Raw genomic sequence first — 144,179 nt, 5'->3', positions numbered from 1 at the left:
CAGGAGGCTGAGGCAGGGGAATCGCTTGAACCTGGAAGACGGAGGTTGCAGTGAACTGAGATCACGCCACTGCAGTCCCGCCTGGGCAACAGAGCGAGACTCTGTTTCAAAAAGAAAAAAGTTTTCTTCGTGACATGGAATATTGAGCAGCTAATAAAAATGATAGTTAAAAACTAGTAGCTTCAGGAAATGTTTAAAATATGGTATTAAGTATTTTAAAAATCAGCATATAAAACTTTATCCAGAATTTGAGCTACTTGAATGTTCTCATAATGCAACAATGAAGATTCAATACAACATATACTGTTACTATTGTTAACGGTTGAATTTGCATTGCTCTTATTGTTTTAAGAAAATAACGTGTGTTTTTTTGTTTTTTTTTTAAGGCCTGTTGATTGCATACTGTAGAAGATTTGATGTTCAGACTGGTTCTTCTTATATATACTATGTTTCATCTACTGTTGGTAAATTTTTGTTTTTTCTTTGTATTAAATGTTGAATTGTATTGTCTAGAGGAAAAGACAGAGATCTAAAAATAAAGAAGGACTACAATTTGGACATGTTAGTTCACCCCTGCAGTCCTAGCCAAGGCAGGCAGATTGCTTGAGCCCAGGAGTTCTAGACAAGCCTGGGCAACATAGTGAGACCCCATCTCTATAAAAACTATTTTAGGGCCGGGCACCATGGCTCACGCCTGTAAGCCCAGCATTTTGGGAGGCCAATGCAGGCAGATCATGAGGACAAGAGACTGAGACCATCCTGGCCAATGTGATGAAACCCCATCTCTACTAAAAATACAAAAAAAAAATCAGCTGGGCATGGTGGCGTGCACCTGTAGTCCCAGCTACTGGGGAGGCTGAGGCAGAAGGATCGCTTGAACCTGGGAGGCAGATGTTGCCGTGAGCTGAGATCATGCCACTGCACTCCAGCCTGGCGACAGAGCAAGACTGTCTCCAAAAAAAAAAAAAAAATTTTTTTTTTTTAATTAGCTGGATGTGGTGGTCCCAGCTACTCAGGAGGCTGAGATGGGAGAAATGCTTAAGCCCAAGAGGTCAAGGCTGCAGTAAGCCATCATCATACCACTTCACTATAGCCTGGGTGAAAGATTGAGTCCCTGTCTCAAAAAAAAAAAAGTAAGAAAGAAAAAGAAAAGAAAATAGCTAAGTGAGGGAGAAGATGAAGAAAAAAATATAAAGAAATTCAAAAAGTGGTCTCAGCCAGGTGCAGTGGCTGGCCAGATGCAGTGGCTCATGCCTGTAATCCCAGCACTTTGGGAGGTCAAGGCAGGTGGATCACTTGAGGTCAGGAGTTTGAGACCAGCCTGGCCAACATGGTGAAATCTCATCTCTACTAAAAATACAAAAACTAGCTGGGCATGGTGGCGCATGCCTGTATTCCCAGCTACTTGGGAGGCTGAGGCAAGAAAATTGCTTAAACCCGGGAAGTGGGTTCAAGAGACAAGATCGCACCACTGCACTCCAGCCTGGGCAACTGAGCGAGGCTCCATCTCAAAAAAAGCAGTTTGAGGCCACTAAGTATGGTACTGTCCAGGGCTTTAACATATTAGTATCCAAAGGCAGATTATAGGAGTGTTCATTAATTCTCCTGTGTACCCTTGGACAGCTCACTTAAATTCCCTGTTCCTCCATTGCCTCATCTTTAATATTAGGAACTATACTAAATTGTTTATAAAGGAATATTCTGAGATCCTATGTTCCTAGTAAAACCCTGAGTCATTAAGGAAAGTTCAGACCGGGCATGGTGGCTCACATCTGTAATCCCAGCAGTTTGGGAGGCTGAAGCGGGTGGATCAACTGAGGTTGGAAGTTCGAGACCAGCTTGACGAACATGGAGAAATCCCGTCTCTACTAAAAAATACAAAATTAGCCAGGTGTGGTGGTGCATGCCTATAATCCCAGCTACTGGGGATGTTGAGGCAGGAGAATCACTTGAACCCAAGAGGTGGAGGTTGTGGTGAGCTGAGATCGTGCTATCGCACTCCAGCCTGGGCAACAAGAGCGAAACTCTGTTTCAGAAGAAAAAAAAGAAAAGTTCAAAAGTATGTGCTTAGTAACAAGGCTTAAGAAGTATGTAATCAGTGTTAGGAAGATTTTTTAAAACAACCTATAGTACCTATTGGTATAGATTTAGTTATCTAAAATAATGAAACCATTTAACAACTTTAATAGCAACAGTTAATTGAAACTCTCATGAAGTATTATCTCTGTCAATGATACATGGTTAGGTTAGTAATAATTGAAATGCTAACCACTTTCCAGATTTTTCAAAAGTTCCGTAGAAGATGTCTCCTAATCCTATCTAGGAAAATGATGAAATTACAAGAAGTCATAGAGCAAAAATGTCTTCAGAAATATTTGAAAACCAATACTTAAATGAGAGAAGAACAAACCCACCTTTGGTAACATGTAGAAATGACTGATGGCTTGGTATTCTTCTTGCAGCCTATGCTATTGGCATGATACTTACATTTGTTGTTCTGGTGCTGATGAAAAAGGGGCAACCTGCTCTCCTCTATTTAGTACCTTGCACACTAATTACTGCCTCAATTGTTGCCTGGAGACGTAAGGAAATGAAAAAGTTCTGGAAAGGTAACAGCTATCAGGTATGTGCTTATACTTTGATTACCATGTTATCTTATGACTTAATTTACTTACTGATTTTGGGTGGGAACAGCCTATATATAGCAACACTTTTATGTACCAAAATGTACTGTAATACCCCCTTACTCACTGTCCACCTGCTACATCATCATTTGTCACCTCCCCTGCAACCTAATGCCAAAAGCCTGGCGATTCAAGACAAAACTACAAAAGAACAGCAGAGGACATCAGGGAAAACAAAATAGCATTTCAACATGTATTTTCAAAACCTACACAAAAGCAGACTTCATGAAAGATAAAATTGTATGTTTAAAATAAGTACTTAATTTTGAGACTAAGCATTAGCTATTTATAGTAAGAGTCCTAAGGTTTTGCACATAAAAAGTGTACTCTGGCCAGGCATGGTGGCTCACGCCTATAATCCCAGCACTTTGGGAGGCCGAGGCAGGTGGATCACCTGAGGTCAGGAGTTCGAGACCAGCCTGGCCAACATGGTGAAACCTTGTCTCTACTGAAAATATAAAAAATTAGCCAGGTGTTGTGGCAGGCACCTGTAATCCTAGCTACTTGGGAAGCTGAGGCAGGAGAATCGCTTGAACCTGGGAGGCGGAGGTTGCAGTGAGCCAAGATCGCTCCAGCCTGGGCAACAAGAGCAAAACTCCATCTCAAAAAAAGTGTACTCTTCAGCATCTAAATGGGCCTAACCAAACTAGATAGGGCACTCTTTTGAGATTTAAATGAATCAAGGTTGACCTTTCTTTAAAATGTCTAAACAAAGAAAATCTTGATACCAGAGTCTCTTTTGCTTGAGTGGTTTCTTCATTGAAGTTAAACCCCCTTTTTTTTTTTTTTATTTCCCTAAATGTTCTTAGTATTCCAGTAAAGTCTGTTTGCATTGAAATTAAGAAGAGTTGGGAAATCCTAGCCTATTGAGGTCAGGACCATGGCATTGACCCCTTCATGAAGGCACTTTGTGAGGCAGTTAGCTCTGCTTTGCCCTATTACAACTACTACCCTCCTCCATCCACCCTCATGCTTCTGTGTCAGGGGTCACGTGAACAAAAACAGAGACACTTTGGGTGGGTGGCTGCAATTCTGATAGTAGATAAACAGTTCAAAGTTCATGTCCATCTTGTGCTTAGTCTTTTGTGTCATTTATAATGTTATTTAATGAGAGGTGGTTAACACATTAAGTTACAGACTACTATGATTTGAAAAAACACTGGTTTAGAATTCTTTTCAGGAAATCTTAAAATTTCTTTGAGAGTTAGTTAAGCTAATAAGACCTGTCTTGCCTACATCACAAAGCTGTTGTCTCAACTTACACTATTATATGTAGAATTAATTTATGATTCTAATGCCCTTGACTAAACTAGTAAGGTAACTTTTAACTTTTCCACTGAAGATGACACTCACACAGGTTTTTTATTTTTAAAGATTTTTAAAAATAAAAGTGTATCCTATGATATACACTATACTAATAAACTCTAAAAATCACATCTCAAAAAGTACTCTACATCATTTTTTAATCGTTTTATATTTCTTCATTTAGCAAATGTTTATGAGTGATTCTATGAGAGTGTACTATTTTTGGTATTGGTGATACAAGATGATCAAGTTATAAAGAGGCCTATTCTCATGACCTCTTGAAAGTTACAGTCTAGTGGGGAATAGAGATAAAGTCACTAACAATAAAGTATGATAAACATATTAGTTAACGGCAGGTGCCGTGAAAACTATAGATGGGATATCCAGTGCTTGTGGTTTCAGGAAAGAGTCCTAGGTGATTTGGGAAAGACTTTCTGAAGAATATTAAATTTATGTCCAGACTTGAAGACTGAGCTGTGTGTTCCATGTTGAAGGAACCATGTCTTCTGAGGCTCAGAGGGAAGAGAACATAGCACATTCTAGGAACTCAGTGAAGGTTAGGATGGCTATAATACTGAGTAAGGGTTAGGGGAGCTACAGGAAATGACAACTGGAGAAGAAAGCAAGAGTGAGAGCCTTGTAGCATCTTATAAGCCACATTTAAGAGTTTGAACTCTATACTAAGCACTGGAGACCATTTAAAGTTTTAAAAAATCTAGAAAATTAAGGGAGCAAAACTGGGGACAATTATTGCAATAAGAAGTGATAGAAGGCCAGACATGGTTGTTTATACTGATAATTGCAGCACTTTGGGAGGCCAAGCCAGGAGGATCACTTGACCCCAGGAATTTGAGACCAGCCTGGGCAACATGCGAGACCGCGTCTCTACAAAAAAGAAAAAAATTGCTGGGCATGGTGGCACATGCCTTTGGTCCTAGCTACTTGGGAGCCTGAGGTGGGAAGATTGCTTGAGCCCGGAAGATAGGGGCTTCAGTGGGCCATGATTGCACCAGTGCACTCAGCCTGGGCAACAGAGTGAGCAAGACCCTGTCTCAAAACAAAAACACAAGCAAAAAAGAAGTGATAGAAGCCTGAATTAGCGAAGTAATGAGATGGAAAGACTTGAACAAAGTTAAGAGAAATTTAGACGCATAATAGGGCCTGATGATAGAGTCAGTATGGGCAGAGGAAAAGAAGTAGAGTCCAGGGCTTCTGGATTGGGAAACTAGGGGGATGGTGATGAAGAAAAGGCAACAGGGTTGAGGAAGATGATGATGAATTCAGTCTTGAACATTTCAAAAGTACCTATTGGATCACCACAAAGAGAGAAATAATAGGCAGTTGAATAAATAGGTCTGGTGTGCAGGAGACAGACCTGGCTAGAGACAGATACTCGGGAGTGCCATTAGCATACAGAATAGTGAGAATGTAGAGGCAGAAGAAAAGACTCAGGACAGGCCTGTGAGCAAGAGATTTCTACTATTAGGGGTACTCATCTGATTAACTGTAAATCAGGACAAAGACAAGCAACATCAGGAAATATTGTTCTGAGTTGACATTAAATCTTTGTTTAATTTAGAATTGAAATTTAGAATTGTTAGAGCACATGTGCTGTCTTACAGAATTATTTATGTTTCTTGTTATTTTCATTATCAGAATTTGTTTTTATTTATAAAAAAAGTCCTTTCCCTTTAATACAGCTTTTAAAGTATTTTATTATTAAAAATATATGCTTATAGGCTGAGCGCAGTGGCTCACGCCTATAATCCCAGAACTTTGGGAGGCCAAGGCGGGCAGATCACCGGGGGTCAGGAGTTTGAGACCAGCCTGGCCAACATGGCAAAACCTCATCTCTACTAAAAATACAAAAATTAGCTGGGCATGGTGGCGCATGCCTGTAATCCCAGCTACTTGGGAGGCTAAGGCGGAAGAAGCGCTTAAACCTGGGAGGTGGAGGTTGTAGTGAGCTGAGATTGCGCCATTGCACTCCAGCCTGAGTGACAGAGCAAGACTCCATCTCATAAATAGATAAATAAAAATAAAATATGTGATTATAGAAAATTTGGAAAATATTTTTTTTAAATACAGGAGGAAAATTAAGTCCACCCATAATCCTACCACCTGGAGATAGCTAAGGTTTAAGTGAATTTCCTTCTGTGCCTTCTCTGGATAAATGGATAGATGAGTGAATGATACTATAAATAGTTCTCTTTCTTTTTCACTGCATTTTATATTTTATTTTAAATTCCTTATAAAATTATTTTAATGGCTGTATAATATTCCCTTCATATGCCTACATCATACTTTATTATTTACTTTAAGGTAAATAAATAAGGTATTTTCAGAAAATGATTAAAAATGTGGGCAAAAATGATGTGAAAAGATGTTCATTATAGTAATTCTAGTCTTCTTTGTTCTATTTCAATGTCTTATAATATTACAGGTAGTTAATTTACTAAAATTTTTACATAGACCTTCACTGTTTTCATTTTAGTAATTTTTCTTTTTTCTATCTCAATTACAAAGTAATGCGTATTTGCGTTTTTAAAATAAGCAACGTGAAAGTGTCTAAAGTAAAAATGGAAGTCCTTTTTCTTTCTTTTTTTTTTTTTTTTTTTGAGACGCAGTCTTGCTCTGTCGCCCAGGCTGGAGTGCAGTGGCCAGATCTCAGCTCACTGCAAGCTTCGCCTCCCGGGTTCACGCCATTCTCCTGCCTCAGCCTCCCGAGTAGCTGGGACTACAGGCGCCCACCACCTCGCCCGGCTAGTTTTTTGTATTTTTTTAGTAGAGACGGGGTTTCACTGTGTTAGCCAGGATGGTCTCGATCTTCTGACCTCGTGATCCACCCATCTCGGCCTCCCAAAGTGCTGGGATTACAGGCTTGAGCCACCTCGCCCGGCCGCAATACCTTTATAAATTATTTCCCTTTCATTGTTTATGACCAATATTTAAAATCAAAATTAGCTTACCTTGAATGTTGTCATTTGTGGGAGACAGTGTATTGTGGCCTTTGACATCAGTTCTGACTAATAACTTAATCTCTGAAGACTGTCTCCTCATCCATAAAATGAGATTGGATCTATAGGGAGGTAGGGGAATAAGAAATCCATAGTGGGGCCGGGCGTGATGGCTCATGCCTGTAATCCCAGCACTTTGGGAGGCCAAGGCAGGCAGATCACAAGGGCAGGAGTTTGAGACAGCCTCACCAACATGGTGAAACACCTGTCTCTACTAAAAATACAAAAATTAGACAGATGTGGTGGCGGGCGCCTGTAATCCCAGCTATTCGGGAGGCTGAGGCAGGAGAATTGCTTGAACCTGGGAGGCGGAGGTTGCAGTGAGCCGAGATTGCACCACTGCACTCCAACTTGAGTGACAGAGCAAGACTCCGTCTCGGGGAAAAAAAAAAAGAAAGAAAGAAAAGGAAGGAAGGAGGGAGGGAGGGCGGGGAGGGAAGGAAATCCATAGTAGTGGGTTAGCTTAAGGCTTGGTGTGAGGCAGATGGATGTTGAAATCTGTTAAGGCTAGGCAGAGACTTCAGAAATAAGAGTGGGGAACTTCTACATGCCTGGTGAGACAGAGGGAGACTTGATATGGGTCCACTGTGAGATAGGCCTGAGGGTCAGCTCTGGCTCATCTCTTAGACTAACAGTGTAATAATAATCATTTGCTTCTCTCTCCCAACCTCCATCATCTCCTAAGCTTTGTCAGTTTCTATTTCTAGAATATCCCTGTTTAACTCCCAACTTAAATTCTGCCTTCTCCAAGTAGATCTCTAAGAAATTAGAAGGAAGTAGGCACTCCAATTAAAATCACATTTACCTTTCACCGTATTTTTTTAGACTTTGTACTTTAAATACTTATTAACATCTGCCCTGCAGTTCTGGTATTTATATATGCCTCCCTCCCTAAGTATTAGCTCTTATGTATTAGGAATCCACAATGCTTATGACAGTAGTTTTTATGCTGTAAATTCTCAGCTAATGTTATTGAAAGTCTTCATGCAGTGTGCCTCTAATGCTCAATCCTTCATCCACTGGCCTTTAGTTACTTTTGCAAGTGTGTATAAGCTTCCTGATTGTATTTCAGCAGCCCTTATAAAATGACTGTAATTGTCATATGCCACTATAAAAGTGAGGCACTTTTAAAACATTAAACTAGACATGTATCTCTGCGGTCTTTATATGCAATCTTTTTTTGTAAATATTGCAAGTTTTTGCTGCTGTTTTGAAATAATCAAATACAAAACAAGTAATATAAAGTTACAATCTAAGACTAAGGCAAATTTGTTTATACTATTAGTCATTTGGTTCATTCGAATGCCTGATAATAGAGTTGAGTGCAAGAATATTGGAGACTCTTTAAATGTCCAGGTAGCCCTGACAGTCTTTCCATGCTGTTTTTAGTGGGCAAGTTAAAACTCACTTGTTGTAACTTGGAGACCTTATTGAAATACTTCAGGATCTTACTTTGAGTCTTTTAGCCCTTCCTGTGAGTTTCTCTCAAAAGAAGTAATATTTCTATAGGGTTTCACTGAAATACAGGCGGTGGCTCATGCCTGTAATCCCAGCCCTTTGGGAGGCTGAGGCAGGTGGATCGCTTAAAGTCAGGAGTTCAAGACCAGCCTGGCCAATATAGTGAAATCCCATCCCTACTGAAAATACAAAAAATTATCCGGTGTGGTGGTACGTGCCTGTAATCCCAGCTACTAGGGAGGCTGAGGCAGGAGAATTGCTTGAACCCGGGAGGCGGAGGTTGCAGTGAGCCGAGATCGTGCCATTGCACTCCAACCTGGGCAACAAGAGCGAATCTCCATCTCAAAAAAAAAGAAAAAAAAAAATAACTAATTTGGAAATACTAATTACTAATTTTAAATTATTTTCTACAGCCCAAAAGTAGTTACAGTATATTTCCTATGAACTTTTCTTGTGGAATGCTTCAAGAACTACAGTACTCAGACCCCCTTATTTGATTTTATGTGAAGTCTTAGTTCTAATTAATATAAAGCAAATAAAGATACTTTTTCCTCAGCAGAGAAAAATCAAGCAGAGTCATGATTACTTTGGCATATAGCACAGTGAAGAGGAGTCATCATTTTAGGGGATATTTTTTGCTTCTATAATGAAATAAGTGGAGTTAAATATGTGCAGCAATGTCCAATGGGCTATTTTACTCTGGGCAGGTAGTAAGTTTTCGGTTTGTCGATACCCAGTAAACAGTGAGTTGTGTCTGTTAAATGTCACTAGTACTTCTCATTATTTTTAGAAGTCACAAGCTGTAACTGACAAGTCAGAATACAGAGATAACTTAGAACAACTCTGCTTCAGTATCAGCAAGTCTCCAGTTACCCTGCTTTAGTGAGTGTTTTATTAGACTATTTCTGGAGATTGGTTCAATTATAAGCAAGCAGAGCTATCAGAAAATGCCACCTTAGCTGACCTGATTTCAGAGGCCATCTTTCCAAATCAAGCTTTCCTGTTTCCAAATATGATGAAAATGTTTGCCAATTTTGTCAATTCATTGTATTATTTATGTTAATTTATTGTTGTATTTTTTTAAACTTTGTTCTTTATGTTTCTGTATTGTTTTTATTGGAAAGTCAGTAAATAGGGAATAGAGATGCTTACTTCTCAATAAGTTGACTTTGAAAGTGGTTTTTTAAATTAATATATTTCTGTGTTCAGGGATTAGATTATATATTGCCAGTGAGGTACCTGGGGATTAGGAAAGAAGAGGCAAGTTAGATGAGACTGACTCACTACCTACTGTGCTAACAAGGCACCAGGGAAGCATGTTATAATTTAGGGTATGTGGGCTATCATTTCATTAGATTACAGTTGCCAGGGTAAGCAGATCCTGGGGAAGAAAGAGGGTTTCTCCACCATCTATTCTGCTGAGGCTGCTTCAATTTTCTCTCTACACAGCCCTAACCTCTTAGACCCGGAACTTTTAAATTCCTAGAAGAAAAGGGGCCTAAATATATCTTACATACTTTTCCTTTCCCCCCTTCATTTATTTTTTTTTTTTAATTTATTTATTATTATTATACTTTAAGTTGTAGGGTACATGTGCATAACGTGCAGGTTTGTTACATATGTATACTTGTGCCATGTTGGTGTGCTGCACTCCCCCCTTCATTTAAATTGACTAAAATTAACTGTTCAACATCTTCATCTTACATTTCATGTAGTGAACTGCTTAATAAATGTTATCTGTCTTGATTTGGCTTTTGTTTTTTCCGCTAGAATTGCTGCAAACTAGTGACCTTAAATCTAGGAGATATCTTTGGCAATTAGAAGACCTCAAAATGGTTTTGGGTCTTGAAATGGCTTGTAGAGTATCAGCAGGTTTTTGATTTATTTTATTTTATTTTTGAGACGGAGTCTTGCTCTATTGCCTAGGCTGGAGTGCAGTGGCACGATCTCGGCTCACCAAAGCCTCCGCCTCCCAGGTTCAAGCAATTCTCCCACCTCAGCCTCTCGAGTAGGATTGGGATTACGGGCACACCACCACACCTGGCTAATTTTTGTATTTGTAGTAGAAACAGGTTTTTACCATGTTGGCCAGGCTGGTCCCGAACTCCTGACCTCGTGATCCACCTGCCTCGACCTCCCAAAGTGCTGGGATTACAGGTGTGAGCCACCGCGTCCAGCCTAGGTTTTGATTTTGTAAACTGTCACCATTAGTTGAGACAGTTGTCAGCCAAGAGCCTCAGCTCATGTTGTATTCTTTCTGCCTGGCAAGTCAAGAGACCCTATTGGAGATGATTCCACCCTCTTGTTCTTCTTCCAAAAAACACTAAAGCCTTCAGAACCACTTTTCAAAAATAGGAACATTTATCTTGCTGATCTTTCCTTCTTCTAATTCTTGATGAAGGAAAGGAAAAAAGTGCATCTCTATACCAAAATTTAATCACTAGTCTAAAAGTCTTTAACAGTCTTCACAAAGGCATTACTTTTTTCTGTTTTTAGTAATTGTATCTGAATTGCTGAAACACTGAAAGCATTTAAACAGTTTCTTCATCTTTCATTTCCAAATATAAGACAATTTTTTATGAGAATATAGGCAGAGCTGAAGTGACCATTTGAGAAAAGTTTAACTGGTAATTTCTGGTTTTGGGGGGTGGGGACGGAGTCTCACTGTGTCACCCAGGGTGCAGTGCAGTAGTGCAATCTCGGCTCACTGCAAGCTCTGCCTCCCGGGTTCACACCATTCTCCTGCCTCAGCCTCCTGAGTAGCTGGGACTCCAGGCGCCTGCCACCACGCCCAGCTAATTTTTATTTTTTTTATTTTTTAGTAGAGACAGGGTTTCACTGTGTTAGCCAGGATGGTCTCGATCTCCTGATCTTGTGCTCCACCCGCCTTGGCCTCCCAAAGTGCTGGAATTACAGGCGTGAGCCACTGTGACCGGCCAGTAATTTCTTTAAAATAGTCTATAGCAAATGTATTTTTTTTTTTTTAACAGAGTCTTACTCTGTTGCCCAGGTTAGAGCGCAGTGGCGCGATCTTGGCTCACTGCAACCTCCGCCTCCTGGGTTCAAGCAATTCTCCTGCCTCAGCCTCCCAAGTAGCTGGAACTACAGGCGCCTGCCACCACGCCCGGCTAATTTTTGTATTTTTATTAGAGACAGGGTTTCACCATCTTGGCCAGGCTGGTCTTGAACTCCTGACCTTGTGATCTGCCCATCTCAGCCTCTCAAAGTGCTGGGATTACAAGCGTGAGCCGCCACGCCCAGCCTAGCAAATGTATTCTTGGTTTTGTTTTCAAATATCATTTGACCTCAAGTTCATTTTTTGTAGAAATTATTATAATGTTTCCAAAGTTTGAATTATCTTACGGTTATTTCAAGGTGTCAATAATATCACACTGTCCCAGAGCCAGCAGGTATTATCACAGTGACTCATGAGGCCATTTTTAGTTTTCCCACTTATATGATTGGACACTGCCTGGAATAGTGTCCTGGAATAAGTGTCAGGAATATCTTCCTTTTGTTCTGGAGTTCTCACTGCCATGAAGGGCAGTATTCATATTTGGAAATGGAGATAATGGAAGATCTGGAGAACACAAATGGGCTCTGAGTCACGTGATTAGACTTCCTTAGAGGTTCAGTGTCACCCTATCTCCTTAGAAGTGTGGATGTTGAACCAGAACAGTGCTCCTGAAGGAGTGATCAGTTTCATAGAGCAATCTGTGTTTTTTAGAAAAACTCAGAATCCTTTTGCTAATGTAGTGAATATTGGGGGCAAGTTGAAATTTTGCATTTCCTAACGTCTTTTATTTATGCCTAGATGATGGACCATCTGGATTATGCAGCAAATGAAGAAAACCCTGCATTGACTGGTGAACAGATTGTCCAGCAATAATATGTGGAGCTGCTATAATGTGTCATTGATTTTCTACAAATAGACTTGGAGTTTTTAAATTGACTTTTGAATTGACAATCTGAAAGAGTCGTCAATGATATGCTTGCAAATATATATTTTTATGAGCTGGTACTGACAGTTACATCATAAATAACTAAAACGCTTTGCTTTTAATGTTAAAGTTGTGCCTTCACATTAAATAAAACCTGGCTGTGTAGTTTCCGAGATATATATACTATATACAGTATATTTTTCTTAAAAAAAAATGCCTTGACCCATCGCTATACTTTTTTTTACTGAAATCTTTTTATTTCAGCTCTGATGGTAGATAAAAGTAGTTACTATTTCTGAATGAGTTTTACTGTAAACAATTATGCAAATTGGCCAGGCGCGATGGCTCACGCCTGTAATCCCAGCACTTTGGGAGACCAAGGCAAGTGGATCATGAGGTCAACCCCTCTCTACTAAAAATACCAAAAATTAGCCAGGCATGGTGGAGGGCGCCTGCAGTCCCAGCTACTTGAGAGGCTGAAGCAGGAAAATGGCGTGAACCCGGGAGGTGGAGCTTGCAGCGAGCCGAGATCACGCCACTGCACTCCAGCCTGGGCGACAGAGTGAGACTCCATCTCAAAAAAAAAAAAAAAGATTTATGCAAATGATATCTGTTCTATAGAAATAACTGTTTAACACCATGCAAGAAGGCGTTTAACAGTGAAAATTTGGACCTTATATCACTGCAGAGGTTAGAAATACATAATTTTGGAATAAATATAAGTGCATATTTTTGTAGTATTTTTTAAAACCCAATTCTTTCATAAACTTGATAACTGAAATTACTTCAGACTGCATGTGTATTATATTAAGAACATTTTTCCAGGTATAGAGAAACATAATATATAGAACTAGTCACTAAAAGGAGACAGAAACTGAAATCTAGTTTTCATTGGTTTGCTGACCTTTTTTTTGAAAATGTAGCTTAAATTTCAATACTAACATTCAGTTTCACTTTGGTATTTCTGATCTTTGAAATTTGGTTCTGCTGATGTTAAGGTTTGATTTTTTTTTAATTATTTTTCTTAGGAAATTATTAATACATATGGCTCATTGTTGAATACAACATTCCTAACATTATCCCACATTCCCCCACCCCCACCCATTATCGTTTTTTCTCCCTGATTCCCACCCCTTGCCCCTTAGGTAATGACTCTTAAGCTTGGTGGAGGATGTACAAAGTGCAGTTCAGAGAAAAGAATTGGCAACAACAGCAAGAGACTTGGTGTTAGTCTCAGTTTAATTACAATACAAGGAAGAGTTGAGTAATTTGCCGCAGCTCAAGACGACTGTATCTCAGTTTTCTCATCTGCAAAATGAGTAGGTTAGACCAGCTAATCACTCTGGTACCTTCCAACTTGAAAAAAATTTTTTCCTCATTCTTTGGTAAATTTTAGATGTGGCCTGATCATTCTCCTGGAAGTCAGAGGTCAAATTATCTTTCCATGTTCTTTTATTTTATCTAAGAAATTCCCAAATGACAAGTGATAACAAAGGCAGCAGGATTTTTCATTTCTCTGTAAATAATGTGTAAACTATGTGAAGAGAACTATATCTTTCATCTAAGGCCAGTTCAACTTATTAAAAATAAAACTAATGCCTTTGAAAATGGATCAGACCTTTGATATTTGAACTAAATTTTGTGTTAGAGACTTGTAAACAATTGTTCGCTTTTGCTGAATAAATTGCAAACAGAGAAGCTCCACTGACCGTCAGTCCCTCTGCTTAATGCGGTCAGGGGTCCTTTCAATTTATGGCAAATGACTTATCTGACAAGAGTTAAATTTGCCTCCATTTTATCAACTTTGAATTTTTTCCAAGAAATCTGATTTATTTGGCAGACTCTGAGAGAGAGAACAGATTAAGTGCCATTTTAAAACTCTTATTTTCATTTATAATAATAAAATATTTGCCAAAATACAACTTTTTTTGTAAAATTACCTGCACCCTCATCCAAGCTTTATGATATTTGATAGCCTCAATCACATTTTATGAAGAATGTTAAAGAAAAATTATTTTTTTTACTACACTGAAATAAGATAATTTCTTTTTCTTTTTTTTTTTTTTTTGAAACAGAGTCTCCCTCTGTCACCCGAGCTGGAGTGCAGTGGCGAGATCTTAGCTCACTGCAACCTCTGCCTCCTGGTTCAAGCAATTTTCCTGCCTCAGCCTCCCAAGTAGCTGGGATTATAGGTGCGTGCCACCACACCTGGCTAAATTTTGTATTTTTAGTAGAGATGGGGTTTCACCATGTTGGTCAGGCTGATTTTGAACTCCTGACCTTGTGATCCGCCCACCTCGGCCTCCCCAAGTGCTGAGATTACAGATGTGAGCCACTGTGCCTGGCGAAATAATTTCTCATAATAATTTGGTTTCATATGACTGGAGTCATAATTAATATTTTAACTTCATCATCTAGATGTATCTCCTCAGTAGCATAGTAACTGGTACATCCAGAAATCTGAAGTCTGAGTTACTTGATACAAATTCTACTTTATCTAACCATTAGTTATTAAGGAGGTAAAATCTTGTTCTAATTTGCTATTAAAATCTTATTGGTTAAATAGAAATAAGAAAAAGCATAATTACTCAAGTTTCTTCATCCTCAATGTCAACTTTATGTTGTAATTAAATGTGTAGCAACCAAGCTGACAGTAGTGATTAAGAAATTAAAGTACAGAAATGTTTTATTTGGGGACTCAAAATGAACAAAAGATAGATGAGATGAAAATTTGACTTAAAAAGCTGTCATCTCGGCCGGGCGCGGTGGCTCAAGCCTGTAATCCCAGCACTTTGGGAGGCCGAGACGGGCGGATCACGAGGTCAGGAGATTGAGACCATCCTGGCTAACACGGTGAAACCCCGTCTCTACTAAAAAAATACAAAAAACTAGCCGGGCGAGGTGGCGGGTGCCTGTAGTCCCAACTACTCGGGAGGCTGAGGCAGGAGAATGGCGTGAACCCGGGAGGCGGAGCTTGCAGTGAGCTGAGATCCGGCCACTGCACTCCAGCCTGGGCGACAGAGCCAGACTCTGTCTCAAAAAATAAAAAAATAAATAAATAAAAAAGCTGTCATCTCTTCCTCTCTTGCCCTCCCACCACCAATAACTTTAAGGGGAAGAGAAGCTGGTCTTTTCCCTAAACATGTCTTTAAAATAATGATACACTGTATTTATTAATTCTGGATGCAAAAAAAAAAGTTTTTAGAAAATCCCTATGAACATTTTTGTGGCTTCTCAACAGAAATCACTATCTCAAATTGTAACGTAGATTACTTTTATCTCTGTTTAGTTTACCAAAAATAAATATGAGGCCTGTGGGGAAAGACCTTGATATTCTAATACATTATATTTTCTTCTAGCTTGTAGATTTTTTTTTTTTTTTTGAGACAGTGTTTCACTCTTGTTGCCCAGGCTGGAGTTCAGTGGTGTGATATCAGCTCACCGCAACCTCTGCCTCCCAGATTCAAGCATTTCTCCTGCCTCAGCTTCCCGAGTAGCTGGGATTATAGGCATGTGCCACCATGCCCAGCTAATATTGTATTTTTAGTAGAGACAGGGTTTCTCCGTGTTGATCAGGCTGGTCTGGAACTCCCAACCTCAGGTGATTCACCTGCCTCGGCCTCCCAAAGTGCTGGGATTACAGGTGTGAGCCACCGTGCCTGGCGCTTGTAGATTTTTTTTTAGATTGGCAATTCCTTATTAGTAGAATCTGCAATTTATTTCTCTTTCAAAGAAAGAGAATTTTAACCCATTTGCTATTGGCATTCGTATATTTTACTTACATGTCCATAGAGATTTTACTGAATTGATACATTTACAGTAAATACAAATGAGCTTTCCAGTTTTCTTTGCTCTTTCAATTTATGCTTTAGTATAAGCAAAAATTATTTTTACATTTTTAAATATTGTCGTGGGTACATGTAGGTGTATATATTTATAGGGTGCATGAGATGTTTTGATACAGGCATGCAATGTGAAATAAGCACATCATGGAGAATGGGATATCCATTCCCTCAAGCATTTATCCTTTGAGTTATAGATGTATTTTACATTTGTCTAAAAAATATTTGAACTAAGGCTGGGTGCGGTGGCTCACGCCTGTAATCCCAGCACTTTGGGAGGCCAAGGTGGGTGGATCACGAGGTCAGGAGTTTGAGACCAGCCTGACCAACATGGTGAAACCCTGTCTCTACTAAAAATACAAAAATTAGCCAGGCGTGGTGGGGTGTGCCTGTAATCCCAGCTACTCAGGAGGCTGAGGCAGGAGAATCGCTTGAACCCGGGAGGCGGAGGTTACAGTGAGCTGAGATCACGCTACTGCACTCCAGCCTGGGTGACAAAGCGAGACTCCGTCTCAAAAAATATATATATATATATATATATTTATTAATATAAATTAGTTCAAATATATGTATTTATATTTATATATATAAATTAGTTCAAATATATATTTGAACTAATTTACTTAAGCTTGATCTCTATAATTTCAGCCTGATCTTAACCAATGAAATTTCAAAAACAAAAACTGTACTTCAGTCTATAATTGAATGGAGTTCAGTGTAGACTAGTACAGTGGAATGTAGTGGTCTGAAAGGCTTTCATTGTCAAGGAAAAAGGTTGAATTTATTTAAGATGTTGCCAAATAACCAGTTCTACAGTTTAAAAAAAAATTCATTAGCAGTGCCCTATTTACCTCAGAGGAAATAAAGGTTAGTGACAGTAATGCAAATAAAACCAAAATATTGAATATAAGCTAGGTCTGGTGGCATGCACCTGTAATCCCAGCTATTTGGGAGGCTGAGATGGGACGGTCTCTTGAGCCCAGGAGTTTGAGGCTGTAGTGAGCTGTGATTGTGCCTGTGAACAGTGACTGTACTCCAGCCTGGGTGACAGCAAGATGCCATCTCAAATAAATAAAGACATATAAGATAAAATAAATAACTTTATACATTTCCTGGAGGAAAAGTACTCTAAATTCAAGAGATCTGAATCAAATTACTCAACCTTTTGGAATTTGATCCTCTACTGTAATACTCATATGTGAGATTACTGAATTTTCAGAGTAAAAAAAATTGACAGGGTAATACATAGGCCATATTATAGTGAAGATCATAAGTATAAATGTCCTTGTTTAATCTTTCCATACTTAGGACAGCCTCTGTATATAAAATGTTCATTGGGAGAAAAATTATTTTTAAAACTAAATTTTTATAGTAGTCCTCCATTACTGGCAATTAAGGAGCAACCCACGAAATGTAGAATATTTAATGTCATCATGTGGTTCTTTGATTAGGCGTAAAAAGTATTGCAAACAGCTTTTCTATTCCTTTGGAATATGAATCTTTTTAATGTCTAGAGTTAACCTGCAACATTTTCTAGTAGGATAAGTCAATGTAAATTAGGTAATTTTTGCCTGTTTTATACCTTCTGTTGCATTTTGTTCAAATGAAAACATTTTTAAAAACATGTGATTGAATTTTTACTTCTCAGATAATTGGTTTGAGTGTGAAATTTCTTTTTTAACACTTTGATATGTAAGTTAGTGTAAATTAATACTTTTATAACACTATTAGGCTTTATATTTTTATGGAATGTTTTAAAATTTGAAATTTTTGAAGTGTTAATTTAGCAGTACTTTAAACTATCATTATGTGCCAATACTGACAAGAAAAACAATTTTTTATGTATTTAATTTACTATGGTATTCAATAAATTCTATTTTAAAATAAAATTTGGATTTGTTTTATTTTGAATGATGAAAAAATAATTGAAAATGAACTAACTGTACTAGATCATGTTCATATAACACAAAAATGGTAATAATTGCTTAAGAAATTACGCAGTTATTTAGGTCTTACAAATTATCCTTAAAACCTAGATTCTGGCCGGGCATGGTGGCTCACACCTGTAATCCCAGCACTTTGGGAGGCTGAGGTGGGTGGATCACGAGGTCAAAAGATGGAGACCATCTTGGCCAACATGGTAAAACCCCGTCTCTACCAAAAATACAAAAATTGGCTGGACGTGGCGGCATGCGCCTGTAGTCCCGGCTACTTGGGAGGCTGAGGCAGGAGAATCGCTTGAGCCCGGGAGGTGGAGGTTGCAGTGAGCCGAGACTGTGTCATTGCACTCCAGCCTGGTGACAGAGCAAGACTCCATCTAAAAAAAAAAAAAAAAAAAAAAAAAAAAAGTACTAAGGTCTATACAGGCTCTTTTTTACCAAAAAAAAAAAGGGCCACCCCTTCTGATGAACAATCCTGACATTTGCATTTTTGCTGATGTTGTTCCCAGAAATTACCAAGATCCTTGCTGCCATTGTACTTTCTTTTTAATTTAGATGAGATTGGCCTTGATATGTATTGTAGTTTGTCTTGATGATATGTTGAGAAAATCCTGTTCTTCTCTCCATACAGGAACCTTGTGTCATACCACAGGCCCATATATCTGGAAAGAGACGTAACTTTCCAGAAACTGGAAAGAGTGTCTTTTTTTTAGGGAGAAAGGAAGTAAGATGGCTAGGGCACAGGAGTGACGACTTTTCCATATACACTCTTCTTTTTCTTGTATTTAATTTTTTGAAAACCAGAGACGCCTAGACTGGTCTCAAACTCCTGAGCTCAGGTGATCTGCATCAACCTCCCAAAGTGCTGGGATTACAGGCATGAGCCATCAAGCCCAGCCTATACTCTTGCTTTCTGCATTTTCTATTGTATGCTTCTGTTATGAATTTAAAATACAAATACCATACAAATCTACTGAGTTAATTTTTGGGGGGTGTTATAAAATTAATTCATTTAAACATTCAGACTGAATTATTTTTCTCTTAATAAATATTCATACTAACAGCTGGTTAAATAGTAAATTATTCATATATTTTTCTTTTGTGTTTTTGAGACAGAGTCTTGCTCTGTCGCCCAGGGTGGAGTGCAGTGGCGCAATCTCGGCTCACTGCAACCACCCCCTCCCGGGTTCAAGTGATTCTCTTGCCTCAGCCTCCCGAGTAGCTAGGAATCCAGGTGCAGGCCACCACACCCGGCTAATTTTTTGTATTTTAGTAGAGATGGGGTTTCACCATGTTGCCCAGGCTGGTCTTCAACTCCCGAGCTCAGGCAATCCGCCTGCCTCGGCCTCCCAAAATACTAGGATTACTGGCGTGAGCCACCACGCCTAGCTAATTTTTGTATTTTTAGTAGAGACAGGATTTCACCATCTTGGTCAGGCTGCTCTGGAACTCCTGACCTCGTGATCCGCCTACCTCAGCCTCCCAAAGTGCTGGGATTACAGGCGTGAGCCACCACGCCCGGCCAGATCAATAGTTTTAAACTTTATTTTTGTTGTGGCACTTACCCTACTGACCCACAACAAATTAAAAATAAAGCAAAAATTAAAATATCACTGAAAAGCATTAGTGCTAGAAAATGAAAGCAATGACCATTCTATGTAACACTGATGATAAAATGTTCCTCTAAAAAAAATTTTGGAAATTCCAATTACCTGTATATGAGCACTTAGAATAGAAGCAAAATTGCACTTGTAGCAATAGCCAGACTTCTTAGCAGAGTTCTGGAGAGAGATCGCTGTAAACTATAGTAAGGCACTAATTCTTTCTTCCTTAGGAGGCTATGGGTAAATATTACAGTTCTTAGTCAGCTAAAACTGAATGTCTATGGTTTGGCATATCACTCTGTTAAAAGCAATTTAACAATTCAGATCAGAGAGTCACTTCTCTAGATTAAGTGGGAAAAGATACCAATTGGCTTCTAATTAATAAGCCACCTGTAAATAGGCTCTGCTACCTATTTAATTTTATAGAAAACCAAATAATTTTTTTATAAACGTGAAAAATGTTTAATCCACAAATGTATTAATATGTATGTGCAACACTTTTCAACCGAAGCCTCACTAACTATTGACCAAATTCAGTCCTGAATGCAGAGAAATAAAATATACAAAGGCAATTCCCAAGTCCTCTCCATTCTGTCTTTCAGATGTCTCTCAAAAGAGTTCCAGGAATCACCATCCCTACTGCCACTAAATCAACTTAATCTGTCTGTACTGTAACAGTTTCTTAATGGGTCTTCCAGCCATTAATTGTGCCATTGATTCCCTTTCCACATCATAGCCAGTGATCTTTCCAAAGTTGAAATCTGATCATTCAACTACAGTGCTTTAGAAAAACCCTTAACAGCACCTAATTTATCTAAGAATAGTCCAAAATCGTTAGCGTGATTTTTTTTTTTGTTTTTGAGATGGAGTTTATACTACGGGAAATTAAGTTGGAGATGAACAGGGGCTACACCAGTCAGACCTTAAAAATCACATTAACAGTTGAGCGCGGTGGCTCACGCCTGTAATCCCAGCAGTTTGGGAGGCCGAGGCGGGCGGATTCACCTGAGGTCGGGTGTTCGAGACCAGCCTGATCAACATGGAGAAACCCTGTCTCTACTAAACATATAAAATTAGCCGGGCATGGTGGCCCATGCCTGTAATCCCAGCTACTTGGGACGCTGAGGCAGGAGAATCGCTTGAACTCGGGAGGCAGAGGTTGCGGTGAGCTGAGATCGAGTCATTGCACTCCAGCCTGGCAACAGAGTGAGACTCTGTCTCAAAAAGAAAAAAGAATGAGACAAATCTTGGCTTGGTGGCTCATGCCTGTAATCTCAGCACTTTGGGAGACTGAGGTGGAGCCCAAGATCAGCCTGGGCAACATGTGGGACCCCGTCTCTAAAAATAAAATTAAAACAAAAAGAGAGGGCTGGGCAAGGTGGCTCACACCTGTTATCCTGACACTTTGGGAGGCCGAGGCAGGTGGATCACCTGAGGTCAGGAGTTCAAGACCAGCCTGGCCAACATGGTGAAAACCTGTTTCTACTAAAAATACAAAAAATTAGCTACGCACTGTGGCAGGCACCCATAATCCCAGCTACTCGGGAAGCTGAGGCAGGAGAATCACTTGAAACCAGGAGGCGGAGGTTGCAGTGAGTCGAAATCTTGCAGTGAGCAACAGAGCAAGACTCCAGCTCAGGGAAAAAAAAAAGAGAGAAAGGAAAAATAAAAACAGTGAGACATGTAGGTATACACTTATACACATAAACACCCATATAGTAACTCTGAATCGATGCCAATTATCTTGCATTTTAGGATATTCATTAGCTAATCTTACAATGTTATTTTATTATAAGTTGACATTAACAATGTTAATATATCATAGAAATTTGATTATATCCAGTATCAGAAAATCAAATTTTTTTTTCTGTTTTTTTTTTTGTTGAAATAGAGTCTCACTCTGCCGCCCAGGCTGGGGCTGGAGTGCGGTGATGTGATCTCAGCTCACTGCAACCTCTGTCTCCCAGTTTCAAGTGATTCTCCTGCCTCAGCCTCCCAAGTAGCTGGGATTACAGGTACCTACCACCACACCTGGCTAATTTTTGTATTTTTAGTAGAGATGGGGTTTTACCATGTTGGCAGGGCTAGTCTTGAACTTCAGGTGATCCACCCGCCTTGGCCTCCCAAAGTGCTGGCATTACAGGCATGAGCCACCCTGCCTGGCCCCAACAATAATATTCTTAATCAACATGGGGCTTTACTAAATTCAAAGGGGAATTTCTCTCTATGGTTACTGGTAATTTGTCCTGGCTTTTGCCCAAATCTAGTCACCGGGGACAGAGTTTTAGAGCTTTAGGAAGAAACTTTCTTCCCTTTTAGAAATAAACATGGGCCAAAGAAAGGGTTATTAAAAGTGGGAAAATAGGCCGGGCACAGTGGTTCACGCCTGTAATCCCAGCACTTTCAGAGGCCAAGGTGGGCGGATCACGAGGTCAAGAGATCAAGACCATCCTGGCCAACATGGTGAAACCCCATCTTTACTAAAAATACAAAAAAAAAAATATTAGCTGGGCATGGTGACACATGCCTGTAATCCCAGCTACTCAGGAGGCTGAGGCAGGAGAATCGCTTGAACCCGGGAGGTGGAAGTTGCAGTGAGCCAAGATCACACCACCGCACTCCAGCCTGGAGACAGAGCAAGACTCCATCTCAAAAAAAAAAAAAAAAAAGGTGGGAAAATATGTTTAAAATTTTTTTAGTTGTATATTGTGAAACTGATTAGCATATCACATATAATACAATTGAAAGAAGACTGATTTCATTCTCTCAATTAATCAAGAAATACTTATTGAATACTTATGATATGCCAGCCACTGTACTAAGGTACTGGGGTTAGAGATTAATATTTGAAACATTCCAGGTATTTTTAGTTGGCATTTTATAAGCTTTCCACTAGCAAATGAGGGTAATTCTTTTGAAAGAGTCCCTAAGAAAGAAAATCCATTAATCCTCTATCCAAAGTACAGCAAAATTTGTTGGAACTGGTTTAATCACCTTCTGCTTATATAAACAAAGGCTTCTGTAGTCATTTGCCAAGCATTTATGAGTGTCCGAGTTTAAATGACAGAGAAAGTTACATAAAATGGACATTTCATATATTGACTCTTTGTTTTCATGCTTTAAACAATTTTAATTGTTTTAATGTTGTCGACATTCTAAGTCATTTCTTTTAAAAATTTTTTCTTAAGAGTCAGGGCCTTGCTTTGTTGCCTAGGCTGGAGTGGCATGATCATGGTTCAGTGCAGTCTCAAACGCCTGGGCTCCAGTAATCTTCCTGTCTCAGTCTCCCATGTACTAGGATTACAGGCGTGGTCCCTGTGCCTGGCCCTAAATCATTTCTTTTTATTTATTTTTATTTGTATATATATATTTTTTGAGACAGCATCTCACTCTGTCACCCACGCTGAAGTGGGATGGTGCGATCACAGCTCACCGCAGCCTCGACCTCCCCTGGTGATTCTCCCACCTCAGCCCCCTGAGTAGCTGGGACTAGAGGCACATGCCACCATGCCCAGCTAATTTTTGTAGAGACACAGTTTCGCCATGTTGTGCAGCCTGGTCTCCAGTTCCTGGGCTCAAATAATCTGCCCATCTCAGACTCCCAAAGACTCCCACTTACAGGCATGAGCCACCGCACCAGCCCTAAATAGTTCCTTTTTATTTTTGAGATAAAGTGTGTGTCTCTTTTTCAGTTGCCCAGGGACTCACACTGATAGCAGATCCATTCAGAGAGAAGCCAGAGGCATGATTAATTTGGAAACAATCACATAAGCCAACAATTTGTACCTAGTGCATTAAACAAAGATCTTTGACTAGTTGATTAAACGAATTGAGGTAAAGATTTTGTGAAAGACTGAATCACATGTAATCTGTTTCCTCTTGTTAGTGACAGATTTCTCAGTTGTGACTTACTGTCACAATAGGTAATATAGCATAAGGCTCAAGGGCACAAACTCTGGAATTAGACTATAGTGGTTGAAATCGTGGCTCTGCCCTGTGCCTCAATCTTCTTCTTTGTGCAGTGGGGGAATAATAATAGCATCTGACTTATAGACTTGAGAGGAGCTAGTAAGTTAATACATGTTAAGTGAATAGAACAGCAGCCAGCAAGTAAAAAAACCACACAATGAATGTTAGTTTTTCAGTATAAGGAGGGAAGGACTTTCATGTCTTCAATTGTCCTACTTCAGATCCTTCAGGATTTTCCTTTTAGTTTGTGTTTTATTTTCTAGAGACAAGGGTCTCCCTATGTTGTCCAGGCTGGTCTTGAACTCTTGGACTTAGTGATCATCCTGACTTGGCCTCCCAAAGTGCTGGGATCACCGGTGAGAGCCCCTATGCCTGGCCTGCTTTTGCTTATCTAAATGTAAACTCTGCCCGGGCGTGGTGGCTCATGCCGGTAATCCCAGCAATTTGGGAGGCTGAAGTGGATGGACCACCTGAGGTCAGAAGTTTGAGACCAGCCTGGCCAATATGGTGAAACCCCGTCTCTACTAAAAATAAAAATTAGCTGGGCGTGGTGGTGCATGCCTGTAGTTTCAGCTGCTTGAGAGGCTGAGGCAGGAGAATCACCTGAACCCAGGAGGAGGAGGTTGCAATGATCCGACATGGTGCCACTACACCCCAGCCTGGGTGACAAAGCAAGACTCCATCTCAAAAATAAAATAAAATAAAATAAATTTAAACTTCTATTTTTATGAATGTCAAGCTTTCTAAAACATTTTAAATAATTGTGGGAAGTTATAAAACCTGAATACTGCAAGAGATAGTAATTTTTTTTTTTTTTTTTGAGGCAGAGTTTCACTCTTGTTGCCCAGGCTGGAGTGCAATGGCCACAATCTCAGCTCACTACAACCTCCACCTTCCGGGTTCAAGTGATTCTCCTGTCTCAGCCTTCAGAGTAGCTGGGATTGCAGGCATGAGCCACCACACCTGGCTAATTTTGCATTTTAGTAGAAATGGGGTTTCGCCATGTTGGTCAGGCTGATCTCAAACTCCTGACCTCAGGTGATCCACCCACCTCGGCCTCCCAAAGTGCTGGGATTACAGCCTGAGTTCACATGGCCTTTTTTCTTTTTTTGGTGGCGTCTCACTATATTGCCCAGGCTCACCTCAAACTCCTAAGCTCAAATGATCCACCCATCTCAGCCTCCCAAAGTGCTGGAATAGGCATGAGCCACCATGTCCAGCAAAATACTATAATGATTCAATGTACCCATTGTCATTCATTTAAGAAAGTTAACAAACTCTCCTTCAAAAACAGGAAATTTTGGGCTGAGTGCAGTGGCTTATGCCTGTAATCCCAGCACTTTGGGAGGCCGAGGCAGATGGATCACCTGAGGTCAGGAGTTTACGACCGGCCTGGCCAACATGGTAAAACCTCATCTCTACTAAAAATACAAAAATTAGCCAGGCGTGGTGGCGCATGCCTGTAGTCCCAGCTACTTGGGAGGTTGAGGCATGAGAATCACTTGAACCCAGGAGGCAGAGGTGGCAGTGAGCCGAGATTGTGCCACTGCACTTCAGTGCCTGGGTGATAGAGTGAGACCTTCTCTCAAAAGAAACCCAAAAAATAAAAACAAAAACAAAAAAACCCTTCTACTTTGTGAAAGATACTATTAAGAGAATAAAAAGATAAGCCTGACCAACATGGTTGGCTAATTTTGTTTTTTAATTTGATTTGATTTGATTGTTTCTTTTGTTTTTTTGTTTTTGAGAGTCTCACCCCATCACCCAGACTGGAGTACCGTGGCACAATCTCAGCTCACTGTAACCTCTGCCTCTCAGGTTCAAGTGACTCTTATGCCTCAGCCTCCCCAATAGCTGGAATTACAGGCGCACATCACCATGCCTGACTACCTTTTGTATTTTTAGTAGACTCGGGGTTTCGCCCTGTTGGCCAGTCTGGTCTCAAGCTCCTGATCTCAAATGATTCACCAGTCTCGGCCTCCCAAAGTGCTGGGATTACTGCAATAAGCCACCATGCCCAGCCAAGAAGTTTTTTTTTTTTCCAAGACAGAGTTTTGCTCTTGTTGCCCAAGCTGAAGTGCAGTGATGTGATCTCAGCTCACTGCAACCTCGGGCTCTGGGGTTCAAGGGATTCTCCTGCCTCAGCCTCCGGAGTAGGTGGGATTATAGGAGTCTGCCACATCACCTGGCTAATTTTTTTTTTTTTTTTTTTTTTTTTTTGAGATGGAGTCTCACTCTGTCGCCCAGGCTGGAGTGCAATGGCACGATCTCGGCTTACTGCAACCTCCGCCTCCTGGGTTCAGGCGATTCTTCTGCCTCAGCCTTCCAAGTAGCTAGGATTACAGAAGCGCGCCTCCACACCCAGCTAATTTTTGTATTTTTAGTAGAGACAGGGTTTCACCATGTTGGCCAGGCTGGTCTTGAACTCCTGACCTCGTGATCCACCTGCCTTGGCCTCCCAAAGTGCTGGGTGTGAGCCACCAAGCCTGGCCATTTTTTTTTTTTCGTTTTGAGACAGAGTCTCGCTCTGTTGCCCAGGCTGGAGTGCAGTGGCGTGATCTCGGCACACTGCAACCTCCGCCTCCCAGGTTCAAGCAATTCTCTTGCCTCAGCCTCCCGAGTAGCTGGGACTACAGGCGCAAGCCATCACACCCAGCTAATTTTTGTATTATTATTAGAGATGGGGTTTCACCATATTGGCCAGGCTGGTCTTGAATTTCTGACCTCGTGATCCACCTAAGTGCTGAGATTACAGGTGTGAGCCACCATGCATGGCCTAATTTTTTGTATTTTTAGTAGAGATGGAGTTTCATTATGCTGGCCTCAAACTCCTGACCTTAAGATATCTGCCCACCTCGACCTCCCGGAGTGCTGAGATTACAGGTATGAGCCACCGTGCCTGGCCTAGAAGTACTTTTTTTTTTTTTTTTGAGACGGAGACTCTGTCGCGTAGGCTTGAGTGCAGGGGCGCTATCTCAGCTCACTGCAAGCTCTACCTCCTGGGTTCATGTCATTTTCCTGCCTCAGCCTCCCGAGTAGCTGGGACTATAGGCGCCTGCCACCATGCCCGGCTAATTTTCTGTATTTTTAGTAGAGACGGAGTTTCACCATGTTAGCCAGGATGGTCTCGATCTCCTGACCTCATGATCCGTCCGCCTTAATTTCATGGTTCTCTTACTTCCACTTTCTTTCTTTTTTTGAGACAGAGTTTCACTCTTGTTGCCCAGGCTGAAGTACAGTGGCGCAATTTCTACTCACTGCAACCTCTGCCTCCTGGGTTCAAGCAATTCTCCTGCCTCAGCCTCCCAAGTAGCTGGGATTATAGGCATGTGCCATCACGCCCAGCTAATATTTTGTATTTAGTAGAGACAGGGTTTCGCCATGTTAGCCAGGCTGGTCTTGAACTCCTGACCTTAGGTGATTGCCTGTCTTGGCCTCCCGAAGTGCTGGGATTATAGGCGTGAGCCACCACGCCTGGCTACCCTCTACTCTTTAGGAATGGTACCTTATCTTAATCTGACATGACACTCTGCATGCCAGAATCAGAGGACAGAGTAAAATTTTAAGATGCTGGCCTGTCAAGAGAGTTTATTTGTTTGTTCAACAAATATTTATTAAATGACTGAATGCTTGATGACACCTACTTAGGAGGCATTTAAGATGGATAAGGTTATAATCCTCATGCAGTTGAATGTTTAGTGGGGGACTAGCAAGTAAGTTGGTTGAATACAACAGGATAAATGCTATAATAGAGAATACATAGGCTGGGCATGGTGCCTCATGCCTGTAATCCCAACACTTTGGGAGGCCAAGGTGGGTGGATCACTTGAGGTCAGGAGTTTGAGACCAGCCCGGCCAACATGGTGAAACCCTGTCTCTACTCAAAATACAAAGGGTGGCACGTGCCTGTAATCCCAGCTACTCAGGAGGCTGAGGCAGGAGAATCACTTGAACCCAGGAGGCAGAGGTTGCAGTAGGCCGAGATTGCACCACTGCATTCCAGCCTGGGCAATAGAGGGAGACTCAGTCTCAAAAAAAAAAAAAAAAAAAAAAAAAAATTCAAGAGAGTCTTTATTATTTTATCATTTTTAATTTCTTTATTTTGAGACAGGGTCTTGCTCTGTTACCCAGGCTGGAGTACAGAGGCATGATCTTGCTCACCGCAGCCTCAACCTTTTGGGCTCAAGCAATCCTCCCGCCTCAGCCTCTGAGTAGCTGGTACTACAGGCACGCACAGCCACACTGGGCTAATTTTTCTAGCTTCTTTCGTAGAGACAGTGTTTCACCATGTTGCCCAGACTGTATCATTTTATTCTCATACTATTTTACTTAGCATTTTAACAGTATACTAGTAAGTGTTGAATTGTTGTAACTAGGCAAGGAGAGGAGAATTAGTATGTGATCCAGTGCGAGTGAAAAATAGACATGCCATTGACCAAAATGGAAACAGAACCCTTTTGGAAAAAAAGTCTAAGAACATTTAACAAACATTTTCTGAAGCACTGAATTTATCAATCTTGTCATCACTGAACATTGACTATAACTGCTCCTGACATCTTCTTAGACACTTAGACTTGAAATATATATTTCAAGATTTATTTTTTTTTAGAGACGTGGTCTTCCTATGTAGTCCAGGCTTGAGTGCAGTGGCTATACACAGGCACTATCCAAGTACTGATCAGCAGGAATTCTGACCTGCTCAATTTCTGTCCTGGGTTAGTTCACCCCTCCTTAGGCAATCTGGTGGTCCATTGCTCCCAGGAAGTCACCATGTTGATGCTGAACTTAGCACAGGCACCCAATCCGCACAGCGCACTACAGCCCAGAACTGGGCTCACATGAGCCTTCTGCCTCAACCTCTGGAGTAGCTGGGAACACAGACATGGGCCACTGTGCCTGGCTCAATATATATTTTTTGAATGAATAAATTGATTCTCCAGAATTGATTGCTGATTGAAAGTCAGCATCTATATATTTCAAGGCTGGCTGATCACTTGAAAATTAAGGAATTTATTTTGATTAGTTCAATCAAGGATGAATCCTGTTCCCCGTTTCTTTCTTTCTTTTTTTTTTTTGGAGACCAAGTCCTGCTCTTGTCCCCTAGGCTGAAGTGCGATCTTGGCTCACTGCAACCTCCAATTCTGGGTTCAAGCGATTCTCCTGCCTCAGCCCCAAGAGTAGCTGTGATTACAGGCGCCTGCCACCATGCCCAGCTAATTTTTGTATTTTTAGTACAGACGGGGATTTCACCATGTTGGCCAGGCTGGTCTAGAACTCCTGACCTCAGGTGATCCACCCGCCTTGGCCTTCCGAAGTGCTGAGATTACAGGCGTGAGCCACCGCGCCCGGCCAATCCTGTTCCCCATTTCTAACGCTAAATTTTCCAATTTACCAAAGAGTTCTGGCAAGTGTGAAGGAGCTCATCTTGTTTCATTTCTACACTATCCAACTAAGGAGTGAAGCATTTGTGAGTACAAAAAGACCAGAGTTACAAAGTTCTAACAAAACAAAGCACTCTAATCTCATTTAATTTTGATTTTCCAGTTTGTCTGTCTCCACCTTCTAGATTATAACGTCCCTACAGGCAGGAAATGTGTAGGCCCAACTGAAATCCAGAAGATAAACATTTATTGAATGCATGCATAAATTAGTCAAGATGCCTTCCCCAAGGCTGACAATTTAGTGTGACACATATATTAAAACATTTTTAAGCCTTGGTTCTGCTGCATCTGCCAGATGGGGAAGAAATACACAATACCTGAAGATTGTTCACAAGCTGGGGGAACCAGTGGGTGGATTAGTTTTTTTCTGAGAGAAGATCCTACTTCAGTGAATTGTGCGTCATAATGTTTGAGAGGTAATACTTATGTTGAGTGAAAGAAGCTAGACCGAAAAAAAAGGTGCGTGTTGCACGATTCCCGTATATAAAACTTTGGCATGTGCAAACTTATCTGTACTGAAAGTAGATACGTAGTTGATAAGGGATGTGATGGAGAGGGAGTGGACACAGGGATTAGGAAGGTGGGGAGGAAACTTAGAGGTGAGTATGTTCATTTGAGTATGATTTCATGGGTGCAAAGGTATGTCAAAGCATCAGATTGGACATATAATTGCGTGCAGTTTGTCATGTCAATTATTTTAAAATAAAGTTTTTAAAAAAGAGATAAGATAGAGTCAGATCGCTGAGGGAGGGTCAGATGGAAGAACTCTCGAAGTCTTCTGGAGCAGAAAGATGTTAAAGCAGTTTTAAGAAAATCAAACTGATTGTGGTTTTCCCAGTAGATAAAGAATACCATTTAGTAAACCATTGCTAATAGCCAAACCTGGGCTTGTGTGATAGCAAAATAAATGGAAAGGTGGATAGGTACATATTACATCCAGGGAATAACCCAGTCTCTGGTCCAGAAGGTGTGGTGTATGCGTGTTATGTGGGTGATTATCGCCGGAGGGAAAAAGACAGTCTCATAGTTAAACCAAGAAGAATATTTACCGGCAGCAACAGGAGAGGCTAGAGGAAGAACATGATCGGGGTAAGAAGATGATTCTGCATTTTGGACAGGAGAGAGTAACATTTAAAGCCTCTACCCGCTCTGAAGCACAGAGAGTGTGCTGCGACACTGGAGTCTGCTGGAGCGGGTCGGCACTGGCCAGGCCCGGTGAGCGGAATGAGCCCACACAGCAACTCCAAACTGCATCCGGAAGCCTGCAACCTTAACCCTCAACCTCCGATTCCCCAAGTTCCACTCTCGTAGTTGAGGTAGATGTTTGCCCAAGTCCTGCCTAGGTATCCAACGGATATACGGCGTGAACACCCCACCACTTTAGGGGAACCCGCAGGCGGTCGGCGTGGGGGCGCGCTCCTGCCCGGCGCGTACGCGCGGCGGGCAGGGAGGTGGCCTGGAAGCGAGGGAGCGCGCGCCCTTCACGTGACCCGACCCGCGGGCGGCGACGCACGCGCCGCGCCGCTCACGTGGTCCGTCCCCAGCCCCGTCGCCGGCGGAGGCGGGCGCGGGCGCGTCCCTGTGGCCAGTCACCCGGAGGAGTTGGTCGCACAATTATGAAAGACTCGGCTTCTGCTGCTAGCGTCGGAGCTGAGTTAGTTCTGAGAAGGTTTCCCTGGGCGTTCCTTGTCCGGCGGCCTCTGCTGCCGCCTCCGGAGACGCTTCCCGATAGATGGCTACAGGCCGCGGAGGAGGAGGAGGTGGAGTTGCTGCCCTTCCGGAGTCCGCCCCGTGAGGAGAATGGTACTAGACCCAGGCAGGCCCGGGCGGGGAATGGTCCTGGGGTTGCGGGCGGTAAAGGAGAGACTTGGCAGGCAAGTTTGTAGGGAGCTGCGTTCCATGCGGCGAAGTACCCCCAAATTGCTTTGAGGCTTCCGGATTTGTCGGAACGGGTCGCGGGACGGGTGTGCAGTTCGTTCGGGGGTGAGGGGCGGGAGCAGGTAGCAAGTCCGACGCGACATCTCTTCTCGGGAATCCCCTGAGCCGAGACTCGGCTACCAGCGAGGGCCTCTCGAGGCGGCAGAGGCGCGAGCCGGGGACTGCTTGGCTGGGCTGAACTGAGCGGCCGCAGCGCGCCCGACGCAGCGCTCAGCCTTCAAGCCCCGCATCTCCTGGGAGCACGGTCCTCCTGGCGCCAGTTGCTGGCAGATAAGGGAGCCAAATGCTCTGCTCAAGTTCTGCATGGAAAAAGGGAGGGAGGGCTGGAAGGGTGCAAAAAGGGGGTAGAGGACACGGGTTTGGAGCAGTGCCTTGTTTGCTGTGCAGCGGTTACTCTACAGGTACATTTCCTTTTTGGAGCCAAAACGGAGGGATTTGACAATATTGATAGTAGATCTTTTTTCTTTAGCAAGAATTAAGGATTTTTGGTGGGTGGGGGGAGACTTCTGTGGGGACCAAGACGATGTACTGTCAGTCAGGATTTAAGTCGAACTACCTCATCCGTTGCCCCAGAGAACGGCTGATCGTGTTTTAACCCAAAAGGTGCGGAATGGAGAGAGGGAGGCGGTGCATTGCAGCTTCCGATAGAGCTTTTTATTTTTGGATCTCAGGAACCAGTTTTGAAGATTTCTTAAAAAGAAAGTCATTTACATCAGGGACATGAAGAGCAGAGTAGGTATTTTTGATCAGTACTTGAATATAATAGGCTTTGTGCAAACAACTCTCCCTCTGCTGGAGTCCGGCAAGTTTGCTTTTCACTGGACGCTATTCAAGTGCCATACAACACTGAAATAAGAGTTTTACTTATACCACAAGTGTAGTAATACTTTGAATAGATAATGTGCCTTCCACTATTTTCCACCTTATTCTTTTTGTTTGTTTGTTTGTTTTGAGACAGGGTCTCACTCTGTCACCCAGGCTGGAGTGCAGTAGCGCGATCTCTGCTCACTGCAACCTCTGCCTCCCGGGTTCAAGCGATTCTCCTGCCTCAGGTTCCCGAGTAGCTGGAACTGTAGCCACCATGCCCGGCTAATTTTTACATTTTTAGTAGAGACGGGGTTTCACCATGTTTGGCAGGCTAGTCTCTAAAAACTGACCTCAGGTGATCCACCCACCTCAGCTTCCGAAAGTGCTGGGATTACAGGTATGAACCACCACGCCAGGCCAACATGGGAGATTTCAAACATGCGAAGATATATTGTAGAATAAACTACTGTATATATCCATTGGCCAGTTTCAACAGCTTCAACCATGTGAATTTTATTTCTTCTATTACTCCTCCTGTTTTTCCTCAATGGAATGATTTTAAAGCAAATCCCAGACAAATGTCATTTATGGATACTTTATTGTGTTTATGTCTAAAAAGACAAGGACTTTTTAACATAACTACAATATTATTATCACACCTAAAAATGAATAATTGCTTAATATTGAATATTCAGCATATTTCCCTGATTGTCTCTTGTTTTAGTCAGTTGATTTGTTTGAATCAGGTTACAAATAATTCTGCAGATAGCATTTGGTTGGTAACTCTTTCAGTCTCTAGTACCTTCTCTCTTGGGGTGTGGGGGTGTTGTTTGCCATTTATTTGTTGGAAAAAAAAACCCCATCATTTGCCCTGTAGAATTTCCATCAGTTTGGATTTTGTTGAATGCATCCCTGTAGTGTCGTGTAACATGTTTCTTTCTCTGTATTTTTTTTTTCTTTTTTCTTTTTGTTTGAGAAGGAGTCTCGCTCTGTTGCCCAGGCTGAGTGCAGTGTAGTGATCTCGGCTGACTGCAGCCTCTGCCTCCTGGGTTCAAGTGATTCTTCTGCCTCAGCCTCCCAAGTAGCTGGGACTACAGGTGCGAGCCACGACACCCGGCTAATTTTTGTATTTTTAGTGGAGGCGGGGTTTCACCATATTGGCCAGGGTGGTCTTGAACTCCTGACTTCTGGTGATCCGCCTGCCTTGCCTCCCAAAGTGTTGGGATTACAGGTATGCCCCGTTTTGACCGGTCTTTTCTCTTTATTTCCTGTGAACTAGTAGTTAGTCTAAAGACTTGATCAGTAGCCGGGCGTGGTGGCGCTCGCATGTAATACCAGCTACTCAGGGGGCTAAGGCAGGAGAATAGCTTGAACCTGGAAGGTGGAGGTTGCAGTGAGCGGAGATGGTGCCACTGCACTCCAGCCTGGGTTACAGAGTGAGACTCCGTCTCAAAAAAAAAAAAAAAAAAACTTGATCAGGCAGGGCGCGGTAATCCCTACACTTTGGGAGGCGGCGACAGGCTGATCACGGATCACTTGGGGTCAGGAGTTCAAAACCAGCCTGGCCAACATGGTGAAACCCCGTCTCTACTAAAAATACAAAAATTAGCTGGGCATTGTGATGGGCGCCTATAATCCCAGCTACTCATTAGGCTGAGGCAGGAGAATCTCTTGAACTTGGAGGCAGAGGTTGTAGTGAGCCACGATCGCGCCATTCACTCCAGCCTGGGTGAGATTCTGTTTCAAAAAAAAAAAAAAAAAGAGAGACTTGATCGGATTTTAGTTACATGCTTTGACAATATTCATAGATAGTACTATGTACTTTTTATTGCATTACATTAAGAGGCAAGTACTGTCTTTTTTTGTTTTTTGAGATGGAGTCTTGCTCTTTTTTTGTTGTTGTTTGTTTTGTTTTGTTTTAGGACAGAGTCTTACTCTTGTTGCCCAGAGTGGAGTGCCTGGCTTACTGCAACCTCTGCCTCCCTGGTTCAAGCGATTCTGCTGCCCCAGCCTCTGGAAGCTGAGATTAGGGGCGTCTGCCACCATGCCCGGCTAATTTTTGTATTTTTAGTAGAGACAGGGTTTGCCATGTTGGCCAGGCTGGTCTCGAACTCCTGACCTCAGGCGATCCATCCACTTTGGCCTCCCGAAGTGTTAAGATTACAGGCGTGAGCCACTGCACTCGGCTTCTTTTTTTTTTTTTTTTTTTTTTAATGTTAAGATTGACCAGTGGATTTGTGTTGCCTGATGCCTGATCTCTCTGTTGTGAAGTACCCCATAAGTTACTCATGTAATAGTTTTTGTAGTAGCCATTTAGTTTTGTCATTGATCTATTACTTCATTCTGGGTTTCCTTTTCTCCTTTCTTTTTGGGAAATCTTTCAACATATAAGTAAATTGCAGTTTTTTTCTTTAGTGACTGCCTGTTAAATGTCTGCTTTAAGTTTGGTACCTGGGTCAGGGTGCAGTGGCTCATGCTTATAATCCTAGCACTTTGAGAGACTGAGGCGGGTGGATCCCTTGAGCCCAGGAGTACAAGACTAGCCTGGGACAGATGGTGAAACCCAGTCTCTACCAAAAAAGAAAAAAGCTGGGCATGGTGATGTGCACCTGTGGTCCCAGCTACTTGGGAGGCTGAGGTGGGAGGATGGCTTGAGGTTGCAGTGAGCTGAGATCATGTCACTGCACAACAGCCTGGGTAACAGAACCAGACCCTGTCTCAAAAAAAAAAAAAATGTTTGGTACAGTGAAGCAAAATTCAGTGGTTGAGGTTAGTTTAGGACATAAACATTACTTGACTATGGGGATTTTTTTTTTTTTTTTTGAGACGGAGCTCTGTCTCCCAGGCTGGAGTGCAGTGGCGCAATCTCAGCTCACTGCAAGCTCCACCTCCTGGGTTCACTCCATTCTCCAGCCTCAGCCTCCCAAGTAGCTGGGAATCTTGGCTCACTGCAAGCTCCACCTCCCGGGTTCACACCATTCTCCTGCCTCAGCCTCCCGAGTAGCTGGAACTACAGGCGCCCACCACCATGCCCAGCTAATTTTTTTGTATTTTTAGTAGCAATGGGTTTCACCGTGTTAGCCCGGATGGTCTCAATCTCCTGACCTTGTGATCCGCTCGCCTCGGCCTCCCAAAGCGCTGGGATTACAGGCGTGAGCCACCGCGCCCGGCCTGACTATGGGGATTTTTAACTGAGTCATTTATGTGAATCAATAAAAAGAACTTAAGATGGGTGTCACTTTTAGATGGTGCTTTTGCAATTATTAGATTAGTTGAATGTGAATGCAGTATTTGACTTGGAGAATTGGACCTCTTGTACTTTATAAAAATATGATTAGTTCTAATTTAAATTGTTAGTTCTTTTAGAGATTTTGTTGACTTTTTGGTGCAGTTAATTTTGAATTTAGAAAATTGCTCTGGATTTTTTTTTTTTTTTTTTTTTTTTGAGACGGAGTTTCGCTCTTGTCACCCAGGCTGGAGTGCAATGGTGCGATCTTGGCTCACTGCAACCTTCGCCTCCTGGGTTCAAGCGATTCTCCTGCCTCAGCCTCCCAAGTCGCTGGGATTACAGGCGCGCACCACAATGCCCAGGTAATTTTTATATTTTTAATAGAGATGGGGTTTCACCGTGTTGGCCAGACTAGTCTCTATCTCCTGACCTCATGCTCTGGATTTTTTTAACCTGTTTTTCTGGTAGTGTGTATTTAGTTTTCTGACCATGTAGAGATTTTAGAACCCTGTTAAAGGAATTTTGGTGTGTGGAGGTAAGCAGTTTTTTGAAGTTGGTAAGTCAAGACTTGAGTCTTGACATATTTTTACCAGGTCACGGTCTTTTTGTTTTTTTTTTTTTGAGACTGAGTTTTGCTCTTTCACCCAGGCTGGAGTGCGGTGGCGTGACGTCGGCTCACGGCAATCTCTGTCTTCCAGTTTCAAGAGATTTTTCTGCCTCACCCTCTCGAGTAGCTGGGATTACAGGTGCCTGCCACCATGCCTAAATAATTTTTGTATTTTTAGTAGAGATGGGGTGTCACCATGTTGGCCAGCCTCGTCTCTAACTCCTGACCTCATCATCTGCCCACCCATGATAGGCCTCCCAAAGTGCTGGGATTACAGGTGTGAGCCACCGCCTGTCACAGTCTTTTATGAGCATCACTGTTATCTTCTCAGTCTGTAAAAGGCAGATGATAATCTTTTGTGTACTTGACCTAAGGAGCAATATTAGGGTTACTGAGGATTAGCAATATTAGGATTAAAGTCTGTGAAATGCTGTTTACCGCTCTTACCATCGTGTAAACATGTCAATAACGTAACACCTTAACTATCCAATGGCCAGACTTCTGGAAACCTTAACCTTTGGAAACCAAGCTCCTTGTGGAAAGTGAGCAGAAAGCTTTTGAGCTAAGTCATCAATAATATAGCAACCTTGAGACAGAGTTCACTGATTGAAAAATATGTGCAAAGTGAAATTTAACAGGCTTAGTTTTCTGCTTTCTGCTGGCAGTTTGGTAGTACACTGGAGATGACAGGAGGAAAGTTACCTGAGAAGCATTCTATTACTATTAGGAGGACACTGGAGAAACATAATTAGACTAGAAAGATAGGGTTATACATTACTCTTTAGTATATGAACTGATAGTCTTCCTAGTCTAATTTGTCATACCCAATACCCAGAAGATACTCTGGACTAAGAGAAGTATGTAATAGGCTTTAGGCACATTTTTGCATTAGCTAACATGTGTCAGCATTTAGTTGTGGCCATTGCTCTGAATGCTTTATATATATACGTATACATATATATATATATATATTTTTTTTTTTTTGAGACAGAGTCTCGGTCACCCAGGCTGAAGTGCATGGCGTGATCACAGCTCACTGCAACGTCCGCCTCCCGAGTTCAAGTGATTCTCCTGTATCAGCCTCCTGAGTAGCTGGGATTACAGGCGTGAGCCACCTCGCCCGGCACTTTACATATATTAATCCCTCAGGAAAACTCTGTGAAGTCAATACTGTTTTCTCCATTATTTATGTATAAAGAGCAGAGAATCAAAAATCACTTGCCAACGGTCACAAGACTAAAAGTGGTAGAGTAGGTATTGACCTGCCAAATTATAGAAACTTGGAGAAGGCCTTTGATATTCAGGGACGTGTATATTTATAAGACCTCAGATGACAGATGTTATGTCAAGTTTAAAAAGTTAAGATTCTTTTTAAAAAAGTTGTAACTTAAAAAGTTTGCTGTACTTGATTTTCTTCAAATGATAATGAAATCTAATAGAATTTCCTTTACTATCAAATTTCTGTGTATTAACCTTAGGACAGGACAGATAATTTACAACTCAGTTGTCTGTTTTTTTTTTTTTTTTTTTTTAGACGAGTGTCTCACTCTGTCAATTAGGCTAGAGTTCAGTGGCGCGATCTTGGCTCACTGCATCTCCGCCTCCCGGGTTCAAGCCGTTCTCCTGCTGCAGCTTCCCAAGGAGCTGAGGTTACAGGTTGCACCACCACATTGGGCTACTTTTTGGTTTTTTATTTTTATTTTTAAAAAATTTGTGTTTTTAGTGGAGACAGGGTTTTGCCATGTTGCTCAGGCTGGTCTTGAACTCCTGGTCTCAAGTGATCTACCTACCTTGGCCTCCTAAAGTACTAGGATTACACACATTAGTCTGTAGGCATTTTATTTTATTTTTATTTTTATATTTTTTGAGATGGAGTCTTGCTCTTTCACCCAGGCTGGAGTGCAGTGGTGCTCCCTGCAGCCTCTGTCTCCTGGGTTCAAGTGACTCTCCTCTCTCAGCCTCCCAAGTAGCTAGGATTACAAGCACCTGCCACCATGCCCAGCTAATATTTATATTTTTATTAGAGACGGGGTTTCACCATGTTGGCCAGGCTGGCCTCGAACTCCTGACCTCAAGTGATCCACCTGCCTTGGCCTCCCAAAGTGCTGGGATTACGGGCGTGAGCCACCACCTGGCCGTGCATTTTATTTTGACAAGTGCAGAGACACATACTCTGAGGCAATCCTTAGTAGTTTATTTATTTATTTATTTTTTTATTTTTTTGAGACGGAGTCTTGCTCTGTCGCCCAGGCTGGAGTGCAGTGGCCGGATCTCAGCTCACTGCAAGCTCCGCCTCCCGGGTTCCCGCCATTCTCCTGCCTCAGCCTCCCGAGTGGCTGGGACTACAGGCGCCCGCCGCCTCGCCCGGCTAGTTTTTTGTATTTTTTAGTAGAAACGGGGTTTCACCGTGTTAGCCAGGATGGTCTCGATCTCCTGACCTCGTGATCCGCCCGTCTCGGCCTCCCAAAGTGCTGGGATTACAGGCTTGAGCCACCGGGCCCGGCAATCCTTAGTAGTTTAGAAAAGTCATTAAGCTAAATAGATTTCTGGATGGGTGTAACTCTTTGTTAAAAGCAGCAAGAAAAGACTGGGCATGGTGACTCTCCCAAAGTAATCCCAGTACTTTGGGAGGCTGAGGCAGGCGGATTGCTTGAGGCCAGGAGTTTGAGACCAGCCTGGCCAACGTGGATAACCCTGTCTCTACTAAAAATATAAAAATCAGCTGGACGTGGTGGTGTGCACCTGTAATCCCAGCTTCTTGCAAGACTGAGGCATGAGAATTGGTTGAACCCGGAAATGGAGGTTGCAGTGACTCCAGATTGCACCACTGCACCCCAGCCTGGGCGACAAAATAAGACTCTGTCTCAAAAAAAAAAAAAAAAAAAAAAATATATATATATATATATATATAAAAAAATAAAACCTGTAGAAACCTATCGTGAATGTATCAACAAAAGTATCAACACCCTACTCACTGATAGATAATGGGTTGATATGGCTTACTTGCAGTGTGAATGTCCAAGTTTTCTTTTCTTTTTTTTTGGATAGTGTCTTGCCCTCTTGCCCATGTCAGAGTGCAGTGGCATGATCATGGCTTAACTGCATTCCCAACCTTCTACACTCAAGTGATCTTGCCACTTCAGCCTCCCAAGTACCTAAAATGACAGGCCCATACCACCAACCTAGCTAGTTAAAATTTTTGCCTGGGTACTGTGGTTCACGCCTGTAATCCCAGCACTTTGGAAGGCCGAGGTGGGTAGATCACCAGGTCAAGAGATTGAGACCATCCTCGCCAACATGGTGAAACCCCATCTCTACTAAAAATAGAAAAATTAGCCATGCGTGGTGGCACACACCTGTAGTCCCAGCTACTTGGGCGGCTGAGGCAGGAGAATCATTTGAACCCAGGAGGTGGAGGTTACAGTAAGCTGAGGTCGCACCATTGCACTCCAGCCTGGGTGACAGAGCGAGACTTCATCTCAAAAAAAATTTTTTTTTGTTTTTGCAGAGACGGGCTTCTCACTCTGTTGCCCAGGTTGATCTTGAACTCCTTGGCTTGAGTGGTCCTCCTGCCTTGGCCTCCCAAAGTGTTGGGATTACAGGCATGAGCCACTGCACCTGGCATTAAGTTTTTAAATATATAGAACTTTTCTACCAGTTGTTACAGAATTATAGATGCTTTTCAATAGTATCTTTAAATCTCTCTCATAGGGTTTGCATCTAAAATGCCAGTAATATCTAATTATTAATTAGTTGAGTAGTTGGCAGCCAGTTTAGAGTAAGAGTGGAACTCTGTGACATAATAAAATTACGTGTGTGTATATATATATATGAATGAAACTTGAGAGTAGGTTCTAAGAGTGTCAGAAAGTCAAATGTATTGGACTCTGATAGGGGAAGTCAGAGAGTGCCAGCTTCAACATTTTGCTTTAGGCTAGTCTTATTTGTCATTGTCTGTGTCATCCTTGGCAGGCATGTTGACCCATGTACAAATTTATCACATAACTCTGAATTTCTATGTTTATTTGTTTGTTTTGAGACGGAGTCTCACTCTGTTGCCCAGGCTGGAGTGCAGTGGCACATCTCGGCTCACTGCAAACTCCGCCTCCTGGGTTCACGCCGTTCTGCCTCAGCCTCCCGAGTAGTTAGGACTACAGCGCCCAGCACCACGCCTGGCTGATTTTTTGTATTTTTTTTTAGTAGAGATGGGGTTTCACTATATTGGTCAGACTGGTCTCGATCTCCTGACCTCGTGATACGCCTGCCTTAGCCTCCCAAAGTGCTGGGATTACAGGTGTGAGCCACTGTGCCCAGCCAATTTCTAGGTCTTTCGTGTCATTTAACTTTGTTTTCTTGAGCACATGAATTTTATTAGTAGGCAATTTCTTTTAATTTGATTACCGTTCTTTTGAGTATAGGTCACATTTTCCTGTCTATTACCATATCTAGTCATTTTGGAGTGTATGTTGGACCTTTATTTCTATTTTTTTCGTGTCATACGAAGTCTTGTTCTGTTGCTGAAGCATGGAGTGCATTAGTAGGCATGATCTCAGCTCACTTGCATTACCGTCTGCCTTGTGGGTATCAAGTCAGATTCTCCTGTCTATTAGCCATCCCAAGTCAGCTGGGATTACAGGCCCGTGACACCACGCCCGACTGATTTTTGTATTTTTAATAGAGACGGGGTTTCACCATGTTGGTCAGGCTGGTCTTAAACTTCTGATCTCGTGATCTGCCTGCCTCAGCCTCCCAAAGTGCTGGGATTATGGGTGTGAGCCACCACGCCCGGTCTCTGGGTTCTCTTTTAATCCTTTGCTCTGTGTGTGTTTGTGTGTTGTTATTGTTATGTAATGAATGCCTGTGATCTCCCTCACTCCCTGAGAATTCATATCTTGAAGCCCTAATCTCCAGTGTGATGGTATTTGGAGATGAGAACTTTGGGAGATGGAGGTAATCAGGGATAGATGAGATCATGAGGATGAGGCCCTGGGTCTGATAGGATTTATGTCCTGAGAAGAAGAGATACCGGAGAGCTTATGCACTCCCTCTTCACTGTGTGAAGACACAGTGAGGAGGCAGCTGTCTGAGAGCCCTCATCAGACACTGGCCCTCCTGGAATCTTGATCTTGAAGTTTCAGTCTCCAGAACTGTGAGAAAATTTATTTCAGTTGTTATCCCACCAAGTCTGTGTGGTGTTTGTTGTGGCATCCCAAGCTAAAACAGTTATTGTACTCAAACTCCAAACTGTCTCTCCTACAATGGGCAGCAGGAATGTCTACTCAGTTATTTTAGTTAGCTGGGCTGCTGCCCCATGTGTACGTTCTTCATGGGTCAGCGAGAGATTTGTGTAGAGTTAATATGAAGTATTTAGGATTCCTTTTCTCGACTCTTGGAGAAACTTTCCCATCACTTTCCAGCTGCTGTTTTCACCTTGCACTGAGTAGGTGTTCTGGTTCTATAAGTCAGTAAGACTGTGGGATTTCTATTGGTATTTAGCTGTTCACGAGGCGTAGGATGGGGACCGTCTTCAGGCAAAAAAGCCTTAAAAATTGGGAAACTCACTCAATACCATTCTTTTATTCTAAGTGTAGACTCCATCTAGTTTCTGCTTCCTTTTGGTCCTCAAGTCTTTTTTATCTTTTTATTTAAAAAGATGTTTTTTAAACGGATAGAGATGGCCTACTTAACATGTTTTGACACGTTTTGGCACAGAGTTGTTGATGGTATCCTCATTATTATTTTTTGGTCCTCAAGTCTTTTTTCAGTGTCCTCAAGTCTTTTTTTATCTTTTTATTTAAAAAGATGTTTTTTAAACGGATAGAGATGAGGTCTCGCTGTGTTGACCAGGCTGGTCTCAAACTCCTGGCCTCAAGCATTCCTCCCATCTTGGCCTCCCAAAGTGCTAGGATTACCAGCGTCAGCCACTGTGCCTGGCCTCTTTTTTATCTTTTGTCCAGAGTTTATGGTGGTTATCTGTGGGATGGTTAGCCTAATAGGACCTACTTCTCCATAGCTAGTATCTTCTTTCTAATTTTAATATGTAGAATCATAGAATGTATTTATTTGTTAAAAAAAATCTTTGATTTCCACATGTTACCTTAATAGCAGAATTTTTTAGGAATCTTTAATTTTTTCCCCAAATTTTTGCTAGCAGCATCTAGGCAGGAAGGATATGCTGGTAGTGATTTGTTTAGAGAGTGAGATGTGCTTAGGTTTACTTGTAATACGTGTCGCTTATTGCTGGTAGACTGGTATAAAAATTTATAATTCAAGGAATTTTGAAGTGATCACCATCATAGTTGAAATTTGACTATGTGGCATGCATTGTGCTAAAACAACCTACATGGATCATTTTATTTAATCATGAGAGCAACATTGTGAGGTAAGTACTATTGTTACCCTGTTTTACAGGTAAGGAAGCAAAAAGAGGTTCTGAAACTTGAACAAGGTTGCACACATAGTAAACAGCAGAGCTGGGATCTTAGATCAGTCTAATTCCAGAATCTGTACTGTTTAACTACTGAAGATCACCAACTGATCTTTAAGATTCCCTCCTCTGCTAGCATTCTGCGAATATAGTTCCTTTTTACATTACTTGGAACATACAAATGTAGGAATTTTCAGATTTGTGTTTGTAGTTTGCCACCTCTTGGTAAAATTTGGTAGTGCAGCCTAGCAGTAGAACAAACAGCAAAGTGTAAAAAACTAGGAATTTTTGTATGTATTTATAACTAGGGCATATTTGATTGGGTGACTGATGGCAGAGCAGAAACTTAGAATTTCAAAAACTGTAAAAACTTTTTTTTATCATTAGGTCATATTTACAGCTTTCAGCTGGGGTATGTGAATGTTGGGTTTGTGAAGCCAATTCCTGTGTAACAAGTGAAGGCTGTAAATGATGAGAATGCTATGTGTGGGAAGAATATACTTACATTTGTCTGTTCCATAAACAGAATGAAAGGTAGTAAGTTTTTGAAATAAACGAAATTGGTGAATGAGGTACTTTGGAAAGCTGTAGGAAATTTTCTTTTTTTTTTTTTGAAATGGAGTTTTGCTTTTGTCGCCTAGGCTAGAATGCAATGGCGTAATCTTGACTCACTGCAACCTCTGTGTCCTGGGTTCAGTCGATTCTCCTGCCTCAGCCTTCTGAGTAGCTGCGATTACAGGCACCTGCCACCATGCCCAGCTAATTTTTGTATTTTTAGTAGAGACAGGGTTTCAGCATGTTGGCCAGGCTGGTCTCAAATTCCTGACCTCAGGTAATCTACCTGCCTCGGCTTCCCAAAGTGTTAGGATTACAGACACGAGCCACCGTGCCTGGCCAGGAGATTTTCTTGAAACATGCTAATGTCATTGTATGTCCCTATAGACATAAAATTTAGTAAAAATCTGTGCGTATAGGAGTGACACAATTTAAGTGACTTTTAGCAAATTGTTTGCTAAAGTTTTGGGTGGATTTGCCAATGAGAAACAACTATGGTTTCCAGCTCTTGGAAAAACCCAAAACTACTATGAGATGTAGTAGAGGGGACGATATATTCAAAGTATTGAAGGGAAAAAAAAAAAAAAACCCATCAACCAAGAATACTGTACCTGGCACAGCTGTCCTTCAGAAAGGAAGGAGAGATGAAGATTTTCCCAAACCAAAACTCAGAGTTTATACCACTAGACCTGTGTTACAAGAAACGCTAACAGAATTTCTTCAAGCTGAAAGACAGGGTTGCTAATTAGTAACAAAAAGAATATGAAAAGTATAAGACTTACTGGTAAATGTAAGTACAGTTAATTTAGAATACTCTAATACCATAATGGTGGTATGAAAATCATTTGTATTTTTAGTATGAAGGTTAAAAGATAAAAACCATTAAAAATAGTAATAGCAAGAATAATTTGTTAACAGATACATAATACAAAAACATATAAATTGTGACACCAGAAATTTATTAGAAACCAGGCACTGGCTGGGTGCCATGGCTCATGCCTGTAATCCCAACACTTTGGGAAGCGGAGGCAGGTGGATCACCTGAGGTCAGGAGTTCAAGAAAAGCCTGACCAACATGGTGAAACCCCATCTCTACTAAAAATACAAAAATTAGCTAGGTGGCTGGGCAGGGTGGCTCACGCCTATAATCCCAGCACTTTGGGAGGCTGAGGTGGGCAGATCACAAAGTCAGGAGATTGAGACCAGCCTGGCCAACATGGTGAAACCCTGTCTCTACTAAAATACAAAAAATTAGCCGGGTGTGGGGGTGTGCACCTGTCATCCCAGCTACTCAAGAGGCTGAGGCAGGGGAATCACTTGAATCCGAGAGGCAGAGGTTGCAGTGAACCAAGGTTGTGCCACTGCACTCCAACTTGGCGACAGAGCAAGACTCCATCTAAAAAAAAAAAAAGAAAATTAGCTGGGCATGGGGTGGGTGTCTGTAATTCCATCTACTCAGGAGGCTGAGGCAAGAGAGTCACTCGAACCCAGGAGGCACAGGTTGCAGTGAGCTGAAATTGCACCATTGCACTCCAGACTGGAAGACAGGAGTGAAACCCCACCCCCCCCCCCAAAAAAAAAAAAAAAAGGCACAGTGGCCCATGCCTGTATTCCCAGCTACTTGGGAAACTGAAGTAGAAGAATTGCTTGAGACCAGCCTGGACAACATAGTGAGACCCCATTTCTAGAAAAAAAAAATAGCCAGGCATGGTGGCATGTGCCTGTATTCCTAGCTACTCGAGAGGCTGAGGCAGGAGCATCACTTGAGTCCAGAAGGTTGAGGCTGTAGTGAGCTGATTGTGCCACTGCACTCCATCCAGCCTGGGTGACAGAGCAAGGCCCTGTCTTGAAAATAAACAAAAGACAGTGGTTAATAGATTTTTTTTAAAAAGACCCAGTCTAGATCAGGTACAGTAGCTCATGCCTGTAATCCCAGCACTTTGGGGGGCCGAGGCGGGTGAATCACCTGAGGTTGGGAGTTTGAGACCAGCCTCACCAACATGGAAAAACCCCGTCTCTACTAAAGATACAAAAAATTAGCCGGGCGTGGTGGTGGGTGCCTGTAGTCCCAGATACTCAGGAGGCTGAGGCAGGAGAATAGTGTGAACCCGGGAGGCGGAGGTTGCAGTGAGCCAAGATCATGTCACTGCACTCCAGCCTGGGTGACAGAGTGAGACTGTTTCAAAAAGAGAAACAAAAAACAAAAATAGGTAGGAGTACACTCTAACCATAAAAAGCATAGTCTAGTAAATACATAAATCAGTAACATAGTCATTTATTATCATTACAAAGTATTATGGACTGTACACAATTGTATATGCTATACTTTTATGCAACTGGCAGTGCAGGTTTGTTTACACCAGTATCAAAACAAATACCCAAGTAGTCCTTGAGCTATGAACTTATGATGGCTATGATGTTAGTAGGCCATAGGAGTTTTTTTTCTTTTTCGAGACCAGTTCTCTCACCCAGGCTGATGTGTAGTGACGTGGTCATAGCTTACTTTAACCTCAAACTCCTGAGCTCAGATGAACCTTCCTCAACTCCTGGGCTCAAGTGATCCTCCCACCTCAGCTTCCCAGGTAGTTGGGACTATAGGCAGGCACCAACATGCCTGGCTAATTAAAAAAAAACAAAAACTGTTGTAGAGACAGGATCTCATTATGCTGCCTAGGTTGGTCTTGAACTCCTGGCCTCAAGCAGTCCTCTCATCTCCTCCTCCCGTGGCAAGATGCTGGGATTACAGGTGTGAGCCATTGCACCCAGCCTGCAATAGGAATTTTTCAGCTCCCTTATAATCTTAAGGGACCACTGTTAAATATGCAGTCCATCATTGACCTCAGTGTTGTTATGTGGCACATGACAGTATGCACAAGGGAATATCATTCAATCTTAAGGAAATTCTGTTTTTTGTGACCTGGATAGGCCTGGAGGACATTATGTTCAGTGAAATAAGCCAGGAACAGAAAAACAGATACCACATGGTCTCACATCTATGTAGAATCTGAAAAAGTGAACTGATAAAAGTTCAATTTCCGGGTGGAGAGTAGAATGGTGGTTATCAGAGACTTGGGTGGGTGGGGATTACTGGGGAAATGTTGGTCAAAGGATACAAAATTTCAGTTGGGAGGAATAATTTCAAGAAATCTTTTGTACAACATGGTGACTATAGTAAATAACAGTGTATTCTTGAAAAATACTAAGAGTATATTTTAAGTGGTCTCACCACAAAAAAATAGTATGTGAGGCAATGTGTATGATAATTAGCTCGATTTAGCCCTTCCACAATGTATAGTAGCCCCCTTTTATCTGGTCTCAAATTCCTGAGCTCTAGCAATCTGCCCTCATTGGCCTCCCAAAGTGCTAAGGTTACAGGCAAGAGCTACTGCACCTGGCCTACTTAACATGTTTTGACACATTTTGGCACAGAGTTGTTGATGGTATCCTCATTATTATTTTCTTGCTTTCTTTCCCCTTCCCTCCCTCCCTCTCTCTTTCTCTCTCTCTTTTCTTTCCTTTCCTTTCCTTTTCTTTCTTTTTACAGTAAAGTGAACGCAAGTTTATTAGGAAAGTAAATAAACAAAAGAATGGTTACCCCATAGGTTGAGCAGTCCTGAGGTTATTTCTTGATTATATGCTAAGCAAGGAGTGGATTATTAATGAATTTTCTGGGAAAGGGGTGGGCAGTTCCCAGAACTGAGGATTCCTCCCCTTTTTAGACTATATGGGATAACTTCTGGATATTACCATGGCATCTGTAAACTGTCATGGTGCTGGTTAGAGTGTCTTTTAGCATGCTGATACATTATAATTAGCATATAATGAGCAGTGAGGAAAACCAGAGGTCTACTCTTGTTGCCATCTTGGTTTTGGTGGGTTTTGGCTAGCTTTTTTTACTGCAAACTGTTTTATCAGCATAGTCTTTATGGCCTGTATCTTATGTTGAACTCCCATCTCATCCTGTGACTTAGAATGCCTAACCTACTGGGAATGCAGCCTAACAGGTCTCTCAGCCTTATTTTACTCAGCCCCTATTCAAGATGGAGTCACTCTGGTTTAAACACCTCTGACGTTCCCCCCCCCCGTTTATAAGAGAATCCTTCATCCTAAGGGTTGTAGAGGGACGAAGATCTACCTTTTGTAACTTCTTGCTGAATGGGGTGATGATATTTCTGCCTAATTATTAAGGTCTCTTGTATCCGTGGTAGAGAGGCGCTCATTCAGAATGCATCAGTTTGCTGAGGACCATCCATAACTGAGTTCTGACAAAACATGATATCTGAAAGATTAATGAGTGTTTAATAAAACATTTAGTAAGCTTATCCTGCATTCCTGTATAAAGAGTACAACAGCAATATATTCCATAACAGTAAAACAAAATAAGTAAAACTATCCCAAGAAAACTAAATTAGAAGACTTTCCATGAACTGGCAGCTGTCGGAACCACACTGATACGGAATCACTGATTCCATTATGTGCCCAGAATTAGAATATTGATCCAGATTTTTACATTATCCATCCCTCTTTTTTTTTCTGCACTTCAGTCAGAGATCACTGATTGGTTCACAGGAGAAAGCAAAGTCAGCCTAAATTGCAGGAAAAAAACTCAAAAACAACTGATGAGACCAGAATCTACTGACGGGTGTACCATAGTTCTCAAAAAACAATTTTTTTCTCTCTCCAATGTCCCATTTTTACTAAAGACAAATTATAGTATGACCGATTTGCTTTGTTATACTTGGCCAGATTATCTGTATAAAGTGCAGCAAGAATAATTATTTTTCACATAGGCTTTTGAAATTGGCTTTGGTGGAACTCTGTCCCATAAGGAATCTCAGATAAGACTTTTAAAGCTGCGCCCAGCGTGGATTTTTTTTTTTTTTTTTTACTTTTCTTTGTGAGACAGAGTCTCACTCTGTTGCCCAGGCTGGAGTGCACTGGCATGACCTCGGCTCACTGCAGCCTCCACCTCCGGAGTTCAAGTGATTCTCCTGCCTCAGCTTCCTGTGTAGTTGGGATTACAGGCGTGCACCACCACGCCTGGCTTCAGACTTCCAAGTAGCTGGGACTACAGGAGCACATCACCACACCTGGCTAACTTTTTAGCTTTTGGTAGAGATGGGGTTTCACCATGTTTTCCAGGCTACCCTTGACTTCGGTGTCTAAAACGATCCTCTCACCTTGACTCCCAAAATGTTGGGATTACAAGTGTGAGCTACTGTGCCCAGCTAGTTGTCTTTTAAATGGCTCATATCCTAGAATAATACCAGCCCCTCTTAAGGTTTTTGGTTCATAGTGGCAATCTCAAACTTGGCTTCCCTCCTCTTTGACTATTTGAAGCAATAGTGTCTTCACAGTACTGTTGATTTAATAATCTAAGTCACTTGGGATTTAAGTGGAATTATTCTGACGTTTTGGGGTGCCATCTTCAGACTATAGTATGTAATGAATAGTAAATAAAAAATTACGTAGTATAGGAGTGTTTATGGGCTGGGCACGGTGGCTCACGCCTGTAATCCCAACACTTTTGGAGGCCGAGGCGGGCAAATCACCTGAGGTCGGGAGTTTGAGACCAGCCTGACCAACATGGAGAAACCCTGTCTCTATTAAACAAATACAAAATTATCTGGTCGTGGTGGCGCATGCCTGTAATCCCAACTACTCAGGAGGCTGAGGCGGGAGAATCACTTGAACCTGGGAGGTGGAGGTTATGATGAGCCAAGATCACACCATTGCACTCCAGTTTGGGCAACAAGAGCAAAACTCTGTCTCAAAAAAAAAAAAAGAAAAAAAAAGTTTATGTTTTTATCATGAAATTGTTTCCTTCTTATTTAGTGGGTTAACTTAAACAATTCTTTAAAACATTTTGTTTTAGTCCCAGAAATCCTGGATAGAAAGCACTTTGACCAAGAGGGAATGTGTATATATTATACCAAGTTCCAAGGACCCTCACAGGTAAGCACACCTTTGTTGCTTCTGGGATCTTCTAGAAATTTTAGTGTAAATTATATTGCTATTTCTTTTTTGGAAACAAAAACTACTAAATACATTATTTGTAGTTACTGTTACTTTTTATAGTTACTGCTAATCATTTAATTTGGGAAGGATTGGGAGGAAGAAACAGCATTGAAAATCAGTATTTTGGAGTTCTTAATGCCATTTACAGCATACAATCTCTTCCTTGAAGTGTTCCTCCATCTGTAAACTCCCTCAGATCATAGTGTAGTGTTTTACAAAGGTAAGGCAGTTAAGACTCTTTCTCTCTTTTTTATTTTTTTAACAGATTCACTGATACTTCAAACTTAAATTTGTGTATTTATTGAGCATCTACTGAGTATCCAACACTATGGTTCATGTTGAAGAAAGCAATATGAACCTAATAGTCATTCTTTTTATTTGCCAATATATGGATACAAATCATTATTTACTGGAAAATCCATTGTCAGAGACTATAGGTGTCTGTGTCTTTGGTCTCTGAAATGACTTTGATAATAGAAAAAAAATAAAGGATATTAACTTAGTAACTAAAGAAAAAGTTGAGCTCATGAAATATTTACTTAAGCATAGTTGCCAAAAATATTCTTTTAACTTTTTTTTTTTTTTTTGAAACAGAGTCTTGCTCTGTCGCCCAGGCTGGAGTGCAGTGGTGTGATATCAGCTCGCTGTAACCTCCGCCTTCTGGGTTCAAGTGATTCTCCTGCCTCAGTCTCCTGAGTAGCTGGGATTATAGGCATGCACCACCACACCTGGCTAGTTTTTTGTTTGTTTGTTTGTCTTGAGACGTAGTCTTGCTCTGTTGCCCACGCTGGAGTGCAATGGCGCAATCTCGGCTCACTGCAACCTCTGCTTTCCAGGTTCAAGCGATTCTCTTGCCTCAGCCTTCCGAGTAGCTGGGACTACAGGCGTATACCACCACACCTGGCTAATTTTTTGTATTTTTAGTAAAGACTAGGTTTCACCGTGTTAGCCAGGATGGTCTCAATCTCCTGACCTCATGATCCGCCCGCCTCGGTCTCCCAAAGTGCTGGGATTACAGGCGTGAGCCACCACGCCCGGCCCTAGTTTTTGTATTTTTAGTATACAGGGTTTTACTATGTTGGCCAGTCTGATCTTGAACTCCCGACCTGAGGTCATCCACCTCTCTTGGCCTCTCAGAGTTCTGGGATTACAGGTGTGAGCCACCGCACTCAGCAAATTTTTTTTTTTTTTTCCTGAGGCCTAAAGATAGAAAAAAACTTAAACAAGGAAATACAAGATGTAGTTATTTCCTAACCTATGGAGCACTTCTCTTCATGGGCACTTAGAAAAAATGAAAATTAATTGACAAAAGTATTTGCAAGATTTTTGAATCTTCTTTCCTTTTCCATCTCCTATCACACTGTGTTCTCTACCCATTTGCCTTCTCTGCAACTTTCATTTCTATTAGATATATAACTCTTAGAAAAACATAGCTTAAATAGACAATTTTTATTAACTGATGTCCCTTTATGTTATAGAATATGTCACTGTTCTTGTTTATAGTGGGTACGTAGTAAATATTTGTCGAATAGCATTTCCAAAACCTTTCGTTAAATTATATAAATTTAAATTTACATAATTTAATTTTTAAAATTTCTCTTTAACATTTAAAAAAATTCTAACTTTGAATGAATCTTTCCCAACACACACATTTCCATTGAAAGTGTAATGTGCATGATACATTTTAAAAACTTTTGAGAAACAGAAAGTTGGATCAATAGTTAGAGTTTTAATACATTAAGATTGTCATTATTAATAACATTTGGTGGTTTTATTTTTGGCTTTTTCTCAGTGTATTGTTTTTGTTTTAAAGTATTGCTACATTCAGTCTATATGCAAAATGTTGTACCTGCTTTTCATACTATGGATATTTTATAAGAATGGTAGTAATAGTCCTGGTGCAGTGGCTCACGCCTGTAATCCCAGCACTTTGGGAGGCCGAGGTGGGCGGATCACGAGGTCAGGAGTTCGAGACCAGCCTAGCCAACGTGGTGAAACACCTTCTCTGCTAAAAATACAAAATTAGCCAGACGTGGTTGCGGGCACCTGTCATCCCAGCTACTTGGGAGGCTAAGGCAGGAGAATCACTTGACACTGGAAGGCAGAGGTTGTAGTGAGCTGATATCCACGTTGCTGCACTCCAGTCTGGGTAACAAGAGTGAAACTCCATCTCAAAAAAAAAGAATGGTAGTTAATATTCTGTTTATACCACCATTTATATGCCTATTCTTCTATTGGTCAATTTAGTTTTTTTCAATTTTTAGCCATTTTAAATTTAAATTAGGCCACAATGAAGATCTTTGTGGATAAAACCTTTTTGTATTTAAGATTTTCCCCCCTTAGGTTGTGTAATGCCAAAATCTTTTCAAAAGTATTAAAGCAATATAAATGATCACCCAGTAGTGAATGAGATTGTCTGCTTTACTAAGTAATGACTAGAGTAACATTTTCCATCACTGTCAAGAAAACGTGGTAAGTAGAAAAAGGTATACATAGGTATAGATATATATATATTTAAGCTGAGCGTGGTGGCTCATGCCTATAATTCCAGCACTTTGGGAGACTGAGGCGAGCAAAGTCTGCCTTCCAGGTTCAAGTGATTCTCCTGCCTCAGCCACCTGAGTAGCTGGGACTATAGGCATGTGCCACCACGACCAGGTGATTTTTTTATTTTTAGTATAGATGGGGTTTCACCGTGTTGGTCAGGCTGGTCTCGAACTGCTGACCTCAGATAATCTGCCTGCCTCAGCCTCCCAAAGTGAGCCACCACGCCTGGCATACATTTATTTATTTTTAATTGACAGTAATTATAATAGTATATATTTTAAATTTGCATTTATTTACTATTGAGAAAATATTTTAAGTTTTTTAAATATCTCTCAATTTTTAAATAAATTCTGTAAATTTTTTTGATTAGTTCTTTTTGGATCATTAAAACAGATAATCTTAACATCTCTTCCAATCATTAGATTCTATGATTTATTCTGATTTCTTACTACTTATTAAAGATATGTTTTATTACAACATCATACCGCATTTCTCAACAAGAGGATAAATGACATTTCCCAAGTCACATGGCTGTTCATAAAGATGGGATTAGTATTTAAGCCTCCATAATTCAGTGTTCCAGTTCTAAAATAAAATACTGTTTTTCTTCCAGAGAAATTGTTGTTTTGCTTTATTAAAAAAATAGATTTTGTTAGTCAGGTGCGGTGGCTCATGCCTGTAATCCCAGCACTTTGGGAGGCTGAGATGAGTGGATCACCTGAGGTCAGAAGTTTGAGACCAGCCTGGCCAACATGGTGAAACCCTGTCTCTACTGAAAATATAAAAACTAGCTGGGCGTGGTGGTGGGCACCTGTAATCCCAGCTCCTCAGGAGGCTAAGGCAGGAGAGTTGTTTGAACCCAGGAGATGGAGGTTGCAGTGAGCCGACAAGGTGCCACTGCACTCCAGCCTCAGTGACAGAGTAAGACTCTGTCTCAAAAAAAAAAAAAAATTTTATCATTAAGGAGTTTATTTTCTATAGTTTTATTAATTCCACTTTGCAATAGAAGTAATAAAAGCACTCAAGGTATTAAAGAAATCCAAAGCTGTTACTAAGTGTCCCCACCTTTAACCATTCATATGAGACGTAATTTACAAACAGGTAGATGGTCACTTCTTTCTACACTAGTTGAACTCTTAATTTTATATGACTTAATAATTCACTCTTGGTTCATAATTTAAAAGGTACCAAATACTATAAGTGAAAGTCTCCTTTCCACTACTGTGCTTTAGCTACAAGTTTACCTTGCTAATAAAAAATCTGATGTTATCCATTCCTTGGAATGTCTTCCAGAAAGTTAGATATAGTCTTTGCATGTCCAAGCAGATGATTATCCTGCTTCCACCTTTAAGATATATAGTGTAGCCCACTGTGTCTGTAACTTATCTTGGCGATCACTAGTTTGTTCTTTTTTTTTTTTTTTTGAGATGGAGTCTCGCTCTGTCAATCAGGCTGGAGTGCAGTGGTGCAGTCTCACTGCAAGCTCCACCTCCTGGATTCAGGCCGTTCTCTTGCCTCAGCCTCCTGAGTAGCTGGGATTACAGGCACCCGCCACCATGCCCAGCTAATTTTTTGTATTTTTAGTAGAGACGGGGTTTCACCGCGTTAGCCAGGATGGTCTCGATCTCCTGACCTCGTGATCTGCCTGCCTTGACCTCCCGAAGTGCTGGGATTAACAGGCGTGAGCCACCGCGCCCGGCCACTAATTTGTTCTTAATTGTTGCAACCTATTTAATTATGTCTGAATTACAATTTGTTTTAGTAATCCCTTATTGAACATTTTAGGTATTTTCACTTTTTCTTTTGGCTGTTAGGGAAAAAAAGTGCTGCAGTACAATTATACCTTGTACAATTTTCATTTTATATGTATACTACAGATGTGTTTTAGCCTATGCTTGTAGAACTGGAATTAGTGTGTGAGAGTCAGTGTTTTTTATTTTGATGGATATTGCCAAATGACCTTCCATAAGGATTATATAAATATGTACTCTCACCCACAGATACCAGACTCTCTCTGTATTCTCACCAAAATAGTGTCTTTTTTTTTTTTTTTTGAGACAGTTTCTTGCTCTTTCTCCCAGGCTGGAGTGCAGTGGGGCATGATCATGGCTCACTTTAGCTTCGACCTCCTGTGCTCAAGGAATCCTCCCACCTCAGCCTCCCTAGTAGCTAGGACTATAGGCCTGTACCACTATATTTTTTTGTAGAGACGGAGTTTCGCCTTGTTGCCCAGGCTGGTCTTAAGCTCCTGGACTCGAGCAATTCACCTGTGCCTCCCAGAGTGTTGCAATTACAGGTGTGGACCACCATACCCGGCCAAGATAGGATCTTAAAATATGCTTTAAAAATCTTTTGTAATCAAATAATCTTTTTATATGTGTGTTTTCACTATGAACTATCTGTTCATTTAGTTTTCCTTTATAATATTGGATCTTAAAAAATTGATTTGCTGGACGCAGTGGCTCACGCCTCTAATCCCAGCACTTTGGGAGACCGAGGCAGGCAGATCACCTGAGGTCAGGAGTTCAAGACCAGCCTGGCCAACATGATGAAACCCTGTCTCCACTAAAAATACAAAAATCAGCCAGGCATGGTGGCACGTGCCTGTAATCCCAGCTGCTCAGGAGGCTGAGGCAGAGGAATCACTTGAACCTGAAAGGTGGAGATTGCAGTGAGCCGAGATTGTTCCACTGCACTCCAGCGGCCTGGGTGACAGAAAGAAACTCTGTCTCAAAAAAAATAAAAATAAAAATAAAACAAAATTAGCCAGATGTGGTGGTGCACACCTGTAATCCCAGCTACATAGGAGGCTGAGGCAGGAGAATTCCTTGAACCCGGGAGGCAGAGGTTGCAGTGAGCCTAGATCACGCCATTGCACCCCAGCCTGGGTGACAAGAGTGAAACTCTGTCTCAAAAAAGAGAGAAAAATTGATTTGAGGAAGCTCTTTATATATTAGGGAACTAACCCTTTGCCATTTTTTTTTTCTGTTTGTCTTTAGACTTTTTTACTGACAGATTTTTGCCACATATAAGTGCTGTATTTTTATGTAGTTAAATCAGTCGGTCTTTTATAGTTTCTGGATTTTATATCACAACTAATTATATTAAAAATATTGAAACTGTCAGTTAAAAAAGTTACTTGAATTGTAAATCAAGGTATACATGATCTATGGTATCTACTGAAAAATTAAGCTAGGTATATAATTTTTCTTTGTTTTGTACTTTATGTATTTTATATACTTTAGTTTAAAATCAGAAAGTTTTTCCCCTGAAATAATTTATTTACCTTTTTATGTTCAATAGATGCCTTCCAGGATGTCAAATTTGTCAGCAACTCGTCAGGTAAGTTTAACATAACTATACTGCACAAATTTCAAAAATAAATAAAACTAATCTGTTAGAAATATGAGTTAGAACACAGTGGCATGAAACTCACATGCTATTATATTTGATGGGTACTTTACCTAGACTTGGAAGGTGAAGGGTCAGTCAAAGCTGTTTGAAACTCCGGTGAAGCTGCCTAAGAAGAGTTGGAAAGTTGTGTCCATTGGGCAGAAGTTGAAGGACAGGAATTTTAGGCAGCGAGAGCAGTGTGTGGGAAGGCCTGATAGTGAAAGACATCATGGTTCTGTCAGGAAACTGCAGAATGTAAGATGGAGATTTGAGAGATTTGGGCCTAGAAAAATGAGAGTTTCAGTTACTCTACAAGGCTTTTCATTGCACATACTTTTGATTTCATGTTCAAAGGATATTGTACAGGCAATTACTAACATGCTAGATGATGATGATTATTATTATTTTGAGACAGAGTCTTGCTCTGTTACCCGGGCTGGAGTGCAGTGGAACAATCTCGGCTCACTGCAGCCTCTGCCTCATGGGTTCAAGCAATTCTCCTGCCTCACCCTCCCGAGTAGCTGGGATTACAGGCACGTGCCACCAGGCCCCGCTAATTTTTGTATTTTTAGTAGGGATGGGATTTCACCATGTTGGCCAGGCTGGTCTTGAATTCTTGACCTCAGGTGATCCACCCAACTCAGCCTCCCAAAGTGCTAGGATTACAGGTGTGAGCCACCATGCCCTATCGAGGAAAAACCCTAAGCATCTTGGCTGGTTTGAGAAATAAAGGGAAAGTACAAGAGAGAAATTTTAAAGCTGGGTGTCCGGGGGAAACATCATACGCTGGCAGGTTCCATGATGCTCCCCGAGCCGTAGAACCAGCAAGTTTTTATTAGTGATTTTCAAAAGAGGAGGGAGTGTATGAATAGGGTGTGGGTCACAGAGATCACATGCTTCACAAGGTAATAGAATATCACAAAGCAAATGGAGGCAGGGTGAGATCACAGGACCACAGGATGGGGCAAAATTAAAATTGCTAATGAAGTTTTGGGCATGTGTTGTCATTGATAACTTCTTATCAGGGAACAGGGTTTGAGAGCAGACAACCTGTCTGACCAAAATTTATTAGACAGGAATTTCCTCGTTGTAATAAGCCTGGGAGCGCTACAGGAGACCGGGGCTTATTTCATCCCTTCGGCTTCGACCGTAAAAGCGGCCGCCTTAAGGGGGCCGTCTATAGACCTACCCTCAGGGCGCATTCTCTTTCTCAGGGATGTTCCTTGCTGAGAAAAAGAATTCAGCGATATTTCTCCTATTTGCTTTTGAAACAAGAGAAATATGGCTCTGTTCTGCCTGGCTCACTAACAGAGTCCAAGGCTATTTCCCTTGTTCCCTGAACATTGCTGTTATCGTGTTCCTTTTTTTAAGGTGCCCAGATTTCATATTGTTAACACATGCGCTCTACAAACAATCTGTGCAGTTAATGCAATCATCACAGGGTCCTGAGGTGACATTCATCCTCAGTTTACGAAGATGACGGGATTAAGAGATTAAAAGCAGGCATAGGAAATCACAAAGGTATTGATTGGGGAAGTGATAAGTGTCCATGAAATCTTCACAGTTTATGTTCAGAGATTGCAGTAAAGACAGGCAGGCATAAGAAATTATAAAAGTATTAATTTGGGGAACTAATAAATGTCCATGAAATCTTCACAATTTATGTTCTTCTGCTGTGGCTTCAGCCGGTCCCTCCGTTCGGGGTCCCTGACTTCCCACAACATCGCCCGGCCAATTTTATTTTTTGTAAGAGTAGTTTCCTTTTTTAGATTGGATTGGAAGAAAATAGACCAGTTACTAAGGTTTTGGAGTGATTCTGGCAAAAAGATGAGAACCTGAAGTAAGATGTTTTTGACAATGAAGAGAAGTAGGCATACTTGAAGGGATTAATGAGATAAATGCAATAGGATTTGGTGAATGTGAAGACAAGGGAAGACTTGAGCATGGTAACTACATTTCCTTCTTAGGCAACTGAGTAAATTGTAATATGCTGTAGGGTCTGTTGAGGAAGTATGAGAGGAAGAAGAGAAGGTCTCTGGGTGGTAGGCTAGGAATAAAAGTACATAGAATGAGTTTATTTTAGATATGTTAAAGAGTCTTTCAAAGAAGTTTGTAAAAACGAAAACAAAAAACCTGACAGGCTGGATGTGATGGTTCATGCCTGTAATCCCAGCACTTGGGGAGGTTGAGGCAGGAGAATTGTTTTGTTTGAGCCTAGGAGTTTGAGACCAGCCCCGGTAGCAGAGTGAGACCCTGTATCTACAGGAAAAAAAAAAAAAAAAAAAGAAGAAAACCACACACAAAAATCTTGGCATGGTATCATGTACCTGTAGTCCCAGCTACTTAAGAGGCTAAAGTGGGAAGATCATTTGAGCCCGGAGGATTGTTTGGGCCCGGGAAATTGAGGCTGCAATAAGCCCTGATCACCACTGCACTCCTGCCTGGGCAACAGAGCAAGACTGTATCTCAAAAAAAAAAAAAAATCAACAAAAAGACCTGACAGTCTTTCATATTTGCCCCTATACTTAACCATATCCAGTCCTATCGTTTCTTCTTATAGATGGTGAGGTTCACCTGGTGTCTCTTGTTTGACGAGGCCAAAGAGTTTCCTTTATTTAGCATTTCATATAGTGCAGCTTCACTGAACATGAATTTTCTCAGTTTGGTCTATCTGAAAATATGTTTCTTTTATTTTCATGTTTGAAGAATGTTTGCACTGGACATAGAATTCTGGGTTGTTATTTTATTGCAGCAGGTTTTGGTTTTTTTTTGAGATGGAGTCTTGCCCCGTCGCCCAGGCTAGATGGAGTACAGTGGCGTGATCTCAGCTCCCAGCAACCTCTGCTTCTCGGGTTCAAGTGATTCTCCTGCCTCAGCCTCCCAAGAAGCTGGGATTACAGGCACACACCACCACACCTGGCTACTTTTTGTATTTTTAGTAGAGATGGGGTTTTACCATGTTGGCCAGGCTGGTCTCCTGACCTTGTGATCTGCCCGCCTTGGCCTCCCAAAGGGCTGGGATTCCAAGTGTGAGCTGTTGCGCCCGGCCCATTGCAGCACTTTAAAGATGTCGTTGTTTTATCTTGTAGTTTTTGTTTCTAATGAGAAGGCAGCTGTCATACAGTAGTTGTCTCCCTGTGTGGAATGGGTCTTTTTTTTCTCTAGCTACTTTAAAGATTTTTTTTCTATGCCTTTGGTTTTCAGCAGCATATCTATAATATGCCTAAGAGTGATTCTCTTTGTACTTATTCTGCTTGCGTAAATATTTGCACGTTCAAATTTTTTTACCTAATTGAGAAGGTTTTTGTTTTTTGTTTTTTCCCTTTGAGAGAGTCTTGCTCTATTGTCCAGGCCCGAGTGCAGTGGCACAATCTTGGCTTACTGCAACCTCTGCCTCCCAGGTTCAAGCAATTCTCCTGCCTCAGCCACCCAAGTAGCTGGGATTACAGGTGAATGCCGCCACACCGGCTTATTTTGTGTTATTAGTAGAGATGGGATTTTACCCTGATGGTCAGGCTGGTCTAGAACTCCTGACCTTGTGATTCGCCCGCCTCGGCCACCCAAAGTGCTGGGATTACAGGCATGAGCCACTGCATACGGCCAGGAAGATTTTTTTTTTTAATTAACTTTTTTTTTTTTTCTTTATCTGATGTATTGAATAATTTCTATTGATGTATTCAGGTTCACTCACTCTTATTTCTGCAGTCTCCATTATGCTGTTTTGTCCATACAGTGAATTTCCTTTTTTTTTTTTTTTTTGATACGGAGTCTCACTCTGTCGCCCAGGCTGGAGTGCAGTGGCACAATCTCAGCTCACTGCATACTCCGCTTCCAGGGTTCATGCCATTCTCCTGCCTCAGCCTCCCGAGTAGCTGGGACTACAGGCGCCCACCACCACACCTGGCTGATTTTGTGTGGTCTTTTTTTTTTTTTTTTTTTTTTAGTAGAGATGGGGTTTCACCATGTTAGCCAGGATGGTCTTGATCTCCTGACCTCGTGCCGCCTCAGCCTCCCGAAGTGCTGGGATAACAGGCATGAGCCACCACGCCTGGTCCATCCAGTGAATTTTTTTTTCCTTTTATTTTTATTTTTATTTTTATTTTTGGAGACGGAGTCTCGCTCTGTCGCCCAGGCTAGAGTACAGTGGTGCGATCTTGCAAGCTCTGCCTCCTGGGTTCACGCCATTCTCCTGCCACAGCCTCCTGAGTACCTGGGACTACAGGCGCCCGCCACCATGCCCAGCTAATTTTTCACTGTGTTAGCCAGGATGGTCTCGATCTCCTGACCTCGTGACACACCTGCCTCAGCCTCCCAAAGTGCTGGGATTACAGGCGTGAGCCACCACGCCTGGCCCATCCAGTGAATTTTCTTTTTTCTTTTTTTTTTTTGAGATGGAGTCTCGCACTGTCGCCCAGGCTACAGTACAGTGGCGCGATCTTGGCTCACTGCAAGCTCTGCCTCTTGGGTTCACGCCATTCTCCTGCCACAGCCTCTTGAGTAACTGGGACTACAGGCGCTCACCGCCATGCCCGGCTAATTTTTCACTGTGTTAGCCAGGATGGTCTCGATCTCCTGACCTTGTGATCCGCCCACCTCAGCCTCCCAAAGTGCTGGGATTACAGGCGTGAGCCACCGCGCCCGGCCCCATCCAGTGAATTTTCGTTTCACACCTTACATTTTTCAGTGCTGGGATTGCTATTTGATTCTTGGTTATAGTTTCCATTTCACTGCTGAGATGTACCCTGTGCACTCTCATTGTGACTGTCTATTGCTGTATGTCCTTCAGCGTATTTATAATACCTGCATTAGAGTCTTTGTCTACTGAATCCAACATTTGCATCATTTAGGGTCTGTTTCTGATGACTGCTTTTTTTTCTTCATCTTTTAAATACATCTTTTTTTTGTTTGTTTTTCGAGATGGTGTCTTGCTCTGTTGCCCAGGCTGGAGTGCAGTGCTGTGATCTTGGCTCACTGCACCCTCTGCCTTGCGGATTCAAGCGATTCTCCTGCCTCAGCCTCCTGAGTAGCTGGGATTACAGACATGTGCCACCACGCCCGGCTAATTTTTTATATTTTTAGTAGAGATGGGGTTTCACTATGTTGGCCAGACTGGTCTGGAACTCCTGACCTCAGGTGATCCACCTGCCTTGGCCTCCCAGAGTTCTGGGATGGTGTGAGCCACCGTACCCGGCCAGTAATTTTTTATTATATATTGTTGTTCTGGAGTAAATAATTTTCCTGTAAGAAGTGTTCGGTTTCTTTCTGACAGGTGATTAAATTAATTATTGGTAGATTCTTTTGTCCATTCAGGTTTGATTTTTTTCTTTGTTAGGACAGTTCTACTTCTATTTTGAACATAGTCCTAGGATGTGGACCTTCCTCTTAAGTTATAGGTTTTTTTGTGGTCTGAACTGAGTGTTCAAGGGGTTCAGTTACGTCTTTTCACGCTGAACTAAAACTGCTGTGTCTTCCAGATCTTTAGGACCCAGTTATCAGACCCACACACAGCAAGTGATTGCCGCTAGGCATCACAGAATCTCTCATAGATCCACCTTAGACCATGGCCAAAGACCCATGGTGAATCCCCATGTGAGATTTTTTTCCTTCTTGTCTTTATGGATCCATTTTCTCTGGTAGTCTGCTACAAATTCCAGCTGTTTCAACAGCCTAGAATTCTGTTCTCTACTTCCTTGCTTGGCTCGATGACTACCATTTTCTGCCTAGGTGTCATCTCTGTGATTGAGAAATTTCCCCCAAGCTTGTGCAATCATGGGGGTTTACCTTATGTATTTCCTTCATTTCAAGAATCACTGCTCCATGTTTCTTCTTGTTTAATGCCTGAAACAGTTGTCTCATATATTTTGTTCATGTTTGTGTCAGGAATCTCCGAGACCACATTCCATGATTTAGCTAGAATGAATCACAAGACTTAGCATGTAGTGGTACTCTTTATAAGATTTAATAAGTGTTATGTTATCTCTGTTGAGGAAGTTTCCTGCTTTCCTAGTTTTCTGACAATGCTTATAATGAATAGACATTCAGTTTTGTCCAGTGCTTGTTTTCCTTTTTGTGGAGAACGAGGTCTCGCCATATTGCCAAGGCAGGTTTTGAACTCCTTGGTTAAAGCTATGCTCCCACTTATGCCTCCTTAAGAACTGAATTGCAGGTGTGAGCCACCACGTCCGTTTCTTTTTTCTTTTTGGGGGGAGTGGGGAAACAGGGTCTCATTCTGTGGTCCAGACTGGAGTGCAGTGGCACAGTCACTGCAGACTTCACCTCCTGGGCTCAGGTGATCCTTCCCCTTCATCTTCCCAAGTAGCTGTGACCACAGGTGCATGCCACCATGCCTGGCTAATTTCTGTATTTTTTTGTAGAGGAGGAGTTTTGCCATGTTGTCAGGCTGGTCTTGACTCCTCAGCTCAAGTGATCCTCCCACCTTGGCTTCTCAAAGTGCGAGGATTACAGGCACGAGCCACTGTGCCTGGCCTAGTCTTTTCTTGTAATGCTAATACTTTGCCTTTTTTTCTTTTTTCTTTTCTTGAGATGGAGTTCCTTTTGTTACCCAAGCTGATCTAGAACTCCTGGCCTCAAGCAGTCTTCCTACCTCAGCCTCCTAAGTAGCTGGAATTACAGGCTGTTTTTGTTTTTGTTTTTCTCCAAAGCAGAATGACTCTCACCTCATGAAATGAATTGGAAAATGTACCCACTTATGATTTTTTTGGAAGAATGTGTGTAGAATTTATATTTCCTCCTAAATATTTGATGAAATTCACCAGTGAAGGCATCTGGCCTCAAATTTTCTTTGTGGGAAGGTGTATTAATGATTTTTTTTTTTTTTGAGACAGAGTCTTGCTGTATTGTCCAGGCTGGAGTGTTAATTTATTTTCCTGTTCAATTTTTCTCGTTATTCTGACTTCAGTTTATCAGTTTTATTTATCTTTTCAATGACAAGCTTTTTGTTTTCTTGCTTTCCCCCAGTGTTTTTCTCTTTTCTGTTTCATTGTGGTTTTTTTTTTTTTTTTGAGGTGGAGTCTCACTCCGTCAGCCAGGCTGCAGTGCAGTGGCATGATCTTGGCTCACTGCAATCTCTCTCTGCCTCCTGGGTTCAAGCAATTTTCATGCCTCAGCCTCCTCAGAAGCTGGAATTACAGGCGCCCACCAGCATACCTGGTGAATTTTTGTATTTTTGGTAGAGATGGGGGTTTCACCATGTTGGCCAGGCTGGTCTCGAACTCCTGACCTCACGCAGTCCACCTGCCTCGGCCCTGTGAAGTGCTGGGATTACAGGCATGAGCCACCGCGCCTGGCCCATTCTGTTTTCTTTATCATATCTTTTCTTCTGCTTACTTTGAGGTTAATTTGCTCTTATTTTTAGTTTTTTTTTTTTTTCTTGAGACAGAGTCTCGCTCTGTATCCCAGGCTGGAGTGCAGTGGCGCAATCTTGGCTCACTGCAAGCTCTGCCTCCCGGGTTCACGCCGTTCTCCTGCCTCAGCCTCCCGAGTAGCTGGGACTACAGGCGCCACTGCGCCCGGCTAATTTTTTATATTTTCAGTAGAGATGGGGTTTCACTGGGTTAGCTAGGATATTTTTAGTTTTTACGGTAGAAGTGTAGGTTATTTTTTAAATGAAATTTTCAAAAACTTTATTTGGAAAATTATTAGTAGTATTATTTATTTATTTATTTATTTTTCAAGAATGAGTCTTACTCTGTCTCCAGGCTGGATGTGCAGTGGCACGATCTTGGCTCACTGCAACCTCTGCCTCCCGCGTTCAAGTAATTCTCCTGCCTCAGCCTCCCAAGTAGCTGGGATTACAGGCACGTGCCACCATGTCTGGCTAATGTTTTATATTTTTAGTAGAGATGGGGTTTCATTATGTTAGCCTTCATCATGCTCATATTTTTTTTCTACGTAGTCTTTTTTTCTTTAATTTTTTCTCTTAGAAACAGAGTCTTACTATGTTGCCAGACTAATATCAAATTCCTGGGCTTAAGCAATCCTCCCACCTCAGCCTCCCAAAGTGCTGGGATTATAGGCATGAGCCACCGTGCCCAACAAGCATGGTCTTTTTTAAAATTTTAAAAAAATTTTTAGTAGAGACAGGGTTTCACTGTGTTAGCCAGGATGATCGTAATCTCCTGACCTCGTGATCCACCCGCCTCGGCCTCCCAGAGTGCTGGGATTACAGGCATGAGCCACTGTGCCTGGCCTGTCTAGGTCTAATTTAGTGCGTCTGATTTAATGATACTGTTTTTGAGGACTCTATCATAAGCCTTCTGTGTTACGAGATCTCTACTCTGGCTGGTGGGAACATAAACTGTTCCCTGCCCTTTATGAGCTTCAGAAATTGTTTCGGCTGTTGCTGTCTAGTAGCTCTTAACTTTGCCTTAAGTAGTTATTTATTTATTTATTTATTTTGGGAGACCGAGTCTCACTCTTCGCCCAGGCTGGAGTGCAGTGGCCCGATCTCTGCTCACTGCAGTCTCTGCCTCCCAGGTTCAAGTGATTCTCCTGCCTCAGCCTCCCTAGCAGCTGGGATTACAGGTGTGCACCACCATGCCCAACTAATTTTTTGTATTTTTAGTAGAGACGGGGTTTCACCCTGTTGGTCAGGCTGGTCTCAAACTCCCGACCTCAGGTAATCTGCCCACCTCGGCCTCTCAAAGGGCTGGGATTACAGGCGTGAGCTACCGCACCTGGCCAAGTAGTTATTCTTCCACATGCTTAAGGAGGCCCTTCTGCAGATATTTGCAACCCTCCTCTTTTTGTCTTCTACCTCACAAACTCTAAGCTGCCTTGGCTTCTTCAAACTCTGATCTGATTTTAAGATTGTATCGAATCAGTGAGACTGCCCAGCTCCATTAGATTCCTACTTTCGGTGTTACAGTTCAGTATGTACTTCTGGGTAGAATGCCATCCGTATTTGTACCCTAGCTTCAGACACCATTGATCACCCTTTTGTCACTGTATAGATGAGTTCACATTTTTTTGAATTTTGTATACGTGGAATCATGTAAATATATAATCTTTCGTGTCTAGGTTCTTTCACTCAGTATAATGATTTTGAGATTTATCCATTCTCTAGTATCATTAGTGATTCATTCATTTATCTTTATTATTGGATGATATTTCTTTTTCTTTTCTTTTTTTTTTTTGAGTTGGGGTCTTGCTTGCTCTGTCATCCAGGATGGAGTACAGTGGTGTGACCAAGGCTGACTGCATCCTTGCTGGGCTCAGGCAAGCCTCTCACCTTAGTCTCCTGTGTAGCTGGGACTGCAGGTGTATGCCACCACACTTGGCTGATTTTTAAAACTTTTTTGTCAAGTCAGGGTCTTGTCGTGTTTCTTAGGATGGTCTTGAACTTTTGACCTCAAGGTCCTCCATCATTGGCCTCCCACAGTGCTGGAATTACCCACATGAGCCACACCCGGTGTAAATGCTATTCTGTTACATGCCTATACCATGTTTTGTAGATGCCTCACGTTAAATTTAGATGATGAATTCATCTTAGACTAATTTTGCTATTTCAGTGCTATAATGAAGGTATTAATATATAGATATCCTAAAATCAAAAAGCTTATTTTTATACTATTTGTCGGTTCATTCATTTTTAATTTCATTTTTTCATTAACTCTAATTTTTTGAAAGGTATTTTAATCATCTCACCTTTTTCTTTTAGGTGTTTTTGTGGTCGCTTGGTCAAGCAACATGCTTGTTTTACTGCAAGTCTTGCCATGAAATACTCAGATGTGAAATTGGGTGACCATTTTAATCAGGCAATAGAAGAATGGTCTGTGGAAAAGCATACAGAACAGAGCCCAACGGATGCTTATGGAGTCATAAATTTTCAAGGGGGTTCTCATTCCTACAGAGCTAAGGTATGTCACATATTGAATTTTTCTTCATTTATGTTGTTATTTAAATAATAAATATCACAATTTGTGTAGCAACATTGACAAAAAGTTGGTCTCAGTAATTTGTTTGCATATTTTAAAGTACAAAGGTACATACAAATACAGAATTGTATCTTTCTGGTGGATTGAACCTTTCATCATTATAAAATGTATTTTGTTTCTTGTCATTTTTCTTGACATGGTTTGCTTTTTCTGGAATCAGTATAGTTAAGCCATCTTTTTTCCTTTTTGGTTTTAACCTTTTATGTTTAAGAGGTTTCTTTTAATTGTTTTTAAAAAAGTTATCTGCTGTGTATTTAAATTTAAATTTACCATTATGTTATTATCTATTTGTCTCACTTTTTTCTTTGTTCTGTTTTTTTTCTTATATTATTTTGGATTAAGTATTTTTTATTATTTTCTTACTCCTTTATTAACATATTATTTATACAGTCATCCTTCAGGGGCCTTGGTTCCAGGACTTCCCTCAGATACCAAAGTCTACAGATATCATAGTATGTGGATGTAATCTATGCACACCCTCTTATATAGTTTAAATCATCTCTAGATTCCTTGTAATACCTAATATAGGCCAGGCACAGTGGCTCACGCCTATAATCCCAACACTTGAGAGGGTGGGAGGATGGCGTGAGGCTGGGAGTTGGAGACCAGCCTGGGCAAAATAGTGAGACTCTTGTCTCTACTTAAAATAAAAAAATTAATAAAATGCCCGATAACAATAACGTAAATAGTTGTTTAATTGCATTGTTTAAGGAATAATGACAAGTAAATAAAGTCTATACATGTTTAGTATAGGCTCAGTTTTTTTTCTTGAATATATATGATTCACCATTGACTGAAACCGTAAACGTGAATCCCATGGATACAAAAGGCCTACTATACGTTCTTTTTCTATTCTTTTTTTTTTTTTTTTTTTTTTTTGAGATGGTGTCTCACTCTTTTGCCTAGGCTGGAGTGCAGTGGTGTGATCTCGGCTCACTGCAACCTCCGCCTCCTGAGTTCAAGCGATTCACCTGCCTCAGCCTCCAGAGTAGCTGGGACTACAGGTGTATGCCACCACATCCAGCTAATTTTTTGTGTTTTTAGTAGAGATGAGGTTTCATTGTGTTAGCCAGGATGGTCTCCATCTCCTGACCTCGTGATCTGCCTGCCTTGGCCTCCTAAAGTGCTGGAATTACAAGCATGAGCCACCACGCCCGGCCTCTTTTTCTGTTCTTTAGAAAAAGAATATTATAGGTCGGGCGTGGTGGCTGATGCCTGAAATCCCAGCACTTGGGAGGCCAAGGTGGATGGATCACCTGAGATCAGGAGTTCGAGATCAGCCTGGCGAACATAGTGAAACCCCATCTCTACTAAAAATACAAAAACTAGATGGGCATGGTGGCACGAGCCTGTAGTCCCAGCTACTTGGGAGGCTGAAGCAGGATAATCACCTAAACTTTGGAAGTGAAGGTTGCAGTGAGCTGAGATCACGCAACTGCACTCCAACCTGGGCGACAGAGCGAGACTCTGTCTCAAAAAAAGGAAAAAGAAAAATAATACTGTAATAAATGTGATAAAATGCTTTTTTTTTTTTTTTTGGGAGACAGTCTCGCTCTGTCGCCCACGCTGGAGTGCAGTGGCGCGATCTTGGCTCACTGCAAGTTCCGCCTCCCGGGTTCATGCCATTCTCCTGACCCAGCCTCCTGAGGAGCTAGGACTACAGGCACCCGCCACCACGCCCAGCTACTTTTGTGTATTTTTAGTAGAGACAAGGTTTCACCGTGTTAGCCAGAATGGTCTCGATCTCCTGACCTCGTGATCCGCCCACCTCGGCCTCCCAAAGTGCTGGGATTACAGGTGTGAGCCACCGCGCCTGGCCGATAAAATGCATTTTTTTTTTTTTTTTTTTTTTTGAGACTGAGTCTGGCTCTGTCGCCCAGGCTGGAGTGCGGTGGCCGGATCTCAGCTCACTGCAAGCTCCGCCTCCCGGGTTCACGCCATTCTCCTGCCTCAGCCTCCCGAGTAGCTGGGACCACAGGCGCCCGCCACTTCGCCCGGCTAGTTTTTTTGTATTTTTTAGTAGAGACGGGGTTTCACCGTGTTCGCCAGGATGGTCTCGATCTCCTGACCTGGTGATCCGCCCGTCTCGGCCTCCCAAAGTGCTGGGATTACAGGCTTGAGCCACCGCGCCCGGCCAAAATGCATTTTTTTAACTTGTTATGTGCAGTCATGCATCACTTAAGAATGGGGTTATGTTCTCAGAGATGTGTTAAGCAATTTCGTTATGCTAGCACCATGGAGACCATGGAGTGTATTCAGACCTAGATGGTATAGCCTACTATATGCCTAGGCTATATGGTATAGCCTATTGCTTTTAGGCTGTAAACCTCTATGGTATGTTGTTGTACTAAATATGGTAGGCAGGTGTAGCACAGTGGGAAATATGTGTTTAAATATATCTAAACAAGAAACAGGTACAGAAGTATGGTATAATATTATGGAACCACTGCATGTATGCATGCAGTTCATCATTAATCAAAATGTGTGGCACATGACTGTACTATAAATTAGTTCTTTATCACTTTTTCAACAATGCAAGAACCTTTGGAATATTTGAAACTGCATTTATTTCTCTTAAGACTTATGTGCTCTTGTCAGCATAAATTTTAATTTTGTTTATTTTAAACCCCTAAAATATAGTTATTATTTATTTAGATTTGAATATTTTAACCTTGGCGTGGTGGCTCATGCCTGTACTCCCAGCACTTTTGGACGCCTAGACAGGAGGATTACTTGAGTTCCAGGACTTTGAGACCAGCTTGGGCAACATAGTGAGACCTTGTCTGTACTAAAATTCAAAAATATTAGCTAGGCATGGTGGTACACGCCTGTAGTCCCAGCTATTTGGGAGGCTGAAGCAGGAGGATCACTTGAGCCTAAGAAGTCGAGGCTGCAGTGAGCCCTGGACCATGTCACCAAACTCTAGCCTGGGCAACAGAGCCAGACATTGCCTGTAAAACAAATAACAACAAAAACCATTTTAACCTCTACATTGTTCTGCCTGCCTCCGTGTTCTGATGAGAAAAAACTGTGCCAAACGGTGAGCTTATCATCTCTCTAAGTTTTTCTTTTCTCCTGGATCCCGATCCTACAAATTCTCACTGCGTTTGTACCCTGCTAGTGTCTTTTTTTTGCCCAAGCTGGAGTGCAGTGGCGCGATCTCAGCTCACTGCAACCTCTGCCTCCTGGGTTCAAGAGCAAGAGATTCTCCTGCTTCAGCCTCCCGAGTAGCTGGGATTACAGACAGGGTTTCACCATGTTGACCAGGCTGGTCTGGAACTCTTGACCTCAAGTGATCCACCTGCCTCCGCCTCCTCCTCCCAAAGTGTTAAGATTACAGGTGTGAGCCACCATGCTCGGCCACCTGCTCATGTCTTCATGCAGGTGTTGTTCTTTTTTCTAGTTCTTCTAGTTCCTGGGAGCAGAGTAGGTCCAAACCAACCTAGCCTATCATTGTAGGAAGTGGAATTTCTCATTTATTTCTAATATAGTATTAAAAACATTAACTTTAGACTACTTCTCTAATACTACTTTATGTGCCCAAATATAATAATGAGTTAAACAAAACTGATACAGAAAGACTTACTATAGAACAAATCTGGCTGGGCACAGTGGCTCATGCCTGTAATTCCAGCACTTTGGGAAGCCAAGGCGGATGGATCACCTGAGGTCAGGAGTTCAAGACCAGCCTGACCAACATGGCAAAACCCTGTCTCTACTAAAAATACAAAAATTAGCCGGGGCTAGTGGTGCGTACCTGTAATCCCAGCTACTCTGCTTGGGAGGCTGAGGCAGGAGAATCTCTTGAACCCAGAAGGCATTCCAGCCTGGGCGACAGAGCGAGACTCTGTCAAACAAAACAAAACAAAACAAAACAAAAACAAAAACAAATCCTATTGACAAAGCATTCTTTGTCTGGTTTGGTAGCTTATGCCTGTAATCCCAGCACTTTGGGAGGCTGAGACGGGCAGATCACTTGAGCCCAGGAATTCAAGACCAACCTGGGCAACATGGTGAAACCCTGTGTCTACAAAAAATACAAAAAAAATTAGCCATGCTGGGTGCCATGTGTCTGTAGTCCCAGTACTTTGACAGGCTGAGGTGGGCAGATCACTTGAGCCCAGGAGTTCAAGACCAGCCTGGGCAACATGGTGGTGAAACCTTCTCTTTTTAAAAATTACAAAAAAAAAAAAAATTAACCATCCAGGGTCCGTGTGTCTGTAGTCCCAGCTGCTTGGGAGGCTGAGGTGGGAGGAAGGCTTGAGCCTGGGAGGCAGAGGCTGCAGTGAGCTGAGGTGGCGCCACTGCACTCCAGCCTGGGCAGCAGAGCCTGACCGTGTCTCAAAAAAAACAAAACAAAACCAAAGTATTCTTAAGGGACTCCGGAGTCTTCTACTCAGTTTTATGGAATTCTGGGATTTTTTTAGCTTCATTTCTTTTGCTTTTTTTTTGTTTTGAGACGTAGTTTCACTCTTGTTGCCCAGGCTGGAGTGCAATGGCGCAATCTCGGCTCCCTGTAAGCTCTGTCTCCCGGGTTCAAGGGATTCTCTTGCCTCAGCCTCCCAAGTAGCTGGGATTACAAGCGCTCACACCTAGCTAATTTTTTGTATTTAGTAGAGATGGAGTTTCACCATGTTGGTCAGGCCGGTCTCGAACTCTTGACCTCAGGTGATCCACCTGCCTCAGCCTCCCAAAGTGCTGGGATTACAGGTGTGAGCCACTGTGCCTGGCCTCTTGGCTTCATTTGTTTTTCAGTACTGAGATTTTCAGTGGTGTTTGGTCTTTGTAAAGGAATGGGAAATACATCATTTTGCAAATAAGGTTTCTTATAGATGATTTTTAAATGTCTCAATGTCTGAATATTTGAAGTTTCTTATGAGTTACTTCATATATGTGCTTGAGGCCAAGAGAATGAATTAATGTGAGTATAGCAAGTATGTCTTGTGATATCACTTAAACAGGAAGTTAATTTTTAAAATCTTTCAAACCAGAAGCAGTTATTTCACATGCGATAGCTTTTTTTTTCTATTTTTCTTTTTCTTTTTTTATTTTTTGTTTTTGAGACGGAGTCTCGCTCTGTTGCCCAGGCTGAAGTGTAGTGGCGCGATCTCGGCTCACTGCAAGTTCCGCCTCCCGGGTTCACGCCATTCTCCTGTCTCAGCCTACCAAGTAGCTGGGACCACAGGCGCCCACCACCACACCTGGCTAATTTTTTCTATTTTTTAATAGAAACGGGGTTTCACTGTGCTAGCCAGGATGGTCTCGATCTCCTGACCTCATGATCCGCCTGCCTCGGCCTCCCAAAGTGCTGGGATTACAGGCGTGAGCCATCAAGCCCAGCCTTTTTTTTCTATTTTTCTATAGAAAGATGTTTTCAAAAATTAAACTGGAGAATCCATCCGAACACCATGAAATGTTGATTATGATTTTCTGATTATTTCTCACTCTGATCAAATCCAGTTAATTACAGCGAAGAAAATAATTATCTATATTAAATGTGTCTTTTTAAATTTTACTCCATAGTCGCAATTCGTTATTTGGACTAGATCGTTGCCAAACTTTCAAACAGATAATCAGTATTTGCCTCTCTTCGTAGCAAGAGCCTTAGAAGCCTCCATTTTTTTCTCCCATAATTCCCTTTTTTTCCTTTTCTGATCCTCTGAAGCCAGTCTTAATGCTTCTCACTCACTGTGTAGTCATAGTTAAAGAAGGCAATAAATACTGCAGGTACCTTGGTAAATTGGGTCAGTGGTAATTGAGTTTAAACGGAAAGAGTAACATTTGTGTCTAAATGTTTAAAAGTTAGTTTTACTGTTTCTTAAGATCTCACAGAATTATTTTTTTCAACTTTAAAATCATTTGCTATTGCTTATTCCTTGGAGTATAAATATATTGAAAATGGCCTGTGAAATCTCTTTTTACATAATCTGGTTCATATAAAATTTTCCAATGTCGTATAATGTCACATTATGAAACCTGTGAACATGTTCAATTATTTTGGCCTTTTAAAATCTTTTTCTAGTATGTTAGGCTGTCATATGACACCAAACCTGAAGTCATTCTGCAACTTCTGCTTAAAGAATGGCAAATGGAATTACCCAAACTTGTTATCTCTGTACATGGGGGCATGCAGAAATTTGAGCTTCACCCACGAATCAAGCAGTTGCTTGGAAAAGGTCTTATTAAAGCTGCAGTTACAACCGGAGCCTGGATTTTAACTGGAGGAGTAAACACAGGTAATGTGATGATTATACCAATTTTATTTAGTGTGTTTTATTTTTTTTTTATTTATTTATTTTTTGAGACAGACTCTCACTTTGTTGCCAGGCTGGAGTGCAGTGGCACAGTCTCGGCTCACGGCAACCTCTTCCTCCCAGTACAGTAATATTTTGAGGTATTATCACATATATAAAGGCCCTGTCTCCAACCACAGTCATATTTTGTGGTATTGGGAGTTAGGGGACACAATTCAGCCCATAAGAAGTAATAATGGGCCAGGCATGGTGGTTCATGCCTATAATCCCAGCACTTTGAGGGGCTGAGGTGGGAGAATTACTTGAGTCTAGGAGTTCAAAACTAGCCTGGGCAACATGGTAAGACATTTTCTACAAAAAAAAAAAAAAAAAAAAAAAATATTAGCCAGGCATGGTGGTATGTGCCTACCATCCTAGCTACTTGGGAGGCTGAGGTGGGAGGATCACTTGAGCCCAGGAGGTCAAGGTTGCAGTGAGCCAAGCCATGATCACACCACTACAGTCCAGCCTGGGCAATAGAGTGAGACCCTGACTCCCTCCCTAAAAAAAAAGAAGTGATAATGAGGAGTTATATGCTCTTTGGAACTGCCTTTTATACTTTTCTCTCTCATTTTTGACCGAAGTAGACTTTCGTCATTGTTTATTGTGTGTGTGTGTGTGTTTTGCATATGGTCCTGTGCCACGGAGCTGCATTCTTAATTTTTTCTAAATGATGTGTAGAGCAGTAATAAAAAACCTACTGTTACTTAGAGGAGAAATGCAAAAATGGACTAGACCTACTAACATTAAAAAAGTTAGTGTTGTATGTGTTTCTGGCATTTGTAGTGATTTGATATTGTGGGATTTAGTGGTTTTTGTTCCTTTTTGGTCCTTGTGTATTCTTTCGTAGGTTTGGCTATGACCTTGTTTTAAGTTTGTTGTGACTTTGTTGCCTTATATCTTGTATGTGTAAAGAAATATATCACATATTATAGTGTTACAGATTGAGCACAGGGTTGTTCTGAACACAATAAAGACTGTAATCCCAGAACTTTGGGAGGCTGAGGCATGAGCCCAAGAGTTCAAGACCCGCCTGTCTCTACCAAAAAAAAAAAAAATTAGCCGACTGTCTTAGCATGCACCTGTAGTCCCACCTACTGGGGAGGCTCACAAGGGAGGATCGCTTGAGTCCAGGAGTTTGAGGCTGCAGTGAGCCGTCATTGCACCACTGCACTGTTTCCTGGGTGACCCTGTCTTTAAGAAAATAAAAAAACAAAATGAGTAAACTTTTTTTATGAGCAGGTGTGGCAAAACATGTTGGAGATGCCCTCAAAGAACATGCTTCCAGATCATCTCGAAAGATTTGCACTATCGGAATAGCTCCATGGGGAGTGATTGAAAACAGAAATGATCTTGTTGGGAGAGATGTAAGAATTATTTTTAAAATTTCTTATGTTTGAAATTATATATAAACAAAATTATAGTAAGAATAGTGCCAGTTTAAAATATTCATGATTATATTATACTTTTCAAATTAAGTTTAAAAGGTATTTTCCTGAGGTTTACTTCTGATTTTTTTGAAAATGAATAAAGATAAATAATTCATAACTATAAATAAGTTCATAAATATAAATGCTGTTATAGTGTTGGCACATTTTGCTTTCAGTCTTTTATGTATAAAATTATTTCACATTTTCCATATATGCTAGTCTTTGTAATTAAATTTTTAATGACTGTGTGACATGAGAATTAATTTTATTCTCACTAAGAATTGGGAATAGGAGTTAAATCCTACTGTTTTGTTTGAATAGGTTAAAGACTTGTGAATTGGTTATAGATATTTATCAAGACTGTTAAAAATAATTACTGGCTGGGTGCAGTGGCTCATGCGTACAATCCCAGCACTTTGGAGGCCGAGGTGGGCCAATCACTGGAGATCAGGAGTTCGAGACCAGCCTGGCCAACATGGTGAAACCCCATCTCTACTACAAATACAAAAATTAACTGGATGTGGTGGTCTTTGCCACCTAGCTACTTGGGAGGCTGAGGCGGGAGAATTGCTTGAAACTGGGAGGCAGAGGTTGCAGTGAGCCGAGATTGCCCCACTGCATTCCAGCCTAGGTGACAAAACATAACTCCATCTCATACATGCATGCTTGCATACATACATACATACATACAATTACTGAATTATAATGATCACTTTCAAGTGTTATTAAATTTCTGATGTCAGTTTTAAAGAGTCTACTAGTCTACTCATGGCTAAAATATGACTGACATTTTATTGTTTTTTACTGTGTCTTTTTTTTTTTTTTTTTTTTTGAGATGGAGTTTTGCTCTTGTTGCCCAGGCTGAAATCTGAGCTCACTGCAGCCTCCACCTTCTGGGTTCAAGTGATTCTCCTGCCTCAGCCTCCTGAGTAGCTAGGATTACAGGCACCCGCCACTACGCCTGGCTAATTTTTGTAGTTTTAGTGGAGATGGGGTTTCACCATGTTGGCCAGGCTGGTCTTGAACTCCTGACCTCAGATAATCCACCCGCCTCGGCCTCCCAAAGTGCTGCGATTACAGGCATGGGTCACTGTGCCTGGCCACAATATCTTTCATATATTGTAGTTTATTCACTTACTAATCTGATAATAGTTTCTTTGCACTATTTACTTATTTACTGCTTCTGTCTTTGCGTGTGATGATGAAATACGTAATTCCGCAGTATGGGTCAAATGTAATCACATATTTCAACCCATTATTGATTAATCTTCAGCTGCTTAAAACATTCTCTGTGATTTCGTATTTCTGCATGTAAAATAGAATTTTACTTCTTACTTGTCTTTACGGATTATTTCAAAATTTATTTTACATCATATTGTATTTAATCCTGCTCACTAACTCCTTTGTTTGCTATTGTTTAGGTGGTTGCTCCTTATCAAACCTTACTGAACCCCCTGAGCAAGTTGAATGTTTTGAATAATCTACATTCCCATTTCATATTGGTGGATGATGGCACTGTTGGAAAGTATGGGGCAGAAGTCAGACTGAGAAGAGAACTTGAAAAAACTATTAATCAGCAAAGAATTCATGCTAGTAAGTGAATTCATAAATTTGTTACTGTTGAAATTGTTCTGGGCTGTACTAATAGCTAAATTCAAAGAAGGTGGAATGTTCTTTGAAGTGCTTTTTCTTACATAGCAAGATAACATGTGAAACAACCAACAGTGGTTGATCTTAGACAAAATGATAAGACCAAGGAAAAGAGGTCAAAATTGGGTACTCGGTTATCAAGGCTAAAACCAAAAAAGGTTCATTGGAAGTTCTGTTATTGCAATTCCATTTCAGCCCAAGGAATTCATAAATATTCCTTTTTTTGTTTTTTGAGACGGAGTCTTGCTCTGTCACCCAGGCTGGAGTACAGTGGCGTGATCTTGGCTCACTGCAAGCTCCATCTCCCAGGTTCACACCATTCTCCTGCCTCAGCCTCCGGAGTAGCTGGGACTACAGGTACCCGCCTCCATGCCTGGCTAATTTTTTGTATTTTTAGTAGAGATGGGGTTTCACTGTGTTAGCCAGGATGGTCTTCATCTCCTGACTTCATGATCTGCCCATCTCGGCTTCCCAAAGTGCTGGGATTACAGACGTGAGCCACTACGCCTGGCCCATAAATATTCTTAATGTGTGATTTAGTCCAATACATGGCTGTGAAATTCAAAATTGAAAACTAAAAGGGAAAAAAATCACTGAAAGAAATAAATCAGCTTAAAATGAGTATCACTGTTTGGCTAAATGTGTCTTAAAAATTGTATTCCTGGGAGTGATTTTTCTTTCTAACTATGTCTGAATTTTCTGGTTCAACATCTAAATTATTATTTCAAATAAAGGAAAATTTGTAACCTAAGAACCCCAAGAAGTTGAGCTCTGTGACAAAGTGAAATAGAAATTTAAAACTACAGAACAGTGTTTATAGATTATGGTGGAGTCAAAGCTTTTGCTAAAAGTTAAGAATGGGCTGGGCATGGTGGCTCACGCCTATAATCACAGCACTTTGAGCGGCCGAGGTGGGTAGATTACCTGAGGTCGGGAGTGCTAGACCAGCCTGACCAATGTGGTGAAACCCTGTCTCTCCTAGAAATACAAAAATTAGCCGGGCATGGTGGTGTGCGCTTGTAGTCCCAGCTTCTTGGGAGGCTGAGACAGGAGAATTGTTTGAGTCCAGTAGGCAGAGGCTGCAGTGAGCTGAGATCACGTCACTGAATTCCAGCCTGGGTGACAGAGCAAGACTCCATCTCAAAAAAAAAACCAAAAAACAAAAGTTAAGAATTGTTTATAGTCCTATAGCTACCTTTTGTTTTTTTCTTTTTCTCAGTGCACCACAAGTTACTGTAAAAGCAAAAATTTGTATTCTTCACTAATTTTTTTCTGTTGCTCTTCTAGAGATCTTGGAATTTTATTGATCAGTTCCAGTTATGTAATACTGTCATCAATTTCTTCTTTAATTTTTAATTTTTTTTTTTTTTTGAGTTAAGAGTCTTGCACTGTTGCCCTGGCTGTTGTGCAGTGGCCCGATCTCAGCTCACTGCAACCTCCGCCTCCTGGGTTCAAGCGATTCTTGTGCCCCAGGCTCCAGAGTAGCTAGGATTACAGGCACTCGCCGCCATGCCCAGCTAATTTTTTGTATTGTTGGTAGAGGGGGGTTTCACTATGTTGGCCAGACTGTTCTTGATCGCCTGACCTCATGATCCGCCCGCCTTGGCCTCCTGAAGTGCTGGAATTACAGGCATGAGCCACTGCACCCAGCCGTCCTTTTTTTTTTTTTTTTTTTTTTTTTGAGATGGTCTTGCTCTGTCGCCCAGGCTGGAGTACAGCAGCCCGATCTCGGCTCACTGCAGCCTTCGCCTCCTGGGTTCAAGCGATTCTCCTGCCTCAGCCTCCTGAGTAGCTGGGACTTCAGGCGCTTGCCACTATGCCTGGCTACTTTTTTGTATTTTTAGTATAAATGGAGTTTCACCAAGTTAGCCAGGATGGTCTCCATCTCCTGACCTCATGATCTGCCTGTCTTGGCCTTCCAAAGTGCTAGGATTACAGACATGAGCCATTTCTTTTTTCTTTTTTACAAACCTTTCATAGGGTGTTTGAGAAAGTCATTAATTTTATTTATTTATTTATTTATTTGTGTGATGGAGTCTCACTCTGTCCCCGGACTGGAGTACAGTGGCATGATCTTGGCTCACTGCAGCCTCTGCCTCCTGGATTCAGGTGATTCTCCTGCCTCAGTCTCCCGAGTAGCTGGGACTACAGGCGTGTGCCACCATGCCTGGCTAATTTTTTGTATTTTTAGTAGAGACAGGGTTTCACCGTGTTAGCAGGATGGTCTGGATCTCCTGACCTTGTGATCTGCCTGCTTTGGCCTCCTGAAGTGCTGGGATTACAGGCATGAGCCACTGCACCTGGCCAAGACTGTCATTAATTTCTATTTTAATGTCTCATTTGGAATCAGAAATATATGTTTTTAAAATGAATAAAAATCCATGTTAGAAGTTCAACTAATGTATTAAAAAGCAAACTAAAAAATTAGTGTTTTACATTTCTTGTCAAGAGCTCAATAAAATATGGAAAACAAATTTTTACTTTTAAGTAGTGAATATATACATTATTTGATGTCTGTTATATATTGGATTTTCTATTTTTGTCATTTAGAGAACAACCTTTAAGATAGTGACAAAGTATTCATTATTTAATATGTGAACTGATATCAAGTGGTGTGCTTAAAGTCAAGTCAACATAGTCTTAGAAATTATGTTTTTACTTTTTAATTTTTTTTTTTTTTCAGTAAAATCTGAAATTAGAGTACTGTATTTTGCCTAATTTTTTTTCTTGGAAAGAAACTTGCTTGTGATGAAATAATTTTTTAATTTAACTTTGCTCTTTTTAGGGATTGTCCAAGGTGTCCCTGTGGTGGCACTTATATTTGAGGGTGGGCCAAATGTTATCCTCACAGTTCTTGAATACCTTCAGGAAAGCCCCCCTGTTCCAGTAGTTGTATGTGAAGGAACAGGCAGAGCTGCAGATCTACTAGCATATATTCATAAACAAACAGAAGAAGGAGGGTAAGTGTATGACAACATTTTAATTTATTTTATTTATTTATTTAATTTATTTATTCATGATATGAAGTCTTGCTCTATCTCCCAGCCTGGGTGGAGTGCAATGGTGCAGTCTTGGTATACTACAACCTCCGCCTCCCAGGTTTAAGCGATTCTCCTGCCACAGCCTCCCAAGTAGCTGGGATTACATGCATGAACCACCACGTCTGGCTAATTTTTGTATTTTTTTTTTTAGTACAGATGGGGTTTCACTGTCTTGGCCAGGCTAGTCTTGAACTCCTGACCTCAAGTGATCCACCCACCTCAGCCTCCCAAAGTGCTGGGATTACAGGCATGAGCCACCGTGCCTGGCCCATTTTAATTAATTTATTAAAATGGCTTGTGGTATTTAGAATACGGTGTTGGATTCCTTCCTGTGTTTTGTGAACATGAAAATTTTAAGTTTAATACAATACTTTGTTAAGCGTTGAGGAAATAGCCTGACTCATATGTTATTGGAAGAAATTAAAATAAAACCATCTTCATGGAACACAATTTTGTAAGATCTATCAAACCTAGAGGCACTTATCTTTTAATCTAGTAGTTTCATTTCTGGGAATTGTTCCTACAGGTGTACATCTGTGAAATAATATATGTATAAAGCTACTTGTTACTGGATTCTTTGTAAAAGATTGAAACAAAATAGAACATGAGAAGACTAGATTAGTTATGGTGTATCTATACAAAGAAATGGTTTACAGCTGAGTAAGGATGGTTTTGAGGAGATTACCAAAATATGTACATGCAAAAAGGAAGATGTAGAGAAGCATATATATTGTGCCACTTTTTATATAGAATAAAAGGAGAGAGGATAATTATTTGTATATGCAGAAAGATATCTTGGAAAGTTATATAAGTAAATGATTCCTGAAAATAGTTGGGATAGAACTGGGCAGATGAAAGACAGTGGGAAGGAGACTTTCACTATTAATTTTAATATTTTAGCATTTTATATTTTCTACTATATTTTTGAGCCATGAAAATGTATTAAATATTCAAAAAAGAAAAATGTGAGTGCCTATGTTTAAGAACATCGTGGTGGAATACTAGTTTATACATCATAATATCTTCAGATTATTTTTATGCAATATCTTATGTGAGTACTGATATTGCCACATACACTTTTTGATGAAATTCACAAAGTAATTCAAAGAGAAAAATCACTCCATTTCATTTATTTTCCTTCTAAGATTTGTGTTGGGAGTCTCATGAAAGAGAAAATAATCCCACCCAAGGTGAAGTATGTAATATTAATGCATTGTTTTCAAAGGTCTTACATGAATCTACCTGTACTTCATATTGATCTTACAAATAATGGAAGATGAAATCAGTGAATTATGTTTCCTTTTATTCCAGGAATCTTCCTGATGCAGCAGAGCCTGATATTATTTCCACTATCAAAAAAACATTTAACTTTGGCCAGAATGAAGCAGTTCATTTATTTCAAACACTGATGGAGTGCATGAAAAGAAAGGAGCTTGTGAGTGGATTTCAGCTGATAGGCCTTTTTTTCTTTCATTCAAAATACATTCTAAATTGGTGAAATACGTTTGTTTTTATTTGGATTTTAAATTTTGAAATCTTTATTAACCGTAAAAATATGTCATTTATTGGTCTGTTCCAAGTTGAGAGGTATCATAGAAGGAGGCCTGTAGTTTTTTATACGGTATTGAGACTGTGTATTTGTGCTTCTGTTTTAGGGAAAGTTTTAGGAAAAGTAACTAGGTCTCAACAGGTCATGTTCGGTACCAACGAAGAACTGTAAAGAGTTGTTTATGGTTTCTGTAATAAAATATTTGGAAAAAATTTTTTTAATGTGCTTAAGCCTATTAAATTAAAGGTCAGTGCTGCTTTGTTTCAGTCATGTAAACATGGGCTTAAGTTTTCAGAGATAAAATTTTTTAGCAAGCCTATAAATAGATATATAACATGATTTGATTTGCTGTATTTTTCATTGCAAGTTTTTGTAAACTATGAAATAAAGTTGACCAAAAATTTTGTATTGGGGTTATAATAATGTTTCACTTTCTTTTCTTTGTTTTTTTTGTTTGTTTGGTTTTTGGTTTTTGGTTTTTTGAGACAGAGTCTTGCTCCATTGCTCAAGCTGGAGTGCTGTGGTGCAATCTCAGCTCACTGCAACCTCCGTCTCCCGGGTGCAAGCGATTCTCTCCCGCCTCAGCCTCCCAAGTAACTGGGACTACAGGCATACACCATCATGCCTGGCTAATTTTTGTATTTTCCCTAGAGACAGTGTTTCACTGTGTTGGCCAGGTTGGTCTCAAATTCCTAACCTCAGGTGATCCACCCACCTTGGCCTCCCAAATTGCTGGGATTACAAGCATGAGCCATGGGCCTGACCATCTTTCACTTTATGAAAAATGTTATTAAATTACAATTTCTGAATTGGTGCTGTGTTTCAAGTAATTTAAAGACATTTACAGTAAAAAGATTGACCAAAACAAACATTTATCTTTCAAGAATACATACATTATGTGAACATGTAAATGTTCATTCTGTGGAAGGAACTGTAGGATTTATTTACCCTAATAAAGAATCTATAGCCTCAGCCCCTAAATTTCTTACTCTAGTAAGGGCCATAAGATAGATCAGAATATCATATGAAACCAAATATTTTTAGTATTTTTGCCATTTTATTTGGTAAATGATAAAGTTTTTTAAATTTTTTGGTTTTTTTGGTTGAAATAAAGTTACTAACTGGATACATAAATATGTGTATGTATGTTTATGTATGCATAATACATAGATTCCTAGATGTATATATATATATTTTGCCCCCCCCCATAGAGTTTGATATTACTGGGTCTTATGATGCCTTTGTTTTAAAAATATAAAGGCATAATATTATGAATTTATCTTTAAATAGATCACTGTTTTCCATATTGGGTCAGATGAACATCAAGATATAGATGTAGCAATACTTACTGCACTGCTTAAAGGTAAGCCTCTAAGAACTTTTTTATTTGTAAAACCTTTTATTTATTTTTTGTATGGATGTGTGTGTGTATATGTGTATATGTGTATGTATGTAAAATATAGAAACTTTTAACATGGCTAACTACTTGCAAAGTGAATTTTCAGTCATTTATCTTTGTGAAAAATACAATGTTGGTTTCCTTGGCAGTAAGGTAACTTTTGATTTAATTTTGTAGAATTTAAAAAATAAAAGTTTTTAGCAAGGTTTATGCCACCAAACCTATTTAATAGTCCTATTAAGAATGTCTAACATCCTGAGCCAGGCACGGTGGCGCACACCTGTGATCCCAACACTTTGGGAGCCAAAGCAGGAGGATCACTTGAGGCCAGGAGTTTAAGACCAGCCTAGACAAGATAGACCCATCTCTACAAAAAATTTAAAAATTACCTGCGCATGGTGGCATGTGCCTGTAGTCCCAGCTACTTGGGAGGTTGAGGTGGAATCACTTGAGCCTGGAAGGTTGAGGCTGCAGTGAGCTGTGATCATGCCACTGTACTCCAGTCTGGGCAACAGAGCAAGACCCTATCTCACAACAAACAAAAATTAGCTGGACATGGTGGTGTGCACTCTGTAGTCCAAGCTGTTCAGGAGGCTGAAGCGGAAGGATCGCTTGAGCCTAGGGTTTGAGGTTACAGTGAGCCATCATCACACCACTGCACTCCAGCCTGGGTGAGACCAAGACCCTGTCTCTAAAAACAAATAAAAATGTGTCACTTTCTTAATCAGCTGAAAAATAAGTGTTTAAAGGTTATAAAGCATTAGTTGATAGAATTTAAAGATAGAATTTTAAAACATGCTGTCTTCATTATGAAGGGAAAGTTTGTAAACTAGTGGTATCTTCTAGGACTAAGGGATTGAAGCACACACACACACTGATCCTCTCATTGTCTCCCCAAAGACATCCAACAGATATAACAACATTATAGTGAAATATTTTCTCAGAAATTAGGAACTAAGACAGTGTCCCATCTATCTACCTGAAAGTTAGTGTAGAGTGATGTGCCAGGAACCCATCACATTAAGAGGATACTGTCCTTTTATTTACAAGAATTTTCTTGCATATTAGACCATAATAAATTGCCAATACATTAAGCATTTTTAAAATACTGTGATGAAATATATTTATATCATCTGGGATCATGGTATCAAGAGATCACAAGTGATAGGAAACCTAGAAACCAAAAAGGAAAAAAAAATAATAAATGGGATTGCATAAAAATAAATAAGGCTGCGTCCGCTGACTCACACCTGTGATCCCAGCAATTTGGGAGACTGAGGCAGGTGGATCACTTGAGGTCAGGAGTTCAAGATCAGCCTGGCCAACATGGCAAAACCTCGTCTTTACTAATAATACAAAAATTAGCCGGGGGTGGTAGTGGGAGCCTTTAGTCCCAGCTACTCTGGAGGCTGAGGCATAAGAATTGCTTGAACCTGGGAGGTAGAGGTTGCAGTGAGCCAGGATCACACCACTGTACTACAGCCTGGGTGACAGAGTGAAACTGTGTCTCCGAAAAATAAATAAATAAATAAAAAGGTTATAAAGAAAGTACCATATTCATTAATTATTTACCATGTACCTTTCTGTGTATTAACCACTATATCTAAGTGGTTTACATTATCTCATTCCTATGAGTCAGATTTCCTGTGGTTTTACTCATTTTATAGATGAGGAAACTAAGGAAGAGAAATGTTGAAGTGGAGGGATCAAAAAGAGCTGTTAAAAATTAATAAGAGAAAGATGACTACCTCGTGGAAAAATGGGTCAGAACTTATGTAATAGATAATTAATAGAGGAATCCAAATACTTAGAGAAAATATGGAAGGATGGCCAATGTTACAGTAATACATTTTGGGGAGGCTGAGATAAGCAGATCCCTTGAGCCCAGGAGTTTGAGATCAGTCTGGGCAACTTGGCAAAACCCTGTCTCTACAAAAAATACAAAAATTAGCCTAGTGTGGTGCCATGCACCAGTGGTCCCAGCTACTTGAGTGAGGCTGAGGTGGGAGGGTCAGTTGAGCCCAGGAGGCAGAGGTTGCAGTGAACCAAGCCCACGCCACTGCACTCTAGCCTGGACAACAGGGAGAGACCCGGTCTCAAAAAAGAAAAGAAAAGAAGGAAACTCCCCTCTCCATGGCACATGGAGAAATGGTTATGGTTATACCCCTCCCCTGGTGGATGGTAGAAGCGATCTGAAGTATTTTGGAGTATATCAAAAACCTTGAAGTATATATCCTTGTACCTAGTAATTTGACTTCTAGAATATCATCCTATTTGAATATTCAAGCATGTGCACAAAAACATACTCAGCAAAAAATTCAAAATAATTTGAATATCTACCATTTGAAGTATTTGTTAAATAAATTGTGGCTCACCTAAGTATATATAAGGTAGATTTATATATAATTTTAGGAAGAACCAGGGTACGATATCCAGGTACATAAAGCAAGCTACTGAACACTTTTGTAGTATGAACCCATTTTTGAATAAAAAATGGAAAGTTTATGTATGAGCTTGTATATGCACAGAAAAGTACCTGACAGGCTGTTTTCAGAATCCTGATAGTGCTCTCTCTGTGATAGAAACAGTTCATCTTTGTTTTCTTCTCATTTTTCTGCATTTCTAAATGTTTGCAATGAATGGGAATATGTTGTTTATAGTTGGAAAGGTAAAGTTCTTAACCCTGGGGCTTATCTTATCTCTCTGAGGCAGGCTACTTCTGAATGGTGGCTGACACCAGCTGTGTAAGTTAACTAAAGAATGGTGGGGAGATGTCATAAGTGTTCGTGCTGGGCACTCTGGCTCACACTTGTAATCCCAGCATATTGGGAGGCCCAAGTGGCAGGATCACTTGAGGCCGGGAGTTTGAGACCTGCCTGGTCAACAAGTGAGACTCTGTCTCTACATAAAGTTAAAAAAATTAGCTGGGTGTGGTGGTGCTCATCTGTAGTCTCAGCTACTCAGAAGCTAAGGTGGGAGGTACACTTGAACCCGGGAATTTGAGGCTGCAGTGAGCCATGATCACCTTTGCACTTTATCCTGAGCAACAGACCAAGACCCCATCTCTTAAAAAAAAAAAAGTGTTCACCTTTTAATGGAGATAAATTAATTGAACCTATCAACTATTTTCTTTATTTGATTAGGTACTAATGCATCTGCATTTGACCAGCTTATCCTTACATTGGCATGGGATAGAGTTGACATTGCCAAAAATCATGTATTTGTTTATGGACAGCAGTGGCTGGTATGTAAATAATCTACATACACAATACAATTAAATTACACTAAGTAATAAAAAAGTATTTGCGGGAACTGTGAACTGACTTGACATTTTACTTTTCTGCCAATAGTTCGAAAATAGTTTAGCTAAGTATTTCTACACCATTCCGATCCAGTTTAGGATTTAATATATGCCTCTAGATAAAACCTTATTTTTTTATAGAGTATATAGATCTCTAAGAATCTTAGAACTGAAAGAAGCTTTGGAACTCATGCTCTGTATACAAGAGAATCCATTCTAGCATTCCCCCTGATGTTTAGACCTGTTCTTTTTTTAATCTTCCTCATCCTACTAAATGGAAACAACTTCTTCCTAGTTTCTAAGATGAGAATCTTTAGTGTTTTACTTTTCTCTTTCTCATGTATTCCAATCCAATTCCATCTGTAAATCTTGTCAGATCTACTTTCAAAATACCTAATTTTACCATCCTGGTCTAGTCTATCATCATCCTTCTTTTGTGTTATTTCAGTAGCATACTTTTTGGTTTCACTTCTCTCATACTTGCTGTCCTTTTACGAACAGGAGATGAATCACATTCCATTTACTCAGAGCATAATCCAGAGCCTTACATGCTACTACTATCCGCTTTGCTCTTTTTTATCTAACCTTGTTGGCATTCTTGCTCTTCTTTGAACATATCAAGCATGCTCCTATCTCTAGGCTTTGTACTTGCCTGTCTCTCTATCTTAATATTCTTCCCTAGATACCCACGTGGGCTTAATTCCTCCTATCTTTCTGGCCTCTAACCAAATGTCTCCTCTTTGGACTTCCTCTGTCCACCCTATTTTAATAGCATCCCCCTAAACCAGCATTCTTCCCTGCTATTTTTTCCTAACTTTTGTCGCCATCTGACAAACCATATAATGTAGCTATTATTTATTGTTTGTTTGTCTTTCTCCTAGAAAGTAAACTTTCTGAGGGCAAGAATATTTTTCAGTTTTGTTTACTATTGTATTGACAGCTTGGTATGTAGTAATCACTTAAAATTTTGTTACATGTCTGAATCAATAGGAGGCTGGGCAGATTAAATGTTCATCTGTACCTTGAAGTATTACCAGCCTTTACAGAGGATGAACTAGATCCTTTTTGTCCACATAGTAAATATAAACAGCAAATTGCAGAAAAGTATGCACAGTATGATCTTAATTGTGGCAAATTCTCCTTATGAATGTACAAACATTCATGCATATCTACATGTACTGTGTAGTAATAGTACCTTTCTAAAACTGTTAACATAGGATTCATCTTGGAGAGATGGGGGCTGGAGGAGAGAAAGTTTTATTTTATACCATTTTGTAGTGTTTGATTTTTTTTTTTTAACCATGGAAGTGTATTTCCTATATAGCAATAAAAAAACAGTTTATTTAGTCACTTCTCCTCTTGCAGGACTACAGAGGAAAAAAATTAATGTTAATCATTTGTGATGACTATAACCAACCTTATTTTTCCCTTGAATAATTTCACTGGATTTTGTTCTCCTCAGATGTAAAGGCTTGGATGAAGCATTTATCTTCTGTGTATATGTGGTTTGTCTGATGGATTTCTTCTGCATAATGTTACCTATTTGATTTTGTGCTTCTTGCTAAACTTAGAATTTGCAGAACAGTTATTTTTCTTCTTTCTTCTTACTTGCCAGGAGTTCAGTATGCATTGAGTGATTGAGGAAATGCTCCTTACAAAGCAGACACTTTTTTTTTTAAATGGTCTCTTTTTTCCCCTCAGATATGAAAATTAAGTTTTTGTTCTAGGGCAGTGATTATAAACACAGATAGAATGTTCTTGTTTTAAAAACAATACTTTTGTTATATCTCCTTTTATTCTACTAAAGTGAAATGTCATAATTACATAAATTAAGAATATATGTATAATGCCCTAACTGTAATAAGACAGAATAAATGATTTATAATAAAAAATAAATATTTCAGTATACAAATGTTCAAGATTGGCAATATAAAACACATAAGTCAGATGCCTGCAGTTATAATGAGTGTAAATGCTGCAGTTATACATACTAATACAAGTATGTTGTTGGTAACTTAAATATCCTGGGGAACAGATAAACATCCTTTGCAAGTGTAGGACAAAGAAAGATCAAGTGGGCACTAGAATAATGTTAGAATATTACTGTTAGAATAAGTAATAACATCAGGATTATTTGTATGTGATAAGAGAAAGAAGGAAATAATCTGAAGTAAAATAGTAGTAACATGCCATGATAAACTACAGCCTATTAATGTAGAGAAAACTAATAAGTATTAATTTCTTGGAAATCGGGCCTTATTTTTAAGCATGTGAAAATATTTTCCTTGTGACAGAATTGAGTATTGAAAAATGTCACAGAAAACATACCTTGTATCTTTAAATGCCATCATGTAAAAGGCATACATTTCATCAGTATATACTTAAAATAGGCCTAGGTGTGGTGGCTCATGCCTTTTAATTCCAGTACTGTGGGAGGCTGAGGTAGGAAGATCACTTGAGGCCAGGAGTTTGAGACCTGTCCCTATTTAAAAAAATAAAATAAAAAGAAAAAAGGCAGGTTCAGGGGTGCACACCTGTAGTTCTTAGCTATGTGGGAGGCTGAGGTGGGAACATCCCTTGAACCCCTAAGTTTGAGGCTGCAGTGAGCTATGATTGTGCCACTGGGTGACAGAATGAGACCCCGTCTGAAAAAATGGAAAGTATATACTGAAAATATCATGAAGACTATATCCTTGCTAGGTGATGTAAATTGAAGATAGATTGGAGAAAGAAATGGTAATACAAGTTCCTCTAGAGAAGTTGTGTAGTTGTGTGTTAAACCTCTGAAGATAGAATAAGATTGGAAAGTAATGGGTAAAAAAACCAGTGGTTTTGTATTGATTTTTGCCACAAAGATGTTTTTAGTAATGTGGTACTAAATTTTTAAAAATACACAGAAATATACAAAATATTAAAAAATATACAGACTATGTTAAAACAATATTTATTAATAAAACTCAGTGAAATACCTACATTTTGTGTCTCTACTGATTTACCAGTATTTGATTTGAAAGTCTGTTGAAGTCTATAAAATAGGCTTTAATATATAAAGGACCGCTACAAATGCTGAATGATACAGATGTGTTATATTAAGCACAAATGACGTAAGTTGTACTGCTGTCAAGTGATTTCTTTTCCCTAATAATGAATGATTTCTTTTAAAGTTCTGAAGAAAACTAAGTACAATCTTGCCTGACTTATCTGGTGGTTGTATTTTTGGAAAATTCATTGTAGAACAAAAACCATGATGAAATACTTAGTGTTCATTTGTAAGGCAGAATTACTGGTTTTTCACTCATGAACATCTAACAGGATAATAAAAAGTTGTGTGGGATGCGGGATAGTTTCTTTCTGAGTAGAATTCTCCAGCATATTGCTTGATTTCTGATGTCCCTTGACCCTACCCATTAAATGTTAGTAACAGCACTCAATTATTGAAATAATCCTTACCACAAAACTTTCCCTAAACACCGAGAGCGTTGCTTTAAGGTATTCTTTCCCGAGATTTAATTGATGATGGATTCTGTTTTTTCCCCCATGTAACATTTATTCTCCTACAGAAGTAGTGTTTGTGGAATATTCTTTAAGAAATGTTGTTCTAGAGAGGTCTTTTAATCTATTCCCTCAACACCTGAAGTCTTACTAGCTTTTTACTGTGTTGCATCTTTCTAATTTTGTTCTAAAACTGTTGGGAACAAATTAAATATAAATCCTAAGGACTTAACATTTAAAAGTGTTTGTATAATTAGAATATGTGAACTATATACTTATTAAATTTGATACTCCTAGGTTGGATCCTTGGAACAAGCTATGCTTGATGCTCTTGTAATGGATAGAGTTGCATTTGTAAAACTTCTTATTGAAAATGGAGTAAGCATGCATAAATTCCTTACCATTCCAAGACTGGAAGAACTTTACAACACTGTAAGTCTACGTTAAAATTCTTTATTGACTACATTTTATCTTTTGGGAAATGTTACTTTACCTGAATATAGCCGTTCCTATTGATAAAACCCTTAATGTCTTCCTTGATTATATGAAAAAATTATAGCCAGTCTTAGTATGGATTGGTTGTATTACAGTCTGAAACCCTTTCCTTGTTTTTAGAACCCATTCCCTGTCACCATACTCACATAGGGCTGTTAAGCCTACCTCTCTTTCCTATCTGTCTCCCTTTCCCTCCCCTCACCCCTTTTTAAAACTATAGGATCAACTTCTTAATTATAGGGTGATTATGTTTCTTTTGACTCTGTTGTCTAATGGAGGAATTATGCATTGCTTTTTGCTCTTTTTTTACATTCATTGTTTGACCTCATGGTATACCCCTTTTAGCTTACATACTGTTTTCATTTTTTTGGTAAAGGACTCCTGAAAACTTATTATTCTTGTCACAAAGACTTTCTCATTTTATTCCAAATTTTTATTATCATTAGCATTGAAGATATACTACCCTTCTTAGTGGTTTTCTGATGAATATGAATTTACTGCCCAAATCCTTAACTTGATTTTCAAAGATCTTCATATATTGCCCCAGCTACTTTTCTCACTTGGCCTTTTTATTGCTCCCCAAATCCTGGGGGAGAGGGGAACGGCGGCAATAAGATGGTAAATGTCTACCTACTATTTACTAAAAATAAAAACTTTTTTTTTTTTTATTAGATGGAGTCTCGCTCTGTCGCCAGGCTGGAGTGCAGTGGCGCCATCTTGGCTCTCTGCAAACTCCACCTCCCTGTTTCAAGTGATTCTCCTGCCTCAGCCTCCCAAGTAGCTGGGACTTCAGGCATGTGCCACCGCACCCAGCTAATTTTTGTATTTTTAGTACAGTCGGCGTTTCACCATGTTGGCCAGGATGGTCTTGGTCTCTTGACCTCATAATCTGCCTGCCTCAGTCTCCCAAAGCGCTGGGATTACAGGCATGAGCCACAGCACCCAGCCAAAAATACAAACTTTTTTTAAAAAGCATTTGCTGTTTTCACAGTGCTGGTCTGTTTTGCTTCCAACTAATAACCCGTTTATTGAAATGTTGTTCATTGCTTAGAACTTAGCTCAAATGCATGCCACTGGTTCCATGAAGCTTGATGGCATAGTTAAGTACAATTATTAGGTCTTTCCCTTTGCATTGTAAATTTCTTTAAAGTAGGTATTATATCTTATTTTCTCCCATTTTTTTCTTTTTTTTGAGACAGAATCTCACTCTGTCGCCCAGGCTGGAGTGCAGTGGCACGATCTGGGCTCACTGCAACCTCTGGCTCCCGAGTTCAAGCAATTTTCCTGCCTCAGCCTCCTGAGTAGCTGAGATTACAGGTGTGCGCCACCATGCCCAGCTAATTTTTGTATTTTTAGTGGAAGTGGGGTTTTACCATGTTGACCAGGCTGGTCTTGAACTCCCAACTTCAGGTGATCCGCCTGCCTCAGCCTCCCAAAGTTCTGGGATTACAGGCATGAGCCACCAGGCCCAGCCTCCATTATTTTCTTTTAATAGTGCATAGCACATTTGCATTGAACTTTGTTGACATTTTACTGTCTCTAGTGGATAGATGTAAAAATTAAAAGGATTATTCATTGTGCTGTAGTAAGGTTTATCCCTGAAATATAAAGCAGTGTAAAATAATAAAAATAAACATTGATCCCATTAGCAAGGCAAGTAATTTTTAAATTATGTAACTCAAAGGTCTTAAGAAAATACTGTAGTTACTTTTAGCATCAATTATTGATGAAGTTTTAAAACATTTAAGGGCTTGCAACATGATAAAGTAGTGGTTCTCAAACTTTTTAATTTCAGGGTTCCTTTACATTAAAATTATCAAGAACTTCAGAGAGCTTTTCTAAAGAGGTTTTGTTTATGTGTGTTGGTATTTTAGAATGTAAAAATGCGAGTTTTAAAAAATATTTGTTTTTATTAAAGTAGCAATTATGTTTACTTAAAATTTCTAAACTTATCCCATGTTAACATAAATATTTGTTATTTGTATTTCTTTTTTCTTAAATTAGCACCTTCTGCCTGATACGTTTTTATTTTTATTTATTTTTTTGAGACGGAGTTTTGCTCTCGTCATCCAGGCTGGAGTGCAATGGCACAATCTCAGCTCACTGCAACCTCCACGTCCCAGATTCAAGTGATTCTCCTGCCTCAGCCTCCCGAGTAGCTAGGATTAGAGATGCCCACCACCACACCCGGCTAATTTTTGTATTTTTAGTAGTGATGAGGTTTCATCATGTTGGCCAGGCTGGTCTTGAACTCCTGATCTAAGGTGATCCACCCGCCTTGACCTGCCAAAGTGCTGGGATTACAGGCATGAGCCACCGCGCCCAGCCTGCTATGTTTTTATTTTTAAAGAAAACAGAAAAATTGCTGAGGAGAGGAAAACATTTTTGCAAATGTCTTTAAAGTCTAGCCTTATAAAAGCAGCTGGATTCTCATATTTGCTTCTGAATTTAATCTCACAATATCACACATCAGAAAGCTTCTGGAAAACTTCACCAAACACGGAGAGAATAAGAATGAAACAATACAAATACAATTTTAATATGATTAGGAAAAAAGTCTTGATCTCATGGAACTCCCAAAGGAATCATGGGGGCCTCAGGTGTCCCCAGGTCATACTTTGAGAATTTCTATGTTAAAGTACATTTATTATTTACTAACAGTTTATTTTTAATGGATAAACATTTAATAGAGTAGGATAAAATAGAATTTAAAAAATTCTAAGTGCCTTTGCATATGATTATATACCGTTGGAGAAAAATGCAATGAAATTCCCCAATACTCCCAAAATATGAGATGCTTCTTACTAACTTAGAAGAAACTCTTATTTTAAAAAGTTAACCTGTGGGGGAGAATTGGCAGAGAGAACTTAGCCCCTGAGTGGATAGACTAAATAAATATTGTTGTTGTTTTTTTTTAAATTTTTTATTTTTGGGGCGATGGAGTTTCACTCTTGTCGCCCAGGCTGGAGCACAGTGGCGTGATCTCGGCTCACCACAACCTCCGGCTCACCACAACCTCCGCCTCCCGGGTTCAAGCGATTCTTCTGCCTCAGCCTCCCGAGTAGGTGGGATTACAGGCATGCGCCACCACACTGGGCTAATTTTGTGTTTTTTCAGTAGAGACGGGGTTTCTCCGTGTTGGTCAGGCTGGTCTCGAACTCCCAACCTCAGGTGATCCACCCGCCTCGGCCTCCCAAAGTGCTGAGATTACAGGCTTGAGCCACCGTGCCCGGCCCTAAATAAATCTTGTAAAAAGAAGACAGAGCAAAGTAAAGTATAATTTATATGCAATGTCAATTGTAGTCATCTTAGATATTATATAGAATTTGAAAGCCAGGAATATAAAAGAAAATAACTTTTTCTCCAAAGAAATAATGGTAGATGGCCAGGTGCGGTGGCTCACGCCTGTAATCCCAGCACTTTGGGAGGCTGAGGCAGGAGACCATCCTGGCTAACACAGTGAAGCCCCGTCTCTACTGAAAATACAAAAAAGTTAGCAGGGCGTGGTAGCAGCGGGCACCTGTAGTCCCAGCTACTTGGGAGGCTGAGGCAGGAGAATGGCGTGAACCCAGGAGGCGGAGCTTGCAGTGAGCCGAGATTGCACCTCTGCAGTCCAGCCTGGGCGACAGAGCAAGATTCCATCTCAAAAAAAAAAAAGAAATAATGGTAGGTGCACCCAGTTAAATTTTAAAACATTTTACAAAGTAGATGTGATCAAAATAGAAAAGTAGATTGAGTTGATTACTATAATAACTTATCATATAAAATATCAATACACGGGTGGCATTAAATCCCATTTGATAATTCTTTTAAACAATAGGATTTAAAGTATTTAGAAGTCTCTTGATTTGTGTCACCTGGAATTCATTGCATTAAATTTCAGACGGGTCAAATGACTACCTCAGGTCTTTTTGAGCCATTTACTTCCTTCTTGGTCGAGGAGAATAGATATTTGGCTATTTTTTCAAAATACAGACTGCCATCAAAATGAGATTACTAGAAAGGTGGAACTTGTGATTAGTCCACTCTAACATTATATATTAAGAGAAGTAAGATAATGGCAAAATTATGGCATATATAAATGTTAAATCAGGGATGTCCAATCTTTTGGCTTTCCTGAGCCACATTGGAAGAAGAATTGTCTTGGGCCATACATAAAATACACTAACGATAGCTGATGAGCTTAAAAAAAAAAATTGGAAAAAAACTCAATGTTTTAGGAAAATTTACAAATTTGTGCTGGGCCGCATTCAAAGCCTTCTTGGGCTGTGTGCAGCCCGTGGGCTACAGGTTGGACAAGCTTGTGTTAAAAGACTTATTACTCAAAATATTAAAGTCTCAATATGACTTTATTAGTGATGGAACAGAGGAACAGACATTTTAACAAGAAGAAAGGTATTGTACGGCGCCATTATCAATGAAATAAATGTAAATTTAAATTTAAGGTACAGTTGTAAAGTTGCAGTGTTGACATGACTTTTATGAAACAAAAAAGAATATATCATTTTAGTGATACTCTTAAGATTATTTGTTTTTTGGCAGTAAACGTGACAATTCTTTGTTGTTCTACTTTATGAATAGAACTTAAGGAAATAACTCCAAAACAGTGTAATTTATATAAGGAGGTTCTCAAAAATCCTGTAAACTTTAAATTATTTTAGAAGAAAAATAATAGTTTGCTGTAACTTTTTCTCCCTAAAGAAACAAGGTCCAACTAATCCAATGCTGTTTCATCTTGTTCGAGACGTCAAACAGGTAAAAGATTATTTTTGCTTTTGAAAAATGTTATTTTAAAAAATCATTTATATTTCATCTTTTTTTTTTAAAGCATTTAAATACATTTTGGAAATACCAATAAAATTAGTTTACAGAACAAGATAAAATATGAGCTGAATTTGTGGTAAGAGAGGAGTAAAGAGCATAATGTATCAGAAAACAAGAAAAAAAGAGAATTTATGAAATTAAGACCACTGCCAGGCATGGGAGGCTCAAACCTGTAATCCCAGCATTTCGGCAGGTTGAGACTGGTGGATTGCTTGAGCCCAGGAGTTCGAGACCAGCCTGGGCAGCATGCTGAAATCACATCTCTACAAAAAGTTAAAAAAATTACCTGGGCATGGTGGTGCACACCTGTAGTACCAGCTACTCGGGAGGCTGAGGTGGGAGGATCGCTTGAGGCCAGGAGGTGGAGGCTGCCACGAGCCATGATCTTGCCATTGCATTCCAGCCTGGGAACAGAGTGAGACTCTGTCTTAAAAAAAAAAAAGCTATTGAGCTTCTGGTCATCCAAGATAGAATATGATGTATAAAGCTCATTGGTTCATAAAAGAAAGACTGTTGATAGAATGTATCTTTTTTCCTCTATCTTCAGCAGAAATTTGTTCCTTAGAAAATTGTCCGAATGTAAAGGATACTGAATAAGGAAATTGAGGACAGGGTCATGATCTTAATGGCAGACTTTGCCAGTAAAAATGCTGAAAAGCTCTCTCCCCTTAAAAAAAATTGCCAGTAGAAATACTGAAAAGCTCTCTCCCCTTAAAAAAAAAATGTAGTGTTTCTACTCAGCCATACAAAAGAATGAAATCATGTCCTTTGTGGCAATGTGAATGGAACTAGAGGTTCATTATCCTAAGTGAAATAACTTAGTCAAATACCACGTTTTCACTTATAAGTTGGAGCTAAACAATGGGTACCTGTGGACATAGAGTGGAATGATAGACACTGGAGACTTAACAAAAGGTGGGAGGTTGGGTTGGGGGGTGAGGGTTGAACAATTTACCTGTGGGTACACTATTCACCATTCAGGTAATAGGTACACTGAAAGCCTAGTCTTCACCACTACATAACACATGCATGTAAGAAATCTATACTTGTAACCCTAAATATATATAAATCGCTTTAACATTTTTAAAAGTAAAACAAAATCTAGTATTGGTAGTGATGAATGTATAACACTCTCATGATCTCAGGCTATTCTGTGGCCACTAAATTGATGTACTCTTATTCCTCTTCTCTCCTATCAGGATTGTTTGTGAACTAAAAGTTTTAAACATTTATCACCACTTTTATAGCCATTTATATTGGTGTTCAATACAGTTTTGTTTTCCTTGATAAAATAGTCTTTATATTTATTTGGTTAAAATATCTTCTAAGTTTCTAAACTTAAATTTTGTTTAGAATTATTTATTTCAGCTTTTACTTGCTACTTAATATGAGTGCATTATTAAACACATCGAAGGCCAGGCCTGGTGGCTCATACCCGTAATACCAGCACTTTGGTAGTCTGAGGTGGGAGGATCGCCAGAGAGAAAGTGTTCGAGACCAGCCTGGGCAACAAAGCGAGACCTTGTCTCTACAAAAAAATTAAAAATTAGCCTGGCATGTTGTCACCTGCGTGTAGTCCCAAATGATTGGTGGGGGTGTGGGGGGGCACTGAGGGAGGATCACTTGAGCCTGCAGTGTGCTGTCATTGAGCCACTGTACTCCAGTCTGGGTACACATCAAGGCCCTGTCTTAAGAAAAAAGAATGACATTAGAAATGTCATTTTTAACAGCCTTGAGGATGTTTTTTAAAAATGTCATTTTCTGTTTTCATTTTCATTATTTTGTAACTGATCTAATACTAAACTATCCCATAGGAAGAACCGAGACATTTTATATTAAAAAAATTTTTTTTTGGAAATGAAGTTTTGCCCTTTCTTGCCCAGGCTGGAGTACGGTGGCGCGATCTCGGCTCACTGCAACCTCCGTCTCCCGGGTTCAAGTGATTCTCCTGCCTCAGCCTCCTGAGTAGCTAGGATTGCAGGTGTCTGCCACCACGCCTGGCTGATTTTGTTTTTTTTGAGATGGAGTCTTGGTCTGTTGCCCAGGTTGGAGTGCAGTTTGCACACCTGTCTTTCACTGGTAATCCACTGCCTCCTCAGGTTCAAGTTGTTCTCCCATCAGCCTCCCAAGTAGCTGGCACTACAGGTGTGTGCCACCACACCGGCTTTATTTATTTATTTATTATTATTATTATTATTTTTTTTTTTTTTGAGACGAGTCTGGCTCTGTTGCCCAGGCTGATGCAGTGGTCGGATCTCAGCTCACTGCAAGCCCTTCGGGCCTCCTGGTTCACGCATTCTCCTGCCCTCAGCCTCCCGAAAGTAGCTGGGAGTACAGGCTGCCTGCCACCTTGCCCTGCTAATTTTTTGTATTTTGGTAGAGACGGGTTTCACTGTGAAAGTCAGCCAGATGGTCTCTCATCTCCCTGAACTCGGGTGATCCTACCATCTCGGTTCCAGTGCTGGGATTGAGAGCATTTGAGCCACCGCACTCCAGCCCTATTTATTATTGTTATTATTTTTTTTGTAGAGATGGGGTTTCATCATGTTGGCCAGGCTGGTCTCGAACCCCTGACCTCAGGTGATCCACCCACCTCGGCCTCCCAAACTGCTGGGATTACAGGTGTGAGCCATTACGCCCAGCCCACGTGTGCTTTTCTTTATAGCTTTATTGAAATGTATTTCACAAATTACAAAATTCGTTCATTTAAAGTGTGTATTGGCCAGGCGTGGTGGCTTGAGGTCAGGAGTTCAAGAACAGCCTAGCCAAAATAGTGAAACCTTGTCTCTACTAAAAATACAAAAATTAGCCAGCCGTGGTGGCGTGTGCCTGTAGTCCCAGCTACTCAGGAGGCTGAGGCAGAAGAATTGCTTGAACCTAGGAAGCGGAGGTTGCTGCAAGCTGAGATTGTGCCATTGCACTCCAGCCTGGACAACACAGCAAGATCCTTTGTCTCAAAAAAAAAAAAAAAGCATACTTTTTTGACTTTATTCACAGAGTTGTGCAACCATTGCCACAGTCTAACTTTAGAGCATTTATAATACTTCGAAAAGTTACCCTGTACCCTTTAGCGGTCACTCCTCATTTCTTCTCCTTCTCTACTCCCCACTTCCGTTTCCCTCCTAGGATAACTATTAATCTAATGATTTGCCTATTCTGGTCATTTCACATCAGTTTGATTTGGTCTTTTTAAATAATTAAAATTTCCTCTCCTTCCCCTAGAAATCTTAAGTAATGGGGGAGACCTTAAGACCATGTTTCTAAGAATTATGGTAGTTAAAATTTTGGAAACAAATCTGAGAATTTGTATACATTGTTGTTACATTGGTGGCTATGATAATAAGCCCTATTTTTTGATTTCTGTAAGTGATAAATCCTGAAGTAAAGGCAGTAATTGAATATTTTGATTCACATTGGTAAAGAGTTTTATGGCTTAGTATAGTTTGAGAACTTGATCGTCATGACATTTGATAGATAATTCACATTATTTTACCTAATTTAAATATTTCTTATTCAAGTGGGTTCATATAATGGCATTTGTCATTTTTAATAAATAATATTGACGAGTATCATAAGTGACATTCTCAATCAGCATATTTTGAGGCTGCTTGAGTTAAAACCAAAAATCATGTATTCAAGATGGAAATATGTATTTTGATTTATTTTCAAATTAGAGATTTAAAGGATATAGCTATCTAGAAATTAGAAATTTCACAGATGAAAACAAGATTTTATTTATTTATTTATTTATTTTTGAGACGGAGTTTCGCCTTTGTTGCCCATAGTAGAGTGCAGTGATGCGATCTTGGCTCACTGCAGCCTTCGCATCCTGGGTTTAAGCAATTCTTCTGCTTCAGCCTCCTGAGTAGCTGGGATTACATGTGCCCTGCACCACACCTAGCTAATTTTTGTATTTTTAGTAGAGATGGGGATTCACCATGTTGGCCAGGATGATCTCAAACTCCTGACCTCAGGTGATCCACCCCCTCAGCCTCCCAAAGTGCTAGGATTACAGGCGTGAGCCACCATGCCCAGTGAAACCAAGATAGTAAAAATACAGACATTTAAAAAAAAAAAAAAAAGTTCATGACATTATAATCAGGGAAATAAAAAAATGGTAATGGTAGGAGGGCAGAATTAGTTAATAAATACAAATTATCTGATGATTAAATCCCTTTAAGATTATTTAATGAAATTAACCAGTTTTTAAATTTTTAAACAGGCCATCTTTCCAAACTCACAAATGGTGTATGTTCCAAAAGTGCATTTGTAAATTGCCATGGGAAAATGAAGTCTTAGCTTTAAACAATGTTGCAAGTGATAGTTAATTCCTAGACAACACTATAAAAACCTATAATATCGCCAGTATAATTTTGGTTAAAAAATATTTACGTGTATTTCTGGGCCAGTCTGGAAACATAACACAGCATTAGTTTTGCAGAAAAATGCAATTTTTTATATATATCACAATGAAAATGGAATAGTTGGCCAATTAGCATTTCCATTGTCTCTTTTTTTTTTTTTTTTTTTGAGACAGAGTCTTGCTCTTGTATTTTTCGTAGAGACCGGGTCTCTCCATGTTGGCCAGGCTGGTCTGGAACTCCCGACCTCAGGTGATCCGCCTGCCTCAGCCTCCCAAAGTGCTGGGATTATAGGCCTGAGCCACTGCACCCAGCCTCCATCTTATGTGTGAAGTATTGGGGCAATAGAGAGATGAAATTGTTATCTTCCTGCTTTAGGTCATACTCCTGTCTCAAGGCACACCTTTGAGACCTCAGAACTTCAGAATCCTGTATTTTTACAGAACAAATAGAGAAACAAACATCTCCTTCTGTAAAGATAGCTGCTGGCAACCCTTGCTGCTGCTGCTTTTTTTGTTGTTTGTTTGAGACCAAGTCTTGCTCTGTGTCCCAGGCTGGAGTGCAGTGGCACAATATTGGCTAACTGCAATTTCCGCCTCCCGAGTTCAAGCGATTCTCCTGCCTCAGCCTCCTGAGTAGCTGGAACTGCAGACACGTGCTAGCTTGCCTGGCCAATGTTTTTGTAGTTTTAGTAGAGACGGGTTTTCATCATGTTGGTCAGGCTGATCTCGAACTCCTGACCTCAGGTGATTCACCCACCTTGGCCTCCCAGAGTGTTGGGATTACAGGCGTGGGATTGCTGCTTATACAAAGTAAACATTTGTCATTTTGGAGAGTAGGCCTGTTCCTAGGCAGGGCATGGCAATATTGAGAAATGCTATCTGATCTATTTAAAACATGTTTTGTTTCTAGGGAAATCTTCCTCCAGGATATAAGATCACTCTAATTGATATAGGACTTGTTATTGAATATCTCATGGGAGGAACCTACAGATGCACCTATACTAGGAAACGTTTTCGATTAATATATAATAGTCTTGGTGGAAATAATCGGGTATGTAAAATTTGGGGGGAAATCCATATATGTGCTTTAACATTAAATGCACTTTAAATGTTAAGAATTAACATTAGAATGGAGAAAGTAACACTGTCATAAAATTGAAGATTTTCAACTAAGAGTAATTAGAAATATTTTGTCATGAAAATCCTAAACCAGTCATATTTTGTTTATACACAAACACATTTGCACACGTATATAAATTGATTCTTGAATTTTTATAACATGTCAGCATGTTTAAATCTGTAAAAGCTAATAAGAGCTCATTTTCAGAGGTCTGGCCGAAATACCTCCAGCAGCACTCCTCAGTTGCGAAAGAGTCATGAATCTTTTGGCAATAGGGCAGATAAAAAGGAAAAAATGAGGCATAACCATTTCATTAAGACAGCACAGCCCTACCGACCAAAGGTAAATTTATTTAAATATTATTCTTTCTGAGTTTTTATTTTCTTCTTTCTAAATTACTTAGTATTATTAAACAAAAAAACCTAATTGGATTTAGTAAGAATTACCTTTCATTTTTGGGTATGTCTTAGAATTGTCATTTTCTCATACACAGAGATATTAATTATAAGTTAATGATTCTGTTACTTTTTTTTTTTTTTTGAGATGGAGTGTTGCTCTGTCACCAGGCTGGAGTGCTTTGGTTCAATCTTGGCTCACTGCAACCTCCGCCTCCCGAGTTCAAGTGATTCTCCTGCCTCAGCCTCCCAAGTAGCTGGCACTACAGGCACCCGCCACCACACCGGCTAATTTTTTGTATTTTTGGTAGAGATGGGGTTTCACCATGTTGGCCAGGATGGTCTCGATCTCTTGACCTTGTGATCCACCCGCCTCAGCCTCCCAAAGTGGTAGGATTACAGGCATGAGCCACTGCACCCGGCCTACATTTTCATATTTAGCTATGATGATAACCAAATTAAAATGTTTTAATAAATGGTTACCTGACTCCTTTCATTCCAGTTATACTTGATTAAGAACATGTATGACAAAAATGTTATCTAACCCTTTATTAAAATTATGTTCTATTAGAATATTAGTTGAAATATTTAGGCCCTTAAATTTTGGGAAATGTTTATTGCAAAGACATTTCTGTTAAAATAGCGTTTTCATAAAATGAATTATGAGCTATAATAAAAATCCAGTTTATAAAATTTATGCTATTATGTGCAGTTTTATGGAGCTGAATAATGTAAAGGATATTTTATTAAAATTTTCAGTGACATAAATTTCATATGGCCTTATTATAATGATCTTTATAACTTTATTTTCCCTGGAAGATTGATACAGTTGTGGAAGAAGGAAAGAAGAAAAGAACCAAAGATGAAATTGTAGACATTGATGATCCAGAAACCAAGCGCTTTCCTTATCCACTTAATGAACTTTTAATTTGGGCTTGCCTTATGAAGAGGCAGGTCATGGCCCGTTTTTTATGGCAACATGGTGAAGAATCAATGGCTAAAGCATTAGTTGCCTGTAAGATCTATCGTTCAATGGCATATGAAGCAAAGCAGAGTGACCTGGTAGATGATACTTCAGAAGAACTGAAACAGTATTCCAAGTAAGTGATATTTTATTATTTGAAAACATTTTTTTTTTTTTTTTTGAGACGGAGTCTCGCTCTGTCACCCAGGCTGGAGTGCAGTGGCCGGATCTCAGCTCACTGCAAGCTCTGCCTCCCGCGTTTACGCCATTCTCCTGCCTCAGCCTCCCGAGTAGCTGGGACTACAGGCACCCGCCACCTCGCCTGGCTAGTTTTTTGTAATTTTTAGTAGAGACGGGGTTTCACCGTGTTCGCCAGGATGGTCTTGATCTCCTGACCTCGTGATCCACCCATCTTGGCCTCCCAAAGTGCTGGGATTACAGGCTTGAGCCACCGCGCCCAGACTATTTGAAAACATTTTAAAAATTCAAAGTAGATATTGTTTGAGTGGCTGTTACAGTGCCACGTACTTAACGGTGATGTATTTATATGTGTAATCTTACTGGTACAATTGACAGAAAATTATTGAAGCGTGTATATTTTTTAATTCAGAAAGAAACTTTCTGCCTCTATGAAAAAGAGGTTATTATATTTACAACCCAAGAATTAAATATTTCAGCAAGAAAGAAGAAATGCAGCTTGGGCAACATAGGCAGACCCCGTCTCTACATGAAATTTAAAAATTAGCTGAGTGTGGTGGCACTTGTCTGTGGTCCCAGCTACTCAGGAGGCTGAGGATCACTTGAGCCTGGGAGGTTGAGACTGCAGTGAGCTGTGATCATGCCACTGCACTCCAGCCTGGGTGACAGGGTAGACCCTATCTCAAAAGAAAGAAGAAATACCAGAAGTCATTTTAATTTTTGCAAATGGTAGCAATTGGATTAGAAAGTTCCATTTGAATTGGTAAGGAAAGGGCGGAAGTGAGGTTGGAGCTGTGTTATAAGAAAATAGACTGAATTCAACTGGGAGGCACTTCAGAAGCTAGAAGTACATACATAGACTAACGACATAGTTCATAAAAATTTACAATTTACTTGGGGGGGCAGTATTGAAATATTAAACTGGAAATGTAGTTTGTAGAAGTTTTCTAATATATACTAAGACCTCCCGCTTCCCAAGTGGGGTCTTTAGAGGACAGTGACCAACTGTTACTGAAAATAACTCTTAACAGGGATCCTATGGTTACTTAGTGGAACTTCAAAATTCAGATGTTTCTCATAATTAGGTTAGTCCCTAGTCACATTGTTCTTCCTCTTTACCAGGTACCAACTGTTTTCTGTGTTTGAAATACTGCATAAACTTTTTTGAACAGAGCATTGTAACATTGTCAGTTTTGATTGACTTCGAGATTATAGTTTGATTTCTAGGACTGGGAGAAAGTGCTCTGGATTCACCTTTTCAGTCTTGTACATAATGCGACATATTTTAATATTTTGTGAATAGATGTAGATGTCTGAAAACAGTTATAGTTTTAATGCCTCATAATTCTGTAAGTGTGTGTGAGAATATTAAAAGGTAGAAAGTATTAATGTATATAAGAATAGTGGCTTAAAATTGCAGTTTGTTAATCTGAGTATATTTTGGCTTTTATCTTTTTATAGTGATTTTGGTCAGTTGGCTGTTGAATTATTAGAACAGTCCTTCAGACAAGATGAAACCATGGCTATGAAATTGCTCACTTATGAACTGAAGAACTGGAGTAATTCAACCTGCCTTAAGTTAGCAGTTTCTTCAAGACTTAGACCTTTTGTAGCCCACACCTGTACACAAATGTTGTTATCTGATATGTGGATGGGAAGGCTGAATATGAGGAAAAATTCCTGGTACAAGGTATACTTTAGAAATAATTTGATATAAAGTGTATGATAAGATAAAAAGAACAGAGGAATTAGTCAAAATGTGTAGTAAAATGCCTTGATGTGTGAGGGTAATGGTGGGGGTTATAGAGGGAGCAAGAAGGATGACTGGCATTTCATCCCAAGTGGTATAATGGGCTTCTTTTTTCCTCCTCTTCTTTACTTTTGAATCCTTTTCAGGTGTGTATAATGATTATGGCCTCTTTTTGAGCTAGAAGGGGAACAAATGGGAAATACTGGAGATTATGGCCCTGAGCAGCCTTGAAAAAAGTTACTACTTTATGAAAGGATTATTCCCAAATTCTGAAATTCAAGACCTATCTACTAATTTAATAATCTGTTACTTTTAAGTTACTTAAAGTATATTGAATGAGTATATCCATATACCCAGTTTATACTTATAGATAAGTATATACATGTGGCCCATTTATATCTTTAAAAATTTGGGTAAAATGACATGTACTTCAGGTTTTGTCATGGTGATACATACTGCTTTTAACTTTGCTTTTTGTTCTCTTACATCTTTTTAAATAAGGTGCAGAAATGTAGGAGTCAGAAATCAGGCAGTTTTAACCATAGGCCACTGAATAACCAACAGAAACCCTGTTACACAATTACAATTTCTTCATGCTTTGGGATTTTGCAAGTAATAAGTAAAATTTTAGAAATAAACCTTTTTGTTTATAGAGGCACAAGCTGAGTAATCATGTTATGACATGGAACACTTGCAAAGAGATTTAGGATAAAATTAAGGACATAGCACCTTTATAAGGTTTGAATTTTGTGTAAAGAAAATGTGTTTTCTGAACAAATTGTAATCTGATTTTATTTAAAGGACAAGTCTCTAATAATTATTAAATCTATCCTATACCCTTATTATCATAATAATCAAATGTTTTGTTACTCTTTAAAACTTGGGCCTCTTTAAATACAACATGTAAGTAAAAAATGAATTTTTTGTTTTTTTCTCTCCACTACTGGGGCAAAATGGCTAATCATCATAAGATATTTAATATCTTTTATTTTTCTTTATTATATTCTTGAAGGTCATTAATTTTAAAATGCAAAATTATGTTTCTAAAAATTTAGGTCATACTAAGCATTTTAGTTCCACCTGCCATATTACTGCTAGAATATAAAACTAAGGCTGAAATGTCCCATATCCCACAATCTCAAGATGCTCATCAGATGACAATGGATGACAGCGAAAACAACTTTCAGAACATAACAGAAGAGATCCCCATGGTAAGCAGGAAAACATTTTAAAGTAAACATAAATTTGTTCTGAATAATTGTACAAAAAAAATTTTTTTTAATTTTAGGAAGTGTTTAAAGAAGTACGGATTTTGGATAGTAATGAAGGAAAGAATGAGATGGAGATACAAATAAAATCAAAAAAGCTTCCAATCACACGAAAGTTTTATGCCTTTTATCATGCACCAATTGTAAAATTCTGGTTTAACACGGTATGTTTTTAAATTACACGAGCATAATGTTTTTAAGAGATAGGCTGTGGGGGACCACTGGTTCAGAATCCATACTAATCTTGATATAACTTAGATCACTGAAAAGGCATTTCACATTTAAAAGAGTGATACATTTGCCTTAGTTTCATTTAAATTGTCATCTAGAGTGATAAACACTAACAAATTTCAGTTCTAATTGGAACCAAAAATATACTTAACAAATATGTGATAACCATTGGTCTTTGTAAGTTGGTAGCAAATACTAATCAACTAGTAAAATTCATGATAAAAGATGGACCAAAAGAGATTCTGATACTTTTTTTTTTGTATTATGAAAGTTTTTTTGTATTATAAAATTTTTTTGTATTATAAAATTTTTTGTATTATAATTTTATAATACATAAAAGTCTGAAATAAACCTGTTGGCAGTGTTAACTGATGATGATGAAAAGTAATCCAGATCATTTATATGGTTTTATTTATCTGTGGCTTATTTCTTTAATCGTATTAAAGTGTATGCTTGATTACCTTCCATATAATTGGCTTTTCTCTTGCTTTATGGAAAAATTGATTTGACAGCAGATAAAGAGCATATGTCCATACAAGGATGGACTCATCTGTTATTTTGGTTGAAATGTAGGTGTTTATGTGTTTTGGTTATTTTGTGTGGAGAATGAGCACTAGGAAATATTAGTTGGCTATCTTGCTGGTGCTGCTTTTCCTAGTGATGGACCAACCTGAAGGAACAGGTGATACAGTAAATGAGATTAGCCCCTACTTTTAACCAGGGACTGAGTAAATGAGTTCTTAACTCCTCTTCATCGGAAAATTCTTAATTAAGATGTTTTTAACTTTGTTGTTTGGAGATTTTTTCATTTTCATCAATAAGAATCTGTTTCTTTGGCGATTACTTTTTCACCCACATGTGACCATTAACATTTCCTTACATCTCTATGTGAAAATGTTCTTGTTCCTTCCTATTCAGAGGCTGAAATTGCAAATATCAGTTATCTGATCTAATCTCCAAATTCTGTCTCCACTAATGAAAATAGGGCAGTTTTCTTACATTTGCATTCATGTGAATGGCTACGTTAAAATAGCCAGTATGGGTGACTACAGGAATTTCTCTTTTCTTTCTTTACTGCAGTTTACTTCCCTAGCCTGTTATAGATAATCAAATCAAGGATATGACTTACTTTAGGACTGATGGAGACAAGATAGAGATGAGAGGATTGTTACCCATAATTTTTCAAGGGTCAATAAGTGTGGGTTTTCCTCTGAAATGAAATAAATACTCACATGTTTTTAAACATAAACTTTATCACCTCTCTATAACCTGTTTTGTAAAGAGTGTCAAAGGTGGGCTGTTTCTGTACCTGGGGCAAAGCCTTTTCACATCTTTCCCACTTTTTGGGGTTCAACTTTAGTGCCTGGGAGCTAAGAAAATACCAATTGTCTATCTGTCTTGTCTTTTCTCTTTTCTTTTCTTTCTCCTTTTTTTTTTTTTTTTTTTTGACAGAGTCTTGCTCTGTTGCCCGGGCTGGAGTACAATGGCATGATCTCAGCTCACTGCAACCTCCACCTCCCAGGTTTAAGCAATTCTTGTGCCTCAGCCTCCCGAGTAGCTAGGATTGCAGGCATGCACCACGATGTCTGGCTAATTTTTTTTTTTCTTCAGTAGAGACGGGGTTTCACCTCTTGGCCAGGCAAGTCTCAAACCCCTAACCTTAGGTGATCCACCTGCCTTGGCTTCCCAAAGTTCTGGGATTATATGCGTGAGCCACCACACCCTGCCTCAGTTGTCTTTCTTAGGAATACTGTTTGGTTGGGGGAGGAAGGAGGCAGGAAATATGTGTTCCTTGATGATTATGGTGGTGAAATTCTGCAGTGATTTGAATATATGATGATACTGTAGGTGTGAGTTAAGCAGAATTGTGTGGCATATGCTGAGAACATAAACCTGATTACAAAATCCTTTCTATGGGATGTTCTAAAGGTTGACTAAGTTGTAGAACAACACGTTTATACTCTGGGGACCATTTATACTCCAGTAAATGCAATGTCTGTGCTGAAAAAGAGATATTTCTAAAACTATTTTAATAAGGGAAACCAGGGGATAATTCTCAAAGGTTCATTTAATGTCTATTTTTGTGTGTGGTTGAAAATGTTCATAATTAAAAGATTTATTTTGTAACCAGTGTTTATATAACCTTTACTTTTTCATTAGTTGGCATATTTAGGATTTCTGATGCTTTATACATTTGTGGTTCTTGTACAAATGGAACAATTACCTTCAGTTCAAGAATGGATTGTTATTGCTTATATTTTTACTTATGCCATTGAGAAAGTCCGTGAGGTATGTCTTTAATTTTTCCTACCAATAATTTACTGTATACATGGAAGATTTTCTGTTTTGTTTTGGGTATATACGTGGGTGGGTGTGTGTGTGTTTATGTGTGTGATGAGATTGTAGAAGTGTAGAACCTGTGTAATTTTACTGTTCCCAAAATAATGGCAAAAGAATGGCAAAAGAATAGAGAATTACTGAGTATGCTGTATACTTTGTTGCCATTACAAATACAATGATTTGTGTCAGAAATGTAGCCTATAAAAATGTAGCCTATATTTTGTTTGTTTTATTTCCTGAACGTTCACATTTGCTCTCTGTCACTCTTCAAAAAGTATTAAATATACTTGGCTAAATGACTTTTATTTTACCTGCCTGATTTAGCCAATTAGGTAGGTAAGTTATAAATAGGTCTTTAGGCCAGGCACAGTGGCTCACACCTGTAATCCCAGCACTTTGGGAGGCTGAAGCAGGCAGATCACTCGAGGTCAGGCGTTCGAGACTGGTCTGGCCAACAGGATGAAACCCCATCTCTACTAAAAATACAAAAATTAGCTGGGCATGGTGGCAGCCACCTGTAATCCCAGCTACTTGGGAGACTGAGGCAGGAGAATCACTTGAACCCGGGAGGCAGAGGTTGCAGTGAACTGAGGTTGCACCACTGCACTCCAGCCTGGGCGAAAGAGTGAGACTCTATCTCAAAATAAAAATAAAATAAATAGGTATTTATTTTGCTTTTATATCGTACTGCCTACTAAAATGTACTATACTGCCATTGAATCATCATTTAGATTTATATCCCTGTGTCTTTCAGTTTTCAGTTTAAATTTTTAATATCCTGATTTTGAAGAAAATCTTTTTCTTAATATTTATACTTTGTTTTTGAAGTAGTAACTACATGAATATTGTTTTTTGATTTTTTGTTTTTTTGTTTTTTTTGAGATGGAGTCTCCCTCTGTCACCCAGGCTGGAGTGCAGTGGCACAATCTCAGCTCACTGCAACCTCCGCCTCCCGGGTTCAAGCGATTCTTCTGCCTCAGCCTCCCTATAGCTGGGATTACAGGTGCGTGCCACCAAGCCTGGCTAATTTTTGTATTTTTAGTAGAGACAGGGTTTCACCATGTTGGTCAGTCTGATCTCGAACTCCTGACCTCATGATCCACCTGCCTTGGCCTCCCAAAGTGCTAGGATTATAGGCGTGAGCCACCGCGCCTGGCCATGAATATTGTTTTATAACATACTTGCATAAGTACCTCTGAATTATTTCATGTCTCTACCTTGCATTTAAAGAATAGAAGAAATTGCAAAAATAATTAGAAGGCATAGTACTTCTCTCTCACTTAGATATCATAAGAATTTCTTTTTTTTTTCTTTTCTTTTCCAAACACCAACTGGAACCAGAAGGAATTTCTTATTAAATAGCTTATTTTGTTTGCATTGGGAGTTATACCTGATGTAAATGACGAGTTGATGGGTGCAGCACACCAACATGGCACAAGTATACATATGTAACAAACCTGCACGTTATGCACATGTACCCTACAACTTAAAGTATAATAATAATAAATAAATTAAAAAAAAAAAAAGAAGAAAAAGAAAAAAAAATAAATAGCTTATTTTGCATTTTAAATTCCTCTGAGTGTTATGGTCCATATGTTTATTAAATCTGTTGTTCTATCAGCATGTTTAAAGAAATTGATTTGTTAAATGATAAAAGCAAATTGCAAAGCATTTTAAAATATATATATTCATAAAATAGTTCTGCAGGTGTTCATGAGACAGTAATAGTAGTGATTGCCTCTAGTGGGAAGAGTAATTAATTGGCTAAGGGAGAAGAGGGAAACAGATACTTTGCAGTATTTATGATACACCATGAATTTTGAAGATGTGAATGTGTTACCATTCCTCTCAAAAGATAATTCTTAAAATTCATATATTCAGGAGAAGAGGCATATGTTTTAAATAAGTTAGATAAATACAGCTACTTAAACCATTGAGTTATTTACTTTCTACAAAGAAGGCAGGTTTGGCAGCTACTACCAGGATATCCAGGTGCTGCTTTAATTTGAAATAAAACAATTTTGCAGAAGTATTTTACAATCCAGGTCTAGCGAAGTGGGTTGCAATCTGCATTTTCAGCTTCTTAGTTGGATGAATCTCTTGAACCTGGGAGACGCAGGTTGCAGTGAGCCGAGATTGTGGCACTGCACTCCACCCTGGGCAACAGAGCAAGACTCTGTCTTAAAATAAATAAGTTAATAAATAAATAAAATGCTATGTGAAACTCTGTAATGTTATAATTGATTGCTCTATGTGTTTTAATAGGAATAAATTGATTAAACTTTTTTTGTTGTTGTTAAACCTTTAGATCTTTATGTCTGAAGCTGGGAAAGTAAACCAGAAGATTAAAGTATGGTTTAGTGATTACTTCAACATCAGTGATACAATTGCCATAATTTCTTTCTTCATTGGATTTGGACTAAGATTTGGAGCAAAATGGAACTTTGCAAATGCATATGATAATCATGTTTTTGTGGCTGGAAGATTAATTTACTGTCTTAACATAATATTTTGGTATGTGCGTTTGCTAGATTTTCTAGCTGTAAATCAACAGGCAGGACCTTATGTAATGATGATTGGAAAAATGGTAAGTTGAGAGATGTTTGATAATACTCATGGGTTTATTGATTTTTTTAAAAAAATCACAAAAATGTTATTAACATAGTTTTATTTGAGCCAGTGAATGTCTTTTATTTTGTGTTTGTTTGCCTCATACTTCAAATCAACCATTCCTTAAGAGTTTCTCATGCTCAATCCCAATCCCCTACACCCATTTTGTGCTTTGCAAGATAATGTTAGCTATACAATCTATGGTTTATGTCTGTAGGTAACTCCTTTTTCCTGTCTTTACTGATCCAGGCCTTTTTTTTTTTTTGAGACGGAGTTTCACTCTGTCGTCGCCCAGGCTGGAGTGCAGTGGCGCTATCTCGGCTCACTGCAACCTCTGCCTCCCAGGTTCAAGCGATTCTCCTGCCTCAGCCACCCGAGGAGCTGGGATTACAGGCATGCGCCACCATGCCCAGCTAATGTTTGTATTTTTAGTAGAGACAGGGTTTCACCATGTTGGTCAGGCTGGTCCCAAACTCCTGACTTCAGATGATCTGCCCGCCTCAGCCTTCCAAAGTGCTGGGATTACAGGCATGAGCCACCGCACCTGGCCTGACTCAGGCTATTTTTTAAAAGTTAAATCCAGGATACGTAATCTTCTCCTAATACAGTATGCCCACTATTTGCTCTTTTCCTTAGTCTTATCTGAGTGGCAGGTTTTATTTTTGAAAATCTAGATGTCAAGTTAAATGTGTAATTTTTTTATACAGTAAATCTAAAATATATTGGGTCTACTCCTTGCCATAATTCCTTTTGGTTTTCAGTGGTGAAAAAGGCAAAATTTGTAATATAGCTATTGCTATTCCTCATTCTGAAATTTCTGTTCATCCTAGGAAATTTCAGGAAATGGCAGACAAATCACTATTCAGAGACATTCACTATTAACAGTTTAATGTACATCCTTCCATCCCTCAAGACATATATGAATGCATGTGTTTGTTTCAAACTTCTCGTAAATAAGTATATACAGTAGTTTTATCAAAATATGCTTTAAAAATACATGTTGTTTCTCAATTATTTTAAAATATTTGTCCCATTGTAAGAAGTATAAAAAGCTATTCGTAGAGTTTCTTATGCTCTCTTAATCTTAGAAAATAAGTCTTCTCTTGGAACCAACCCAAATGTCCATCAGTGATAGACTGGATTAAGAAAATGTGGCACATATACACCATGGAATACTATGCAGCCATAAAAAGGATGAGTTCGTGTTCTTTGTAGGGACATGGATGAAGCTGGAAACCATCATTCTGAGCAAACTATCGCAAGGACAGAAAACCAAACACCACATGTTCTCACTCATAGGTGGGAATTGAACAATGAGAACACTTGGACACAGGGTGGGGAATGGGGAACATCACACACTGGGGCCTGTCGTGGGCTGTGGGGAGCAGGGAGGGACAGCATTAGGAGATATACCTAATGTAAATGACGAGTTAGTGGGTGCAGCACACCAACATGGCACATGTATACTTATGTAACAAACCAGCACGTTGTGCACTTGTACCCTAGAACTTAAAGTATAATAATAAAAAAAACAGTCTTCTAAATTATTTCTTGAGTAACCATACTAAGCTCACAAGATTATCTTTGCATCTTGAAAACAAGACTTTCAGGTTTTCTAAATATAATTTATTTGCAGTTTCACGCTGCACTCTTCCCCTCTAAGAGAATGTGTCTTCCCCCACTTAATTGAGAATTAGTAGTGTACTGTTTTTCACATCAAAGTGTTACTCATTATTCACACATTTTGGCATTCTTATGGTATTTCAAGGAAAAATAGGGCAGTTAAGATTTTTTGGGAAGAATTGGGTTTAGCCTAACGTTTTAGCGTGCAAAAAAGGTGTTGTAGCTCTTACGCTTATTAGGTTATTTAGTGACTTAGTGGTGTCTAGTTACTTTAATGGTAATGTAAATGGAAGAGTTAGGAAGTACAGAAGTCTTTATTTGTGATCTTCTCTAAAACCACCCTCCGCTAGGATGTCTTTCTCCTTGTCAGCTAGTCATTTGTTCCATCATTGTCTGTTTTCCCCTAGTGCCAGCATCCCTGTACATCCCCCTTTGGAAGTTTCATAATGGTTACTGTTCTAGATCTAATGTTCATTATTTCATCATTGTGTATCTATTTTATGTTAAGAGTTAAACTAAACTGAGGCTACAAAGATGAATAAGACATGGTCCAGATCCTCATGGAACTCAACAATTGAGTCTTTAAATATAGACATGTGAACAGATAGGTAGCTATTGAAAAATATGATAAATTGTTATGTGAAGATAGAAGAACTAGTAACCAATTCTGTCATGAAGGCTTTCACAAAGATTATGGCATTTCAAAGGAGTTTAGAAAATATGTAGGATTTACATAGGTATACATGTGCCATGTTAGTTTGCTGCACCCATTAATCATCATTTACATTAGGTATTTATCCTAATGCTATCCCTCTCCCTGCCCCCCACCCCCACCCCATGACAGGCCCCGGTGTGTGGTGTTCCCCGCCCTGTGTCTAAGTGTTCTCGTTGTTCAGTTCCCGCCTATGAGTGAGAACAGGCGGTGTTTGGTTTTCTGTCCTTGCGATAGTTTGCTCAGAATGATGGTTTCCAGATGCATCCATGTCCCTGCAAAGGACATGAACTCATCCTTTTTTGTGGCTGCATAGTATTCCATGGTGTATATGTGCCACATTTTCTTAATCCAGTCTATCATTGATGGACATTTGGGTTGGTTCCAAGTCTTTGTTATTGTGAATAGTGCCGCAATAAACATATATGTGCATGTGTCTTTATAATAGCATGATTTATAATCCTTTGGGTATATACCCAGTAATGGGATTGCTGGGTCAAATGATATTTCTGTACCCTAGAACTTAAAGTATAATCATTTAAAAAAAAAAGAAAATATGTGGGAGTTTTCTTCTGAGCAGGGAGTTTCTAACCAGAGGAAACAGCTTTGAAAAGCTTGAAGACAATAAAAGATTAAAAAGAAGAAACCTCCCTCACACTTTATAGGCTAGTGCAAAAGTAATTGCGGTTTTTGCCATTGAAAGTAATTGCAAAAACTACAGTTACTTTTACATCAACCTAATACATCTTTTAATAGCAGTGGTGTGATCTCGGCTCACTGCAACCTCCACCTCCTGGGTTCAAGCAATTCTTCTGCCTCAGCCTCCCGAGTAGCTGGGACTACAGGCGCACATCACCGTGCCCGGCTAATTTTTGTATTTTTAGTAGAGACAAGGTTTCACCATATTGGCCAGGCTGGTCTTGCACTCCTGACCTTGTGATCCGCCTACCTCGGCCTCCCAAAGTGCTGGAATTAACAGGCGTGAGCCACCGCACCCAGCAAAATTTTACTTTAAGAATTCTCATTTTTATGAGCAAGCTGATACTCACATTTTTAATTAATTAAATTCGTAACAAGCACAAGGAAAGTAGTTGTCATTTAGGCTTTATGTGAAAAGGTGTGTGAAATGCAAAAACGACTATGAATCATCAACCATAGACCTTGAATAATTTTAGTTTACGTCAATACAGATTTAGGTTTCATTTGGAATATTTGTCTTGGCTTTTCCTTTATTTACAAATAAATATTTGTATTCCAAAATATATCAAATAGCATGGATAATGTTTTAATACATTTTTTGCCTTTTAAAATCTTTTATCCTAATATACTTTTTGTTTGTTTTGCAATATTTTATTTGAAAACATGCATTCTCTCAGTAACGCTCTCAAATGCTCAATGAAGGCGTTACTTGTCCATTTTGCATATAAGAACACCCAATTAAGAATTTTGGAGCCTGTTAGGACTCTGCAAGTTGCAAAGACCCAGCTCTTAATTTAAAAAGAAAATTTATTTGTTCATCTAACACAATTCTCAAGATGAAGCATCAAGTCTCATCTCTTCCTTTGAATTGACATTTTAAGACTCTCAGCTATCTGCACAACTTCTTCCTAATCTTAAGCCCCTATACAATTACTTTATTCGGCCTTGACTACTTATTATCCCCTTTACCTTTCTTTTTTTTTTTTCTTTTTTTTGAGACGGTGTCTTGCTCTGTCACCCAGGCTGGAGTGCAGTGGCCGGATCTCAGCTCACTGCAAGCTCCGCCTCCCAGGTTCACACCATTCTCCTGCCTCAGCCTCCCGAGTAGCTGGGACTACAGGTGCCTGCCACCTCGCCCGGCTAGTTTTTTTGTATTTTTTAGTAGAGACCGGGTTTCACCGTGTTAGCCAGGATGGTTTCGATCTCCTGACCTCGTGATCCGCCCGTCTCGGCCTCCCAAAGTGCTGGGATTACAGGCTTGAGCCACCGCGCCCGGCCTCCCCTTTACCTTTCACATCTTACTTTCCATTTCTACTGTCACTGTATAGTCATTTTAAAAATATGTGAAAATGTCATAATAATTTTTTAAGTTGTCATTACAATTATTTTAAGTTTACAGTAGGTTAATGTACAGATTTATTGCAAATGTATTCTCTTTTGCATGAGGCCTTTTTCCTCAGTTAGATGATTATGAATGAATATTCATCAATATTGCTAGAGTGAGAAGGTGCTCCCTTTTTTATATGTATATTCCCTTTTTTTTTTTTTTTTTTTTTTTAAAAGATGGAGTCTCGCTCTGTCACCCAGGCTGGAATGCAGTGTGTGATCTTGGCTCACTGCAACCTCTGCCTCCTGGGTTCAGGTGATTCTCCTGCCTAAGCCTCTTGAGTAGCTGGGATTACAGGCACACGCCACCATGCCCTGCTAAGTTTTATATTTTTAGTAGACACAGAGTTTCACCATGTTGGCCAACCTAGTCTCAAACTCCTGAGCTCAAGTGATCCACCTACCTCGGCCTCCCGAAGTGCTGGGATTACAGGCTTGAGTCACTGTTGCTGGTCGTATATTCACTTTTTTATATTGTCTAGGCTAGACTATAAGTAGTACAGGCTGGAGAACTTATATACCTAAATAAGTAGATGGGAGGTAAAGTTTTATTATAGCATTCTGCTTAATTCTTTGAATCCTTACATAATTGTGTCAGAATGCACATTGTGATTTAACAATGAAAATAATTTTTCAATGAATTACTAGGTTTTAGCTCAATTGGGTCTTTTTTGAATTTTATTGAATTTAAAGAATTACAAACTACATGACTTACGAAAGTATTTGTTTCCCAGACATTGGTATCATTTAGTTTTTCAAGACCCATGCTAATAATTCAGATTGTTTTGTTTGGCTCGTAGGAAGTTTTCATATCCCAGGACAAGGCACCCATGGATTCAGGGTGGATGGGAAGTATTCTTTTTTTGTGTGAAGTGGGCAAAGTACAATTGTCAGAGGCAACGTGGAAAAGAGAGTCTGTGCCTCCATTAAAAGAATAGAGAAGCTTTAGGAAAGGGCAGTTATGGAAATTGATTCCCTGAATCTGTCTGTGTCTCTGTACTTCTTGAAAATCTTCACGTACCACAGAAATAGGCATACTTCAGTTTGAACTGGTGATACAGTTCTTTATGTAGCTAAAGATGCCCATGACTTGCTTAGCTTAATAGATTTTTTTACATGATCTCCTAGTTGTTAAGATTTATGTAGTGATGAAATTTTTCTGAAAGCTATCACTAGAAACAAAAATAATCTCAAAGATTTTTTGTGTTTAATGGATTTTTTTTGGTCTATTAGAACATTAGAATCTTTTAAAAAGATTTGTCATAGTGTTTAAACTTCCTTGTATTTTAACAGTGTTCATTTTTTAACAGGTGGCCAATATGTTCTACATTGTAGTGATTATGGCTCTTGTATTACTTAGTTTTGGTGTTCCCAGAAAGGCAATACTTTATCCTCATGAAGCACCATCTTGGACTCTTGCTAAAGATATAGTTTTTCATCCATACTGGATGATTTTTGGTGAAGTTTATGCATACGAAATTGATGGTAAGAATTGCATGTTTACAGATTTATCTTTTGGTTATTTTATGTTTTAAAGCCAGTATTGAATTATAGTAATATTGTATATTTTCAGAAGTCAAACTATTACCAACCTAAGCCCCCCACAAAGGCATTAGTGAACTCCAAAAGAAACATACAAATTAATTGGAAGAAAAAGTATTTTAGAAATTTTTTGGTGGCTGGTAATAGAAATCTAGTCTAAACCGTCCTACACAATAAGGACATTTATTAACTCACATAACAATTTTGAGCTAGCTCCAGTGGTCTTTAGGGTTGGTTAATTCATAACTAAGGACACTTGTTCTTTTTCATCCCGCTGCCAGCTCTGTAAGTTTCTCTTATGATCATAAGACCGTCATTAGCAACAGGAGGAAAGAGACACCGTTTATCCATGGTTCTCTTTAGAGGAAAATGTCCCTTTCACAGAAATTCCCTTTTGAGCCTGACCTTTCATTTCATTAGCTTGAGTTGGCTTCGGCCTGCCTATCTCTAAAATGGTTACAGACAAGGGGATGGGATTACCATGATTCGCATAGATAATTCAGGGTAGATTCGACATTGAGAAGTCAAGCACAATGTTAATTACAAAAATAATGATCCTGTGTGAATACTGAAAGCTTACAGCATGTTGAGTTTTACAGATGACAGATACTCAAGGTTTTTGTTGCAGTTTGTGAGTACATTCTCTGGATAATCAATGACATAACTCCCACTGATTCAACCCTATTCTTAGAGAGAATATTAAGTTTGTTGTTCAATTTTGTTACTATCCACATTTTGACTCTTACATTGTCTTAGTCAATGAGAGTAGATAACCTGTGAACATAAGTGATGCTGTCAGCTTTCAGTGATATTCTGCTGACTTCCACATTTGAGTTATAGAGTCTTCATTTTATTAATTCTCTCTCACTCTTGTTCTTTCTTCTTCCTTCACTCTTCCCTCCCCCAATATCTGTGTTACTCCCTTCCCACATATTTATGGGTGATTAGGTCAAGGGCTGGCCATGCAAGTGATTGTGGTTAGGTCCAAGGGTGGCCACATAGAAAATTGTGGTCATTATTTGTTCTTGAACAGTAGTTAAACTAATGTTGTTTTACCAGCCTGGTCAAATGTTGTGTTTAATGGCTTCTGTTTGGTGGTGTTTCCAGGTTTTCATTCTGTGCTACTTTTTTTTTTTGAGACAAAGTCTCACCCTGTCTCCCAGACTGGAATACAGTGGTACCGTCTCAGCTCACTGCAACCTCTGTCTTCCAAATTCAAGTGATTCCCATGCCTCAGCCTCTGGAGTAGCTAGGATTACAGCTGCATGCCACCATGCCTGGCTAGTTTTTTGTTTTTCTTTTTTTAAGTAGAGACAAGGTTTCACCATGTTGGCCAGGCTGGTCTTGAACTCCTGACCTCAAGTGATTGGCCTGCTTTAGCCTCCCAAAGTTCTGGGATTATAGACGTGAGCTATCATATCTGGCTGTCTGCTATTTTTCTAATGATGTGGCTCTAATTGTGTAGTTGTTATAAAGCGTTGAGTATAGTTTTTTAGTTTCCTGCATTCTCTTTCTTGGGTATTTGCTTCCACAAACTAATCTGAATAGAATGGAAATAGATTCATAAAATTATTTAAGAGTGAAAGGACCTTACCATTGATTTGCCCGTAAAACCATTTAAAGGAATCATAGGGCCATTATGAATGTCATTGATGCATATACTTTAAAAAATCTACCAAGTACTAAATGCTAAGTGTGCTATAAATATTTAGGTAGAACTTACCACTAATTCATCATTATTTAATTCTAATCCTTGCCCTGCCTAATTTACTTTATTCTTTGTTATGCTGTGGGGGGTATTAAAGCTCTTCCTTTCCTTGTTTGTAATTAGCTATGTTCTGGCTTCAGAAATTTTTCAGGCCGGGCACGGTGGCTCAAGCCTGTAATCCCAGCACTTTGGGAGGCTGAGGCGGGTGGATCACGAGGTCAGGAGATCGAGACTATCCTGGCTAACATGGTGAAACCCCGTCTCTACTAAAAATACAAAAAATTAGCCGGGCACGGTGGCGGGCACCTGTAGTCCCAGCTACTTGGGAGGCTGAGGCGAGAGAATGGTGTGAACCCGGGAGGCGGAGCTTGCAGTGAGCCGAGATCACGCCACTGCACTCCAGCCTGCGAGACACAGCGAGACTCCGTCTCAAAAAAAAAAAAAAAAAAGAAATTTTTCAGATGGGGTAATGAAAAACAAGGAATTCAAATCTAATCACTGTATAATTTAGAGGCACTTTAGCTATTTCTTCAGCCCCATTTTTGTGACATAATAAGATAAACTAAGTACTCTTTATGTTTGTAAATGTACAGGTTTTGCTATGAGTCAACCATACTCTGAAAGTTGAGTCATGCTTATAATCCCAGCACTTTGGGAGGCCAAGGCAGGTGGATCACGAGGTCAGGAGTTCGAGACCAGCCTGGCCAACATGATGAAATCTGGTCTCTACTAAAAATGCAAAATTAGTCGGGCATGGTAGTGCATGCCTGTAGTCCCAGCTACTCAGGAGACTGAGGCAGGAGAATTGCTTGAACCCGGGAGCCGGAGGTTGCAGTGAGCCAAGATTGTGCCACTGCACTCCAGCCTGGGTGACAGAGCAAGACTCTGTCTCAGGAAAAAAGTAAAAAGTTCAGACATTTTTCTTACGGAAATGTTAAAATATGGTTGATCCAGGAATTTTAACCCTCTTTAATGCTCCTCAGGTTAAACCCTGCCTCGAAGGGTAAATGTAACACCTAAATATACTTTCTTTTCTGGAATAGAGTTGTAAAACAGATAGCACCCACATTTCTCACAACATCTTTTTGTGTTTGAACACTCTTAAACTGGGGTTCCTATGACTGCCTGCCTAGAGGCTTTTGCTGGAATCTGTGGAACAGATTTGTACATAATCAAAATTTAATTTAAATAAATAAATAACCAGAAACACTGATGAATAGCAGTTACTGGTGAATTACTATATTTAAGTTGTTTTTGTGTTTTTCTTTCTTTCTTTTTAAAGTGTGTGCAAATGATTCTGTTATCCCTCAAATCTGTGGTCCTGGGACGTGGTTGACTCCATTTCTTCAAGCAGTCTACCTCTTTGTACAGTATATCATTATGGTTAATCTTCTTATTGCATTTTTCAAGTAAGAATTTTGTTCAATTGCTTATTATAATAAGATGATTTAATGTGCAATTCTATATGTTTTGAAGGAAATTTATAGAACTTAAAATCTAAAAATTATATTGGCTTAAACTACTAAAATTATATTTGAAAAATTACAAATAGGAGATGCTTTTCCTAATCAAATGAGTTCTAAATTTTAAGTTTGATTATCTTTCAACATGCAGTTTTCTTTATAAATTTAGTCGTCATTGGGATTTTTCCTCGGTTGCCAACAAATATGCATTCAATATAGAAAATTCATCCATAATTCCACTGTTAATATCTGGGTGTACACCTTTCTATCATTTTTTTTGCAAATATATATAAGCCATTTTTCTTTTCAAAAATAATATTTTTATTTAATTTATTTAGTTTTGAGACAGAGTCTCCCTCTGTCACCCAGGTTGGAGTGGCACAATCTTGACTCACTGCAACCTTCGTTTTCCGGGTTCAAGCGATTCTCGCACCTCAGCCTCTCGAGAAGCTGGGATTACAGGTGTGCACCACCACGCCTGGCTGATTTTTTCTGTATTTTTAGTAGAGATGAGATTTCACCATGTTGGCCAGGCTGGACTTGAACTCCTGGCCTCATGTGATCCATCCACTTCAGCCTCCCCAAGTGCTGGGATTACAGGCGTAAGCCTCAGTGACTAGCCTATTTTTATGTTTTATGTACTGTTTTATAACTAAGCAAAGCATCATGAACGTTATTTCAGATAAACAAATGTTCTTCTCCAGTCTGTTTTTAATGGCTACCTGATACTCCATGATATAGACCATAGTTTTTCAATCCAGTATGTTATATTGGTCAATTAGATTGTTTGTAATTCTTCTCCTAAACATCACATTGTAGTTAAATCTGTGAGCAAAACTTGCTTGTTTAGAATGTTTTTCTAAAAGCAGGGCTGTTCAGTATATGTACTTTTAGGGCTTTTTGCATTTAAGTCTAAATAGGCCTGTTTCCTCAACTCTCTACCCATACTAGTTTTTTTAATGGTTGCCAATTTGATAGTAAATAAAAAAATTTATTTTATTTTATTTTTTGAGACAACCTGTTGCCCAGGCTGGAGTGCAGCGGCACTATCACAGCTCACAGTAGGCTGTTCCATCTGGGCTCAAGCAGTCCCTCCTGTCTCAGCCTCCACAGTAGCTGGGACTACCGGCATACACCATCACGCCTGGCTGACTTTTTTGTTTTTAAATAGACAGAGTCTCACTATGGTGCCCAGGCTCGTCTTCAACTCCAGGCCTCAAGCACTCCTCCTGCCTCTCGGCCTTCCAAAGTGCTAGGATTATAGACGTGAACCACCATGTCCTGCCAGGATTTTGTTTTTTAAAATTTGCACTTATTTGATTACTAATAAGATTGAGTATTTTCTTATGTCTTACCCATTTACATGAAATATTTTAAATTTTTTAAATTATTTTTTTCTGCTGAGTGTTAATCTTTTCCAGTTTCTCGTTTGCTGTTAGTTTTGTTAGAAGTATATTTTTTTGAATCCTTATTTAGTACAGAATTACAATGAAATCATCAGTATTTAAAACTGTAAGAGATGATTAGCAAAGTTTATTTTTTTTTCATTATTTCTCTAGCAATGTGTATTTACAAGTGAAGGCAATTTCCAATATTGTATGGAAGTACCAGCGTTATCATTTTATTATGGCTTATCATGAGAAACCAGTTCTGCCTCCTCCACTTATCATTCTTAGCCATATAGTTTCTCTGTTTTGCTGCATATGTAAGAGAAGAAAGAAAGATAAGACTTCCGATGGACCAAGTAAGTAAACTGTATTAAGGCAAACATTTTCATTTTATTACTTCTTAGTTTTACACTGAAGACTATATATTGATTTTATTCAAAAATGACTTAGTGGGTTAATGTTATGGTAAAGGCTTTTGTTAAATTTGCCTGAAGATAAAGGAATTTTTAAGTGCAATATGATATCTATAGAAATGGATTTAACATTAAACTTCGTTATGAGAATGGCATCTCTGTTTCTGTTAAAATGGTAGTGTAAACCTAACTTCTTTGCTGTTCTACAAACCATTTTTACAGCTCTGTAAACAGTAACAATTTTAGTATATTCTGTGTGTGTGAGACTAATCGTACTGTGTCAAATTATGCTTAAAATGGTATAGGGACTTTCAAATTGGTTCTTAAATTTCTCTGAGTAGATACTTGAGGGAGAGGTATGAGAGAGACAGGGGAAGGATGTTGTATAGGAAAAGGAAATCAGAAGAGGAGGAGGGAAGTACCTGATCGTATTCTGTTGACATCACACTGGTGAAGCAAAAAAGAAAGATACTTGTCTAGTGCTTTAGAAGCATAGAAGTAAAAGTTTAAAAAGTGCAGATGATGGATGTAGTCTTAGAAACCCTGAATAATTCATAAGAATTATGAGCTAAAGTTGATACCTTGACAGCTCTTCATTGATTTTCTTCTTTTCCTCCCATAGAACTTTTTTTAACAGAAGAAGATCAAAAGAAACTTCATGATTTTGAAGAGCAATGTGTTGAGATGTATTTCAATGAAAAAGATGACAAATTTCATTCTGGGAGTGAAGAGAGAATTCGTGTCACTTTCGAAAGGTTCAGAAGCCCTTTAGTTAAAATCAATTATATGTCAAAATGGGATCTATTAGTTATATCTCTTTTAAATGGTCATTGTTAAATTTATTTTGTCAAACAATAAGTTTAGTTATAGTTTTACATTATATATTGGAAAGATAGTTCAGTTCTGTTAATACTTCATATAAGTCAGTTGGTCAGTCTCTTATTTTTTTACCCTAGTTACAGAAGATAGAAGAGTTACTGTTCTTTACTGTTTAGAGGGAGAAAAGTAAAACTATCCTCAGTATTTTACAGGATTTCTTTTACTGTTGTTATTATTATTATTATTTTTTTTTTTTTGAGACAGCGTCTCGCTCTTTTGCCCCGGCTGGAATGCAGTGACACAATCTCGGCTCACTGCAACTTCCGCCTCCCGGGTTCAAGTGATTCTCCTGCCTCAGCTTCCTGAGTAGCTAGGATTACCGGCGTGCACTACAACACCTGGCGAATTTTTATATTTTTGGTAGAGACAGGGTTTCACCATGTTGGCCATGCTGGTCTCGAACTCCTGACCTTGTGATCTGACCGCCTCAGCCTCCCAAAGTGCTGGGATTACAGACGCAAGCCACTGCGCCTGGCCAGCATTTCTTTTTTTCTGTTGACTTTGCTACATTCTGGAAGCATATGGTGTTTGGTATAGTTACAGTAACAGTAATGGTAGTTCTGTGTATATGTAGCTGTATATACATTATTTTGTGTTACTTTGATGTGGGGTAATTGGAGTAAGTAGCCTGTGGAACAAAAATATTTTTTGAAATCTTTCATTTTAGTGTAAGATTAGCACTGGATCCTTCTTAAACATAAGGTAGGCCTTGTATAATTAAATAACTGTACCTTGGCCAGGCGCAGTGGCTCAAGCCTGTAATCCCAGCACTTTGGGAGGCCAAGACGGGCGGATCACGAGGTCAGGAGATCGAGACCATCCTGGCTAACATGGTGAAACCCCCTCTCTACTAAAAAATACAAAAAAGGCCGGGCGCGGTGGCTCAAGCCTGTAATCCCAGCACTTTGGGAGGCCGAGGTGGGTGGATCACGAGGTCAGAAGATCAAGACCATCCTGGCTAACATGGTGAAACCCCGTCTCTACTAAAAAAATACAAAAAACTAGCCGGGCGAGGTGGCGGGCGCCTGTAGTCCCAGCTACTCGGGAGGCTGAGGCAGGAGAAATGGCGGAACCCGGGAGACGGAGCTTGCAGTGAACCAAGATAGCACCACTGCACTCCAGCCTGAGTTAACAGAGCAAGACTCGCCTCAAAAAAAAAAAAAAAAAAATTTACAAAAAACCAGCCGAGCGAGGTGGCGGCTGCCTGCGGAACTTTACTGGGAGGTAGGAGAATGGCGAACCCGGGAGGCTGGAGCTTGCAGTGAGCTGAGATCCCGCCACTGCACTCCAGCCTGGGCAACAGAGCCGCAGACTGCCTCAAAAAAAAAAAAAAAATAACTGTACCTTATTTTATATCTTGCTTAAATGCATGTACAATTTTTCTCTTTATCATTATTATTTGAGGCTACAAAATAAAATTCTAAGTTTTTTTTTTCACATTTGTAAAAAAGGCTTATTTCTCTCCTACAGAGTGGAACAGATGTGCATTCAGATTAAAGAAGTTGGAGATCGTGTCAACTACATAAAAAGATCATTACAATCATTAGATTCTCAAATTGGCCATTTGCAAGATCTTTCAGCCCTGACGGTAGATACATTAAAAACACTCACTGCCCAGAAAGCGTCGGAAGCTAGCAAAGTTCATAATGAAATCACCCGAGAACTGAGCATTTCCAAACACTTGGCTCAAAACCTTATTGATGATGGTCCCGTAAGACCTTCTGTATGGAAAAAGCATAGTGTTGTAAATACGCTTAGCTCCTCTGTTCCTCAAGGTGATCTTGAAAGTAATAATCCTTTTCTTTGTAATATTTTAATGAAAGATGACAAAGATCCCCAGTGTAATATATTTGGTCAAGACTTACCTGCAATACCCCAGAGAAAAGAATTTAATTTTCCAGAGGCTGGTTCCTCTTCTGGTGCCTTATTCCCAAGTGCTGGTTCCCCTCCAGAACTGCGACAGAGACTGCATGGGGTAGAACTCTTAAAAATATTTAATAAAAATCAAAAATTAGGCAGTTCATCTAATAGCATACCACATCTGTCATCCCCACCAACCAAATTTTTTGTTAGTACACCATCTCAACCAAGTTGCAAAAGCCACTTGGAAACAGGAACCAAAGATCAAGAAACTGTTTGCTCTAAAGCTGCAGAAGGAGATAATATAGAATTTGGAGCATTTGTAGGTAAGTTTGGCAAATTCATATTTGTATATCAATATTACTTTTCACCTTAGAAATAAAAATTATCACCTTAGAAATAATAAAAACATACTGTATTACAAGTCAGTATCTTTTCATAGAGTATAATTATAAAAATTTTTTAAAGAATCAGACACCTGTGATTCTGGTACTTTGGGAGGCTGAGCAGGCAGGATTGCTTCAGCCCAGGAGTCGAGGACCAGCCTAAGCAACATAGCAAGACGCCATCTCTACAAAAAATTTTTAAAAGTAGTCAGGCGCAGTGGCATGTGCCTGAAGTACCAGCTACTCAGGAGGCTTAGGCAGGCGAACCACTTGCACCCAGAAGCTCAAGGCTGCAGTGGGCTGTGATCACACAACTGTGCTATAGTGTGTGTGATAGAATGAGACCCTGTCTCTAGAAATGAAATGGGAAAAAAAAAAAAAAAATCAGAAGTATGGGAAATAGACTGACTTAGGCTATAAGAGTTATTTTGGCATATAACCTCTTTGATGGAATTTTAGGTTCTGTCTTTTGAGTTTGAATATCTTCAGTTGGGTTTCATCAACTCCTGTTGAAAACTTAAGTGATTCTTAAGTGTTAAGTAGTTGGAGAACCTCCTAGGGGAGGTTAGAATCAACTGGAAAAGAACAGTGCCCTGTAAATAGATAACCATATAATTTTTTTACCCAAACCAAGACACTTTAAAAGTGAAAGAGTGCACTATTAATAATTATTATCAGAACAACAACGGAAATCTAGGAATCTACTGGGAAAATTAGTATTTATGGTCTACCTATTTATGTATTCACAGAGGAGAACATTTTAAAAAGGAATGACTTATTCTTATACCTGTGATAGCTTAAATAAGACAGTATTTATTTTGGCAGTAACACATTAAAGACCTTAGTGAAAACTTTCATGCATAGAGATTGTTCAGACAGTATGTTAATAAGCCCATGGAAAATTGCCACATTAAGGCCAGCCTAGGAAGTTATCTAGGCACTAAACGTGTTGATATTTACTTCTAGGCTATATGGGATTCACTCTAGATACATAGATATACAACTTTTCCTACATTAAATGTATTCCTTTTTTTGAAATTTAAGACAGAGTCTCCCTCTGTCGCCCAGGCTGGAGTGCAGTGGCACAATCTCGGCTCACTGCAGCCTCTGCCTCCTGGGTTCGAGCGATTCCCCTGCCTCAGCCTCCTGAGTAGCTGAGATTACAGGCACGCGCCACCACACCCAGCTAATTTCCAGTTTATTTTTAAAAATGCATTTTAGCCTGTTTTTTAATGTATTACCAGTGGGGTATATGTTTATATCATATATATTTTCTCGACATGTATATCATATAGGAAAATTTATGTATCTATATATCTAGAGTGAATTCCATATAGCCTAGCAGTAAATATCAGCATGTTCAGTGCCTAAATAACTTGCTGGCTGGCCTTAATGTGGAGATTATTCATGGGCTTATTAACATGTTGTCTGAACAATCTCTGTGTGTGAAACAGTTTTCATTAAGGTAATTAAAGTGTTATTGCCAAAATATTTTTTTTCTGTTCTTGTTTAAGTTATAGGCATAAGAATAAATCATTCCTTTTTGGTTGATTATCCGTATATATGTAATACTTTTATATATTTTTTATTAATAGTAAAAATGCTTGGTCCCCTTGTTTCTTTTAAATTTCGAGCTATTTATTCATATCACATGTTGGTTTCTTTTATAAGGACTTTGGCTTTTAACGTTAGTGTAAACTTAACTATAATCTTGGCCAGGTGCAGTGGCTCAGGCCTATAATCCCAGCAGTTTGGGAGGCCAAGGCAGGCGGATCACGAGGTCAGGAGTTCAAGACCAGCCTGGCTAACATGGTGAAACCCCATCTCTACTAAAAATATAAAAATTAGCTGGGCTTGGTGGCGCGTACCTGTAGTTGCAGCTACTCAGGAGGCTGAGGCAGGAGAATTGCTTGAACCCAGGAGGCAGAGGTTGCAGTGAGCCAAGATCATGACACTGCACTCCAGCCTGGGCAACAGAGTGAGACTCGTTCTCAAATTAAAACAAAAAACAAAGAACTATAACCTTCACCAGCTTCTTGGCAATTTTCAATTTTATTTATCAAAAGAGCTAAAGGAGACTGCAAAGCCATCAAATGTACTTGAAAAGCAGCATAAATCTATTGTTTTTATAAACTTTAAGCAATGCCATTATTTTGGTGAAGAAAAATAAAAATTTCTCATTGCAATCTCTTTTTTTCTATTAAAGGACACAGAGATAGCATGGATTTACAGAGGTTTAAAGAAACATCAAACAAGATAAAAGAAATACTATTCGTAAGTAAATCCTTATTAAAACATCCACAGTTCTTTTTATTTTACTATCTTGATGTTTAGTTCAAAATTTAATTAAACGTTTTTTCAGTAAAAATACAGTTGTAGCAGATATCATCATTAACATGCTGATACCAAATATTTGAAGCTGTCCTCAATTTGAAAAAACGAACAATTGAGGAACATGAAAAGGTACAAATAGCTTGCATAGTTATAGTAATTAAATAGCAAACATCACCTATTTAACATTTCTCTCTCTCTCTCTTTTTTTTTTTTTCTTTTCTTTTCTTTTTTTTTTTCTTTTTTTGAGACGGAGTCTGCTCTGTGGCCCAGGCTGGAGTGCAGTGGCACGATCTCGGCTCACTGCAAGCTCCGCCTCCCGGGTTCACGCCATTCTCCTGGCTCAGCCTCCCAAGTAGCTGGGACTACAGGCGCCCACAACCGCGCCTGGCTAATTTTTTGTATTTTTAGTAGAGACGAGGTTTCACCATGGTCTCGATCTCCTGACCTTGTGATCCGCCCGCTGTGATCCGCCCGCCTCGGCCTCCCAAAGTGCTGGGATTACAGGCGTGAGCCACCGCGCCCGGCTCTTTTTTTTTTTTTTTGAGATGGAGTCTTGCTGTCACCCAGGCTGGAGTGCAGTGGCACAATCTCAGCTCACTGCAATCTCTACCTCCCGGGTTCAAGTGATTCTCCTGCCTCAGCCTCTTGAGTAGCTGGGATTACAGGTGCACGCCACCATACCTGGCTAATTTCTGTATTTTTAGTAGAGATGAGGATTTACCATGTTGTCCAGGCTAGTCTCAAATTCCTGACCTCAAGCGATCCATCCACCTTGGCCTCCCAAAGTGCTGGGATTACAAGTGTAAGCCACTGTGCCCGGCCTACATTTCTTTTTCTAAAGTTTCTTCTCCCCATATGTTTTCCACTGATTAAATACTTAATGAGCTCACTCTTCCCAGATCCAAAAGTTTTATTAGAACATGACCCTGACTCTTAGAAACCTATTGTCTAGCAGGAAGAAGCTGTATATTATGTACAAATGCAAGATAATTCAATAAATGTTTGTTAAATAAGTTTCAAAATATATAGGACAGCTGGCAAAAACGGTGTATTTCTTGCCTGCAAGTTAGTTTTATTTCTTAAATGTTGCTATCATATATTGTGGCTATTTAAAGCCTTAAGAGTAGTAACGTGGCTACACCAAGATAATTAAAAACACCTAGAAAGGTGTTAAGCTTCTCTAGCCCTTAAAGAACTTACACTATGGAAATGTTAAGTGACATACACAGTGAAAACAGGACCTTTCCTAAAGCTAGAACCAAGTCAATGATAATGACATAGGAGTTTCTATGAATGATTTACTTTTTATGTGATCCAAGTTAATTATGTAATTGCTATCAGGCCATATTACTTACTCCCCTACATATAAAAAGTAGACTCAAATGCATTTTTGTATTGTAACATTTTGTATTTTTATTATCATATATTTTGATTAAAGTATTGTACTAAATCAATTAATATCAACTAGATATTGATAACTTGGAATTTAATTCGTTATTATAAGCAAATTGAGGTGTAATGATTACCTAGGTTTTTTCCTTTCTGTATTTGCCTTTAAGTTTGAGAATAGTTGCAGTTTTCTTACCTCAAATAGGAACAGCAGAATGATGTAAGAAATGTGATTATGGAGTATACAGAGATGCCTAAATATGAGGTAAACTCTCTTTAGTATATGCAGAAGTCAGAAAGTCAGCAAGATGGAGAAAATAGGTGTAGGTTCAGTGGACCTCTCATAAGGACTGTAATTCGTAGTGTTTTCTAGCCATTTTAATTATGGCATATTTAGACTGAGAGAGCTAAATAAATGGATCAAGTTCTCTTAGGTAGCCTTAGCTGACACATGATAAAAAGAGAAAGAAGAAAAACAGGAATGAGACTAGGAAGTAGGAAGAACAGACTGCTGTCTACCAAATTGGTTTTATAATTATTGCAATATGACTTATGGAATATCTGTAATCCATATAGGATTGAAGTAGATTTTATAGGTAAATGAAATGTTTTATGGACTTTCGTAAGTTTTAGTAAAGCTGTTTACAATGTAGAACTATTTAAACCTAAGTTCATCACATTTTCTTTACACAAATTATTGCCACACCTCTAGTGGTATTGTTTTGCTATTGTGAAGCACTTGGTATAGATAAGACATAAAACTTAGGATAAATGGGCATTTCTTAATGGGAAAAGGTAAAGCATCAGAGCTTTCCCACAGATTTCACCTTTTTAATAATGAACTTAAAGAGGAATGTGCTGAAAATGTTTTAGTGGTAGGTACTCCTTAATAAAGCAAGACATTGCAAGTTTCTGTGAGTTAGCAGAAAAGCAGTAGCTGTGTTTTGATTTAAACAACTTTTTTCTTTTCAGACAGAGCAAGACTCCATCTCAAAAAAAAAAAAAAAAGCAGTATTTATTGAGCCAGTAAAGCCGTCAGGGCTTTCCAAACACATAAATAATGGAAAAATATTAAGGGAAAATGTAGAGATTTAAATACCTAAAAAACATAGTCAAAAGAAATTTGAAAAACAAATTGCAATTTGACAGATAGTAAGCATATAGATAACCTTGTTGTATAAATAGCTCATACGAATCAATAAGAAAGTTACCATGATCCCCAAAAGGAAATAGTTCCCCCACCATTAATGTTATCAGTGTGTCAAGATACATGTAAGATAATAGCTTCTTTGAATTCATAATGGTTTCATTTTTTCTCCACAGTTTTGTATATTTTTCCAACTTTTTAATGAGGCTTTTTGTTTTGTTTTGTTTTTTGTTTTTTTCTTGAGACTGAGTCTCATTCTGCCACCAGGCTGGAGTGCAGTGGCTTAATCTTGGCTCACTGCAACCTTTGCCTCCTGGGTTTGAGCGATTCTCCTTCCTCAGCCTCCCAAGTAGCTGGGACTACAGGCGTGTGCCACCACACCCAGCTGATTTTTGTATTTTTAGTAGAGATGGGGTTTCACCGTATTGGCCAAGATGGTCTCGATCTCTTGAACTCATGATCCTCCCGCCTCAACCTCCCAAAGTGCTGGAATTACAAGTGTGAGCTACCACACTCAACCTGAGTTTTTATTATTATAAAAAATTCATTTGGATGGATTTATGAACAGTAGGCAAATAAGGTGTTTTGGTGCAGTTTTTGAAATTGGCATTGAAGAAAATAACCATAATCTATAATATACCCATCAGTGTCCAGGTAGAATAAAGCGTATTGAGCTAAATAGATCAAGGGACTCTTATACTACTTAGAATAATGGGTTGAAATTTAGTTCAGTTGTTTTCAAATTGTATATATGTACAATATTTGCAGAATAACAATACTTCTGAAAAGACTTTGAAACGAGTGAGTTCTCTTGCTGGATTTACTGACTGTCACAGAACTTCCATTCCTCTTCATTCAAAACAAGGTGAGTATTTTGACTACATGAATAGTGTTAGAAAACATACTCATTTACACTTTATAAATGTATTTTATGTTTGTCAAACACGTGAGCAGTGAATGGTACAGGAGTCAGAAGATGAAAATTCTGGTCTTCCATAGTTACTGTAACCTTGAATAAGTCGTAATCCTAGCATTCATTAGAATGTTATTAGAATATTTTTTAAAAAATTGTTTATTCTGTAAAGATGGAATAGAAAAACTTTTTATAAATCTACTTTTAGCTTTTACAGATGTATCTGTTCATCTGTATCATCTGTTTTAATCTGTATCATCATTTATTCAACATATTTTTCTAGTTTAACTTTTAAAAATAATACATTTTTGGTTCAAAATTAAAATACAAACACTCTGAAAATTTTCCCTCTCACTCTGTTCCCCCATGTAACCACTATTTGTCTACCCTTTAGAGTTTCTTGCTTATACAATCATGTATGACAGTACAATCTTATACCTCTCATTTTTTACACGAAAGGTCACAGACAATACATGTTGCCTTGTACCATTAATTTTTCATTTACTATATTGTGGTGATGTTTCCATATCATAATTTTTTTATAAGTCAAAGTTATATATGCACATCCTTGAAAAGTTGAATAATTATAAAGGTTCCTTAAGAAAAATAGTACTACATTGTCCAGCTCACCATCACTTCTTTCATTTTTCTTTGGCATACTGAATTCAGCAACGCATATTATGACCAAATTGGGTTTATTCCAGGAATGAAAGTTGTCTTTACATTCAAAAATATAATTATGGTGATGCATGATAATAGCAGATTAAAGGAGAAAAATCATGAGATCATCTTAACAGCTGCAGAGAAGGTATCTGATTAACATTCAGTATTCATTCGTAATCTCAAAAAGGATATCAACAAAAAGTTATCACGAAGCATCAAATTTCATGGTGAACTATTGAAAGCCCAAGATGGGGAGCAAGACAAGGATTCTGACTGTTACTGTTTCTGATGCCAGAGCAATAAAGCAAGTAAAATGGTAAAGGGGGCCGGTTGGCTCACGCCTGTAATCCTAGCACTTTGGGAGGCCGATGCGGGTGGATTACCTGAGGTCAGGAGTTCAAGGCCAGCTTGGTTAACATGGCGAAACTCCATCTCTGCTAAAAATACAAAAATTAGCCAGGTGTGGTGTTGCACACCTGTAATCCCAGCTACTCGGAAGGCTGAGGAAGGAGAATAGCTTGAACCCAGAAGATGGAGGTTGCAGTGAGCCAAGATCGCACCACCGCATTCCAGCCTGTGCAATGGGAGCGAGACTCCATCTCAAAAAAAAAAAAAAGAGAAAGAAAAGAAAAAGAAATGGTGGAAGGATTAGGAGGGAAGAAAAAGAATTCTCAGTATTTAAGATAACATAAATGTTATTTTTGAGCTCGTATGCTTATATGGGTTGAGCATCCAAAAATCTGAAATGCCCCAAAATCCGAAATTTTTGAGTACTGACTGAAAGGAAGTGGTCATTGGAGCATTTCAGATTTCAGATTTTCAGATGCTTTCCTGGGTGAGTATAGTGCAAATCTTCCAAAAATTTTTTTAAGAAAAACAGAAATCTGAAACACTTCTGATCCCAAGCATTTCTGGTAAGTGATACTCAACCTACCTGTATTGCAGCATCCTCATATTTCAGTTTTAGGCCATGTCTGTTGACCTTCCACTAAAGAAGAGAAGAATTGAACTCTTTTCTCACTCTGTATTCCCAGAACGAATGAACAAACGAACACACACACACGCACACTTGTTCACCTTTTTCCACCAAGTATAGCTACAGTTTTGGTTAGGTCAACACTCTAGGTTCTCTGATATTTAACCAAATTTCTTCATGATATTCAGAATATAATGTATTCTGTCAGTTTCATCATATTGAAAACATTTTGCCCAGAGTCTTCTAATATATCTCAGTCTGGTCTTTTTGTCCTCTGCACCTGGAATACACATTTTGTTCTGAGATTTTCCTTTCTTCATTCTGAGGTTTTCCTTTATTGTACTGTAAAATTGTAAGCTTTCTTTAAGTTGATTTGTAACTTAATGTCCTGACTTTTTTTGGAAGTAGGCTTAATTCTAAAGTTCATTTCAGATAAACAAGATATGACAACAAAGGTATTATCATAAATTGGGGAAAAGGATTATTCATTGCAGCATTGTTTATCACAGGAAGAGATTGGAAACAGATCAAATGTCCATCAGTAGGAGTTTGTTTGAATACATTACTGTATATCCAGTATGAAATAAAGAGAGCATCAAAAGATAATTGGAAATCTCTGTTCTTCTGTAGAAAATCTCTAAGCTGGCTAGGCGCAGTGGCTCACTCCTGTAATCCCAGCACTTTGGGAGGCTGAGGTGGGTGGATCACCTGAGGTCAGGAGTTTGAGACCAGCCTGACCAACATGGAGAAACCCAGTCTCTACTGAAAACAAAATTAGCTGGGCATAGTGGCACATGCCTGTAATCCCAGCTATTCTGGAGGCTGAGGCAGGAGAATTGCTTGAACCCGGGAGGCAGAGGTTGCGCCACTGCTCTCTAGCCTGGGCAACAAGAACGAAACTGTCTCCAAAAAAAAAAAAAAAAAAAAATCTCTAAGCTTAAAGTTCAAAAAAAACAAAAACCTCAAGACATATATATTTCCCTGCCATTTATGTTAAATATTGGCAGGGGTATGTGTACACACATACAAATATCCTAGGAAGAATATACAAGAAATGAATTATCTTTACTGCCCCCAGTCAGGGTTACTTGGGAACAGAAGGGAGGTAAATATGTTTTTACTTCATACTCTCATTTATTGTTGCCTTTTCACAATAGTTTACTCAAAATAAATTGAGTAATTTATGGGCCTCATGTACCTGTTGTGTTCAGCATGTTGAGGAAAGTTTGAGTTATCTTATGAAGGTTATACTCTGCCTGGAATACTTTGTGTTTGGTTAGTTGGTATTCATAAAACTTCAGTTGTATAGCTTTTTTATGTTTTTAAATTTTCTTGCAGCAGAAAAAATCAGTAGAAGACCATCTACCGAAGACACTCATGAAGTAGATTCCAAAGCAGCTTTAATACCGGTTTGTAGATTTCAACTAAACCGATACATATTATTAAATACATTAAACTTTTTTAGGTAAGATCTACAAAGTGGTGATATTTGGGACTATATCAAAAATTCAAAAAAATTTTTCTTAGAAAACTGACTTTAGCAAAATAGCAGTTACAGAAAAGTTTCTTCTTACAGTGAATAATCAGGAATTTTAAAGAAAAATGTATGCAGAATAAAGGCAGAAATCTCTTTGTTTGAATTGAAGCTAATTATATGAACTCATTTCCAGCTAATTGCGATAATAATTGATTTTGCAAATTCCCTTTAAAAGCATACACTGACAAGACAAAAAGCTCAGGAAAAGACAAAAATTACTCCTTTAAAATCAAGTATATATAAGTCAGTTCTCATAATTTTGCTCAAGAAAATATTGACTTACATTCAAAATATATCTGTTCTGGCATAGAGAGATTATGTTGTTAAAATCATGTTATTGAAAAAAGTTATTTCAGTGGGGAAAGAGGTTAGTTAAAGAGATTCACAGTAACAAATCCTCCTTTCTGGAGGGACTCTTCCTGACCCTGAGCTGCACAACGTTGCAACAAATTAAAGCTTTGCCAAAGATGACCTCACAATGGCAATTTAGAACTCGTGGGAGTCAACTTACATAAACGGTATTTGATTTCTGATAAGATAGTGGAATTATTGGTTACAGATGACAAAATAAGTATGTTTAAAGTGATTATAGACATAAAAAAGTTTTAAATATAAAACATGAGAAAAGGAGGAGATACTATTAAAAAAGACTGGCAAATTTGAAAAAACTAGAAATTAAAAAAAAACTCAGTGGGGGCTGAGTGCGGTGGCTCAGTAATCCCAGCACTTTGGGAGGCTGAAGTGGGTGGATCACTTGAGATCAGGAGTTCAAGACCAGCCTGGCCAACATGACAAAATACTGTCTCTACTAAAAATCAAAAATTATCTGGGTGTGGTGGCACATGCCTGTAATCCTGCTACTTGGGAGGCTGAGGCAGGAGAATCTCCTGAACCAGGGAGGTGGAGGTTGCAGTGAGCAAGATTGCACCACTGCACTCCAGCCTGGGCTTCAGAGTGAAACTCCATCTCAAAAAAAAAAAAAAAAAGCCCCCACTCAGTGGGAGTTATAATTAACAGATTAGGCACATCTGAAGGGGCAATTACTAAACTGGATCAGAATGCAACACAGAACTGTAATTAAATGGATTAAAGTAATAATAATAAATTGTCCACAAGATGATTAAAGTAAAAAAAAAGATAAACTACATAATAAGGTGGAAAATATGTTCAAGGTAAAGAGATATGGAAGACAGATCTAACTGGCCTTGAGAGAGTAGACAAAATATGAAGAGATTAGAAATGGTTTAGAATTTTACAAAATGATGAAATATGTGAAGATTCAAATTCAGGCAGAATGAGTCTCAAAGTGAGTAAGTAAAAATAAACCCACACCTAGGAACATTATAAAACTGCAGAATAAAAACCATATGCACATACACACAACAAAGGCAGCAGTGAAATACACCTAAATGTCATGAGCATTCACAGCTTACATGCTTTTAATGTTTCTGTTTATATTTTGATGTTTATTTGGCAAGGGTCACATATTATTTTTAGAATCACAGAAACAAATGTGTGTGTGTGTGTGTATATATATATATATTTTTTTTTTTGGAGATGGAGTCTCACTCTGTCACCCAGGCTGGAGTGCAGTGGCACGATCTTGGCTCACTGCAACCTCTGCCTCCTATGTTCAAGTGATTCTCCTGCCTCAGCCTCCCAAGTAGCTGGGATTATAGGAACCCGCCACCACGCCCAGCTGATTTTTGTATTTTTAGTAGAAGCGGGGTTTCACCAGGTTGGCCAGGCTGGTCTTGAACTCCTGACCTCAGGTGATCCACCCACCTTGGCCTCCCAAAGAGCTGGGATTATAGGTGTGAGCCACCACGCCTGGCCACAAATGTATATTTTAAGAGAATAGAATTGTCTTCAAACAATATAAAAATTCATAAAGAATAGAAAGACTATGTTGTGGGAAATAACAAAATTTTTTATTCCACTTTGTTGAATAGCCTTATGGTAGTTACAGTTATAATAAATAAATTTATTGTTTTATGAAACAAGAACTTTATGTTAATTTTTTAGCCTTTCATTCTTAAAATATAAGAAAAAAGTTAAACAGTTGTGCTTCATCTAGAGATTTTGGTCTTTAAAGTTTTTGTGTGTGTGTGTGTGTTTTTTTTTTTTACCTAAGGATTGGTTACAAGATAGACCATCAAACAGAGAAATGTAAGTAAGCCTTTTCTCACCATTAGCTTGAAAAGTATCATAGTTATTGAATGTTGTCTTTTTTCCTGCTCTTTGCATCATCTCTTTAACATTTCTTTATGAGTGTTGATGATTTATTCTAGCATCTCCTCTCTTCACATAGATGAGGTTAGGGGAACAAGTTTATTATGGGTTAACACATAAGTTAAAATTTATTTTCGTATAGTTGTACTATAATTACAACTCTACTAAGGTCTTCCTCATAGTGATGCAATTCTGATTTTATTATTTAGTCCTGTTTCTAACTTATTCCTGAATAAATTTGTTGAGAGACCTAGTTTGAGACTTTAGTTTTGTACTTGCTTGATTTCTCTATCCATCATTCTAATCAAACTTTGCATCTGCTTTTGGAAAGCACTTTGATGATTAGAGCAGTAATACACAGTATATATTAGAAAGCCTGCATACAGGAAGATCCACTAGAAAGCTGATGTGGTAATCCAAAACCGAAAGTGGAAACTATAGGCAATCTGACAGGTTATTGTCCCCAGAAGGTAAAACTTTTTGGTACAGATTAGACATAAGGGTAAAGACGAATCTAAGATAATCTCTGTGGTTCCATCCTAGGAATTAGTATTGTAGAATTCCAAAGGATATGGGGGAAAAAAAAAACAAGTCTTGTTTTGACACGCACCTGATACTGGAAGCATGGTAGAGTTATTCTCTCATATGGATTACTTGAGCAGAGAGGCTAATTTGGGGGAAATTTTTATTCTGCAGTGTTTTTCCCCCTTCTGTGAATCAGAAATAAATCTGGGTCAGGCATGGTGCTTCACACCTGTGATCCTAGCACTTTGGGAGGCCAAGGTGGGTGGATCGCTTGAGTTCAGGTGTTGGGGACCAGCCTGAGAAACATAGTGAGACCCCGTCTCTAAATTAGGTGGGCATAATGGTGTGCACTTGTGGTCCCAGCTACTGAGGAGGCTTGAGACAGAAGGATTGTTTGAGCGCAGGAGTAGTGAACCGTGATTGTACCACTTCACTCCAGCCTGGGCAACAGTGAGACCTAGTCTTAAAAAAGAAAAGAAATCTGAATCTATAGAGAAGAAAATAAACCTGGGCCACAGATAAGCAGCTGCTCAAATTGAGTTTCTTGACCCTGAAATGGCATTTGGAAGACCCACCTATAGTCAGACCTCTTCAAGGAATATTTTCTTTTATAACCAAAGCCATAGGATGTAAGTACAGAATAGGTACTTCAAGTTGGTGTTAATTCTGGTTTCTAACAGCAGAACATTGTCTTGCAGAATGCTGACCCTGATAATTACCCATAAAGGTGGAGTTGATTGGCAACCCTTTGAGTGCTGAGAAAAGAGTGATTGATTAGCAGCAGGCAAAGGAATGATGTTAGGTTCAAAATACTTTTTGTAAGAAAATGTTTCTATTAAGGTGAAAATCAACAGGAAACAACAGGGTCACATAGAATGTAGGAGCTGGAAAGTGACAAGGTTATTTACTCCGAAGGTCCTTTCTGGATCTGGTCCTTTCATTCCTGAGCAAGGATACATAGCTGTATAATGAAAGTGCTAACTCTCTAACCCGTTTTCCTTTATTCTCATTCTATTCTCTTTTCTGCTATACCTGTGTGTCTAATTGACACTGGAATCCTTGGAAGTAAAAGAACCTCCATTTGGTGCCAGTATATGTTGTTATAAATAAATACAGTGAACATTGGGAGAAATATTTTGCAACATTAGAAACTAAGAGGCAAAATGACATCTACTTACTTTTCTGTCAGTTCTTTGTTCATCAGTTCTATTGAAATATTTCTAGCATCCTGCAAAGTCATCTCAATGTATTGTTAAAGTACTGGAATGAATCTCCACAAATACAGAAGTTATGAAATACTTTATTAGTATAGAGCCTTCAATTTGGCACCAAACTACTAATAATATTTAGGCATAAATTGGAGATACAAGTTATTAATAAGGAGATAAATATGTATATATATATGGATATATATCTATGGATTGGGATTGGCTTAAGGGAAATGGCAGATATTCGGAGGGAATCATTATCAGAATTTCTTTAATATTTTTATACAATAATTGTATAAAATCAAAAAATTAAATGATAGCCAAAATTTATATCATAGCACAGCTTATACTATATTTTTTGGTGTTTCTTTAGGCCATCTGAAGAAGGAACATTAAATGGTGAGTCTGTGTGGTAGATTTAATGTGAAAAAAATGACAATCTTACATGATCCGTTATAGCAAACACCACATTATTCTAGGTAATACATTTTAGACTTCAAGCTAGAAAAAGCCAAGGTAGTGAAGAGTTCTTCCCTCATATAGTTTTTCCTTACTGTAGATGTTTCACAAACACATGAACCACCCTGTGAGTGATATCTGTTTACTGTCACACTTCCTCCCGCCACTTGGTCTCTGCTATACAGCCTGCTCCTTTTCTAATATTCCATCTGTTGTAACAAATGAAACTTTTAGTCAGCTGAGTTATTCTTGACCACCTTGACTTTGTACTCGCAAAGTCCTATTGCATTTACTTCCTACGTGTCTCTAAAATCCATCCTCCACTATACATCCCACTGCTCCTTTCAGCTTAGACCACTACTTTTTCAACCTTTTATCGAAGTGTATAGTTCATACAGAATAGTACAGAATTCAGTAAATTCTTACAAAGTAAGTATAGCCATGTAATCAGCACCTAAAAACAATTTTGCCTATATCCCTATTCCTTTGTTTCTACTTCTTACAGTCCCTCCCCCTAAAGCAATAGTTTCACCTATTTGGGGGGGGGGGGTGTGTGTGTGTGTGTTTGCATGTTTGTGCATATTGGCTATATAAATGAAATTATACAGTATATACTGTTTTGTGTCTTGCTTCTTCCTGTTAACATATTGTTATAAAATTCATCAGTATTGTTGTGGATAGTGGTAATTTGTGCATTCTCACTCCTATATAAAATTTCCTTATGTGAATATATTGAATTTACTTATCCATTCTGCTATTTGGTGGTCATTTCAGTAGCTTCCACTGTATGGTTATTATGATTTGCTGCTATAAGCATTCTTGTTCTTGTTGTTTGATAAACATATATATATTTATTATTGGCATATGCCTAGGAGTGGAATTGCTGAGTCAGAGTTAGCATGTGTTCACATTTGGTAATTACTGCCAAATAGGTTTTCAAAGTGATTATACCAGTTTGGGGTCCCTGCCTGTAGTTTTACTTCTTGTCTATGTTCTATTCTGCCACCAAAATGATTTTTCTTCCCCACCCCCGGGTGAGATGAAGTCTTGCTCTGTTGCCCAGGCTGGAGTAGAGAGTACAGTGGTGTGATCTTGGCTCACTGCAATCTCCGCCTCCCAGGTTCAGGCAATTCTCCTGCCTCAGCCTCCCGAGTAGCTGGGATTACAGGCGTGCACCACAACGCCTGGCGTTGTTTTTTTGTAGAGAGGGGATTTCACCATGTTGGCCAGGCTGGTCTCTTAACTCCTGACCTCGTAATCTGCCCACCTCGGCCTCCCAAAGTGCTGAGATTACAGGCGAGAGCCACTGCAGCTGGCCTGATTTTTCTAAAAGATCTGATCTGGTCACTCCTCCACTTTACATTTTTCCCCATTGTTGTTTAATAAAATCCATTGTTCTTCCCTAACCTATTAGGCTCTTAATTCCCCCCCACCCCGCCACCTGCCCAATATTAGGCTCTTAATTCCACGCCCCTCCCCGCCCCGCCAAGGCAGGATCTCTCTGTCACCAGGTTGGAGTGCAGTGGCACGGTCTTTGCTCACTGCAGCCTCAACCTCCTAGGCTCAAGCAATCTTCCCACCTCTGCCTCCTGAGTAGCTAGGACCACAGGTGGGCGCCACCTCGCCCGGCTAATTTAAAAAATTTTTTTTGTTGATATGGGGCCTCGCCATGTTATCCAGGCTGGTCTTGAACTCCTGGCCCCAGAGCAATCTTTTCATCTCAGCCTCCCAAAGTGTTGATGATTACAGCTGTGAGCCTCTGTGCCTGGCCTCCTCTTAACAATTTGACATTCCTTGCTTCTGTAGCTTCACCTCCTGCAGTTACCCCTGTATTCTTGCCCATTAATTTGTAGTCTTAGCTGCATATTCAGATCATTTGTAGAGAATCATTTATGTGATGACACATACCTATAGAATTAGAATATTTTGGAGTGACATCTGGGTGAGTGTATATCCAAAAAGCTCTATAGGTCATTCTGATGTGTATATAATTAGCCCTATTCATACAAAACTGTGTGTAGTTTCCCAAGTGTAGCATGTACTTTAACACTTCCATGCCTTTGTAAATGAAGCCCTCTACACACCAGTACCTTGCAAAATACTCTGTTTTCCCCCTTCTCTTACTCTGAGATAGCCTTTGACGTCTTCTCAACCAAAAGGCATTAGGTACTCCTTCTATATAGTCTTACAATATGTGTACACATGTATGTGTATATGCACATTTTACAGTATATTTTTATGTTTATTATACAGTATTAAAACTGTTGGCTAACTTCCTTTTCCTGCAAGACAGTAGGTTTCTTTTTATTTGTGTTCTAGAAACTTAGCACAAAGCAGATTTGACTTGTCTTTGTCTTCTTGCTACATTTAAAGGTCAATTCCACACACACAAAAAAAAAGATGGGGAAAGGGCTTTTGATGGGTATGTTTCACATTCCAGAAATTCATCTTCTCATGGTAGACCTGCTAAAATAGTTACATGGCTACAGTCCTCAACCCCCAAACATCAGAATCAAAGAGAGATTTTTCTTTTTGAGTGGGAGGTATGGGAAGAGTAAGTTTATGGCAGGAGTTAGGATAGTGTGCAGCATAATGTGGTCTTCACTTGTGGGTGTCTAAATGCACAGCTCTCACTAATCTGGCATAACGAAACAGGGTAATATAGCACAGGGGACATATTTTATCCCTAATTTTTTCTGTTTTTGTGAGGAACAGTTACACGATGGAAATTGAAAATTATTTTATGAGAGTATCCAGGTTAAAATTTTTGCTGCACTAGTACTTTTTAAATGGTCTCATTTGTTTTTGCCATTCTAGGTCTCACTTCTCCATTTAAGCCGGCTATGGATACAAATTACTATTATTCAGGTCAGTAATATTAAAAACAAAATTTAATAGTATTTTGAACCTTTACAGATTTCATCATTTCTCTCTCATTTTTATGCAGCTGTGGAAAGAAATAACTTGATGAGGTTATCACAGAGCATTCCATTTACACCTGTGCCTCCAAGAGGTAAATCCAAAAATTAAAGAAATAAATAAAAGTGAAAATTAACCCTTTAATGGTTTTTAGCTATAATATAGACTGTGGGTGGGATTACATTAATAAGTATCAATTTCAACTAAAATCTTAATCTGACTACTACAAGGGTGAGGTATGTTTGAATAGAAGAAGGGAAGCATCAGAAGTGTTGAATTTCTCCATTACTGGCATATTCAGAAGCAACAATATATTCTAATTCTAAAAAGTTCTTGATCCAGTATCTAGTAATGTATATAAATTGACATCACAGTGTCCATGAAACAGATAGCTCTAACTTCTAAGTTTAATTCAGAAGTGTGTAGAATTTCAGTTGCTTTTTTAAAGGTTTTCTTTAAAATGCTCAGAATTTCAAAAGTGCTTACATTACACATGAATTCAAAGATATTATGAAAATATCCTTGATTTCTTACCTATTGCTATTAAATTTCTTTTCATAAAACTACATCTTGGTCCATTTTATCTTCTGTTCCTTATTTAATCAAAAATGCCTGCTAATTTTTATTTTACTTTGTCGTTTTTAAAAAGTCACAATTTAATCTTAAACTGTTTCCATTCATGTTGCAGGGGAGCCTGTCACAGTGTATCGTTTGGAAGAGAGTTCACCCAACATATTAAATAACAGCATGTCTTCTTGGTCACAACTAGGCCTCTGTGCCAAAATAGAGTTTTTAAGCAAAGAGGAGATGGGAGGAGGTTTACGAAGAGCTGTCAAAGTACAGTGTACCTGGTCAGAACATGATATCCTCAAATCAGGGCATCTTTATATTATCAAATCTTTTCTTCCAGAGGTGGTTAATACATGGTCAAGTATTTATAAAGAAGATACAGTTCTGCATCTCTGTCTGAGAGTAAGTGTCAGTGAATGTTTAATAGTGGAACATAATTTAAGCTTTATATTTTAACTTCTGAAATATCAATAAGCCAAATATAATCTTAGTTTAAATATTAAACAAGGGTTCTCCCCACCCCACTTTTACAGGAAATTCAACAACAGAGAGCAGCACAAAAGCTTACATTTGCCTTTAATCAAATGAAACCCAAATCCATACCATATTCTCCAAGGTAAATCTTTAATTTTTTTTCTGGGATCTTTTATTATATGGATAGCAGTCCCTTTTGACCTTCATTTTTGATATTGAATATTTAATTATCCATTTTGTAGATCATTTAGAATTTTATTAACAAAACTGCTAGTAATATTTGTAACTATTTTTTATAAGGTTCCTTGAAGTTTTCCTGCTGTATTGCCATTCAGCAGGACAATGGTTTGCTGTGGAAGAATGTATGACTGGAGAGTTTAGAAAATACAACAATAATAATGGAGATGAGATTATTCCAACTAATACTCTGGAAGAGATCATGTTAGCCTTTAGCCACTGGACTTATGAATATACAAGAGGAGAGTTACTGGTACTTGATTTACAAGGTAAATTTATTAAAATATTGCTAAGGTGAAATTCTCCACCTCCCGGGTTTATGCCATTCTCCTGCCTCAGCCTCCCGTGTAGCTGGGACGACAGGCACCCGCCACCACGCCCAACTAGTTTTTTGTATTTTTTAGTAGAGACGGGGTTTCACCATGTTCGCCAAGACAGTCTCGATCTCCTGACCTCGTGATCCGCCCACCTCGGCATCCCAAAGTGCTGGGATTACAGGTGTGAGCCACCGCGCCCAGCCCAATTTTAATTTTAATAACAACTGCCGGATTATTTTCCCAAAAGCTTATCAGAAATCATACTCAGCATTCTATGGAAGTTCCCGCTTCTCTACAGTCTTTCCAGTATTGAATATTCTTAATGTTTGCCATTCTATTGGATGGAAAATAGTATCATGTTTTAATTCTGGTTTTTCCTTTTGTGAAATTAAACCATTTTATTAAATTTTGTTCTAATGGGTTAAATATTTCTGATTATTCAAAATATCAGTAGGTGTTAGTGTGTGTGTGTGTATGTGTTTATATATACACACATGAATATATGAGAGACTGGAAGGATTTAATCATAATACTTCTGGAGAGGGTTGGAGGTGAAGAAAGATTTTCACAATCTTACTCTTTATGTTACATGAATGTTTTGCAAGAAAATGTGATATGTATTAATGTGTGTGTTTTTTTCCCTTAAATCCCAAACACTTTTTTTTTTGAGACGAATCTCACTCCGTTGCCCAGGCTGAAGTGCAGTAGTACAGTTTCGGCTCACTGCAACCTCCGCCTCCTGGGTTCAAGCAATTCTCCCATTTCAGCCTCCCCAAAGGAACTGGAACTACAGGCGCTCCCCACTACGCCCGGCTAACTTTTTTTTTGTATTTTTAGTAGAGATGAGGTTTCACCGTGTTGGTCAGGCTGGTCTCAAACTCCTGACCTCAGGTGATCCACCCACCTCGGCCACCCACAGTGCTGTGATTACAGGCGGAGCCACTGCGCCTGGCCAATCCCAAACACTTAAAGTCCTATGGATTATTCCTTTATGTACCAAATTGTTTTTTGCTAACTAAGATGAAACAAGGACAGATTGACCAGACCTTTTACCAGGAGGTATTTGCATACTTGGCACTGTAGGATAAGGAACTTATATGCCTACCTACCAACTCTGATGTTTAACTCTTATTCACATTACAAGGAGCTATGCCTCTCCCTGGTAGAATGCCAGGGTCATAAATCAAGTTATGAAATATCAAAAGAGAAGAACTACACTCCTTTGAATAGTTTAACATAATGATTGGCGATACTATAACATCTCTTAAGATGATTTTTATTATGCAGATGTCAGTGTTTATGTCAATTATATAATGTAAATTATTTGTCTTTTTTATATACAATACAAAGGTGTTGGTGAAAATTTGACTGACCCATCTGTGATAAAAGCAGAAGAAAAGAGGTAATAAGTTTTAACTATTTCATTAAGGCATAATTTCACATTTTACATTTGTACCTGCATAAACTGTCCCTTTTGTTGTTGTTGTTGTTTTTGTTTTAATTACCAATTCTGCAGATCCTGTGATATGGTTTTTGGCCCAGCAAATCTAGGAGAAGATGCAATTAAAAACTTCAGAGCAAAACATCACTGTAATTCTTGCTGTAGAAAACTTAAACTTCCAGGTAAAAAATTTCTTAATCAGTTATATAGCATATAAATTGTTAACGAAACTTGGTTTCTACAGTACCTCATAAGGCCAGAGGTACAAAGGTTTAATGTAATGGTCTCTAATTGTTCCAGCTTCAGCAGCGCCTTTGCAAATACATATTGTTGGTTATAAATGAATCTGTGTTTTCTTTCTTTCTTTATACAAAGTTCATTCATTTAATGTATTATGTGTCTGCAGAATGCCAGGAATTGTGCTAGGTGTTGAAAGTAGAATATCGAACCAGACAGGTATGTCCCTGCCCTCATGGAGTTTAGCCTAATGTTGAATATTGACAAGACTAGCAGGGAGTTACAGGACCGATAAATGCTAAAAGAGACAAAAAAACAGAACAGAGTGCTATAGAACATGTAAGCAGGTCCCTTAACTCAAACCCAGGTCAGGGAATGATCCTGGGAAACTAACATATTTGCCTTTACTTGGAGAATGAATAGACTTTCAAGTTAGCCTTGCGGAAGAATTGAGAAAAGGCTGTTTGATCAAGCAGAAACAGGAACTGTAAATATATTGTCTCATGATATTAACATCATCTTTGTATGTGGTGAATTACAAGTTATTATTTAATCATAAGTTAAAGCACAAACCCGTGGTTCTCTCTCTTTGATGTGCATCATAGTCCCCTGTGGAACTTCAAAAAAAATTACCCTGCCAGGAGCAGTGACACATGCCTGTAGTCCCAGCTACTCAGGAGGCTGATACCAGAGGATCGCTTGAGCTCAGGAGTTCAAAGCTGTAGTACCTTCTTCAGCCTGGGCAACATAGTGAGACCCTGTCTCTTTTAAAAATTAAATTTTTAAAAAAATTACACATGCCTGGGGCTCACCCTTGAGCTGTTTGTTTGTTTTTGAGACAGGGTCTCACTCTGTTGCTCAGGCTCGAGTTCAGTGGTACGATCTCAGCTCACTGCAACTTCCACCTCCCAGGCTCAAGTTATCCTCCCACCTCAGCCTCCCACGTAGCTGGGACTACAGGCATGTGCCACAACACTTGGCTAATTTTTCTTTTTTTTTTTTGTAGAGATGGGGTTTTGCCATGTCACCCAGGCGGGTCTCAAATTCCTGGGCTTAAGCGATCCACCTGCCTCGGCCTCACAAAGTGTAGGATTACAGGCATGAGCCACTATGCCCAGCCCTTGTGTATTTTTGAAAGTCCCACTTTGTATGACCAGTAATGTAGTAGTTAGGAGCTTAGACTTGAGAGCCAGTATGCATGGCTCCAGAGAATACCTCCATCACCAAGGATTTTTTGAGGACTTAACGAGTTGGTTTTGTGAGATATTTAGTCCCAGCCATATAATAAGCATTATTAGGTATGTAAATGGTACTATTTTTTTAAATTTGTTTTTTATTTATTGCTAGTATACAGAAATACCTTTTTTTTTTTTTTTGAGCTTATGTCTCTGCAACCTTGCTTAACTCCCTTTTTTAGGAACTTTTCGTAATAGACTTCTCGGGATTTTTTTGTGTAGACAGTAAAGACAGTTTCTTTTCAACCTGTAGTATCTTTTTTTTTTTTCCTTGACTTTTTGCACCGGCAAGGATTTCCAGCACGGTATAGAATGCGTGTAGTGAGAGTCAACATATTTGCTTTGTTTCTGATGTTAAGGGAAAGCATTCTGTCTTTTCACCATTAAGATGATGTTAACCGTAAGGATTTTGTAGATGCACTTTATAAGGCCAAAGAAATTTCCTTCTACTCCTTGTTTCTTGAGAATGTTTGTCTTGAATGGATATTGAATTTCGTCAGATGGTTTTTTCCTGCATCTTTTGGTATGATCATGTGGTTTTTCTCCTTTAATAGGTTAATATAGTGTATTACATCAATTTATTTTTTTAATGTTGAGCCAGTCTTGCATTCCTAGGACAAACCACATTTTGTTGTGATAAATATCTTTTTTATTTATTGTTAGATTCAGTTTTTAATAATATGTTGAGGATTTTGCATCTGTGTTCATGAAGAATATTGGTCTGTGGTAGGTTTGTTTTATGGGGCACTATGTTTGTTTTCTTTTAGTATTAGGATAATACTTATTTTAAAAGTTCTATTTTCGGGAATAGATTGTATAGAATTGATATTGTCCCTACCATAAATGTTTCATAGGATTGTCCAGTCAAACCATCTTGGCCTGAAATTTTCTTTGTCATATGGTCTTAAAACTAAGCATTTAATTTCTTTAATATGGATAGGACTGTTGATTATCAAATTCTTCTTGAGTGAGTTTTGGTAGTTTGTGTCTTTTAAGGAATTGGTCTGTTTCTTTTTAATTGTCAAATTTGGGGGCATCAAGTTATTTATGCTGTTACCTTACTATCTTTTTAATACCCGTTAGGTCTGTGGCAAATCCTCTTTTTCCCTATCGCAGTTTGTGTCTGTGCTGTTTGTTTCTTGATCAGCCTGGCTAGAGGTTTACCAGTGTTATTGATACCTTCAAAGAATCAGTTTTTGTTTTTATTGTTTTACTCTATTGCTTTTCTGTTTTAAATTTATTTGATTTATTCTTTTTATTATTTCCATGTTTATACTCGCTTTAGGTTTAGTTTGTTCTTTTTCTAGTTTATTAAAGTAGAAACTTAGATTATTGATTCTCAGATCTTTATTTTATTTATTTATTTATTTATTTTTGAGATGGAGTCTCACTGTGTCGCCAGGCTGGAGTGCAGTGGCGTAATCTCTGCTCACTGCACCCTCCACCTCCCAGGTTCAAACGATTCTCCTGCCTCAGCCTCTTGAGTAGCTGGCACTATAGGTGCATGCCACCACACCCAGCTAATTTTGTATTTTTAGTAGAGTCAGGGTTTCACCATGTTGGCCAGGATGGTCTTGATCTGTTGACCTCGTGATCTGCCTGCCTCAGCCTCCCAAAGTGCTGGGATTACAGGCATGAGCCACCACACCTGGCCTCAGATCTGTATTTCTAAGAAGAGATTTAGTGCTATAGTTTTCCCTCTAAGCATTGTTTTAGCTCCATCCCTCAAATTTGGGTATATTTTATTTTCATTTTTATTTACTTTAAAATAGTTATAATTTCAGTTGTTATTTCCTCTTCAATGTATGGATTGTTTAGAAGTGTCTTGTTTAGTTCTTACTTTTAAGTTTTCCAAATGTCTTTTATTGATATCTTACTTAATTCTATTATAAAAGAAACATACTTTGTACTATTTC

The 144,179-nt window shown here is 39.3% G+C and overlaps 2 protein-coding genes across 7 annotated transcripts in view; both read left to right on the top strand.

Annotated features, from left to right (window-relative positions):
• LOC100999214 (signal peptide peptidase-like 2A) overlaps positions 1-13,046 on the top strand; it is a 27,847-nt gene extending 14,801 nt beyond the window's left edge. For both annotated transcript variants that reach the window (XM_031668696.1, XM_031668697.1), the window contains 3 exons: positions 387-464; positions 2,463-2,623; positions 12,279-13,046. In XM_031668696.1, the coding sequence (XP_031524556.1) occupies positions 387-464; positions 2,463-2,623; positions 12,279-12,353 (314 nt within the window). In that variant the 3' untranslated portion in view covers positions 12,354-13,046. The remainder of the gene's footprint in view (positions 1-386; positions 465-2,462; positions 2,624-12,278) is intronic.
• A 17,673-nt stretch (positions 13,047-30,719) lies between these two features.
• On the top strand, positions 30,720-141,737 carry LOC116268503 (transient receptor potential cation channel subfamily M member 7-like). Of its 5 annotated transcripts, XM_031668694.1 has the most exons (39): positions 30,721-31,004; positions 48,640-48,719; positions 54,633-54,671; positions 64,402-64,600; positions 70,701-70,914; positions 72,214-72,338; positions 73,823-73,994; positions 76,837-77,011; positions 78,404-78,527; positions 79,932-80,004; positions 83,184-83,284; positions 87,131-87,265; positions 92,030-92,083; positions 97,426-97,566; positions 97,843-97,977; positions 98,850-99,130; positions 100,654-100,882; positions 101,998-102,153; positions 102,231-102,374; positions 104,602-104,730; positions 107,090-107,368; positions 113,122-113,296; positions 116,344-116,470; positions 118,084-118,268; positions 118,948-119,080; positions 120,675-121,390; positions 123,657-123,724; positions 127,089-127,185; positions 130,211-130,281; positions 132,544-132,578; positions 134,748-134,773; positions 137,651-137,701; positions 137,781-137,846; positions 138,441-138,724; positions 138,856-138,938; positions 139,097-139,302; positions 140,701-140,752; positions 140,867-140,973; positions 141,198-141,737. In XM_031668694.1, exons 1-39 carry the CDS (start codon positions 31,002-31,004, stop codon positions 141,215-141,217), a joined length of 5,490 nt encoding a protein of 1,829 aa, XP_031524554.1. In that variant the 5' UTR covers positions 30,721-31,001; the 3' UTR covers positions 141,218-141,737. The 5 variants fall into 5 exon arrangements, 4 of the variants coding, with proteins under 4 accessions (XP_031524554.1, XP_031524552.1, XP_031524555.1 ...); XM_031668692.1 differs by having other exon boundaries at positions 140,867-141,737; XM_031668693.1 differs by having other exon boundaries at positions 30,764-31,004; positions 130,214-130,281; positions 140,867-141,737.
• Positions 141,738-144,179: the final 2,442 nt, after the last annotated feature.

Source organism: Papio anubis, chromosome 7 (assembly GCF_008728515.1).
Source record: "Papio anubis isolate 15944 chromosome 7, Panubis1.0, whole genome shotgun sequence".
Lineage (NCBI taxonomy): Eukaryota > Metazoa > Chordata > Mammalia > Primates > Cercopithecidae > Papio > Papio anubis.
This window is presented reverse-complemented; position numbering and strand designations above follow the sequence as displayed.

What these genes read in the sequence shown, in the direction of transcription:
- LOC116268503 (XM_031668692.1), top strand. An exon ending in TGAAGAAGGAACATTAAATG is followed by an intron (nt 134,774 to 137,650) that starts GTGAGTCTGTGT and finishes TTGCCATTCTAG; the next exon opens with GTCTCACTTCTCCATTTAAG. An exon ending in ACTGGTACTTGATTTACAAG is followed by an intron (nt 139,303 to 140,700) that starts GTAAATTTATTA and finishes TACAATACAAAG; the next exon opens with GTGTTGGTGAAAATTTGACT.